We start from the raw sequence: 142,036 nt of genomic DNA, 5'->3' as shown, positions 1-142,036 counted from the left end.
GAACATGTAGCCCAGGGAACCATACAAGATCCAGGAATCACAGACAGTGTGGACTTTAGAATGGACGAGAGAGATAGTCAGCTGTGGTCCTCTGTTACACAAGGACTAAGTGGGAATAATTCTGGCCACCCAGATGGGTCTTACTCTACAGGGAGATGCTTACAGATGTTCTCATCTCAGGCAGATCAATATCCCGCTCCCATCCCATCCCATCCTTCCTGTAACTCTTTGTCCATTGTAGGGAAACCACTGGATGACATATTCAGCACTGTCCCACTGAAAGTGGAGCCTGAGAGGCATCCTGTGTATCATGACGATGCCATGTCTGAGTCCATACATGTTGTGCAGGAGCAGTACAGAGATACTCTGCATCCTGTTGTGAGGGAGGGCTTGATTTTACATCCCAGACTGCAGCAGCCAGGACCTTCTTCACAAGGGCTCTTGAGAGCAACTGAGATTACATCAGAGTCTCACTCACACAACCAAGAGCATATTCTTAATAAGAACAGATTGAAAACAAAGAGGTTGGTAAATGTTTGGAGAGCTGTACCAAACCAAAAAGTGTTCATCTGCTCATTGTGTGGAAAGAGCTTCCACCGCCATTGTCAACTTGAAGCACACCAACACTCTCATGCTGGAGTCAAGCCATACAGATGTCTTGAGTGTGGGAAAAGTTTTACTCAGAAAAAAAGACTTAAGTCACATCAGAGTGTTCACACGGGTGAGAGACCTTTCAGTTGCAGACTCTGTGGCAAGATGTTTACAAGGCAGGACAACTGCCAAAGACATGAGCGATTTCACAGTGGACAAAAGCCATTTAATTGTGTTCAGTGTGGTAAAAGTTTCACAGTTCTCAGTAATCTCAAACTACATCAAAAACATCAATGTAAATTTGCCAATGTCAGAATGTAAGATTACAACATGCAAAGTGTATTTCTCAGTGTTGGACACTTAATGAACTGTTAATATCGATTGTTGAGCCATGTACTGAGATTAGCAGGTTTAGGTTTCCAACATGACACTGGTTTCTAAATGATGAATTAAGTATTTTCTTTGCCTCACCAAGAGAGCAATAGTTGCATGATAGCTTGAATTTCCTTGCGCATATGCTCCTGTAGTTACGATGAATTTTTGTGATCATAGCAGCAGTTTGAGCTAGTGCATTTTGGGGTTGAAAATAAATTTGACATTTGATTGCATTGTAAAACATCTTTAAAATTTCTTCAATGACTTCAGTGTAAGTACAATGCAACAAAATGTGAAACTGTGCTTTTTGACAACTGTCAATGAACCCCTATTTTTGTTTACAGATAGTTGAACTGTTGCCACACAGTTCGACAGTAAGCTAGGCTGACTATGTAACTTAAATTGCATGATTAACATTATTGCTTGAGAATTTTGTATCGTGTTGGTTTTGACATGACTAATAATAGCCAAATTGTTTCTTCCTGTTGTAGCCACTGTAGGTGTCCACTCCCAAGTGCGACTGTCAGAAGGATGCATTAAAGGCTTATTTTGACTTGGCGTCTGCTCTAGGTCTGATTTCCCAAAAGCCTCTTAAGGCTGAGTTCATCGTTAAAACCTTCATAGGAGCATCATTAAACTTCTGCGCTGTTTCCCAAAACCATCGTTAACTAAAGTTGCACTTGAAAATGCTCATTATTTACCGACTGCCTCAGACCACTGGTAGAACAGCTAAGTGCGTCATTAGATGCTTTCCCCCCCCCTTCTGTGTCACTTTATACACTGAATATCTCTGCAAAACATAGAATCAAGATGTTTATCTCTGTGACCGACGATAACTTCAGAACGAAATCGACCACACATACTAAGTTGCCAATGTCTTTTCAATTGTTGCAAATAAGCGAAAGTCGAAAAGATGCTTCAAATGAAAACCGATGACTGCATTAAAAGATAAATACAGTAGGATTATAGGCTTTGGTTAGATTCCTGGGACCACCCATACTAAAAATGTATGCACCATTGGAGGCTGGTGGGAGGAACTATAGGAGGACAGCTCATTGTACTGGCTGAAATGGAACAAATGGAGTGGTATCAAGCACGCATGTTTGACTCTTTTCCAATAATTCCATTCCAGCCATTACAATGAGCCGTCCTCCTATAGCTCCTCCTACCAGCCTCCACTCGAATGCACACATGACTGTGAATCACTTTGGATAAATGCGTTTGCTAAATGGCATATTTTATACTTCAATATGTTGAAATCAAATTCATGTTCACTCAATTGAGCTACTGTCTGTAATTTTTGCCTCGATATTTTACATTATCTGTAATAACAGGTGCACAATGATGTGCCAAATGTGATTTAGCTAAGGCTAAGCCGACTATTTGCAGTCATGGGTTATAACAGATCTATAGGAGTTGACCCATCATCAGTATTGTGGCATCAATCATGTACTTTATGTATTTCTGAGCACCTCCAAGATGATGGCTACTGCAGGAACACCCCCAAATTGCTGGTCTAGCAATACAAAGGTTGCATGTTCGTTTTATTCGAAACGTAACCCATTTCTCTAACCTATGCTAATTCACCTAATCATTATCTTTATATTTCCCGTAACTGCCTAAGTAGATTCTTTCCATAATTATTCTTTGTTGTTACAGCGCAACAAGCAACCTGGTCTCAGATAAATACGTCCTCCAATATGTATTTTTTTAAATACCTTTTATTAAACTAAGCAAGTCAGTTAAGAACAAATTCTTATTTACAATGACGGCCTACCGGGAAACAGTGGGTTAACTGCCTTGTTCAGGGGCAGAACGACAGATTTTTACATTGTCAGCTTGGGGATTCGATCCAGCAACCTTTCGTTTACTAGCCCAACGCTCTAACCAGTAGGCCCCATGATGTATAACAAGTTACATCATCCAATTCGGTACTTCCGGGTAAGACGTATGATTATTATACATCATCTAATTTGTATGATACTGTACAACAACTATTATATTCATAATGTAACATCATACTGAATAATACAAATTCCCCTGAGTCCATGTTGAAAAATTCTGACATTCACCACTGCTCTTTCACTATATATTTCCATTCATATGTTAACACAGTGCATTCGTAAAGTATTCAGACCCCTTGACTTTATCCACATTTTGTTAATTTAAATAGATCAAATAACGTTTTCCTCAATCTATACACAATACCTCATAATGACAAAGAAAAAAAGTGGTTTTAGATTTTGCAAAGTAAAATAAACAGATGCCTTATTTACATAAGTATTCAGATCCTTTGTTATGAGACTCAGGTGATTTCAGGTGCATCCTGTTTCCATTGATCATCCTTGAGATATTTCTACAACTTGGAGTCCACTTGTGGAAAATTCCATTGATTTGACATGATTTGGAAAGGCACATACCTGTCTGTATAAGGTCCCATAGTTGACAGTGGATGTCAGAGAAAAAAACAATCCATGAGGTCAAAGGAATTGTCCGTAGAACTCTGAGACAGGATTGTCGAGGCAAAGATCTGGGGAAAGGTACCAAAAGATTTTTGCGGCATTGAAGGTCCCCAAGAACACAGTGGCCTCCATCATTCTTAAATGGAAGAAGTTTGGAACCAACAAGACTCTTCCTAGAGCTGGTCGCCCGGCAACCTGAGCAATTGGGGGAGAAGGGCCTTGGTCAGGGAGGTGACCAAGAACCCGATGGTCTCTCAGACAGAGCTCCAAAGTTCCTCTGTGGAGATGGAATAACCTTTCAGAAGGACAACCATCTCTGCAGCACTCCACCTATCAGCCCTTTATGGTAGAGTGCCCAGATGGAAGCCACTCTTCAGTAAAAGGCAGATGACAGCCCACTTGGAGTTTGCCAAAAGCCACCTAAAGAACTCAGACCATGAGAAACAATATTCTCTGGTCGGATGAAACCAAGATTGAACTCTTTGGCCTGAATGCCAAGCGTCACGTCTGGAGGAAACCTGGCACCATCCCTACGGTAAAGCATGGTGGTGGCAGCATCATGCTGAGGGGATGTTTTTCTGCAGTAGAGACTGAGACTAGTCAGGATCAAAGGAAAGAAGAAGAGAGCTAAGTACAGGAAGATCCTTGATGAAAACCTGCTCCAAAGCGCTCAGGACCTCAGACTGGGGTGAAGGTTCACCTGAATGTCCTTGAGTGGCCCAGCCAAAGCCTGGACTTGAGCCTGATCGAACATCTCTGGAGAGACCGGAAAATAGCTGTGCAGAAAAGCTCCACATCCAACCTGACAGAGCTTGAGAGGATCCGCAGGGGAAAAAATGGGAGAACCCCCCCCAATACAGGTGTGCCAAGATTGTAGTGTCATACCCAAGAAGAGTCAAGGTTATAATCACTGCCAAAGGTGCTTTAACAAAGTACTGAGTAAAGGGTCTGAATGCTTATATAAATGTAATTTCAGTTTATAACAAAAAAAATGTAATACATTTTAGAATAAGGCTGTAACATAACAAAATGTGGAAATTGTGAAGGGGTCTGAATACTCTCTGAGAAAAAAGTTGTGAATTTCCTCAATACATGCCACTACGAGCGTTTCTGCATCTCACCGGTAGAAACGGGCCAGCTACATTACCCTGGTTGTAATCAAACCCTAATATCCAGAATTCATGGTGATTTCGCGAGGTGAAGGACCTCCCCATGGAGGTGTGAGAAATATTAAAATGTCTGTGTTTTTAGCCAGCACTTTAAGCCAAAGGATTTTGAAAATGGCACTGAAGTCTCAATTTATATGGTTGCCAGGTCATCAAACGTTGAAAAGTGATGCCATTCTATTGGTTTTCCCCTTCACTTCAAAGAGGGAGCTATCTGATCAGCCAACATCAGCACAGCAGAAATTAAGTCAATCTGGGGTAATGGTTGTGGGATGTTGCTGGACATTAGCGGAAACTGGAACACGATGTGGTACACAATGATCCAAAGCATCCCAAACATGCTCAATGGGTGACGTGCCTGGGGAGTATGCAGAACATGGAAGAACTGGGACGTTTTTAGCTTCTAGGAATTGTGTACAGATCCTTGCAACATGTGGCGGTGTATTATCATGCTGAAGCGATCAGGATATCAAATCAAATCAAATTTTATTTGTCACATACACATGGTTAGCAGATGTTAATGCGAGTGTAGCGAAATGCTTGTGCTTCTAGTTCCGACAATGCAGTAATAACGAGCAAGTAATCTAACTAACAATCCCCCAAAAAAACTACTGTCATACACAGTGTAAGGGGATAAAGAATATGTACATAAGGATATATGAATGAGTGATGGTACAGAGCAGCATAGGCAAGATACAGTAGATGATATCGAGTACAGTATATACATATGAGATAAGTATGTAAACCAAGTGGCATAGTTAAAGTGGCTAGTGATACATGTATTACATAAGGATGCAGTCGATGATATAGAGTACAGTATCAACGTATGCATATGAGATGAACAATGTAGGGTAAGTAACATTATATAAGGTAGCATTGTTTAAAGTGGCTAGTGATATATTTACATCATTTCCCATCAATTCCCATGATTAAAGTGGCTGGAGTAGAGTCAGTGTCATTGACAGTGTGTTGGCAGTAGCCACTCAATGTTAGTGGTGGCTGTTTAACAGTCTGATGGCCTTGAGATAGAAGCTGTTTTTCAGTCTCTCGGTCCCAGCTTTGATGCACCTGTACTGACCTCGCCTTCTGGATGGCAGCGGGGTGAACAGGCAGTGGCTCGGGTGGTTGATGTCCTTGATGATCTTTATGGCCTTCCTGTAGCATCGGGTGGTGTAGGTGTCCTGGAGGGCAGGTAGTTTGCCCCCGGTGATGCGTTGTGCAGACCTCACTACCCTCTGGAGAGCCTTACGGTTGAGGGCGGTGCAGTTGCCATACCAGGCGGTGATACAGCCCGCCAGGATGCTCTCGATTGTGCATCTGTAGAAGTTTGTGAGTGCTTTTGGTGACAAGCCGAATTTCTTCAGCCTCCTGAGGTTGAAGAGGCGCTGCTGCGCATTCCTCACGATGCTGTCTGTGTGAGTGGACCAATTCAGTTTGTCTGTGATGTGTATGCCGAGGAACTTAAAACTTGCTACCCTCTCCACTACTGTTCCATCGATGTGGATGGGGGTGTTCCCTCTGCTGTTTCCTGAAGTCCACAATCATCTCCTTAGTTTTGTTGACGTTGAGTGTGAGGTTATTTTCCTGACACCACACTCCGAGGGCCCTCACCTCCTCCCTGTAGGCCGTCTCGTCGTTGTTGGTGATCAAGCCTACCACTGTTGTGTCGTCCGCAAACTTGATGATTGAGTTGGAGCGTGCATGGCCACGCAGTCGTGGGTGAACAGGGAGTACAGGAGAGGGCTCCGAACGCACCCTTGTGGGGCCCCAGTGTTGAGGATCAGCGGGGAGGAGATGTTGTTGCCTACCCTCACCACCTGGGGGCGGCCCGTCAGGAAGTCCAGTACCCAGTTGCACAGGGCGGGGTCGAGACCCAGGGTCTCGAGCTTGATGACGAGCTTGGAGGGTACTATGGTGTTGAATGCCGAGCTGTAGTCGATGAACAGCATTCTCACATAGGTATTCCTCTTGTCCAGATGGGTTAGGGCAGTGTGCAGTGTGGTTGAGATTGCATCGTCTGTGGACCTATTTGGGCGGTAAGCAAATTGGAGTGGGTCAAGGGTGTCAGGTAGGGTGGAGGTGATATGGTCCTTGACTAGTCTCTCAAAGCACTTCATGATGACGGATGTGAGTGCTACGGGGCGGTAGTCGTTTAGCTCAGTTACCTTAGCTTTCTTGGGAACAGGAACAATGGTGGCCCTCTTGAAGCATGTGGGAACAGCAGACTGGTATAGGGATTGATTGAATATGTCCGTAAACACACCGGCCAGCTGGTCTGCGCATGCGCTCTGATATCGCCAGGGTATCTCTGTGCATTCAAATTGCCATTTATAAAATGCAATCGTATTCGTTGTCAGTAGCTTATGCCTGCCCATACCATAACCCCACCACCATGGGGCAGTCTGTTCACAACATTAAAATCAGCGAACCGCTCGCCCACACAACATTATACACATGGACTGCAGTTGTGAGGCAGGTTGGATGTACTACCAAATTCTCTAAAACGACATTGAAGGTGGCTTATGGTAGAGAAATGAACACTCAATTCTCTGTCAACAGCTCTGGTGGTCATTCCTGCAGTCATCATGCCAATTGAATGCTCAATCAACTTGAGAGGGATGTAACCAATTTTGTGCACAGAATTTGAGAGAGATACGCTTTCTGTGGAAATGGACATTTTTCAGCACCCTTATTTCAGCTCATGAAACATGGGATCAACACTTTACATGTTGAGTTTATATTTTTGTAAAGTATACATTTCTTTATCTAAACCAAAATCTAGTTAGCTAGCTTTCATAATACGCTTGTGAGACATTTCATAGCATATCAATGTAATTAGGCAGCTGCTATCTGGCTATGTGATTTGTAACTTATATTATATTGTTTTATATCTGTTGATGTTTCAATATTCAGTTTTTATTGTAATGTGTACAGGGCTCTCTTGTAAAATAGATTCTTCCTGCGGCTTCTGTCCCTCTCCTCGCCCCTACCTGGGCTTGAACCACAGACCCTCTGCACACATAGACAACAGCCACCCTTGAAGCATCGTTACCCATCGCTCCACAAAAGCAGCAGCCCTTGCAGAGCAAGGGGAACAACTACTTCAAGGTCTCAGAGCGAGTAACGTCACCGATTGAAACGCTATTAGCGCGCACCCCGCTAACTTGCTAGCCATTTCACAATGGTTCCACAGGCATAAGCTATGGACAAAAAAAATGGCATTTTATCGATGGCAATTTGAATGCACAGAGATACCGTGACGAGATCCTGATCACTTCAGCATGATAATACACAGCCACATGTTGCAAGGATCTGTACACAATTCCTAGAAGCTAAAAAAATGTCCCATCACCCAGATGGGCCAGTCGTGTGAGAAACTCGTCATCATGCAAGTGGTCAGACAAATGAAAATGATGGTCAGTAAAGAACTTGAAGCTCGTCTATCAATTTAAAAAAAAAATGTGTCAATACTTTGACCCTTGATAACCAGCGCACTTCTGTATGTTGTAAAAGCGTTACATGGTCGCTGCCCATATCATTGCATAGTGCAGAAAATATGAGAGTTCAGGGGCCTTGCCTTAACAAAGTTAAACATTTCACTGTTGTGTCCAAAATGTCTTTCAAACTGTCAGGGCATTCCCTTGGCAGCAAGAGCCTCTCGGTGGATGCTGCAGTGGACCTAAGTGGCGTCCGGAGCAACTGCTTGCATGTGCATTACCACTCCACTTTGTCCCAACACATCTTGCCCACCAAAGTCCATTTGATGTCACAAAGCTGTCCAGTACATTAAAAATATCTGCTCCTGTTGTCCTGGTTTCCAGAAGAGGATGTATTCTTTAATTGACCCCCCCATAAACGTAACGGACATATACCAGGAGCTGTGCCAGGCCCGCCACATCTGTTGACTCATCCAGCTGTAACACATAGAATTCACTGGCTTGTATGCGACGCAGTAATTGTTTCAAAACATCTCCTGCCATGTCACTGATGCGTCGTTAAACGGTGTTGTTTGATTAAGGCATTTGTCTGTATAGTTTTTTGGGGGCCTTTCCCCCCCACATTGTCTCAGCCATATCTATGGCAGCAGGAATAATTAAGTCCTCCACAATGGTATGGGGCTTGCCTGTCCTAGCCACTCAGTAGCTCACCGTATAAGATGCTTCTAGCCCCTTCTGATTAATGGTATCTGTTGCTGTTATACATGTCTTACTACTCTGAAAGTCGTCTTAATTCTCACTCAATATTTTTGACTGAGGAAAGGCACGACTCCCAATATAAGTTAACCCCAAATCAATGTAGTTATCATATTTGCACCTCTTCGATGGTCCAATGTCCCTGTCTGTTGTTCGGTGCTGTCCCGGGTAAGAGGAAAGTAGGTCTTCGGCTGCATCAGATTCACAACTGTCAGTGTCCATGCTAGCTGGGTTAACAACAAATGTAGAATTACTGATGCTAGCACTGGATGTGCTCCTGGAAGCAAAACAACGTGTGTCGTCGACAGGTGCAGGTGTAGTACTACTGGTTGTAGCAGTACTACCAGTAGAGTTGGTATGAGTCTCTATAGACGCAGGCCTTACTTTTTTTAATCATTTATCCATTTTCGACCAAACGGAATGAGCAGCTGCTACATTTGGCTACATACGGACCGTTAGTGGAATTCCCGCGAGAGAGTAACGGTTTTTGTGATTGGATGTTTATTATTTAACTAGGCTACCTGTATTTGACATTGTGTTATTTTGCTGAACACTAGATGGCTTCATTTTATTTTTGGCAGTGAGAAGAGGCTACTCAGGCGATTAAAAAAAACTCACCCAAATGTATAGCCCTGTTGTAAAATATAAATGGACTGTTTGATAATGTGACTAATTAAAAAATAAAAAATTATGTGAATCACATTTTTATATGGCGTAGCTCCGACGGCATTGGGGGTACACGTACCCCAGTTTGGGAATACCTGGTTTAGTTGATGCCAACTCCTGAGCTTAGACTACCTGCCATCTGTCTTCGCCCGCCTTACATCCAGTCATAAAGAAACCTGTCACTACAACCTAAATACATTTTAAACCAGACAGGAGATGGAGATTAAGGGGGTAAAGAGGAGGGCACTTGCGATCAGCGAATCTGCAAGAAAACGCTAAAATGCCTGTTGATGACCTGAGAGAATATTAAGTTTAGTACATATCTGCTGTTGAACGTACATCTCTGCTGACCGAGATCGATCATCTAAGAGAGAGAGAAAAATAAAGCAAAATCCTGCAAAATAAAGGTAGATCGGCTGTCCATTAATCAAGCAAGTTTCAAGAACGATGACAAGAGTGTACAGGAGTTGACAGGCCTGCCATCCTATGCAAAATTGATAAATTCACAAAATGTGTAGGCTACATTTCAAGCTGCCTTGCCTAGTTAAATAAACGTTCAATTAAAAAAAGTAGTCTTTGAAAAGCCAGTCAGGTAAAAAGCTTATGTATTAATTAATTAAAGGGGCAGTGTTGTATTTTGAGACAGGTTTGAATATGCAAATACGCCAATAGACAGAGGGGTAGCCTATATTGTCTAATTCTCTGTTTGGTAATAAAAATACATTTTATTTTCTAAAGTGGTTTCTTGCGTCATTCAACACAATTACAATGCAATGCACAGTCACCTATTTGGCCCATAGTGTTACAGACCATGTTAAAAAAAAATGAATTAACGTCAAGACCTTCATATGGTAAAAACGTTTTTATAAGTCTCATGCAATTTAGGCCTGCATTGAACACCTCATACTGTAAGCTATATCATAGAAATCAAAAGCTATTTCATGTGAATGGTATGGGATTTGCTCCATTTGATTTGTTGGTAGGCCTACATTATGCTCAAAAGGCCACAAAAGCCTATTTGCTACTGTCTAAAACTGTAAGGGTACACTGTAAAAACATGCCGGAAGTTGCACAGAATTCTCCCAATGTTCAAAGTTTCGCTCACAAGACCTAAAATTTACTCCGTGCAACAAAAGATTTGAGGGAACATTTGTTACAGCATTTATTGAGTGGTAGAAAAATTGTGTATAACTAACCCAAGAAAGTTAATCTGTGTAGTTTACAGTGGGAGAAAATTAAGCATAGTGGGCAGAACAAGCAAGGAGGTGGGCAATGCCGAGTTTGAGCTCAGTGTGTTCTGTGGTAGGGCAAGCAAGTAGAAAATAAGGAGTGTTGCGCCGTGATTGGCTCAGTGTTCTGTCACTCATGGGGACACTACAGCACTGCCAAGTCTAAGGGGAGAGCTACAAAATCCTAGCACCTTGGGTGCTGCCATAGAGTTACATTAGAAGAGCCCATCCAAGAAGGCTCAAGGTCATTGGCCACAGATAAAATTACGTCAAATCACGTTATATGTACAGTAGCTTTGATTGGACTGATCATGTCAACATCATACTTTCAAAATCTTAAACTTTAAACAACAAGTTGGAAATCACAAATTCAACAATGAGTGGTTTGGAAGGAATCAGTGACAGTGGCTAACATCAACTGCAAGCATTGCAAAGCAAACATTAGCCTGTTATTCAGTGGAGTGGCTGTGTGATGCCAAATCTGGGATTAAGGTGCTCTTTTCCAAATGTAAAATGATAGTCATTCAACATTGGCCATGCTGTCAATGAAGCATGATTTGTGCCGCGCTCAAAACAACTATTAACTTGGAACTGTGAAAACTTGACTTCAGCAAGTCCAAGACAACTGGGAAGTCAAGAAATAAATAAGCTCCAACTGGGAAAATAAGTTTTGAATGGTCATCCAACTCTGAATTGTAAATCCAGGCTCTTTCTAGAGCTACGACCTGAAGATCAATGACGTCATCATGATTCGACCTGAGTTCCCAGTATTTTGAAAGCAACATAAATCCAGAGAATGCCAGACTTTGAGGACAAAATTTGCCCTCGAAGGACCACCACACCACCCTCCTGTTCAAGTGAGCACAGCACAACAAGGTGAGTCAAAAAAAATGTATTGTATGCTGCTGCATAAATTATGTAATATGCCAGGGAGATATGTATACTGTAGCTAAGAAAGTAATACTAAGTGTATGTTGTGTAGGAAGATGTTAGTAGCCCATGTGCCTCAACCTAATAATTTGGTCTATTTACCCCTCTTAATTTCACCTACTGTTCTGACTTGGTAGTGCACACGTAGTCTATAACCCGGTTTAGAGAAATGTAATCATTGAATATTGTAAGAACTTTCATTGTCTGTTTATATGCCTCCTTTATTTATCTTACGGTTCTGACTTGGTGTACAGGGAGAACACTGTAAGAACGGCCTATGTTCTGAAGTTTCTCGCTGTACGTTTAAAAGGTGCTAAACAAATAGTTATATTGCCTACGTCCGTCCTAGCTTGCTCATTAATGTCTTACTTGAAATTACGGATTGCCTCTTATCTGCTTCTCGTCCACTTTATGCCATAGTTTGTACATCTTAATTGTCATTAGAAGCCACATTTGTTTAAGCAAGTCAGCCATATCAGCTATGTTTTTTTTAAAGGCAGTAAATGAGGCTGAATGAACTGTTTTGCTGCCAGACAAGAATCTGCTGATAGCCAGGTGTAGCAGTGGTAAGATGTTGAGACTGCTGTTGGGTCAGCTTTATGTAGGCTGTTTGTGGGCACCGTTTGTCACCGTTATAGTACAATTAATGTATTGTTTAGTGTTGTGGCATTGCTGGCATGCATCCATCCCACTTTTGTTTTTTTCCCCCACCCATTTTTACATCCTAAAATCGCCACTGCCTCAGGCTGTTGACCTGATTCAGATTGGGTTAAAGTAGTGGAATAAGGTGTTGGGTTTAGATGAGTAGTTGGTTAGTTGGTAGGGTAATTAAAAATATATACTATTTTTTTCTGGTTCCCCTTGCACATTTTGTATCACAAGGTGTAGTGGGGCAGCAGGTAGACTAGTGGTTAGAGCATTGTGCCAGTAGCTAAAAGGTTGCTGGATCGAATCTCCAAGCTGACAAGGTTAAATCTGTCATTCTGGCCCTGAATAAGGCAGTTTACCCATTGTTCCCCCGTAGTCCGTCATTGTAAATAAGACCTTGTTCTTCAGGATTGACTTGCCTAGTTAAGTAAAAAATAGTTCAGTTGGATGCGGTAATGTAATGTATTGGATGCCAACCTCCGTTAAACCTCACCGAAGAAGAAGTTTAGGGAAAACCTTTGTCGTCATTTCCGTTATCCATCTTTCCTGACTTCTTTTTTTACCAAACAATGTGGCTTGCCAGTTTCGATAAGCTGTACAGTTGTCGAAACGATTCTGTTATAAACATTTCCCAGAGGCACTAGCACTACATATTCGTTTTTGTATAACAGCAGTGATTTTATTTGAAGAACAATGTCTAACACTGTTTCTTTCAGTACACAAATAGCTGCAATCATGGATGTGCTATCAAAGGCAGCAGTTGCAGAAATAACCAAACTTGTAGACGAGGGCACCGTCGTGCTACGGCTTGAAATGTGTCGGAAAGAAAATGAGATAGAAGGGCTTCAAAATAGTTTACAGCTGATGGAAAGAGAATTGAGGAAAGCTCAACGAGAAGCAGCAACACGAGTGACAAATGACAGGCAACATGCTGAGGAAATCCAGGTTGGGAGTGGGACTCCACAAAAAGGTAAGAGTATGTGCTTTTAGCAACGCGGGTAAATGTACATACACTAGCGTTGCTTTCCATTGTATCCATAAAAAGGATGCCAGCTAATTCATGATTTCGACTGCCTGAGAAACACTGTCTCGTCCCGACTCGTTCATTACTATGGGACAGCTGGAGATAGAATTTGAATATGGAAACAATCGACAGACAAATCCCTGCTGTTGAAATCTAAATGATAGTCTAAAAGAAATGTGAGATAATGTCTAGATGCTTTTTATAGTGGATATTACGTTTATAAATTGCCTGGCTAGGTTGATGAGACAGCGGATTGCACAGTCAGATGGAACAGAGTAAATAGGCATTTTAACGTCATTGATTTAGCTGGTGGTAACTTGTGTAATAGACACAGGCAGAATGCGGTTTTAATCATTCAGCATTCAGGATAAGACCAACCCGGTGTATAAGTAGAACATAAAACAATTTGACAAATAGTTGCATCCGTGAGTTTTATTGACTGTCAATAAAAGGTCCGCCAAAGCAAATCCAGATTTAAAAATTCATTGATATTAATGCTGTAAGTACAGAAATGTGTTTTCTCACTGGGAAATGAATATCCAACTAGGCAGTGAAAACTATAGTTGTGAGCTTGTTAAAGTATTAGACACTATGTCCTGGGATTTCCTGTGATTTTCTATGTAGAATAACCCCTTAAATCAAATCAAATCATATTTGTCACATACACATGGTTAGCAGATGTTAATGCGAGTGTAGCAATGCTTGTGCTTCTAGTTCCGACAATGCAGTAATAACCAACAAGTAATCTAACTAACAATTCCAAAACTACTGTCTTATACACACAAGTGTAAGGGGATAAAGAATATGTACATAAAGATATATGAATGAGTGATGGTACAGAGCAGCATAGGCAAGATGCAGTAGATGGTATCGAGTACAGTATATACATATGAGATGAGTATGTAAACAAAGTGGCATAGTTAAAGTGGCTAGTGATACATGTATTACATAAAGATGCAGTAGATGATATAGAGTACAGTATATACGTATACATATGAGATGAATAATGTCATAGGGGGGTGTTCCCTCTGCTGTTTCCTGAAGTCCACAATCATCTCCTTAGTTTTGTTGACGTTGAGTGTGAGGTTATTTTCCTGACACCACACTCCGAGGGCCCTCACCTCCTCCCTGTTGGCCGTCTCGTCGTTGTTGGTAATCAAGCCTACCACTGTTGTGTCGTCCGCAAACTTGATGATTGAGTTGGAGGCGTGCGTGGCCACGCAGTCGTGGGTGAACAGGGAGTACAGGAGAGGGCTCAGAACGCACCCTTGTGGGGCCCCAGTGTTGAGGTTCAGCGGGATGGAGATGTTGTTGCCTACCCTCACCACCTGGGGGCGGCCCGTCAGGAAGTCCAGTACCCAGTTGCACAGGGCGGGGTCGAGACCCAGGGTCTCGAGCTTGATGATGAGCTTGGAGCTTAGCATCTAATAACTTGTGTAGCTTGTGAAAAATGTTACGTGTGTTTTGGTGAGGGTCTAACATGCTGACCAGACCGGACACGTCGCGTGCACAAGCGTCGCAAATTAAATTTAGAAATCCATGTTATTCAATTAATGCACCCACACTGCTCGCGCGCGCCAACGAGCGCCTGCGCAACCAAGGACTAAAATAGAACTCATTCCTGTTTCTGATGGCAGATCGCGCTGAAAGTCCTGTCTCTCCCATCTCCTCATTGGTTTATAGAAGCAGGTACCCACGTGCCATCTCCTCATTGGTTATACCCACGTGGGTGACTGAAAGACGAACTGTTTTTCCGGTAGTTGTGGTAACACAATGAAAGTTTAGATGCAATCACCATATAAGTTAAACAAGAAAAAGCCTGGAAGAAGGAGAGATGACTAGAAACGATTTGGTTGGCCGTTTTATGTGCCGGAATCATTGTCGGAGTAGAGGTCCTTGTGCATTTCAGGTAAAATAACAACTCAATGTTTATATCCCGGGACAAATTAGCTAGCAACAGCAAGCATTGGGTTAAACAGGTCTGTTGTAACTTCTGGCTTCCCACAGATACAATTGAAAGCAATATGCAGTATGTAATAATATATATATACATGCCATTTAGAAGACTCTTATCCAAAGCAGCTTAGTCATGCATGCATATATTTTTTTGCATGGGTGTCTGGGAATCGAACCCACTACCCTGACGCTACAAGCACCATGCTTTACCAACTGAGCTACAAAGGACCACACCCCTTGTTGTAAATACACCCGAGGCATGCTGACATTTGGTGCTATCAAGTCAGGTTATTTTGCATTGTTCAAGGTGTTGTTTTAATGCTTATTTGACTTTACAATTACTCTACTTCCAGGTGATGAAGAGAACCAAAAAGGCCAAACCATGCCTGTAGAGGACCCAGTAGAGAGCTTCAATGAGTTGCAGCGTTCTGGACACCTTGAAGAGGCGAGGGGTGGACTGGAGTTTCTGGTGAAAGCAGAGCAGGTGGAAGAACATGTAGCCCAGGGAACCATACAAGATCCAGGAATCACAGACAGTGTGGACTTTAGAATGGACGAGAGAGATAGTCAGCTGTGGTCCTCTGTTACACAAGGACTAAGTGGGAATAATTCTGGCCACCCAGATGGGTCTTACTCTACAGGGAGATGCTTACAGATGTTCTCATCTCAGGCAGATCAATATCCCGCTCCCATCCCATCCCATCCTTCCTGTAACTCTTTGTCCATTGTAGGGAAACCACTGGATGACATATTCAGCACTGTCCCACTGAAAGTAGAGCCTGAGAGGCATCCTGTGTATCATGACGATGCCATGTCTGAGTCCATACATGTTGTGCAGGGGCAGTACAGAGATACTTTGCATCCTGTTGTGAGGGAGGGCTTGATTTTACATCCCAGAATGCAGCAGCCAGGACCTTCTTCACAAGGGCTCTTGAGAGCAACTGAGATTACATCAGAGTCTCACTCACACAACCAAGAGCATATTCTTAATAAGAACAGATTGAAAACAAAGAGGTTGGTAAATGTTTGGAGAGCTGTACCAAACCAAAAAGTGTTAATCTGCTCATTGTGTGGAAAGAGCTTCCACCGCCATTGTCAACTTGAAGCACACCAACACTCTCATGCTGGAGTCAAGCCATACAGATGTCTTGAGTGTGGGAAAAGTTTTACTCAGAAACAAAGACTTAAGTCACATCAGAGTGTTCACACGGGTGAGAGACCTTTCAGTTGCAGACTCTGTGGCAAGAGGTTTGCAAGGCAGGACAACTGCCAAACACATGAGCGATTTCACAGTGGACAAAAGCCATTTAGTTGTGTGCTGTGTGGTAAAAGTTTCACAGTTCTCTGTAACCTCAAACTACATCAAAAACATCAATGTAAGTAAATTTGCCAATGTCAGAATGTATGATTGCATGTTCTGTGTTTTCCTCAGCATTGTACACTTAATGGCCTGTTAATATTGATTGTTCAACTGTTCAACTGTACTGAGATTAGCAGGATTAGGTTTCCAATCAAGTATTTCAAGATGTCATCCAGTGATGTATAAGTACAGTAAAGTACACCACAAACTAAAGGGTAAAACATTTTTACTTGTGCTTTGTCATGACTTACCTGGACCACCTATTGAGATGTGCCTTTAGTTTTAATGTTTTTATTTCACCTTTATTTAACCAGGTAGGCCAGTTGAGAACAAGTTCTCATTTACAACTGCGACCTGGCCAAGATAAAGCAAAGCAGTACGACACAAACAACAACACAGAGTTACACATGGAATAAACAAACATACAGTCAAGTATGTAGTTACACATATATAAGTATGTAGTGTATATATATATATATATATATATATATATATATAATATATATATTTTACGTATTTAGTATACATAGTTAAGTAAATTGGGCATAAAATGAGGTGAAAAGGAGACTGGAGTGCCACTTTAAAATGTTGAACCTCTTCTTAATGTGATTTATCTTTGCCTCATCAAGAGAGCAACAGCTGCATGCTAGCTTAAATTGCTTTGTGCATATTCTCTTGTATTTATCATTCATTTCCGTAGCACGTCCAATAGTGTTACTTTGTTGCCTGATCGTAGCAGCAGTTCGAGTTAGTACATTTTGGGGTTGAAATAAAGTTTACATTTGATGATTGCATTGTAAAACATCTTTAACATTTCTACAAGGAGCGAAATGCAATGCAACGAAATGTGAAACTGTCAATCAACCACTATTTGTTTACGGATAGTTGAATTGTTTTTCGACTGCCAGCTAGGCTTACTGGATGTGCAGAGCCTTTTGTAACATAAGTTGCATGATTAACGTTACTGCTTGAAGATTTTGTACCCTGTTGGTTTTGACATGACTGATAATAATAGCCTAATTGTTTCTTCCCGTTGTAACTAGGTGTCCACTGTCCCAAGTGCGACTGTCAGAAAGATGCTTCAAAATTTGTTTTGGCTCAGAGGCTGAGACTTGCTGCTCCAGGCCCGGTTTAAGGTTAAGCTCATCGTTAGATCCTTTGTAGGAGCATCGTTAAATCTCTGAACTGTTTGCCTTACCCAGAGCTGCCAACTCTAACGCATTGGCTGTGAGACACTCATTTGAGCCCCTTCTCACACATCGAAAAGTACTGGTTTTATTTTTCAAATTTATTTTTCAAATGAGTCATTTTCAACTGTGATCCAAATGGTTTTGAAATCGGAGCATCTGCACCTGCAATTTAATAACATCACAAGCGGAACCTCTATCATTATTGGCCTGTCTTGCCACGGCACTGAACTGTGGCACATTAAAGCATATGATTGGTCTAGTTATGTAATGGATCAAGATGATTGGATGCACGTTTTAAAGAAAAAACACAATATTAATGGGGTGCTGAATGGGGAGAGATAACGTTCTCTGCAGAGTTTATAAAACTGTAAAAAGAGCAACATGGTAGCTCTGTTTTATGTACAATGTTGTCAACAAAATTAGTTTGCTGTTACTCCCAACTCTATTGCAGAATATAGCCTTTTGACAGCATGTACTAAAGTTGATTTAATCCACACTTGCATTAGTCCCCTCGTTTGGTGATTGGCATGTAGACTGTGACATCGAAAAGCAGCAGATAGAGACCGACAGTATATTTTAGCATAGAAGTTTGGTAGGGTGACCTGATTCTAGGGGGGAAATAAATATAACAATTATTTGGTTGGAGTGTAGGGTCGTCTAAAGGGCATTTTATATTTCCTTCATTCACCAGGTCAGTGGAACAATTCTCATTCTTAACAATGGGCTAAAATATAGGGTAATTGATATACTTGTCACCAAGAACACTACTATTATTCCCAAAAACTTGTTTTATTCCGCTTCATCACAATTTTGCCAGTGTAATCACATATTTGAAATCTGATATGCCTAATTGTCTTTCAAAATTAATTATAGGAGGCTATGTATTTTTTCAGCCATTCATTTACAGTGTTGAATAAGTCATACAGATAAGCATTAGATATGAAATGCTCCAGGCACGTTAGGCAGAGATGATTGGGGGACTCACACCTCATAAACGTATATTTTGTCTATGCAGAGTACAATTATGGCAAGGATCTTCAACTAGTAGGCATAAACCACCTGAATATTGATATTCATTTGATTTTTCTTGAAGGTTGGATGATTTTGAGAAATATATTGTTATAACCAGAACATTTTCAAACACCCAGCACTCGGGAAACATTGATCAGGGGTGGCTAACCCTCCTGGAGAGCGAGCAGGATTTTTTCCCATCCCTATTTTAAAGAGAGAATACCCAAAATACTAAATGTTTGTGTCCTTACCTTGAAAGCAGTCTATGTTAAAGGAAACTGCAATCTATGATTTGGTTACCCACTGTCATCAACCATTAATATAACTATTTCCTGTGCAGGGCCTTGGTGTAGTGGTTACACTTTCCACCTGAGACCAGAGTTTAATCCCTGCTTCCAATCTTCCCACTGTTTTTCCCAATTTCATTATTGTCTGAAAAAAAGTGTCTAACCACCAAAAAAACATGTTTAAAAAATATATTAGGTGGTGCGCTGGTGACCGGCAACATGTGAAGACGCATTTTCTTGGTGCGCCGATCCAGGGCAAACAATTTACTATTAATACTTGACCAACACCTCCCCCACTGTGTTCATTTTGTAACATTTAATTTGGAATCAAACCCAATTTACTACTCTGGACTTTTTTGGGGTGAAAATTTTGGCTTTTTAATCGTTAAAATGTCTAGACAAGGTGGAGGTGGAAAGTTAAGTTCCTAGGCGTACACATCACAGACAAACTGAAATGGCCACCATTGTAATCTAATCAAGAGCGGATACAGGCGTTATTAGGCATGAACAAGCTGGAAGCCTGGACTGAAAGAAAATGGTGACCGATGACCTGAGGGAAGTAACTTCATTAACATATGAAATGGACTCATATACTGTGTGTGTATAAATACAGAGCCAGTGCTCTGGGAAAGTGTGTGTTCCGCGGACCATCTAGGCTTCTGATATGTTTGTATTAAAAGCCTATATTGAATTCACAAGGTCTTGTAAGTGTTATATTTTGAAACGATCCTCCACGACACCTTCAACCGCAAGGCTCTCCAGAGGGTGGTGCGGTCTACACAACGCATCACCGGGGGCAAACTACCTGCCCTCCATGACACCTACAGCACCCGATGTCACAGGAAGGCCAAAAAGATCAGCAAGGACAACCACCCGAGCCACTGCCTGTTCACACCGCTATAATCCAGAAGGCGAGGTCAGTACGGATGCATCAAAGCTGGGACTGAGAGATAGAAGCTATTTTTCAATCTCAAAGCTATCAGACTGTTAAATAGCCCTCACTAACTCAGTGAGGCTGCTGCCTACACTGAGACCCAATCACTGGACAATTTAATAAATGGATCACTAGTCACTTCAAACAATGCCATTTTAAATAATGCGACTTTAATAATGTTACATCTCATATTACTCATATCACATGTACAGTGGGGCAAAAAAATATTTAGTCAGCCACCAATTGTGCAAGTTCTCCCACTTAAAAAGATGAGAGAGGCCTGTAATTTTCATCATAGGTACACTTCAACTATGACAGACAAAATGAGAAAAGAAATTCCAGAAAATCACATTGTAGGATTTTTTATGAATTTATTTGCAAATGATGGTGGAAAATAAGTATTTGGTCAATTACAAAAGTTTATCTCAATACTTTGTTATATACCCTTTGTTGGCAATGACAGAGGTCAAACGTTTTCTGTAAGTCTTCACAAGGTTTTCACACTGTTGCTGGTATTTTGGCCCATTCCTCCATGCAGATCTCCTCTAGAGCAGTGATGTTTTGGGGCTGTTGCTGGGGAACACGGACTTTCTAACTCCCTCCAAAGATTTTCTATGGGGTTGAGATCTGGAGACTGGCTAGGCCACTCCAGGACCTTGAAATGCTTCTTACGAAGCCACTCCTTCGTTGCCCGGGCAGTGTGTTTGGGATCATTGTCATGCTGAAAGACCCATCCACGTTTCATCTTCAATGCCCTTGCTGATGGAAGGAGGTTTTCACTCATAATCTCATGATACATGGCCCCATTCATTCTTTCCTTTACACGGATCAGTCGTTCTGGTCCTTTTGCAGAAAAACAGCCCCAAAGCATGATGTTTCCACCCCCATGCTTCACAGTAGGTATGGTGTACTTTGAATGCAACTCAGCATTCTTTGTCCTCCAAACATGACAAGTTGAGTTTTTACCAAAAAGTTATATTTTGGTTTCATCTGACCACATGACATTCTCCCAATCTTCTTCTGGATCATCCAAATGCTCTCTAGAAAACTTCAGACGGGCCTGGACATGTACTGGCTTAAGCAGGGGGACACGTCTGGCACTGCAGGATTTGAGTCCCTGGCGGCGAAGCCTACTGATGGTAGGCTTTGTTACTTTGGTCCCAGCTCTGCAGGTCATTCACTAGGTCCCCCCCGTGTGGTTCTGGGATTTTTGCTCACCGTTCTTGTGATCATTTTGACCCCACGGGGTGAGATCTTGCGTGGAGCCCCAGATCGAGGGAGATTATCAGTGGTCTTGTATGTCTTCCATTTCCTAATAATTGCTCCCACAGTTGATTTCTTCAAACCAAGCTGCTTACCTATTGCAGATTCAGTCTTCCCAGCCTGGTGCAGGTCTACAATTTTGTTTCTGGTGTCCTTTGACAGGTCTTTGGTCTTGGCCATAGTGGAGTTTGGAGTGTGACTGTTTGAGGTTGTGGACAGGTGTCTTTTATACTAATAACAAGTTCAAACAGGTGCGATTAATACAGGTAACGAGTGGAGGACAGAGGAGCCTCTTAAAGAAGATGTTACAGGTCTGTGAGAGCCAGAAATCTTGCTTGTTTGTAGGTGACCAAATACTTATTTTCCACCATAATTTGCAAATAAATTCATAAAAAATCCTACAATGTGATTTTCTGGATTTCTTTTCCTAATTTTGTCTGTTATAGTTGAAGTGTACCTGTGATGAAAATTACAGGCCTCTCTCATCTTTTTAAGTGGGAGAACTTGCACAATTGGTTTCTGACTAAATACTTTTTTGCCCCACTGTAGGTATTTATAGTTGTCCACATATTCTAGGTCGGAACGTCCAGGGTGGTGATGCTAGTTGGGCGGGTTAGTGCAGGCAGCGAACGGTTGAAAAGCATGCATTTGGTTTTACTAGAGTTTAAGAGCATTTGGAGGCCACTGAAGGAGTGTCGTATGGCATTGAAGCTCGTTTGGAGATTAGTTAGCACAGTGTCCAAGGCAGGGCCAGAAGTATACAGAATGGTGTCGTCTGCGTAAAGGTGGATCAGGGAATCGCCCGCAGCAAGAGTGACATCATTGGTATATACAGAGAAAAGAGTCGGCCTGAGAATTTAACCCTGTGGTACCCACATATAGACTGCCAGAGGTCCGGACAACATGCCCTCCGATTTGACACACTGAACTCTGTCTGCAAAGTAGTAGCCAGGAGGAAGGCATGGCCAGCCGTTGAGAAATGCTTATTGAAATTTTAGATTATCATGGATTTATCAGTGGTGACTGTGTTACCTAGCCTCAGTGGTCCAAACATACCAAGACAGCCGTGAAGAGAACACAACAAAACCTTTTTCCCCCGCAGGAGACTGAAAATATTTGGCATGGGTCCCCAGATCCTCTAAAGGTTCTACGGCTGCACCATCGAGCATCCTGACAGGTTGTATCACTGCCTGGTATGGCAACTGCTCGTCATCTGACTGTAAGGTGCTACAGAGGGGTAGTGCGTACGGTCCAGTACATCACTGGGGCCAAGATTACTGCCATCCAGGACCTACATAATAGGCGGTGTCAGAGAAAAGTCCATAAAATTGTCAGAGACTCTAATCACCCAAGTTGTAGATTGTTTTCTCTGCTACTGCACAGCAAGCAGTACTGGAGCACCAAGTCTAGGACCAAAAGGCTTCTCAACAGCTTCTACCCCCCCCAAAAGCCATAAGACTACTGAACAATTAATAAAATCGCCACCGGACTATTTACACTGCTGCTACTCTCTGTTTATTATCAGTACATTGTCACTTCAACCCTACCTACATGTAAACATTACCTCAACTAACCTGTACCCCGCACACTGACTCAGTACCGGTACCCCTGTATATAGCCTCGTTATTGGTATTCTTATTGTGTTACTTTTTCATTATTTTTTACTTTAGTCTATTTGGTAAATTTTTTCTTAACCAACAGTGCAGTTCAAGAAGAGTTATGGGCTTGTAAGCATTTCACGGGAAGGTCAATACTTGTTGTATTTGATGTAGTGTTACATATTTACCTGCAGAATAATACAAATTGTCCCGAGACCACGTTAAATAATTCTGATATTAAGGTAAGATTTGAATGGATAAAGCTGATCTGAGAGCAGCACTGCCTTTCTTTCGATCCCATCAGTATCAACACATGCGCCAACGACACACTTAGTGAACATTTTCTCTATGTGGTATTTTGGGTAATGCAAGTGACTACGATGCAACGGACTCCAGTCCCTACTCTCTGCGGCTCTACATTGCGCCTCATCGTGGACTACAAAGTCCCGCTGAACTTCTGGTGCAGCGACAGAGTGAAAATCAAAGATGTAAACCACTGAGCCGATTTACGAGCTACCTGGTTTCTAAAGTGTAGTCTCAAAGCTCTCCACTTTTATAAGGGTTTATTCAAACATATATTGATTTTAGGCCTATATTCAATCATGACAACCCCAAATGCTTTATTTTATTGATTAAGCTCCACTGTTGGATCTGGATTAAAAGTCACTGTCATTTTATTCAGCTGGTTGAAAACCACTTGTTTGTCACACACACACATCATGTATCATGTTTTCTCATGGCCACACCAAGCTGAATGACTATTAGGCCTAGTTGTTGGGTATTATAACCTACATCAGAATTGGAGGAATACACAATTTACTTGTTGATATAACTTGTCATGTTTCTCATAGCATGTCAGATAGTTTGTCCAGTATGTGTGTGTTTTATATGACTAGCGCTGCTGTTTTGTGATGGCAGGTTGGGTTCTGTGCGAGCTGGAACCCTGTGGGTCTCTTCAATCTGGGCCTAGAACCGTCCCACTTAGATTCAGGGCTACTCAGAAAATTGATTTTCTCTCTGTAAATGTCCTCCCTTTTGTTGCTATTTTCAACCTATTAAGTTAACCTAACGTACCATTTTAATTTGGTTTCAATCAATCTGCAAAGGGTTGTCAATTTACACTCAAGTATGGAAATGTCAGGTATCACATCCCATGCATAACCATGGATTTAAGGATGAGCAACCACATTTAATAACTTCTTAGGAGCATTGTCTAGAGATGTTTTGTCATAATTTGTATCAATTCCATAAACCAATTATTTTTTAAATTGTTTTGGGGAATTAACTTCTTCTGCAGAGAACTGGTTATCTTATTTGTGTTTTCAATTTTATAAGTAGCTGTTTGACTGATTTCACAGAAATATGCACATAAAAGGGCATTTTTTAGAAAGTTTATGGTAACCCTTTCTGTCGTCATTTCCGTTATCAAGCTTTCCGGAAGAACTTTTTTTCCACAAACAATGCTTCTAGCCAGCTTCAAGGAACTGTACAATAGTAGAAACGATTGTTATAAACATTTCACCGAAGCACTACATATTCGTTTTTGTGTAACAACGTTTATTTAAAAAAAACAATGTCTGTTTCTTTCAGTAAACAAATAGCTGCCATCATGGACGTGCTAACTAAGTCAGCTGTTGCAGAAATAACCAAACTTGTAGACGAGGGCACTGTAGTGCTACGGCTTGAAATGTGTCGGAAAGAAAATGAGATAGAAGGGCTTCAAAATAGTTTACAGCTAATGGAAAGAGAACTGAGGAAAGCTCAAAGGGAAGCAACAACACGAGTGACAAATGACAGGCAACATGCCGAGGGAATTCAGGTTGGGAGTGGGACTCCACAAAAAGGTGAGAGGCAAACTTACTCTTAGTGGTACAAGTCAGGTTATTTTGCATTGTTCAGTGTTTTATTGCTTATTTGACTTTATAATTTCTCAAAATGACAAACTGTCTACTTCCAGGTGATGAAGAGGACCAGAAATCCCAAACTATGCCTGTAGAGGACCCAGTAGAGAGCTTCAATGAGCTGCAGCGTTCTGGACACCTTGAAGAGGCGAGGGGTGGACTGGAGTTTCTGGTGAAAGCAGAGCAGGTGGAAGAACATGTAGCCCAGGGAACCATACAAGATCCAGGATTCACAGACAGTGTGGACTTTAGAATGGACGAGAGAGATAGTCAGCTGTGGTCCTCTGTTACACAAGGACTAAGTGGGAATAATTCTGGCCACCCAGATGGGTCTTACTCTACAGGGAGATGCTTACAGATGTTCTCATCTCAGGCAGATCAATATCCCGCTCCCATCCCATCCCATCCTTCCTGTAACTCTTTGTCCATTGTAGGGAAACCACTGGATGACATATTCAGCACTGTCCCACTGAAAGTGGAGCCTGAGAGGCATCCTGTGTATCATGACAATGCCATGTCTGAGTCCATACAAGCTGTGCAGGGGCAGTACAGAGATACTCTGCATCCTGTTGTGAGGGAGGGCTTGATTTTACAGCCCAGTATGCAGCAGCCAGGACCTTCTTCACAAGGGCTCTTCAGAGCAACTGAGATTACATCAGAATCACACTCACGCAACCAAGAGCATATTCTTAATAAGAACAGATTGAAAACAAAGAGGATGGTAAATGTTTGGAGAGCTGCGCCAAACCAAAAAGTGTTCATCTGCTCATTGTGTGGAAAGAGCTTCCACCGCCATTGTCAACTTGAAGCACACCAGCACTCTCATGCTGGAGTCAAGCCATACAGATGTCTTGAGTGTGGGAAAAGTTTTACTCAGAAAAATAGACTTAAGTCACATCAGAGTGTTCACACGGGTGAGAGACCTTTCAGTTGCAGACTCTGTGGCAAGATGTTTACAAGGCAGGACAACTGCCAAAGACATGAGCGATTTCACAGTGGACAAAAGCCATTTAGTTGTGTTCAGTGTGGTAAAAGTTTCACGGTTCTCCGTAACCTCAAACTACATCAAAAATATCAATGTAAATTTGCCAATGTCAGAATATAAGATGGCATGTTGTACAGTGTTTTCCTCAGCATTGTACAGTTAATGAACTGTTTACATATGTTGATTGTTGAGCCGTTCAACTGTACTGAGATTAGCAGGTTTAGGTTTCCAAATTGTCATTGGTATCTACATTATGAAGTATTAAAGATGTTAATCCTCTTTTTCATGTTATTTTTCTTTGCCTCATCAAGAAAGCAACAGCTCCACTTGTTATTTTCTACCCATTAACTCAATTATCCATTTTTACTGGTGTATGACAGGTGTATGAAATCAAGCACACAGCCATGCAACTTCCTTAGACAAACATTGGCATTAGAATGGCCTTACTGAAGAGTTCAGTGACTTTCAACGTGTCACCGTCATAGGATGCCACCTTTCCAACAACTAAGTTTGTCAAATTTCTGCCCTGCTAGAGCGGCCCGGTCAACTGTAAGGTCTGTTATTGTTAAGTGGAAACGTCTAGGAGCAACAACGGCTCAGCCGCAAAGTGGTAGGCCACACAAACTCACAGAACAGGACCACCGAGTGCTGAAGCTCATAGCGCGTATAAATTGTCTGTCCTCAGTTGCAATACTCACTACCGAGTTCCAAACGGCCTTTGGAAGCAACATCAGCACAAGAACTGTTCGTCGGGAGCTTCATGAAATGGGTTTCCATGACCAAGCAGCCGCACACAAGCCTAAGATTACCAGGCACAATACCAAGTGTCAGCTGGAGTGGTGTAAAGCTTGCCGCCATTGGACTTTGGAGCAGGGGAAACGCGTTCTCTGAAGTGATCAAATCAAATTCAAATCAAATTTATTTACAGTATATCACAAAAGTGAGTACACCCCTCACATTTTTGTAAATATGAGTATATCTTTTCATGTGTCAACACTGAAGAAATGACACATTGCTACAATGTAAAGTAGTGAGTGTACAGCTTGTATAACAGTGTAAATTTACTGTCCCCTCAAAATAACTCAACACACAGCCATTAATGTCTAATTCGCTGGCAACAAAAGTGAGTACACCCCTAAGTGAAGATGTCTAATGGGGAGCTACAGTTCATTGAGGGAACCATAAATGCCAACATGTACTGTGACATACTGAAGCAGAGCATGATCCCCTCCCTTCGGAGACTGGGCCTCAGGGCAGTATTCCAACATGATAACGACCCCAAACACACCTCCAAGACGACCACTGCCTTGCTAAAGAAGCTGAGGGTAAAGGTGATGGACTGGCCAAGCATGTCTCCAGACCTAAACCCTATTGAGCATCTGTGGGGCATCCTCAAACGGAAGGTGGAGGAGTGCAAGGTCTCTAACATCCTTCAGCTCCGTGATGTCGTCATGGAGGAGTGGAAGAGGACTCCAGTGGCAACCTGTGAAGCTCTGGTGAACTCCATGCCCAAGAGGGTTAAGGCAGTGCTGGAAAATGATGGTGGCCACACAAAATATTGACACTGGGCCCAATTTGGACATTTTCACTTAGGGGTGTACTCACTTTTGTTGCCAGCGGTTTAGACATTAATGGCTGTGTGTTGAGTTATTTTGAGGGGACAGCAAATGTACACTGTTATGCAAGCTGTACACTCACTACTTTACATTGTAGCAAAGTGTCATTTCTTCAGTGTTGTCACATGAAAAAATATACTCAAATATTTACAAAAATGTGAGGGGTGTACTCACTTTTGTGATATTCTGCATATAGCCCTTCTTACATCCGCTGATATCTCAAAGTACTGTACAGAAACCCAGCCTAAAACCCCAAACAGCAAGCAATGCAGGTATAGAAGCACGGTGGCTAGGAAAAACTCCCTAGAAAAGCAAAAACCTAGGAAGAATAACCTATAGAGGAACCAGGCTATGAGGGGTGGCCAGTCCTCTTCTGGCTGTGCTGGGTGGAGATTATAACAGAACATGGCCAAGATGTTCAAATGTTCATAAATGACCAGCATGGTCAAATAATAATAATCACAGTAGTTGTCGAGGGTGCAGCAAGTCAGCACCTCAGGAGTAAATGTCAGTTGGCTTTTCATAGCCGATCATTAAGAGTATCTCTACCGCTCCTGCTGTCTCTAGAGAGTTGAAAACAGCTGGTCTGGGACAGGTAGCACTTCCTGTGACCAGGTCAGGGTTCCATAGCCGCAGGCAGAACAGTTTAAACTGGAGCAGCAGCATGGCCAGGTGGACTGGGGACAGCAAGGAGTCATCATGCCAGGTAGTCCTGAGGCATGGTCCTAGGGCTCAGGTCCTCCGAGAGAGAGAAAGAAAGAGAGAATTAGAGAGAGCATACTTAAATTCACACAGGACACCGGATAAGACAGGAGAAGTACTCCAGATATAACAAACTGACCCTTGACCCCCCGACACAAACTACTGCAGCATAAATACTGGAGGCTAAGACAGGAGGGGTCAGGAGACACTGTGGCCCCATCCAATGATACCCTTGGACAGGGCCAAACAAGAAGGATATAACCCTACCCAAGTGATGAATCAAGCTTCACCATCTGGCAGTCTGACAGCCCGAATGCAAAGTGCAAACTATAAAGTTTGGTGGAGGAATAATGGTCTGGGGCAGTTTTTCATGGTTCGGGCTAGGCTCCTTAGTTACAGTGAAGTTAAATCTTAAATCTTACAACGTACAATGATATTCTAGACGATTCTGTGCTTCCAACTTTGTGGCAACCGTTTAGGGAAGGACCTTTCCTGTTTCAGCATGACAATGCCCCTGTTCACAAAGTGAGGTCCATACAGAAATGGTTTGTTGAGATCGGTGTGGAAGAACTTGACTGGCCTGCACAGAGCCCTGACCTCAACTCCATTGAACACCTTTGGGATGAATTGGAATGCCAACTTCGAGTCAGACCTAATCGCCCAACACCAGTGCCCGACATCACTAATGCTCTTGTGAATGAATGTCCCCACAGCAATGTTCTAGTGCATCTAGTGGAAAGCCTTCCCAGAAGAGTGGAGGCTGTTATAGCATTAAAGGGGGACCAACTCCATGCTAATGCCCATGATTTTGGAATGAGATGTTTGACGAGCAGGTGTCCCCATAGTTTTGGTCATACTGTATGTTTCTACTCCATAAACCAATAAGGGCGTGTATTAGAACGTTTACGGTAACCCCTTCTGTCCTAATTTACGGACATTAAACAACAATGCTGCACGATAGTAAATACAATTGTTATAAACATTTCACAGAGGCGCTAGCATTGCATATTCGTTTTTGTGTGTGTAACAACGGGGATTTTATTAGAAGAACAATGTCTAACACTTTCATTCAGTACACAAATAGCTGCAATCATGGATGTGCTATCAAAGGAGGCTTTTGCAGAAATAACCAAATGTATGAGTATGTATGAGTGCACCGTCGTGCTTCGGGTTGAAATGTGTCGGGAAGAAAATGAGAGAAGGCCTTCAAAATAGTTTACAGCTGATGGAAAGGTCAAAGGAAAGTAACAGCACGAGTGGCAAATGACATGCAACATGCTGAGGAAATTCAAGTTGGGAGTGGGACTCCACAAAAAGGTAAGACGCAAACTGATTTAGAGCTATGAAAGCCAAGTTATTTTGCACTGTTCAAGCTTTTGTTTGATTGCTTATTTGACTTTACGATTACTATACTTACAGGTGATGAAGAGGAACAGAAAGGCCAAACCATGCCTGTAGAGGACCCAGTAGAGAGCTTCAATGAGCTGCAGCGTTCTGGACACCTTGAAGAGGCGAGGGGTGGACTGGAGTTTCTGGTGAAAGCAGAGTAGGTGGAAGAACATGTAGCCCAGGGAACCATACAAGATCCAGGAATCACAGACAGTGTGGACTTTAGAATGGACGAGAGAGATAGTCAGCTGTGGTCCTCTGTTACACAAGGACTAAGTGGGAATAATTCTGGCCACCCAGATGGGTCTTACTCTACAGGGAGATGCTTACAGATGTTCTCATCTCAGGCAGATCAATATCCCGCTCCCATCCCATCCCATCCCATCCACCCTGTAACTCTTTGTCCGTTGTAGAGAAACCACTGGATGACATATTCAGCACTGTCCCACTGAAAGTGGAGCCTGAGAGGCATCCTGTGTATCATGACGATGCCATGTCTGAGTCCATACATGTTGTGCAGGAGCAGTACAGAGATACTCTGCATCCTGTTGTGAGGGAGGGCTTGATTTTACATCCCAGAATGCAGCAGCCAGGACCTTCTTCACAAGGGCTCTTGAGAGCAACTGAGATTACATCAGAGTCACACTCACACAACAAAGAGCATATTCTTAATAAGAACAGATTGAAAACAAAGAGGTTGGTAAATGTTTGGAGAGCTGTACCAAACCAAAAAGTGTTAATCTGCTCATTGTGTGGAAAGAGCTTCCACCGCCATTGTCAACTTGAAGCACACCAGCACTCTCATGCTGGAGTCAAGCCATACAGATGTCTTGAGTGTGGGAAAAGTTTTACTCAGAAAAAAAGACTTAAGTCACATCAGAGTGTTCACACGGGTGAGAGACCTTTCAGTTGCAGACTCTGTGGCAAAATGTTTACAAGGCAGGACAACTGCCAAAGACGAGAGATTTCACAGTGGACAGGAGCCATTTAGTTGTATGCAGTGTGGTAAAAGTTTCCCAGTTCTCTGTAACCTCAAACTACACCAAAAACATAAATGTAAATTTGCCAATGTAAGATTGCATGTTGTTCAGTTTTCCTCAGCATTATACAGTTAATGAACTGTTTGTGCTAATTGTTGATCCATTCAACTGTACTGAGATTAGCAGGTTTAGATTTCCAACATGTAATTGGTTTCTACATAATTAATCAACTATTTAAGGTGTTGAACCTCTTTTTAATGTCATTTTTTCTTTGCCTCAAGAGCCAAACAGCTGCATGGATTGAATTACTTTGCGCGTGTTCTCCTGTAGTTACGGTTAATTTCCATAGCAACATTTCTCGTAGCAGCAGTTCGTGGTCGTGCATTTTGGGGTTAAATATAAAGTTTACATTTGATGATCGCATTGTAAAACATCTTTAACATTTCTACAAGGACATGTTTGTGTAAGTTCAATGCAACGACATGTGGAACTGATATTTTGTTACAACTGTCAGTAAATCGCTATATTTGTTTACGGATAGTTTAATTGTTGCCACAGTTCGACTGCCAGCTAACGTTAGCCTGCTACATTTTGTAACATAAATGCATGATTATTGCTTGAGGGTTTTGTTCACTGTTTTTGACTTAACTACTGTTTTTTCACGTAGCTAGGTGTCCACTGTCCGAAGTCCGACTGTCAGAAAGATGCTTCAAAAGCTTGTTTTGTTCCGGTTTCTCCGACCTGCTGCTATACTCTCTGCAGCTCTACGTTGTGCCTCATCGGGGACCGTGGACGTCAAAGTCCCGCTGAACTTCTGGTGCGGGGACAGAGTAAAGATCAAGGATGTGTCAACCACTGAGCCCGTTTACGAACCTGCAACTGGTAGCTACCTGGTTTCTAAAGAGTACTCTCTGAAAGCTCTGTCGACTTTTATAACGATTTATTTGATCAGAACTTGATTTTTACATGTTCATACACCCAAAGTGCTTTTTCTTTTATTGATCAACCTCCACTGTTGGACTTAGATATGAAGTCACTGTAATTTTATTCAGCTGGCTGAAAACCAATTGTTTTGTCACATGACACATGTATCCTGTAATAAACGTTTCACTGTTTCCTTGTTACGGTCACACTCCGTGGAATGGGTATATAGTTGATGGGTGTGCCCACATCAGAATTGGAGAAATACACCATTTACTTGTTGATATAACTTGTCATGTTTCTCATAGCATGTCAGATTGTGTGTGTGTGTGTGTGTGTGTGTGTGTGTGTGTGTGTGTGTGTGTGTGTGTGTGTGTGTGTGTGTGTGACTAGTGCTATAATGGCACAGATACGAAGATGAGTCCTTTATCTCTATGGTTGCGCCTCATTGGGGACTGTGGAGGTCAAAGTCCCACTAAAGGTTAATGGAAAACTGAAATTGATCTTAGGTCTATATTAATTTATGTTAACCCAAAATGCTTTCTTATATTGATTCATCTCCACTGTTGGGCTTTGATCTGAAGTCATTGTCTTTTTATTAAGCTGTCTGAAAACCAATTGTTTTTCACACACACGTCATGTATCCTGTCATAAACTTTGTTTCCTTGTTATGGTCACACTAAGCTGAATGGGTATAGGCATAGTTGATGCGTATATACCCTACACTGGAGTGGAGGAATACACAATTTCCTAGTACTACGTTGATATAACTTCTGTCATGTTTCTCATAGCATGTCAGATAGTTTGTCCAGTGTGTGTGTATAAAATAAAAGGTGAAATAAAATATGACAAGCGCTGCTGTTTTGTGCTGGCAGGTCGGGTCCTGTGTGAGCTAGAGCTCTGTGGGTCTGTGGAGGTGAACCAGGCAGTGCAGGCAGCCCAGTCTGCCTACCAGGCCTGGAGCCGGATGTCAGGCATGGAGAGGGCACACATCATGATAGAAGCTGCCCGTATCATTGAGGTATCCATCCCAGAATGCATCTCTTTTTGATACCAGATTTTGATGATCAGTCACTCCAAATTCACAGTCTATTCTGCCCCCCACACAGTCAGAACTGAAAACAGAATCCATCTCATTGCTCAAGATTATACTGTTTGCACATGCTGTAGGTTAACTTGAGTGTACTAATTTGGAATGCACTCAAAAGTCAGTTCATTTGAGTTTTTGGATTGAAGTCTCTGACTATTAAACTTGCTCTCCTGTTGTGGACAGAACAGGAGAGAAGACATTGCGGAGATCGAGGTGGTGAACAACGGGAAGTCCATCACAGAAGCCCGAATGGACGTGGACTCTGCCAGACTGTGTATAGAGTATTACGCTGGAGTGGCCAGCACTCTGGCAGGTTGGCATGACGATGGATAGGGGGGGTTACACTGGGTCATAATAGGAATTCTGATGCAGTTGGGGGGAGGATAGCCAGAAGAGGACTGGCCACCCCTCAGCCTGGGTCCTCTCTAGGTTTCTTCCTAGGTTTTGGCCTTTGTAGGGAGTTTTTCCTAGCCACTGTGCTTCTACACCTGCATTGCTTGCTGTTTGGAGTTTTAGGCTGGGTTTCTGTACAGCACTTTGAGATATCAGCTGATGTAAGAACGGCTATATAAATAAATTTGATTTGATTGTTGGCATTAGTGTGTAGTAAAGATATCAAGATGACTAGGTATGCCACTGACCACTAATGGTGTTGATTGACACTGTTTGCCCGTTCTGTCCATCTAGGCCAGCATATCCAGCTACCCGGAGGCTCCTTTGCCTACACACGGCGGGAGCCTCTAGGCGTCTGTGTGGGGATCGGTGCATGGAACTACCCCTTTCAGATAGCAGCCTGGAAGTCGGCCCCAGCCCTGGCCTGTGGTATGACCACACACTCTTTTTTAAAGTTACAGTATAAAGTCAAAGACACACTTTATTGCCATAATTGTTACTATGCAAAACAATGCAACAGTAATCTTTTAAACTTGCTCAATTTACATTGACACAAACACAATTGATAGAAATAAAAAAAATCAATAATACACAAACATTCCTTTTCCCTCTGTCTTGCTCTCACCCCATCAGGCAACTCCATGGTGTTCAAGCCTTCACCTGTGACTCCAGTGACGGCGGTGATGCTGGCGGAGATTTATGCCAAGGCCGGGGCCCCAGAGGGGCTGTTCAACATAGTTCAGGGTGGGCAGGAGACAGGCAACCTGCTCTGCCACCACCCGGACGTGGCTAAGGTCTCCTTCACCGGCAGTGTGCCCACAGGCAAGAAGGTAATTCTAAAAATCCCAGAATAAGATCGCAATTTAATTTTTTTTGTGTTGAGACTATAATTCATACAATGTCCATTGTAATTGTGGGAAAAGTAGTCTTTGGCATTAACACATAACAAATCACTCTTAACCCTCAGATTATGGAGATGTGCTCCAAGGGGGTAAAGCAAGTGACTCTGGAACTTGGTGGGAAGTCTCCTCTGCTCATTTTTGAGGACAGTGACCTGGGGAACGCAGTGAAGGGGGCTCTCATGGCCAACTTCCTATCCCAGGGCCAGGTAGGGTGTGGGGTTTTACAAGTTTCAGCGCTTTTGATCCCAAGTTTCAGCTCTTTCAACGCGGTGACACAGTCCTTATAACACCAGCTCCTCTATGAATGTGTTTTTGTTCAACCCAGGTTTGCAGCAATGGGACCCGGGTGTTTGTTCAGAGGCAGATGTTGCCTGAGTTCCTGGAGGAGGTTGTGAGGAGGACCAAGGACATTGAGATAGGGGACCCACTACTGGAGAGAACTCGTATGGGAGCACTGGTCAGCCGGCCACACCTTGACAGAGTCCTGGGCTACGTCGAACAGGCCAGGAAAGAGGTACAATTCAAAGAGACTAAAAGTACCTCTTTTCAATAGTATTATCTTAAGTTCCTGGTAAGCCGTAAGAATCAGATCAGACCAATTAATAAGGGGCAAAAATGATGTCACTGACAAGTAAATTGAAGACCATTTTACTCTGACTCTAGGGTGCCAAGGTGTTGTGTGGAGGGGAACCCTTCGTTCCTTTAGATCCCAAACTCAGAGGTGGATACTACATGACACCATGTGTATTGGGTGAGTCTAGTTTTTATTATTATGGACTATTGGAAGTACACTCCCCTACCTATGTATTTGGACTCTCTATACTCGAGCATTTTGGATTTGAGATCAAATCTTTTATATGAGGGGACTGTATGGAATGTCACCTTTTATTTGAGGTTATTTTCATACATATCTCATTTAGAAATTAAAGCACTTCATAGATCTAGACTCCCCCGTTTGAAGATGTGAGTATTCTGACAAATTTCACTTATAGTTTACCAAAGTAGTCAAAAAGTAGAATATTTGGTCCCATATTTCTAGCAAGTAATGACTACATCACGCTTGTGACACTACAAACTCGTTGGTTGCATTTGTAGTTTGTTTTGGTTGAGTTTTGGGTTATGGTTTGCCCAATAGGAACTGAATGATGACTGGAGTAATTTACTTTCTAAGTGAGTAGATAAGATGTTTCTGAACACTTCTAATTCAATCTTAATAATGCCATGATTAAGAAAAATCATGAATGAACAATGATGAGTGAGAAAGTTAGAGGCTACAACAAATCATGCTAACCTCTCACCCATTACCAATAATGAAGAGATTAGCATTTTGGGGGGGCTATCATCTTTCTCACTCATCATCATTCACGATTCATTCATGATTATCCATAATCATGGTAGCATCTACATTCACGTAGAAATGTTCACAAACATCTTCTATTCTTACTTACAATAAAAATGTCTCCAAAATGAGACCATACATTATTCACCATTTACTTCCTATTGGACAAAACATAATCTGTGACACAATCAAAACAAGCTGTAAATGCATTCAACAAGTAGAGCCATAAGTACAGGACTTCACGGGTCCAAAAAGTTGGGGGAAAAAAGTTTCCCACCCAGACCTGATATGCATAAATACATTTTTAAAACCCGTTCTGAATGGACCCGAGGATAACTAGAACCCGTGCCGTATAGACGTGGTTGGGTCCGAGTGAGGGAAGCGGCAGAAAAGTATTATTTTTTTAAAGCTACTTTATTAACCAGAGCTGATAACTTGTGAGAGGAGGGAGAGAGAGGTGCTGCTCTAGCAGGCGGGGGAGGGGCCATACTGTGAGCCAGTGACACGGGTGCAGGGAGGGAGAGACTGCAACCAACCAAGCCTACTACTATAGTAGACTAATAGCTGCCATAGCTAGGTTATTTATCCTCAAATATGATTATGTAGTACCTGTCTTGACTTTGTTAAACCAAGATGGTGTAGCAGTCAAACTTGTTTGTCTTTGTCTTATCCCGTGTAAATAGCCGGTTCTTTTCGTGTATATTTTTAATCTCACTTTCTATCTACGAACTAAATATACTTTCCTGCAATCTGCCTCCTACAATATGGTACGGATCTGATATTTTTATAACCGGAACTTCCATCAGGAGGTAGTCAGCTAACTAGCTACTAGTCTTTGTTAGCCACGGCTAGCGGTCTTCACCTTTAGCTCGGATACCAGCCAGCCTTAGCCCGAACAATACCTGCCAGTCTGCACAGCGCGATATCAACCCAGAGCATATCGGACTGCTTCTCTCAACCACATCACCGGATTCCTGCCACTCTGGATCATTACACCGGATCATCGCAGCTAGATAGCTGCAAACGAGTGGCTACTGTTAGCTAACGCCTCTGTCCCGAAGCAAGCACCAGTTAGCCTTGAGCTAGGTCCATATACCAGCTAATTCTAGGGCTACAATACCTCTTTTGCTAATTGGCCTAGACCCTTTATTGTCGACACGGAGCCCCGCCGATCCATCACGATTGGTCTGCCGACGTAATTGCCCGACGTGGTCTCAACAGGCTATTCCGTTATGATGTCACTGAAGAACCATCTGCTAGCCCCGGCTCGCTAGCCTTCTGAACGCTGTGTTCCCCGCTCGCCTAGCATAGTAGTGACTACCAAATGGCCCCCTGACTCACCTATTGCTGTTCATTCGACCCTATGATCACTTGGCTACACAGATGATGCCCCCTGGACTGTTTCAATAATACAGTACCTAATTTTGTTTATCTGTCGGCCCCAGCCTCGAACTCAGGCCCTGTATGTACCTAACTGACCCGCTCTGCCCATTCATCGCCATTTACCCGTTGTTGTCTTAGCTCTCCCGATCAATACCTGTGATGCCTCTCTCTATTGTCAATATGCCTTGTCTACTGCTGTCTCGGCTAGTTCTTAGTGTTTTGTTTCACTGTAGCCCTCAGTCCCGCTCAACATGCCTTAGATAGCTCTTTTGTTACACCCCACACACATGCAGAGACCTCACCTGGCTTAACTGGTGCCTCCAGAGACGAAACCTCTCTCATCGTCCGTCACTCAACGCCTAGGTTTACCTCCACTGTACTCACATCCCACCATACCCTTGTTTGTACATTATGCCCTGAATCTATTCTACTACGCCCAGAAATCTTCTCCTTTTTATTGTTCCCAACGCACTAGATGACCAGTTCTTATAGCCTTTTACCGTACCCTTGTCCTACTCCTCCTCTGTTCCTCTGGTGATGTAGAGGTTAACCCAGGCCCTGTAGCTCCAAGTTCCACTCCTATTCCCCAGGCGCTATCATTTGTTGACTTCTGTAACCTTAAAAGTCTTGGTTTCATGAATGTTAGCATCAGAAGCCTCCTCCCTAAGTTTGTTTTATTCACTGCTTTAGCACATTACGCCAACCCAGATGTCTTAGCCGTGTCTGAATCCTGCCTTAGGAAGGACATCAAAAATTCTGACATTTTCATCCCCAACTACAACATTTTCCACCAAGATAGAACTGCCAAAGGGGGCGGAGTTGCAATCTACTGCAGAGATAGTCTGCAGAGTTCTGTCATGCTATCCAGGTCTGTGCCGCTTGTTATCCAGGTCTGTGCCGCTTGTTATATCAGCCACCAGCTGTGCCCTGGACACCATATGTGAACTGATTGCCCCCCTTTTATCTTCAGAGTTCCTACTGTTAGGTGACCTAAACTGGGATATGCTTAACACCCCGGCCGTCCTACAATCTAAGCTAGATGCCCTCAACCTCACACAAATTATCAAGGAACCTACCAGGTATAACCCTACAGCCGTAAACACAGGCACCCTCATAGATATCATCCTGACCACCTGCCATTTAAATACACCTCTGCTGTCTTCAACCAGGATCTCAGCGATCACTGCCTCATTGCCTGCGTCCGTAATGGGTCCGCAGTCAAACGACTACCCCTCATCACTGTCAAACGCTCCCAAAAACACTTCAGTGAGCAGGCCTTTCTAATCGACCTGGCCCGGGTATCCTGGAAGGATATTGACCTCATCCCATCAGTAGAGGATGCCTGGTAATTCTTTAAAAGTGCTTTCCTCACCATCTTAAATAAGCATGCCCAGTTCAAAAAATGTAGAACTAAGAACAGATATAGCTCTTGGTTCACTCCAGACTTGACTGCCCTTGACCTGCGCAAAAACATCCTGTGGCATACTGCATTAGCATTGAATAGCCCCCGCAATATGCAACTTTTCAGGGAAGTTTGGAACCAATATACACAGTCAGTTAGGAAAGCAAAGGCTAGCTTTTTCAAACAGAAATTTGCATCCTGTAGCACAAACTCCAAAAAGTTTTGGGTCACTGTAAAGTCCATGGAGAATAAGAGCACCTCCTCCCAGCTGCCCACTGCACTGAGGCTAGGAAACACTGTTACCACCAATAAATCTACGATTAATTTCAATAAGCATTTTTCTACGGCTGGCCATGCTTTCCACCTGGCTACCCCTATCCCGGGCCAACAGCTCTGCACTCCCCACAGCAACTTGCCCAAGCGCCCCCGCTTCAACTTCACCCAAATCCAGAAAGCTGATGTTCTGAAAGAGCTGCAGAATCTGGATCACTACAAATCAGCTGGGCTAGACAATCTGGACCTTCTCTTTCTAAAATGATCCACCGCATATCGTCTGAGATCCCTAAAGATTGAAAAGCTGCCGCGGTCATCCCCATTTTCAAAGGGGGTGACACTCTAGACCCAAACTGTTACAGACCTATATCTATCCTTCCCTGCCTCTCTAAAGTCTTCGAAAGCCATGTTAACAAACAGATCACCGACCATTTCGAATCCCACCGTACCTTCTCCGCTATGCAATCTAGTTTTCGAGCTGGTCATGGGTGCACCTCAGCCACTCTCAAGGTCCTAAACGATATCATAACCGCCATCTTCATCGACCGTCTTCATCGACTTGGCCAAGGCTTTCGACTCTTGTCAATCACCGCATTCTTATCGCCAGACTTAACAGCCTTGGTTTCTCAAATGTCTGCCTCGCCTGGTTCACCAACTACTCCTCAGATAGAGTTCAGTGTGTCAAATCGGAGGGCCTGTTGTCCGGACCTCTGGCAGTCTCTATGGGGGTGCCACAGGGTTCAATTCTCGGGCTGACTCTTTTCTCTGCATATATCAATGATGTCGCTCTTGTTGCTGGTGATTCTCTGATCCACCTCTACGCAGACAACACCATTCTGTATACTTCTGGCCCTTCTTTGGACACTGTGTTAACAAACCTACAGACGAGCTTCAATGCCATACAACACTCCTTCTGTGGCCTCCAACTGCTCTTAAATGCAAGTAAAACTAAATGCATGCTCTTCAACCGATCACTGCCCGCCCGACTAGCATCACTACTCTGGACGTTTCTGACTTAGAATATGTGGACAACGACAAATACCTAGGTGACTGGTTAGACTGTAAACTCTCCTTCCAGACTCACATTAAGCATCTCCAATCCAAAATTAAATCTAGAATCGGCCTCCTTCACTTATGCTGCTAAACATACCCTCGTAAAACTGATTATCCTACCGATCCTTGACATCGGCGATGTCATTTACAAAATAGCCTCCAACACTCTACTGAGCAAATTGGATGTAGTCTATCACAGTGACATCTGTTTTGTCACCAAAGTCCCATATACTACCCACCACTGCGACCTGTATGCTCCCGTTGGCTGGCCCTCGCTTCATATTCGTCGCCAAACCCACTGGCTCCAGGTCATCTACAGTTGAAGTCGAAAGTTTACATACACTTAGGTTGGAGTCATGAAAACTCATTTTTCAACCACTCCACAAATGTGTTGTTAACAAACTATAGTTTTGGCAAGTCGGTTAGGGCATCTACTTTGTGCATGACACAAGTAATTTTTCCAACAAATCTTTACAAACAGATTTCTTCACTTATAATTCACTGTATCACAATTCAAGTGGGTCAGAAGTTTACATATACTAAGTTGACTATGCCTTTAAACAGCTTGGAAAATTACAGAAAATTATGTCATGGCTTTAGAAGCTTCTGATAGGCTAATTGACATAATTTGAGTCAATTTGAGGAGTAGCTGTGGATTTATTTCAAGGCCGACCTTCAAACTCAGTGCCTTTTTGCTTGACATCATGGGAAAATCATAAGAAATCTGCGAAGACCTCAGAAAATAAATTGTAGACCTCCACAAGTCTGGTTCATCCTTGGGGGCAATTTCCAAATACCTGAAGGTACCACGTTCATCTGTACAAACAATAGTACGCAAGTATAAACACCATGGGACCACGCAGCCATCATACCGCTCAGGAAGGAGATGCGTTCTGTCTCCTAGAGATGAACGTACTTTGGTGTGAAAAGTGCAAATCAATCCCAGAACATAAGCAAAAGACCTTGTGAAGATGCTGGAGGAAACAGGTACAAAAGTATCTATATCCACAGTAAAACGAGTCCTATATCGACATAACCTGAAAGGTCACTCAGCAAGGAAGAAGCCACTGTTCCAAAACCTCCATAAAAAAGCCAGACTACGGTTTGCAGCTGCACATGGGGACAAAGATTGCTCTTTTTGGAGAAATGTCCTCTGGTCTGATGAGACAAAAATAGAACTGTTTGGCCATAATGACCATCGTTATGTTTGGAGGAAAAAGGGGGACGCTTGCAAGCCGAAGAACACCATCCCAACAGTGAAGCACGGGGGTGGCAGCATCATGTTGTGGGGGTGCTTTGTTGCAGGAGGGACTGGTGCACTTCACAAAATAGATGGCATCATGAGGCAGGACAATTGTGTGGAAGACATCAGTCAGGAAGTTAAAGCTTGGTCGCAAATTGGTCTTCCAAATGGACAATGACCCCAAGCATACTTCCAAAGTTGTGGCAAAATGGCTTAAAGACAACCAAGTCAAGGTATTGGAGTGGCCATCACAAAGCCCTGACCTCAATCCTATTGAAAATGTGTGGGCAGATCTGAAAAAGTGTGTGCGAGCAAGAAGGCCTACAAACCTGACTCAGTTACACCAACTCTGTCAGGAGGAATCGGCCAAAATTCACCCAACTTATTGTGGGAAGCTTGTGGAAGGCTACCCTAAACGTTTGACCCAAGTTAAACAATTTAAAGGCAATGCTACCAAATACTAATTGAGTGTATGTAAACTTCTGACCCAATGGGAATGTGATGAAAGAAATAAAAGCTGAAATAAATCATTCTCTCTACTATTATTCTTACATTTCACATTCTTAAAATAAAGTGGTGACCCTAACTGACCTAAGACAGGGCATTTTTACGAGAATTAAATGTCAGGAATTGTGAAAAACTGAGTTTAAATGTATTTGGTTAAGGTGTATGTAAACTTCTGACTTCAACTGTATAATTCTTTGCTAGGTAAAGCCCCGCCTAATCTCAGCTCTCTGGTCACCATAACGCACTCCAGCCTGTATATTTCACTGGTCATCCCCAAAGCCAACTCCTCCTTTGGAACGGAACGAATTGCAAAAATCACTGGAGCTGGAGACTTATATCTCCCTCATTAACTTTAAGCATCAGCTGTAAAAGCAGCTTACCGATCATTGCACCTATACACAGCCCATCTGTAAATAGCCCACCCAACTACCTCATCCCCCATACTGTTATTTATTTTTGCTCTTTTGCATCCTAGTATGTCTACTTGCACATCATCATCTGCACATCTATTACTCCAGTGTTAATGCTAAATTGTAATTATTTTGCCACTACGGGCTATTTATTGCCTTTCCCCACTTATCCTACCTCATTTGCTTACACTGTGTATAGATTTTTCTATTGTGTTATTGACTGTATGTTTGTTTATCCCATGTGCAAGTCTGTGTTGTTTTTGGTCCCACTGCTTTGCTTTATCTTGGCCAGGTTGCAGTTGTAAAGGAGAACTTGTTCTCAACTGGCCTACCTGGTTAAATAAAGGTGAAATAACATTTTTAAATTAAATAACCGGGAGAAGCTAGTTAGGTTAAATGAGGCTACTGTGCATGCACTTTCTCATCCTACAGTTACAAATAACAACAACTCCATTCAGAATATTAAGTAGCAGCCTACCTGTTGGCTCTTGGTCATTTAAGCCTGTCCTTGTCCTTTAACTTTTAATTCTGTCATTTTAATTCCATCTTCCATTGATTAGATATCTCTGAACTGTTGCCACACGAGGAGGCTTTATGACTGAAGCCTATTGGCTCTTTGATAACTTGTGATTTGTCGACGACAATAAACTACACGCTTCAGACTCCACTCTCGTGAAAAGCAAGATCAGCAGCATAAATTATAGAATTTGTCCCTCTACTGCAGCAGTCACATTCAGATCTGTACGGGTCCTTCCGGATAAGTTATTTAAAATTGCACATACCTGAGACCCGTGACAATCATCATATCAGAGCCGACCCAGACCCGTGACATTATTCTGGATTCGGAGCCACGTGGGCCCCGTCTTGGGTATTGGGTTACAGGTGGATGAAGACCTCTAGTCACAAGTTTGATGTAGTCATTGTGTGCAAGAAATATGGTACCAAATACTAAACTTTTGACTACTTTAATACACAGTGAAATTTGTAAAATCTTCAAATGGGGGGAGTAGATCTATAAAGTGCTTTAATTTCTAAATTAGATATGTATGAAAATACCCTCAAATAAAAGGTGACTTTCTGTACTGTCACCTCACATGCAACATATATCAAATCCAAATGCTGGAGTACAGACAAATTTCAAAAATGTTCATCACTGTCCCAATACTTACATAAGGGAGTATTTATAGTCTCTTTAGTCAATACTCATTGTACTGGTTTACTATTTATATACCTCTTTCTTTCTCTCCCTCTTGTCCCTGCATCTCTTGGCCATAGGCGACTGCACGGACGACATGACATGTGTGAAGGAGGAGATCTTTGGGCCTGTGATGTCTGTGTTGTCCTTTGAAACAGAGGAGGAAGCTTTGCTGAGGGCCAACAACTCCGCCCTGGGCCTGGCTGCAGGGGTCTTCACCAGGTGATGATGTCATATAACACAGTTATCAGGGTTGTGTTCTGTAGAGAGAACATTTTTGAAACTGAGTGAAACAGGACAGTACTTCCTGGAGTTGTCCAATAAGAACAGTCAGTGTTCCTTTTTGAGTTTCAAAACGTTTTGCTACATTATACCATGAGCACCATCCTTCAGCTTGAGGTACACATTTAATCCCACTTCAGTGTTTGACCTGTTTCTTGCCATGTGTCTGGCCTGTAGTGACGTCAAGCGAGCACACCGTGTAGTGGAACACCTGAAGGCTGGATCCTGCTTCATCAACAACTATAACATCACCCCTGTGGAGGTGCCCTTCGGAGGGTTCAAGATGTCAGGTACAGTCCTACCGTATTCACACCAGATACCTGTCCTTTTCCTCTATGAGAGTATCAGAATTTAAACACGTAGGGGTTATTTGTAGTGTAGTAATCACGTTGGTTTGTTTGAATGCCTTTTTCATAAACATTTTCCACAGTATTTTGTGTTAGGTAGACTGCTGTCAACAATAGTAATAGCATGTGTCAAGAAGAATAAACATTTGCTATTGTCTCTCCACAGGCATCGGGAGAGAGAACGGTCAGGTGACTGTAGAGCACTACACACAAATGAAGTCTGTGTTTGTGGAGATGGGGGACGTTGACAGTCTCTTTTAAACGTCAAGCCAGACCAATGGAGTCATGCAACTCAGAGATGTTCTGGGGGATGAAATACCAGCATCCTGAGACAGAAAAAGGTCTCTGGTACGTAGTTGAATGAAGTATATACAGTAATATTGCCATCCATCTCTGATAGAGTTTAGCTTAGTTAGTTATTCTCCATTAAAAAAAATAGTGTGATAAGATCTCCGTTCTGAGCCAAATGGATAAATCAAAACCCGTGCCTTGATATTTTGTAACAAAATATTTATTAAATTGATTCTCATAACTATGGATGCCTTACATAAAAAAAGTACTTGACATTATGCAGCATGTTGCACTTTTTGTCACACTTTCACTGTTTGCCAATGGATGTAGGTTACAACAGGGTAACTGTGGTGCAGTCACCTGTCAGACGTTTGCCATTTCTGTAACTTTTTGGTCACTTAGACGCTCTTATCCAGGGCGACTTACAGGAGAAATTGGGGTTAAGTGCCTTGCTCAAGTGCACATCGCCAGTTTAAAAAAAAATCTAGTCAGCTCAGGGATTCGACCCAGCAACCTTTCGGTTACTGTCCCAACCTCTTAACTGCTAGGCTACCTGCTGCCCCATTTCTTTGTACAATTGTATTTTTACTTGTACTTTGTATGTATCACCAAATCAATGTTTACCATTTCAAAGCTGTGTGCATGTATTTTCATTTCACCCTTTTTCGTTTCTTCATTAATATGCATGACAAGTTTATAAATGGGCTTTGAAGTAAAGCTTTAATTCCATAAATATCATACTTACAATATTGTATATTTCAGGCATCACATATGGAACCAGCATGTCATAAGTTTTTAATTAATTTCATAAAAAAGAAAAGTTAAAGAACAAAGTATAAAAAAATATACAGCTACAATAAAACAAATGGAATTGATTTTCCTATGAATGGGAAAATATATTAGAAATGTCTAAGATATTGTAGATATATATTATGTGTTGTACAGGCAATGAACTGCAAAAGAAATACCGTAAGGCTGGCTTTACTATTCGGGTTTTAAAAATGTTCAAACAGGCATAGAAATGAAATATTCATGTAAACATGCTTGGTGAGTAAAATCCTTGTAATCTAATGAGGAAGTTACATCCTCGAGCCACATTCATGTTTACTGTGTCTGACAGGAAGCTGAAAAAGCAGGGTCTTCATTGCTGTCTTCATCAAAACATTTTTATTGCTCTTTTCTTCCTTTTTTCTTTGCCAGTTTATTGGCAGCACCTTTACTCTGTTTGAAAGAATATTGTTTTTACACCATTGAGCTGTTGTTCATGTAGCTCCATCTTCTCTTCCTCCAAAAACACAACACGCAAACCATTGTTGACCACAACCAACCAACTGCCCACAAACTCACTTACCTTTGCCACAGGTTTCTTGGGTTTCTTGAACTGTGCAGACTCTTAGAGAGAAAAAAATAAGCTATTATCGATATGTTAAATTAGTTAATTTATTGTTATTTATACCATAAAACGCATCCAGGTTTCATACGAAGAAAGTAAAAGAGATTGATGTGATTATCATTCCTTAATACCATCTTCAGAGGGAAAGTCATCTTCTTTGTATCTCTCATTGTCAGGATCCTGTGAATAATCAAACAAGACAGTAAATATCAGCAATCTACTGTGACTGAAACCTTGGCAGTTAGCACATTTCATTATTTGCATTGATCTAAGTGTGTGGAGAGAAGACTCCTGTCTTCAGATCAAACATGTTCAAGTTAGCCATTTTATTTGTGCTTTAGTTAAGAACAGCCCACCTGTGCACCGGTTGGCGCCAGCCCTGGCAGAGTCCTCTGCGTAGCCTTGGAGACCTGACTCTCCTTCAGGTAGTTCCCCTCTTGCAGCTTCTCCACACGGCCCTGCTCCGCCGCCACCCTCACCTTCAGGGCGTGGAAAGGGGTGTGCACCTCACCCACTCTGAAGTGCACCGCCATGCCCTCGAACCACAGGTTGTCGTTCACCCCCTCCTTGAAACCTGGAGGCTCATAGTCAGCAGGGGTGACTGGGTAGAGAGGAAGGGAAAAAACAGAATAATTAATGATTGATTGACTGACTCACTGAACATCATGCTTTGTGAGCTTTCTAAGTCCTATTAAACAACTTCATAATGTAATACAACCAAGAGACATCGTATTTGACTAAAACTACAATGAATTTAATGAGAAGCATTTGCTTTCATCAATTTCGAAAGACGTGACCCAATAATTAATTTCTGTCTTGAGGTTCCAATACAGACATACTAAAGGGCTGTGGAGATCATGAAATTTTGTCAGCCGGTGATTGTCATTCAAATAACTGCCGGTCTCATTTAGCAGCTCTGGCTTCCACTCATAGCCTACAAGCCACTGATGTGGACCTTTGGAACATCTACATTTTAAAACGTCTAATAAATCCATATAATATAGACTACAGCATCACAATAAATCCATTCTTTTAGGTAGGTCTAAAGAAAGATGATATGAAGAAAATCAGAAGAGCATATTCTGAGTTATGTTAGGCCCTGATCTGGCTGTGGGCTACACTAGTTCATTTAGCAGGCAAGATTTGCTTAGAATTCCAGTGGCATTATTTTATAGTACTAACAATACAATTGAACATAGCTGATTAAAATGGAAAGGATATTTTTCCCCAAACAATTTGAGGGAGTGCGCACATTCTCTGTTGAACAGTTAAAGAAACAGGTCCTCCTATATGCTTAAAAGTTATTTATGCAACTTTAGTTGTTATACAAACCTTAGGCTATATGTTTGATTTCTAATACATTCTAGCATGCTGACCACACCGCTTGCGTCGTGCGCGCATTGCAAAAATAAATGTACACATACATGTTATTCAATCATTGCACCCAGACTGCTCGCGTATGTCAACGAGCGTCTCCTTAGCCAGGCGCTAAAATAGAACTTGGTTCTATGTGTGACGCACTGCAAGTCCCGCCTCTCCCATCTCCTCATTGGTTTTAAGGAGCATATTCCCACGTAGGTGATTGAAAGATGAACTGAGGTCAACACTCCAGTCCAGTTGTTGGTGGTAATGCACCTTAAAGTTGGTTGCCAACTGCCATATAAAGTCCAGAGAAGAAGAATCTTGAAGGAGGAAATTACTAGAAACGATCTCTGTTTAACCTTTTATCTGTGGATTAATTGTTGAAGTAGAGTAACTTGTGCATTTCAGGTAAAATAACAACCCAATGTTTATATCCCAGGACAAATTAGTTAGAAACAGCTAGCTAGCTAAATTGCCATAAATGTTTAATGCTTTTCGACCTATCCCCAAATTAATACAGTTGGTTCAGAGTTTGTTTTTATATTTCAACCTGTGTCCTGATCACGTCTGGTATGGGGTGGACAATATCAACATGCGCGCAAGCAAGTGGTTTGGTCAGCATGTAAGGCTGCATGATGCGACAAATTATTATTTGAAAAAAGTTGCATGAAAGGGAAGTGCTCTGCTCTGTTTCTTGCGCAGGCAGCACACACTTCATCAGTCTCTCATTCCAGCGTTGTCAGGGTTTAGCCGGGGTAGGCCATCATTGTAAATAAGAATTTGTTCATAACTGACTTGCCTAGTTAAATAGAGGCTCTGTAGTCTATGGGCTGGCTCTCCAATCATGTTCCAGGGGTCTTGGGCCTATATAAGCTATGTTTGGAGTTATTTGGCCACTTCAGTTGTGATACAAAACTTAGCAAAACATACAGTGCCTTCGGGAAAGTATTCAGACCCCTTGACTTTTTCCACATTTTGTTAAATTGCCTTTCCCTCTGGAATCTACACAAAGCGAAAACAGGTTTTTAGAAATTGAGCTCAGGTGCATCCTGTTTCTATTGACCATCCTTGACATGTTTCTACAACTTGATTGGAGTCCACCTGTGGTAAATTCAATTGGACATGATTTGGAAAGGCACACACCTGTCTATATAAGGTCCCACAGTTGACAGTCCATGTCAGAGCAAAAACCAAACCATTGGGTTGAAGGAATTGTCCGTAGAGCTCCGATACAGATTGTGTCGAGGCATAGATCTGGGGAAGGGTACCAAAAAATGTCTACAGCATTGAAGGTTCCCAAGAACACAGTGGCCTCTATCATTCTTAAATGGAAGAAGTTTGTAACCACCAAGACTCTTCCTAGAGCTGGCCCGCCCGGCCAAATGGAGCAATAGGGGTAGAAGGGCCTTGGTCAGGGAGGTGACCAAAAACCTGATGGTCTCTCAGACAGAGCTCTAGAGTTCCTCTGTGGAGATGGGAGAACTTTCCAGAAGGAAAACTATCTCTGCAGCACTCCACCAATCAGGCCTTTGTGGTAGAGTGGCCAGACGGAAGCCACTCCTCAGTAAAAGGCACCTAAAGACTCTCAGACCATGAGAAATAAGATGCTCTGGTCTAGCGAAACCAAGATTGAACTGAACTCTTTGGACTAAATGCCAAGCGTCACGTCTGGATAAAACCTGGCACCATCTCTACGGTGAAGCATGATGGTGGCAGCATCATGCTGTGGGGATGTTTTTCAGCTGCAGGGACTGGGAGACTAGTCAAGATTGAGGAAAAGATAAATAGAGCCAAGTACAGAGAGATCCTTGATGAAAACCTGTTCCAGCTCACCTTCCAACAGGACAACGGCCCTAAGCACACAGCCAAGACAATGCAGGAGTGGCTTCGGGACAAGTCTCTGAATGTCCTTGAGTGGCCCAGCCAGAGCCCGGACTTGAACCTGATCGAACATCTCTGGAGAGACCTGAAATTAGCTGTGCAGCAACACTCCCCATCTAACCCGACAGAGCTTGAGAGGATCTGCAGAGAAGATTGGGAGAAACTCCCCCAAATACAGGTGTGCCAAGCTTGTAGTGTCATACCCAAGATGACTTGAGACTGTAATCACTGCCAAAGGTGCTTCAACAAAGCACTGAGTAAAGGGTCTGAATACTTTTGTGATATTTCAGTTATAAATTAGCAAAACATTTATTTTAAAGAAAAAGTTTAATTAATTTAAGAATAAGGCTGTAACGTAAACAAAATGTAGAAAACGTCAAGGGGTCTGAATACTTTCTGAAGGCACTGTATAAGCCTATGGGCTAGGCTACAGGGTGCATACAACTATGATTTGAAAAAGCCACAAGAAACATGCATGCGCTGTGCATCATTCAAGTGATAATATTCTTACCATTTAGACTATTTTCAATTTAATCTTGTCTTTACATATACTAAATAATGTGTGTAAAAGTACTTTTGATTTAGAATGGGCCATTATCATGCACCTGTCGGAACAGGGGCAAGGTAAAAAAAAAAAATACACATGTCATCTGTATGCACTTGAAAAGGAAATGGGAGTACGCTTTTCCAGTGGTTAATTTTCAGGCCAGCCAGGTAGGCTACTTTTATCGTAAAGCGAAGCAATGTGCTTAATAGAAAGCTCATGAGCTCTTCCTCTTTTTAATAATAGAGGCCATCACAACTCTGTTTTCTCACGCAATTGCATTGCCTATACAAATGTTGCGCAACAGGAACATTTATTTTATTCCATGCATCAACCAGCTATGAGGCGCTGGCGCTCACTGCGCAACAGGTGATCCTTTTCCGCTCAAACTCAATGCCAGGGCTCTCATGAGAAGCATTTCGCTACATTACAAGCATTTCACTACACCCGCAGACAAGCATTTCGCTACACCCGCAGACAAGCATTTCGCTACACCCACAAGAACATCTGCTAAATATGTGTATGTGACCAATAAAATTTGATTTGATTAAGTGTTTGTTTTGATTTTCGAATGCATTTGCATTGATGTCAGAGTGATTTGTGGGACACTAGAATGCTGAGTACCGAATAAAAACAACTGGCCGTTAACAAGTTTGGTAGGCTACTAATGACCATCAGAGCACAGTTTTGGAGAAACCTAGTTACTGTGACTCATGGTCACATGGAATTTGACTGCAATCATGACTCCTGACTGCCGGTGTGGCGGTAATACGGTCACCGTAACAGCTGTAGACATATACAGTAGTAACCCTTACTGTCAACAAAAACAAAGGGATTTGCCTTACTGTCATCAAAGTAGTAGAGCTTCATGGTGAGGCAGACATCATTGGGGAGCACGTCCAAGTTCTGCATGAGGAGAAACAGCTTCCTGATCAAGAGGACAGAGGCCTTCTTGGTATCCTCCATCGTGATCTGCATCTCCACATTCTGGTTTCTAGGGATTCAAAAGGAGATCAGATATTTACCTTAGGCTGAATCAAAGCTTAAATGAGAAGATTGAAGCCACAAATTCACCTCAGAATGTCCATCTGTGGTCCTTTGTCTGTGTATGTGAACTTGAACTGGTATGACTCGATGATGCACTGATGGAGGGAGAAGCAACCATTAACATGTTAGAAGCAATGGAACTTCAGGGAACGTAGGTCTGTGTGTGTGTGAAGGGTTTTAAGGAGTGAGAACTTACGTTGGGATTATCTGGATTGGTGCAGACCTGCATATCATATTATACAAATTATAAAGCTTCCATTTCATTGAAATAGTGAGACCATTTTTAAATACAACAGTTGAGGACAAAATATGTATTTAGAAAAGAAACATTGTTGCCTAGATTCACCTACCCCAATGAACACAACCTGAAGCTGTAAAAAGATAAGAAAATAGCCACAAATTGTCTGTTAAAACAAAACAAAATGATGAAACACATTTAAAAGAACCATAAGGTCCTGTACTTACATATCCTCTCTCTAATGCGTCGAAGCACCCCATCAGCCTTCAAAATAATAATTTAATGTCAGAATATGACCACCATCAAATGTAATTTGAGTGTTGTCTGACATGGGAAGCTGCTGTTTTGTATGAACTGGAAATATGTCTGTCCTGCAAAATAATGTACTTACCACTTTACAATTTTGCAGACACCAGGTGTTGTGCAGTCTTCTCGTAAAACTTTGATGCATAAATCTGGTGGATACATAAAAACAGTTGCTGAAAAAGACACTATGATAAAGACAGTATTATTTTTGGTTGTGTGGTGAGTGGTGACACAATTAACGTTATGCATGTGCTTGTTTACAACATTTTTAAACAACATGTCTTTGAAAAATAACCTTAACTGCCCTCACATCACCTTCTAGATATCGAGATCTGTAGGCGTCCTCAGGGAATATTCCTCTGAGATATGTGATGGAAGAAACGGCGAGGGCCATCATTCGCTTCACAAAGACCAGGGACTTTTCTTCAGTTTTCAGTTCGTTTTGAAATAAGCTGGTCCACTACAGAGGGGGAAAATCATTTCCGAATCTGGTGGGATGTTCAATGACAGTGCAGTTCTCATGCAAGACCACTTGAGTACGCCAGATGACTGACTGATGACAGAACTGACGTAAAATAGCTAACTATGCCAGCTAACATCATTGCAGATTGAAAGTACGTTTTCTCCGTTTCACCGACTGAAACGTATATTAGTTTCGATATACATTTACACAAGCTCATATTAATCAAGTGTTCCGTTGTCATACCTCTGCTGTCTCCTGTTTTTTTGGCCTACTACACATCTTTCCAGCTGCCATCGTGAACGTTGTTGGTTTGTCGTTAGCTAATTTCCAGTAGCTAGCGGCCTAATTTTACAGTACTGTCAATTATTTTTAAAGTATTTATATATTGTTAAAATAAGTGTTTATAGGTAGCTAACGTTCATCTGATTTACTTTTGTCATAGACAAAACCACTAGGTATCTAGCGTACCTACCCCCTTGTTCAACCTGAGGTAAAAAGTACCGCGAGACCGAGTTTAACTGCACTCTTTTTTTCCTAATGTAGAATAGTGTGTATACATACAAGTACACAAATAGACAATGATAACATATGCTAGGGGGTACAACAAATTACAGATTATACAAAGACCAAAAAAAACACACACATATTTATTGTTTTAACAGCTTTCTTATTAGAATAATGTTGAATGGTCTTAATGTACTGCTCGAATTCCTTATAGAAAACACGGAAGGGTGTTTTTTATCAGTGAATTTACATTTATGAATATGACATTTTTACATTAGCACAATTACATTTACTATGTAAAATTGTTTTTCTTTATCTTTGGTTAAGGAGACAGAGCAGCACATTCTCCCATAAAAAAACAAAAGTCATCAAGAATATTAACAATTATAAAACTGAATATCTTTCCATAATTGTTTTACATGAAGACAATGGCAAAATAAATGCGAAACTGTTTCTGGATGCTCAACACAAAAAGTACAATCAATGTACAATCAATCATTTTCTTCAGGTAATGATTCGCAGGGTAATACTTATGGATCATTCTGAAAGAGACCTCTTTGACCTTGTTAACAAGCAAGCATGTGTGGTAATAACCAGACTTTTCCCCAACAGATATTAGTGACCAATGTATTCCAGTAACTTGTGACATAAGGAATGGATATAATAGCCCTTTGAAAAAAGCACATATAGATCTGTTGTTCTGAGGGAGCAAGGAGAAACATATTTTCCCTATTGGAGAGTCAACTGGATTAAGCGAGGGTAGGTCAAGGAGGTGAGGTCTGGCTACACCTCTAAATAACATGAGAGTTCCAGATGGAATAGCATCAAAGACTATGGCGAACTCTAGGTGTTACAGGGATATTGTAACGAGATTTTAAAAAATCCTCATAATTGAGTAACAATCCTTCTGCATTAAAAAGTTGACTCACCAGGAGGATATGATTATTGAACCAGTTCTTAAAAATTCAAGACTTGTTTCTATACAAAATGTCCTTATTGTTTCAAATAAAATACCTATGTGGGGGAAATTGTGTTTATATATTAATGACCACGCTAAGAATACTTGTCTATGAAAAGCAGATAATGTTGCAGGAATCTTATCAATGTTATAGTTACAAAGTAACATCAAATTGAGGCCACGTTAACTGCAGTTGTGATGTGCAGTTCTCGAACAATTCGGTTTTTTTTTTTTTTCATTTGGCTAGTGCTGGCCGCAATAAATCCTACATGATTAAACCGGAAGGAACCCACATATGAATATACGTACAGTATGTGAACATGAGTAGATTACCTTGAAATCAACGGTCGGACATCTTGGACGCAGTTTTCTTACGACTGTTTTACACATTTTTCAATTCATCCATATTATATTTCATTTTCATCATAAAAAGTAATACAGCACGTAATTAAAAAACGTGTTAGGTGTATTATTATTATAAAGCATGGCAAGAAAAACACGTTAGCGTTCTTTGCCTTTGTAAAAGTTTTTATTTAGAAGATGAAATGACATTGAGTTGTAAATAAAGAGACAAAAAGGTAACTTGAGTTTTCGCCACAAGTTTTGTCCTGTAAAGCTTCTGTTCCTCATTTCAGACTATCCCATCTGTGGCCTAAAGGCAAAAACGAATGTCCACCTCAGATGTTACAAAAATTATACAGCAGAATAAAATAGGCCGACATCAATGACACTAAGATAAGAGTGTCTGCTAAATGACTAAAATATAAAACATCTCCAAGCTATACGTTAATATAATCTTCATAGTTTGGTCATAATAATTTGCACTCTACCCAAACACATGAGATAAGGGGATGCTGAAGATGTTGTTCTACAGTTCTCAGGCACAGAGGTAGGCTACTGCTCTTCACCATTGTTCTCTTGAAATGTACTGTAATTCTAGCTGTCCTACAGCAGGCTTCAGACATGTGTCGTCTTACTGCTGCTTGGAGAAGAAGTCTTTGCTCTTCTGCACGTCGGGCTTGATGGTGTCACTTCCTGGTTTCCAGCCGGCAGGACAGACTGAGAGGAAACACCAGAGAAGAAGTGTGAGTCTCAGAACAGTGCAGCATGATAAGCAAAACACTTTGAACCTGAGCTTCTAACTTTTATACCCTCTGATGATATCTACTATCAGCCTATCATTCCCAGTCCATACAAAACTGGGATGTTACCTCCAAAGGGAGAGTGGTAATAGTGATCTAATTGCTATTCACATAAATTGAACCTTTATTTCACAAGGTACTTACCCTAGTAAAACTGACTATCCTACCGATCCTCGACTTCGGCGATGTCATCTACAAAATAGCTTCCAATACTCTACTCAGCAAACTGGATGCAGTTTAACACAGTGCCATCCGTTTTGTTACTAAAGCACCTTATACCACCCACCACTGCGACCTGTATGCTCTAGTCGGCTGGCCCTCGCTACATATTCGTCGCCAGACCCACTGGCTCCAGGTCATCTACAAGTCCATGCTAGGTAAAGCTCCACCTTATCTCAGTTCACTGGTCACGATGGCAACACCCACCCGTAGCACGCGCTCCAGCAGGTGTATCTCACTGATCATCCCTAAAGCCAACACCTCATTTGGCCGCCTTTCGTTCCAGTTCTCTGCTGCCTGTGACTGGAACGAATTGCAAAAATCGCTGAAGTTGGAGACTTTTATCTCCCTCACCAACTTCAAACATCTGCTATCTGAGCAGCTAACCGATCGCTGCAGCTGTACATAGTCTATCGGTAAATAGCCCACCCAATTTACATACCTCATCCCCATACTGTTTATATTTATTTACTTTTCTGCTCTTTTGCACACCAGTATCTCTACCTGTACATGACCATCTGATCATTTATCACTCCAGTGTTAATCTGCAAAATTGTAATTATTCGCCTACCTCTTCATGCCTTTTGCACACAATGTATATAGACTCTCTTTTTTTCCTTTTTTTTCTACTGTGTTATTGACTTGTTAATTGTTTACTCCATGTGTAACTCTGTGTTGTCTGTTCACACTGCTATGCTTTATCTTGGCCAGGTCGCAGTTGTAAATGAGAACTTGTTCTCAACTAGCCTACCTGGTTAAATAAAGGTGAAATAAAAGAAAAAATAAAAGGAAAGGAAAGTCAATTAAGAACAAATTCTTATTTACAATGACAGCCTACTCCAGCCAAACCAGGATGATGCTGGGCCAATTGTGCACTGCCCTATGGGACTCCCAATCACAGCCAGGATGTGATACAGCCTGGATTTGAACCAGGTACTGAGATGCAGTGCCTTAGACCACTGCGCCACATGGGAGAAATTGTTACAAATTTCAATTTGTTGTGGCTAATGTTAGCTAGGTTGCTAACGTTAGTTAGGTGGCTAATGTTAGCTAGGCCAGGGGTCAGGGTTAAGAGTTACGTAGGTTAAATGGTTTTGGTTAGAGGAAGGGTTAGCTAACATGCTAAGTAGTCGCAAAGTACCAAAAAAGTAGTAAGTAGTTGCAAAGTTGCTAAAGTTGTCTATGATGAGATTCGATCACGCAACCTTTGGGATGGTAGATGTTTGCGTTATACATAGGGCTGTGATGATACCAGTATCATGATGTTTTCTATGGCAAAAATGAAAACACAATGCACACCAAACTCTGGTCCTTTAAAAACCTGCAGTATGTAAAATGGAAAATAAATCAATGTGACTCTAGATGTCAACATAATGATTTTGTTTCCTACATTAGGGCTGTTTTCCTAAAGAAATTAAATATGCTTTGTGTTTTGTTTCCTTGCCACGATTAGAGTGACCACATTTAAAATACCCAAATGTGAGATAACATGATAGTTTTGCGGGACATTCGCTGGACAGTGTAGCCTACGTGCAAAAAAAACATTCGACAGCCGCCACCCCCAGACACACACACACAAATCCCACGCAAGGAGCAGTGCACATTTTTTATGTTCCAGGAGAGCATTTAAAATGACGTCATCCTTTCTCAGTTTGTACCGACAGATTTAGCCTATTGAATATCATTATAGAATATGCAGAAAATGCTTTCTCCAATCTGCCTATGCCCACACATATTGTCTAAATTTAAAAAATATATTTTTAATTAACAAACAATTTAGCCTTCCTGTTCTTTGTTCCAATCAAAGCAAATTCTGCCTATTTTTTGGGACTATTCAACTAACCATCTCATAAGAAATTAGGTGGTGTTTTTGGTGTAATAGTGAAGTTATACAATGCTATTATATTTGGTTATGTTATGAAGAATACTAATTAATCATTATGTGATCTTCCAAGACATTGATTCAGCTTTGATGTAACTTTACTAAACAAGCACCATTGTGAGAAGTGGTGGAGAAACTCCGGTGCGCTCTGAATCGAACAAGCAATTGAAGCGCACCCAGCCTACTCTATTGCCTCGCACAATTTTTGGTGATGCAGAAACGAGAAATCACATGTGTGGCTGTTTTATGAAAATCTGGGAAACATTTCTGTTTGGTGAGTTTAGTAGTAGCAAATATGTTGAATGAGCAACTAATGAGTATGGAGAGCCTCACAGGTTTGACGACATTACCTTATCTTTCAATCTAATACGTCTATTTACTTACTTTATCAGACACACACTTTTTGTAAGTCGCAAGGCTATCATCTTGTCTTGCGCAGAATATGAGATTGGAGAAGTGTTTAACATCTCCAGTAGGCTACCAAATCCTTATGATATACTGTATATATTTTCATAAGCACAGCGTGACTGCAAGACCGGTTGGAATGTTTGAAATAAACCTTTTTTTCCCTAATGAGTTGTCATTGAATTTGTTGATAAAATGCAGGACATGATTGTTTGGAAATGCGGGACTGTCCCGCACAATCCGGGACATGTGGTCCCCCTAACCACGATACTAACGAGTATTGTGATACTGGTATGGTTACGGCCCTATTTATACACCCACCCATCCTCCCCGACCAATCACCCTCCTTTCGTTTTTGCCTCAAATAACCTTTTGTCTTATGTAACCATACCAGACATAACATATCATACTAACTTGGGTGTCTCAGATTTTTGTTTACTGTGTTACATCTAGTCTATGAGACCAGGCTGAAATATGGCACTGCAACAAGTTGGGCTAATTCCATACTGGATAAGGTGGCATGGTTTTTGGAGAAAAAAAAGTCAGCAGGTGTAGTCATGTACCTTCTCCGTGTTTGTCAGTGAACTGAAAGGCCTGCACCAGACGCAGGGTCTCGTCAACGGAGCGTCCCACCGGCAGATCGTTGATGGTGATCTGCCTCAAGACGCCCTTGTCGTCAATGATGAAGAGGCCCCTGAAAAAGCAAACAGGGAATAAATTGAGTGATTTTCTTCTAAACCTACAGGATCAGACGTATGTAACAGAGGTGGTTCGGTGAACAATGCTTGCGTGATATGTAACCTTGCCTGAAACCTGATGACTTGTGTTAGCTACCAAAACCAATGCCTAGGCTTTAGCTTAGCAGGCTATTAACAGTCTTGTGTTGTGCACGTTACTCGGGTTTGGACCTTGTCGGTCAGAGACACTGAAGTTTGACCCTTGAACTTTTTCTGTTGTGAACCCACCTGTAGGCGATGCCCTCATCCTCCTTCAACACCCCGTAGTCCGTGGAGATGGAACGCAGTGTGTCGGCTACCAGAGGAATCTTCATGGCACCCAGACCACCCTGCTTACGAGGTGTGTTGGTCCTTTAAAAACACACACAGAGAGCGTAAGAGACTGTCTTTTTGTTTTGTCTGAGACCAAGCATCCCTGCAAGTCATGGTATGCAGACGGGACAGGGACAGTAGGAAAGGGGTTTCTGTGAGCATGGGAATAACAGAACTGCAGTAGCTGCACTGTAACTTATTCTGTGTCACCTAGGGCTTCATTTTCGGGGGGCAAAAAAAAAAATTCAAAGTGAAAAAGCCCCAAGTACCAAGCAAGATGGCAGAAGTGGGAATCGACAGAGGCACCAATGACCTCACAACCGATCTTCCTAAAATCCTCGGCAGCGTCACTGAAGGCGATGATCTCAGTGGGGCACACAAAGGTGAAGTCCAGCGGGTAGAAGAAGAACACCACATACTTCCCTGCAGGCAGGCAGCACAGGACACAAACACAAGATAGACACACTATTAGACACTTATTGAATTCCAATGGAGCCTGGAAGCAATGAATACATTCAGTGTGCATTCAAGGTAACTAATAGGTCATTACTGTAATAATAAACTGTAAAATCATGAAACCAGTCACAAATCCTAGCACACAGAGCCAAAAAAATCCAGTTCAGGTTCAGAATAGTATGAAGCGTTGTAGTATGCCTACCAACCTCTGTAATCAGACATGCTGATGTCTTTGAACTGGCCGTCTGGCATCACTGCTTTGGCCGTGAAGCCAGGGGCCAGATGCCCGATGCGTGCTTTACCTGCAGCCATCTTCACTTTGCCTGGGGGAAAAAAACACTTTACTTGTTTCCTACTGTTTATTTTAAATGTATGTAGCTCTGTCCTTGAGCTGTTCATTGTCTATTATTGTTCTTTATTGTGTCATGTTTTATGTAGACCCCAGGAAAGTTAGCTGCAGCCTTTGCAATAGCTAATGGGGATCCTAATAAAATAACAAATATGTATGCGTCAAATGTACAGTATAGCAACATTAACTACTAAATGGCAGTACACAAAAACACTCTGTAAAATAACTGGACATGAAGGATGAACTGGAAAGCTCGCTCCATCCTCTTTCTCTATACATATGTACGATTTAAACTTGATCCCCCTGCTGCAGGAAAACTTTCTGTAACAACCCTTATAAAAAGAAAGGTCCAAAATAATTATAATCCACATAATAAGTATGCAAGATGATTTTTTGCTACAAGATTTTTTTACTGCTGATTACAGATCGTACATCTGCAGATATTTTCAGCATTGAAGCTATAAATATAATGCGTACAGAACTGAAAGCAATACAAGGAAGACATAGATTCAAATGAAGAACTCACTTTCATTTCCAACACCTAATCAACAGGTGTTTCCTCAATGAGCATTTATGGCTTTATTTTACGCATCAATCAAAGAGTTCAACTGGTTGTTCTTGCCTGACAAAACTTCACTTTATCACGCACGCAGTTATTTTTCCTCAACGTGCATGTAGGCAAACTTTCTCTAGTGCAGACAATGTTCTCGAACAGGGCATTCGAATAATTGAGTTCACTGTTCAAGGTGAACTGACGCTCTGGCGCACTTTGGAATTTACTCAGCCAATAAACGCACCGCGATTTAGCCGCGTAGGCCTGTGGACAGTCCTCTTTTTAATAGGAATTTGATTGTAGTATACATTAATTAAATCTTATATGAAAATGTGTCGTTTGCTTTAACTTATTTCATTAAAAATATTTATTACTGAACGAACTAAAAGTGAAAGCAAAACAGGATTGTTTCACAATGATCTGAGTTTTTTTCTCGACAGTGATTTTCCTCATCTGATTTTGTTGTCCAATATTCCATTGAACAAATGGTGTTGGCCACTTTGACATCATCCCCCAAAAAACGATTGTAAAAGCTAAACAGCATTTATTCTGTCGTCAATGGAAATGTACAATATATTGAAACACATAAAATTGCACACAAAGAAAATGAGAAGGCAATAAAAGTGTAACTAAACAGTCATGGTATAACTAAGTTTTGACTTTCTTTTTTCCGTAACCGAAATAATTATTTTCCCCTACTTTTCAAGTTAAATTCAAAGCGTACAATACACAAACCTCTACTTCGGTCCCACTGCGGCAGCTTGAGAGGAGGAGTGCAAAGAATGAGAAGAATCGCTTGAAAATATATACGGCAGCTCAAATTCTCGCGATGTTATAACACCGGCTATGGCCACAGCGCAGTCATTCAGTTGTTATGAGTATTTGACTACCTCACACTGCACCATGACTTTGCACATTTCCTTCCTCATTCCAGTAACCTGCGGTTAAAAACTTGTATGAGTAAGGATGAGTAAGGACTAAAACACAGTAGTAAATAAATTATGCACCCCACCCTTGTCTTCTCTTATCATCTTTTCTCATTTCTATTCTTCACAACATGCACAACTTATGTTAAAACTTATGTTAAGCCTACATACCATAAGTGACAGTTATTGCATAACATATTGTGGTCAATAATGGCTGATCTCTCGTGAGGGTATCTCAGAGGGAATTGGGATATGCATAAAACATTTTTCCATATCACACATGTACAAGCACCCCCTATTTGATCTTTTGATATCTAAATTCTTATAACCATACAATTAAAAACTTGATCTTGTCATCTTCAAAGATACTGTATGTTTCTCAGTGATTCTCAGGGAGAGCAGCAGAAGCCCACATCAGCCCCCTCCTACGAGCCCCTATCCTAATCCAAGTGAACAGTCATGCTGGGGTCAATATGTTCAGGGGTAGAAAACTCCAGTCCTCGGGGGCCTGATTGGTGTCACACTTTTTCTCCATCCCTAGCAAACACAGCTGATTTCATCCAATTGCATTCTAAACTGAAGATCATGATTAGTTGATTATTGGAGTCAGGTGTGTTAGCAGGGGCTGAGGCAAAACTGTGACACCAGTCAGGGCCCCGAGGACTGTAGGTGCCCACCTTGTGTCACACAGTCAGGAAGCTCCCATCATGTGACCAGTGGTGGAAAAACTACTCAATTGTCATACTTGAGTAAAAGTAAAGATACCTTATTAGAAAATGACTCACGTAAAAGTGAAAATCACTCAGTAAAATACTACTTGAGTATAAATCTAAAAGTATCTGGTTTCAGATGTACTTACGTTTTGTGGTGGTAAAAGTACTCAATTGTCATACTTGAGTAAAAATAAATGCTATAAATCAAATTCTTTATATTAAGCAAACCAGATGGCATGATGTTCTTGTTATTTTCATTACGAACAGCCAGGACATAATTTACAAACACAGTACTGGTGTTGAGTCCGTCAGATCAGAAGCAGTGGGGATGACAACACATTGTATTGATAAGTGTGTAAATTGGACCATATTGTTGTCCTGCCTGAGTATTCAAAATGTAATGAGTACTTTTGGGTGTCAGGGAAAATGTATGGGAGTAAAAAGTCCAATGGGCTGCTATAGTCTGAGAGGGAGAATGAGAAGATGAGAAGGTGGACTGGAGGTCATTTTTGATAGCTTACTACTACTATAATTGACTTTAATAAAAATAACATGTTTCTTGCCCATGATAAAGCTATTTATCAGTGTCATTGACCTCACAATAAGCCAGATTCAAGTAAATTGCATTGTGGTGCTGAAACTTGAAGTGGCACAATCAATCGGAAATATACAGCTCATAGTGCTGAAAGTAGGCAACTGTCTTCATCTTAATTGAAATGTATATTAACAACAAGAGGGCTTTGTGTTGGAGCCCATTTCTTCCTATTTAAGAAGTAAGAGGTAGGCCTGCCTGTTTGACGTATTCATTATCTCCGGCACCAAACCATGGCTCATTTGGTTAAAAAGACAAGATAAATGGCGACCTGTGGTTAAAAAGACAAGATAAAGGTCCTAAAAATGCTTCTCTGGAACATCACAGGGTAGGATTAAAAGTAAGAAAAACAGTGATTTTCTAAACCTGCAATGTGTTTCTACCTAGAGGGAGAGTATTTTCTTGCTCCTCATGTCACTGCATATCTCATAATATTTTAAATGTAGAAATGCGTCGTTTTCACATATGTAGACACTGGTTTGGTGCTGGACCTCCACATTTGGCTTCTTCACCTTCACCTTCACTTCTTTGTCTGAGGGGGGGTGGAGGGGAGTGCTGAGAAATATTTCTGTCTGTAATAAAGCCTTTCGTGTGGAAAAACTCATTCTGATTGGCTGGGCGTGGATCCCCAATGGGTGGGCCTGGCTGCCAACTGGGTGGGCCTATGCCCTTCAAGGCCCACCCATGGGTGCACCCCTGTCCAGTCATGTGAAATCCATAGATTAGGGCCTAATTCATTTATTTCAATTGACTGATTTCCTGAACTGTAACTCTGTAAAATCTTTGAAATTGTTGTGTTTATATTGTTGTTCAGTATAAGAAGAGTAGCCAGCAGTTAAAGTGTAAATATTTCTGCGTCAGTACTCTGTCTGAGGTGGAAAGGTAGGCCTAACTTTTGAAAGTACTATGCTTAGCTTCATAATGACCTCTAAGATTTAATTATTTACAAACAGGGACATTTTCATTGCAAACAAGACTCACTGATTTGGCATTGCAGAAATATGATAAGATGAATGCATAGGCCTATCTCTCAGACTCTGTCCTTCTTAGCCTGTAATGGTGTGTGGTATTAAAAAAGATTCTGCTAAGGTCTGCAGTCATGTAAATTGATGTAGAATTGCATGACGATTACATCCATGTAACCCTTATTGTAAATAATGTACACTCCCCTTCTTACACCACTGCATGTGACCTAACACGGACGCCCCTATAATCTACACACACACACACACACACACACACACACACACACACACACACACACACACACACACACACACACACACACACACACACACACACACACACACACACACACACACACACACACACACACACACACACACACACACACACACACACTCACACACACATATATAATCCACATTATACAGCAGAGGGTGTCCAATTGCTACCCAACTTTATTACCTCACGTTGAAATGACACTTTATGACATCCACTTTATTCCCTCATCTTCAACCTCGGATTGTTTAGTCTATTGACCTTCTTCTACTACTACTAGTACTACTAGTGTATGGGGTCACACTAACAATGCCATAGATGGGGTGGTGGAAGACCATTGACCACCTTAGCATACTTACTCTGAGAATTCTAGTAAGGATCTGTTAGAATAGCCTGGTATTACCAGACTGGTTACAGAATGTAAGCTCCAAATAATTCTGTATGGTTTTACGAGGTTACTGTTGTTAGAATAGAATGGACTAGACTAGAAGATAACTTTATATGCTCTGGAGAGGGAATTTACCTTGCACATGGAATATATATGATAGATCTGTGTTGGCATTTAGGGTTGTGGTTAATCGTAACAACATTCTGTACTTAACCACAGAAGGATTTTTCTCAGTTTTACTTCCTCTTCACCCCCTCTACTAGTGTTATGTTGCCTATGTTGGCTTAGTAGTAAAAGATCTCGAAGGAACACACCTAGGTGCATAGTCCGTTACAATATCAAATACCTTGATGGTGGCAGCACCTTGTAATGGAGACATTTTAAGATGAATAAAGTTCATATTCGGTTAAGAGTCATTTTCTGTGTTCTATTTGAGACACTAATTTGTGTACGGGTTAGATTAGAGAGTTTAACAGTCACTTGTACAGGGTTGCAGATGTAATTACATGGTACAGTGAAATTCTTTAGCGCTGAGCACCAACAAAGCAGGACAAAGTGAAATAAAACAATACAAATATAATGCAAATGTAAATAATAATATATAGTGTACATATTAACAACTGTGGGGTGGGACAGGGTAAATGTCAGTTGAGGGGGGGTGGGGCTGTGTGTAAATGTACATTTGGGGAGAAGAAGGGAGGACAGGGGGAGCAGATTGCTGACGAGTGGTGGCTAGTCAGTATTTTTTATTTTTTTTAACCATTATTTAACTAGGCAATTTAGTTAATTAAGAAAAAAATATAATTTACAATGCCGGCCTACTCCGGACAACTGTGCGCTGCCCTATGGGACTCCCAATCACAGCCAGATTCAGCCTGGATTCAAACCAGGGACTGTAATGACGCCTCTTTCAGTGAGATGCAGTGCCTTAGACCGCTGCGCCACTCGGGAGCCCAATGGGTATGATGGGTTGATGGACACTAGACTTGATGCTAGACTTGATACTGAATGTTCATGATTGTTAAGGACTATCTGTTGATAGTGATTGACGCCAGACTGGAGGTACAAGGACCAAGGACACTGATTGATATTGTATTCTGTGATTCTGTAGCAGCTGATCTTGTGACTTCCTACAAACCTCTCATTGGGTGTTTACAGAACATTGGTGCTGTCCCACTGGGCAGACATCAACTCAACTTTCATTGAAATGACGTTGAACAACGTTGATTCAACCAGTATGTGCCCAGTGTGGTGAGATTTGAATATAAGGACCTGCTTAGAGAAGGCGAGTTAGTCATTTTCTCTGCTTCTGTGCTGGAGGTGTCTCTCTGTTGCAACTTGTAATTTACTTTATTGAAGGGGGCAGTATTCGGAAGTTCGGATAACCGATGTGCCCAAAGTAAACTGCCTGTTACTCAGGCCCAGAAGCTAGGATATGCATGTAATTGGTAACACTCTGGAATTTCTGAAACTGTTAAAATAATGTCTATGAGTATGACAGAACTGATATGGCAGGCAAAATTCAGAGGAGAATCCATCCAGATTCTTTTGGGGGGGGTCACAGGCCATTTCAATGCTTGTCTGTGGGATATTCAAAGGAATTCCTCCAAGATTGCAGTTCCTATGGCTTCCACTAGATGTCAACAGTCTTTATAAAGGGTTTCAGGCTTGTGTTTTGAAAAATGACCAAGTAGTTGTAGTTTTTCAAAGTGTCTCTCATTAGGACTCTAGTCTTGTGGTGCGCATGGATGAGGGCGCGCACTTCGTTATTTATCTCCGGTATTGAACATACTACATTCAGTCTTAAATGTTATTGTTTATTTACATATTAGGGTACCTGAGGATTGATTACTAACATTGTTTGACTTGTTTGGATGAAGTTTACCGGTAACTTTTGGGATTCCTTTGTCTGCATGTTGAACGAGTGGAACGATGGATTACTGAATCAAACGCGCCAACTAGACTTACATTTTTGGGATATAAAAAGGACTTTATCGAACAAAACAACCATTTGTTGTGTAGCTGGGACCCTTAGGATTGCAAACAGAGGAAGATCTTCAAAGTTAAGTGATTTATCTTATCGCTATTTCTGATTTTTGTGACACCTCTGTTGGTTTGAAAAATGTTTTTAATGCTGGTGTATGCGGGGCGCTGTCCTCAGATAATCGCATTGTATGCTTTCGCCATAAAGACTTTTTGAAATCTAACAACGCGGTTGGATTAACAAGAAGTTAAGCTTTTAAACGATGTAAGACACTTGTATTTTCATTCATGTTTAATATTATGATTTTTGCATTTTGAATTTCGCGCTCTGCAATTTCACCGGATGTTGTCAAGGTGGGACGCTAGCGGAACACCTAGCCCAAAGAGGTTTTAACGACCACTCTCATTTTTGTCCAGCTATTACACAACTACACTAAGAAATCATATGTCTCCACAGTGGTCATGTAGCCTGATCCCAGATATATTTGTGATGTCAGCTCCTAAGGCCAATGGGACCAGGCTAGCAATTTTCTGCCCTCAGATGAAAAGATGCTACAGAGATTATTGTGTGCAATCTGAAGGGCCCAGTGCCTCCCCTCCTCTCTCCTTCACCTCACCCTTCTGCTGCTGTCACTGGGATGATGTCTTTACATGCCGTTGCCATGGACACCACAAGAAGGGCCAGATAGGAGGGGACCAACACAATAAACTCTTATTAAATTAAACCTGCAGGCAGCAATCGGTGGGCTACAGATCAAAAAGAGGCCTGTTCAGCTTTCAAAAACACATTAATACAGACATAAATAGTACCTACCTATATCAGCATCATCAAAACACTAATTACATAGTATTTGACTGTTTGAAGCGCACTAGACCTTAATCTGTTCTCTATTCTCATATACCGACTGCCAATGCAAATGTGTTCCTTCTGCTGTTGCTAGGGACCTATAGAGATAAAATGTTATATTATGGGAGTATGAAGCAACTTATATACTGCCATGTACATGTAAACAGCATATTACACACTGTCATCCAGACTTATATAATTGAGCCCATCAGCTGACTATTTTCCTCACAACAACAAGAGCCTCGTGGTGCTCAACAGCCCCTCTTGTGAATGAAGACAGGTCGGGATGATTAATTTTCACCATAGTAGATCAAAATGGTCAGCTTTCTAAGACCTGTTTTACTTGAGTGCAATAGATTTTAGTTTATTAATTCGACCATTTAAAAAAACTAGCGCACATAAAACATGAAAAAGCCATACATGCACGTGAGTAAAATCATTGAGGATAACACACAAAGTCTGGGACTTATTGTTACGTCCGTCGTTAGATGAATGAGACCAAAGCGCAGCATGGAAAGTGTTCATGATTTTTAATAAAACAACAAATTACAAAACTGAACATAAAGTTCTGCAGGGCTAGACAGCAACTATGCAAAAACAAGGTTCCACAATCTAAGGTGGGAAAAAGGGCTGCCTTAGTATGATCCCCAATCAGAGACAACGATAAACAGCTGCCTCTGATTGGGAACAAAGAACAAAGAAATAGAAACATAGATTTGCCCACCCAAGTCACACCCTGACCTAACCAAATAGAGAATAAACAAGGCTGTCTATGGTCAGGGCGTGACAGTACCCCCCCCCGCCCCCATGGATCATCACTGCAGGCTTCGGGCCATGGATCATCACTGGAGGCTCCGGGCCATGGATCATCACTGGAGGCTTCGGGCCATGGGTCATCACTGGAGGCTTCGGGCCATGGATCATCACTGGAGGCTCCGGGCTATGGATCATCACTGTAGGCTCCGGGCCATGGATCATCACTGTAGGCTTCGTGCCATGGATCATCACTGGAGGCTTCGTGCCATGGATCATCACTGGAGGCTTCGTGCCATGGATCATCACTGGAGGCTTCGTGCCATGGATCATCACTGAAGCTGGCACAGGGCTTACCGGGCTGGGGAGATGCACTGGAGGTGTATAGAGCTGGCACAGGGCTTACCAGGCTGGGGAGACGCACTGGAGGCCTGGTGCATGGAGCTGGCACAGGGCTCACCAGGCTGGGCAGACGCACAGGAGACCGGGTGCGTGGAGCTGGCCCAGGATATACTGGGCCGTGGAGACGCACCGGAGGTCTGGAGTACAGAGCTGGCACAACCTGCCCTGGCTGGATGCTCACCCTAGCCCGGCAACTGCGGGGCGCTGGCACAGGACGCACTGGGCTGTGAAGGTGCACCGGAAACACAGTGCGCAGAGCCGGCGCAGGATATCCTGGGCTGAAGAGACGCACCGGAGACCAGGAGCACTGAGCCGGCACAATCTGTCCTCAGCTCCGACGCCCACATCATCTGCCCCCCCCCAAAAACAAATTGGGGGCTGCCTCTCGGGTTTCCTTCGTGTCCTCTCCTCCTGAACACGCTGCTTGGTCCGTTTGTGGTGGTATCTTCTGTTACGTCCGTTGTTAGATGAATGAGACCAAAGCGCAGCATGGAAAGTGTTCATGATTTTTAATACTGCACTCTGACAAAACAACAAAATACAAAACCGAACGTGAGGTTCTGCAGGGCTAGACAGCAACTATGCAAAAAACAAGATCCCACAATCTAAGGTGGGAAAAAGGGCTGCCTAAGTATGATCCCCAATTAGAGACAATGATAAACAGCTGCCTCTGATTGGGAACCATACTAGGCCAACAAAGAAATAGAAACATAGATTTGCCCAACCAAGTCACACCCTGACCTAACCAAATAGAGAATAAACAAGGCTCTCTAAGGTCAGGGCGTGACACTTATTTCCATTGTGGTCCTCTTGAGACAAGATGGCTAGACAAGATCGAACACAGTATGGCAGTGAAATAATAAAACAAAAACATAGAAGAAGAACATCTATCTCATCATTCCAGTTACATCATAGGGGTTATTCATATGGGTACAGAAGACATCAGCCATATTTTTACTTTATTTTTAAAGCTGCCCAGAGAGGACGTTTATTTTATGGGATGAGGCAACTCATTCCATTCTGAGGCTCCAGTATACAAGAAAGTACCTTTCCCAGCATTATTCCTGAACCTGTATAAGCACACATCAGCAACACCTGATCTGGTGTTGTGATTGTGTGCATACCTAACACGAGGAAAGTAATCACTTAGATATCTGGGCGCAGGACCATAAATACTCCTGTAAACCAAACCTAGTCTAATCTGGGACACCCTAGCCTCAACAGGCAGCCAGTTAAGTTCCTGAAAGCAGCTCCTGCCTATGTCAGCCCTGACATCAGCTCTTGCCTAGCTCCTGCCACCTTCAATACTACCCTGATCAGCTTATTCTTGGCTATCTGGAGCTTCCTCTTTATTTGTTTGGATACACCCACCAAACCAGGAAGTACTAGCATAGTCAAAATGGCATTGAATGAGGGCAGTAGCTAGCACTTTCATGGAGTCCTTATCAATCAGCTTGGATTTTCTAGCCAAAAATGTAGTCCTGCGATTAACCTTCCCTAGCACTTTATTGGCCATGCTCACACCTCCCAAGCTTCCATCAAGGATACATCCCAAGTAGCTAACAGAGGTTTTTGTAGTCAGCACCCCACCCCATTATTCCACACTGATTTCAGAGGACCTACTCAATTTAGGTCTGGATCCAAAAATAATTGCCTCAGTTTTCCCAAAGTGCAGAGATAGCTTATTATCTCCAAGCCATTTGCTAATGTTAGGCAGCTCTGTGCTAAGTATGCTCTCCAACATAATTTTACTTTTGTGAGACACCAGAAGTGTAGAGTCATCCCTATAAAGAAAAAGACTGCAAGAACAAGCATCTTTCATATCGTTAATATACAATAAAAACAGCAGAGGCCCAAACACGCTCCCCTGTGGAACGCCACAACTCATTGCTTTTGCCTGAGACAGTGAACCATTAGCCTCTACTACTTGCTCCCTTCCTGATAAATAGGACTTTACCCATCCTAGAGGGATACTGCTTAACCCCAGTGCCTCCAGTTTGGAGATTAGGAGACAGTGGTTAACTGTATCAAAGGCCTTCTGTAGGTCAAGCAGTACCATTCCACAGAGATTTCCTTCAACTTTCCTGATGAAGTTAGCCAAGTAAAGTAGACATGAATCAGTGGAGTATGTTTTTCTAAAACCCGACTGAAAATCATACATTAGACCTTGTTTGTTAACATATTCATACATTTATATAGGACAAAATCAGGCGGCTCTTGAGAGTTCTTACATTTTTTAAAGGCCTTATTCCTTTGCTTGGATAGATTCTAGAATCTCAAGATTAAACCAAGGGCTAGATCTCTGCTTTACCCTGACCCGTCTAATGGGAGCCATCACATTCACCACATCAAGGAATCTACATTTAAAGACTTCCCAGGCACTGTCTACCCCCACACTATCTAGCACAGGTGTCCATAGGACACATAATTCACATTTACATTTCAATTACATTTACATTTACAATTAACAATACACATTTTCATTTCAATTACATTTACAATTAACAATACACATTTACATTTCAATTACATTTACAATTAACAATACACATTTACATTTCAAGTACATTTACAATTCACAATACACATTTACATTTCAATTACATTTACAATTCACAATACACATTTGCATTCTACAATTCATAGGACACAGGGTATTAGAATAGAAGTATTGTGTTGATGAAGATGTATGACCAAATTGGTGTGATGGGTCTCACTGTGAGCCTGATTGGCGGTGTCATGTCCAGGCCTGCCCTGTGATTGGTTGTTATTTCCAGGCCTGCCCTGTGATTGGCTGTCATGTCCAGGCCTGCCTTGACAAGGCTGTAACAGGGGAGCTAGCAGGGGTTCTTCAGTGAGGGGGTTGATACTAGAGCTCACCTCACAGCAGGCACTGACAGCAGGGCTGCTCTCTCTCATCTCCCTGGACAGAGCAAGAGCAGCAAGTTATTTACAAGGGCCTTCACACCTGTCAGCTCTCTCTGGGTGGATCTTGGCCAGGCGCATACAGCCTGACAGAGCTGATGTCTCTGATTTAATTTAATTCAATTCAATACAACTTTATTGGTTCCATTAGGACAACTAGTATTAACATTTTGTGAAGTGAACCGAGCTGACTAAATGCATCTTGAGAGAAATGTGTGGTGTGGTGAAAGAACACTTCTGAGTTGTTTTGAACCTTCATCTGCTCTGATCTCTACCTCCCGAGGCTTGCATCTCATGCATACTGGAGTTCAATCAAATTATTGCATGGCAGGTGCCATTGTGAAGGGCTCAAAGAGGCAGTCTCAATGAGCTACTGGCTTTTGTCACCATACTTTCTCCCATGTAAATGAAATCAGGGGTTACCAAACGTTTTCACTCCGGACCTCCCTTCCAGTTGGACCGAGTCCCCCCCAGTATTCGACGGATATAAAAATGTGTCACTGCAACTTTAATTTTTCTCCCGCGTCTTCTCCAAGAAGAAGTTGACAGGAAATTATTAGCAAATTTGGCGCCATTTTTGGAACAATTAGACCGAGAGAGCTGTGCTTGTTTTTCCTTGTTTCTTCTGATAGACTTTTATAGCTACTCGCATCCACGGTATGTACATGTTTACCATAAGATGTGTTTAATGCTCATGGCCAGGAAAGTATCACTGAACAGGGTTTGCGAAAACGCGCTAACGTTACTGAGATGAGAAGCTAGAAGTGGAGTTGCAACCACGGAATGTCACCGCTTAACGTTGGTTATTGCGTTCGTAAACGAATGCATGATTCGTTAGCTCGCTACGGGTCTTTATTCAAGACAGTTGAATATTGTTTCCAATGTAGCTAGATAGCCACTTTGTTAGTGCCGACATTAACAGACAGCAAAAATGACTTGGTTATCAATGTTTTCTTCTAGTTGCAAAATGGTTATGGAGGAGGCAAACAAACTCATTGGCACAGGGAAGAGACATCTTGTCATGGGGGACGTGGTATCAGCGGTCAACTACCTTCAAGAAGCCTGCGGGATGTTGTGCGTAGGGGTGGAAGTCAAGTGACACACTGAAAGAATTGGTCTGTAAAAATATTCGCGATTACTTATTCATTTATTAATAAATAACTTTACCTTTTTTTTCTCCCAGAGCCAAAAGGTATGGTGACACAGCAGATGAGTGTGGGGAGGCTTTCTTCCTGTGTGGTAAAGCTCTCTTAGAGCTTGCTAGGTAGGTGTTCACTGTCCTTCACAGTATTTTAGTGATGTACCCCACTGAATGCTGGTCGTAAACAGTATTTTGGTCTCAGAACCACTGCTGTTACAGTTGTAACTAAGACTTAAATGTAATGTTGTCATTGTGTCGCAGGATGGAGAATGGCGTCTTGGGGAACGCTCTGACAGGGGTTCCAGAAGAAGAGGAAGAGGAGAAGCCCAAAGACTCCAACATTGAAAGCACAGACAATGTTGATGGTAAGCATTTTGCATTGTTAAGCCACATGTAGTTGATGCTTGCCTAAAGGTACAGTGTTCATGTTGAAAAAAAGTGTACAATTTGGCCTAGTGGTTGTTGATCTCTCTGATAATGCAGAAAATGCTGTATATCAGATAATGCTGTATAATGTGGTAGTCACATTTACCTGTTTAAAAAATATATATTACACGCTTCGCAATATACCTTTTTTGTTATTATCACAGAGAAGACCAGGGATGACCTCAGAGTTCAGGTCTATGATGCCATGGCAGAAGAAGAGAAGAGCGGCGAGAATGCAGATTCAGATAAGAACACAGTGGAGGAGACTGGAGGAGGCGAGGAGGGACAGACTGTGAACGGCCATGTTAACGGTTCTGACACCACGAACGGCGAGGAGAAAGTTATCGGAGAGAAGGGTGACAAAGCTGAGACTAAAGAGTCATCAGACAACCCAGAAGAGGAGGATGGAGGTTTGAGGCAAACCCGTCATAATGTTTACACTATCTTTTGATGCAAGAAAATAAATGTCATGCACTCACACACTTCTGTCAATGTTTCAGATGGTGAGGATGGGGAAGAAAAGGTGATACTTCATCTACTACTGACCTATGTGTTCCTGCTGATGGTTTAGCTGTTGTAAAGTCAGTAAGTTAACATTCGATTACCGTTTGACCTCAGGAGGACAGTGAGGATGAGGAAGTGGGCAACCTGCAGTTAGCCTGGGAGATGCTGGAGGTGGCGAAGGTCATCTACAAAAGGTACGGTAGGAAATAAATACCCACTCGTCCCTGTTTTACCCTGCTATCCTCCAGTTGTTGTGTACGTGCTCAAGTCTATTCCAACAAATCAATTTGAGCCGTTGGATTGATGCATATGAGACAGACTTAACAGTTTGAGAGCCTGAGTTTGTTTGTGTTCTATTGAAGGAAAAAGGGTAAGGAGGACCAGCTCCTGGCAGCCCAGGCCCATCTGAATCTGGGAGAAGTAGCGGCTGAATCAGGTAATTTCTCAACCACCGCTGGTACTTTGGGTTGGCCCATTTTTGTATGGATTGATATGGGGTTGGCTCCTACATTGTGCTTCTTTGAGGTGTGTTCCTAACTACCTGTTCGATTTCCTCCCCAGGCAATTACACCCAGGCGGTGGATGACTTCCAGGAGTGCCTGTCCCTACAGCTGAAGCACCTGGCCTCAGACAGCCGCCTGCTGGCCGAGACTCACTACCAGCTGGGCCTCACCCTCTGCTCTGACTGCCAGTACAGCCAGGCCATCGAACACTTCAACCACTCTGCTAGGGTTATCAAGAGCAGACTAGGTGAGGAGGTGAATGTGATCAGTGAGATTCTCATTTCGAAATGAATTGTTTAGATCAGTGGTAACCAACCTTTTCTGAGTAGAGATTACTTTCACAGTCAAAAAGCAAGCAGAGATCTACTATATCTATCTAAGCAAAAAAAGGAACGTCCTCACTGTCAACTGCGTTTATTTTCAGCAAACTTAACATATGCAAATATTTGTATGTACATAAGATTGAACAACTGCGACAAACTGAACAAGTTCCACAGACATGTGACTAACATAAATGGAATAATGTGTCCCTGAACAAAAGGGGGGTCAAAGTAAAAAATAACAGTCAATATCTGGTGTGGCCACCAGCTGCATTAAGTAATGCAGTGCATCTCCTCCTCATGGACTGCATCAGATTTGCCAGTTCTTGCTGTGAGATGTTACCCCACTCTTCCACCAAGGCACCTGCAAGTTTCCGGACATTTCTGGTGGGAATGGCCCTAGCCCTCACCCTCCGATCCAACAGGTCCCAGACGCGCTCAATGGGATTGAGATCCGGGCTCTTCGCTGGCTATGGCAGAACACTAACATTCCTGTCTTGCAGGAAATCACTCACAGAACGAGCAGTATGGCATTGTCATGCTGGAGGGTCATGTCAGGATGAACCTGTAGGAAGGGTACCACATGAGGGAGGAGGATGTCTTCCCTGTAATGCACAGCGTTGAGATTGCCTGCAATGACAACAAGCTCAGTCCGATGATGCTTTGACACACCGCCCCAGACCATGACGGACCCTCCACCCCCAAATTGACCCCGCTGCAGAGTACAGACCTCGGTGTAAGGCTCATTCCTTTGACGATAAATGCGAATTCGACCATCACCCCTGGTGAGACAAAACCGCGACTCGTCAGTGAAGAGCACTTTTGCCAGTCCTGTCTGGTCCTCTGGCCCAGCAACGGTGGGTTTGTGACCATAGGCGACATTGTTGCCGGTGATGTCTGGTGAGGACCTGCCTTACAACAGGCCTACAAGCCTTCAGTCCAGCCTCTCTCAGCTTATTGGGGACGGTCTGAGAACTGATGGAGCGATTGTGCGTTCCTGGTGTAACTCGGCAGTTGTTGCCATCTTGTATCTGTCCCACAGGTGTGATGTTCGGATGTACTGAACCTGTGCAGGTGTTGTTACACGTGGTCTGCCACTGCGAGGACGATCATCTGTCCGTCCTGTTTACCTGTAGCGCTGTCTTGGGCGTCTCACAGTACGGACGTTACAATTTATTGCCTTGGCCTCATCTGCAGTCCTCATGCCTCCTTGCAGCATGCCTAAGACGCGTTCACGCAGATGAGCAGGAACTAGAGGTCGACCGACTAATCGGAGTGGCTGATTAATTAGGGCAGATTTCCAAGTTTTCATAACAATCGGTAATAGGCATTTTTGAACACCGATTATGGCTGATTACATTGCACTCGGTGAGGAGACTGCGTGGCAGGCTGACTACCTGTTATGCGAGTGCAGCAAGGAGCCAAGGTAAGGTGCTAGCTAGCATTAGACTTATCTTATAAAAAAAAATTAACATAATCACTAGTTAACTACACATGGTCTATTACTAGTTTATCTAGCTTGTCCTGCGTTGCATATAATTGATGCGGTGCCTGTTAATTTATCATTGAATCACAGCCTACTTTGCCAAACGGGTGATTTAACAAGCACATTTGCAAAAAAAGCACTGTCGCTGCACCAATGCGTACATAAACATCAACGCCTTTCTTAAAATCAATATACAATTATATATTTTTAAACATGCATATTTAGTTAATATTGCCTGCTAACATGAATTTCTTTTAACTAGGGAACTTGTGTCACTTCTCTTGCGTTCTGTGCAAGCAGAGTCAGGGTATATGCAGCAGTTTGAGCTGCCTGGCTCGTTGCAAACTGTGAAGACCATTTCTTCCTAACAGACCGTAATTCATTTGCCAGGATTTTACATAATTATGATATAACATTGAAGGTTGTGCAAGGTAACAGCATTATTTGGACTTATGAATGCCACCGGTTAGATGAAATACAGAACGGTTCCGTATTGCACTGTGAAAGAATAAACACTTTGTTTTCGAAATGATAGTTTCTGGATTTTACCATATTAATGACCTAAGGCTCGTATTTCTGTGTGTTATTATAATTAAGTCTATGATTTGATAGAGCAGTCTGACTGAGCAGTGGTAGGCAGCAGCGGGCTCATAAGCATTCATTCAAACAGCACTTTACTGCGTTTGTCAGCAGCTATTTACAATGCTTCAAGCATTGCACTGTTTATGACTTCAAGCCTATCAACTCCCGAGATTAGGCTGGCAATACTAAAGTACCTATTAGAACATCCAATAGTCAAAGGTATATGAAATACAAATGGTATAGAGAGAAATAGTCCTATAATAACTACGACCTAAAACGTCTTACCTGGAAATATTGAAGACTCATGTTAAAAGGAACCACCAGCTTTCATATGTTCTCATGTTCTGAGCAAGGAACTTAAACGTTAGCTTTTTTACATGGCACATATTGCACTTTAACTTCTAACACTTTGTTTTTGCATTATTTAAACCAAATTGAACATGTTTATTTATTTGAGACTAAATTGATTTTATTAATGAATTATATTAAGTTAAAATAAGTGTTCATTCAGTATTGTCGTAATTGTCATATACACTGCACAAAAAAATAAAGGGAACACTTAAACAACACAATGTAACTCCATGTCAAATCAAACTGTCCACTTAGGAAGCAACACTGATTGACAATAAATTTCACATGCTGTTGTGCAAATGGAATAGACAACAGGTGGAAATTATAGGCAATTAGTAAGACACCCCCAACAAAGGAGTGGTTCTGCAGGTGGGGACCACAGACCACTTCTCAGTTCCTATGTTTCCTGGCTGATGTTTTGGTCACTTTTGAATGCTGGCGGTGCTTTCACTCTAGTGGTAGCATGAGACTGAGTCTACAACCCACACAAGTTGCTCAGGTAGTGCAGTTCATCCAGGATGGCACATCAATGCGAGCTGTGGCAAGAAGGTTTGCTGTGTCTGTCAGCGTAGTGTCCAGAGCATGGAGGCGCTACCAGGAGACAGGCCAGTACATCAGGAGACATGGAGGCCGTAGGCGGGTAACAACCCAGCAGCAGGACCGCTACTTCCGCCTTTGTGTAAGGAGGAGCACTGCCAGAGCCCTGCAACATGACCTCCAGCAGGCCACAAATGTGCATGTGTCTGTTTCTGACCATTTGAGCAGACTCCATGAGGGTGGTATGAGGGCCCGACGCTATGGATGCTATGGACTGGCCCGCCCGTTCCCCAGACCTGAATCCAATTGAGCACATCTGGGACATCATGTCTCGCTCCATCCACCAACGCCATGTTGCACCACAGATTGTCTAGGAGTTGGCGGATGCTTTAGTCCAAGTCTGGGAGGAGATCTCTCAGGAGACCATCCGCCACCTCATCAGGAGCATGCCCAGGCGTTGTAGGGAGGTCATACAGGCACGTGGAGGCCACACACACTACTGAGCCTTATTTTTACTTGTTTTAAGGACATTGCATCAAAGGTGGATCAGCCTGTAGTGTGGTTTTCCACTTTAATTTTGAGTGTGACTCCAAATCCAGACCTCCATGGGTTGATACATTTGATTTCCATTGATTCATTTTTGTGATTTTTGTTGTCAGCACATTCAACTATGGAAAGAAAAGTATTTAATAAGAATATTTCATTCATTCAGATCTAGGATGTGTTATTTTAGTGTTTATTTTTTGAGCAGTGTATATATAAATAATCTCGGCCGATTAATCTGTATCGGCTTTTTTTGGTCCTCCAATCTGTATCGGTGTTGAAAAATCATTAGTCAACCTCAAGCAGGAACCCTGGGCATCTTTCTTTTGGTGTTTTTGAGTCAGTAGAAAGGCATCTTTAGTGTCATAAGTTTTCATAACTGTGACCTTAATTGCCTACCGTCTAAGCTGTTAGTGTCTTATCGACCGTTCCACAAGTGCATGTTCATTAATTGTTTATGGTTCAATGAACCAACGTGGGAAAGTGTTTAAACCCTTTACAATGAAGATCTGTGAAGTTATTTGGAGTTAAGAATTTTCTTTGAAAGACAGGGTCCTGAAAATGGGCCGTTTTCTTTTTTTTGGTGTGTGTGTCGCGTGCACACTACCGTTCAAAAGTTTAGGGTCATTTAGAAGTTTCCTTGCTTTTGAAAGAAAAGCACTTTTTTGTTAATTTAAAATAACATCATATTGATCAGAAATACAGTGTAGACATGGTAAGTGTTGTAAATTACTATTGTAGTTGGAAATGGCAGATTTTTTTAATGTAATGTCTACATAGGCGTACAGAGGCCCATTATCAGCAACAATCACTCCTGTGTTCCAATGGCATGTTGTGTTAGCTAATCCAAGTTTATAATTTTAAAAGGCTAATTGATCATTAGAAAAGCCTTTTGCAATTGTTAGCACAGCTGAAAACTTGTGCTAATTAAAGAAGCAATAACACTAGCCTTCTTTTAGACTAGTTGAGTATCTGGACTCAACATCAGCATTTGTGGGTTTGATTACAGGCTCCAAGTCCAGAAACAAATAACTTTCTTCTGTAACTTGTCAGTCTATTCTTGTTCTGAGAAATGAATGCTATTCCATGTGAGAAATTGCCAAGATCTCATACAAAGCTGTGTACTACTCCCTTCACAGAACAGCACAAACTGGTTCTAACCAGAATATGAGGAATGGGAGGGGAGGCCCCAGTGTCTAGTTCATTGTCCTTTTGGAAGACCCATTTGCGACCAAGCTTTAACTTCCTGACTGATGTCTTGAGGATGTTGCTTCAATATATCCACATAATTTTCCTTCCTCATGATGCCATCTATTTTGTGAAGTGCACCAGTCCCTCCTGCAGCAAAGCACCCCCACAACATGATGCTGCCACCCTGTGCTTCACGGTTGGGATGGTGTTCTTCGGCTTGCAAGCCTCCCCCTTTTTCCTCCAACCATAACGATGGTCATAATGGCCAAACAGTTCTATTTTTGTTTCATCAGATCAGAGGACATTTCTCCAAAAAGTACAATCTTTGTCCCCATGTGCAGTTTCAAACCGTAGTCTGGCTTTTTTATGGCGGTTTCGGAGCAGTGGCTTCTTCCTTGCTGAGCAGCCTTTCAGCTTGTCAATATAGGACTTGTTTTACTGTGGATATAGATACTTTTGTCCCTGTTTCCTCCAGCATCTTCACAAGGTCCTTTGCTGCTGTTCTGGGATTAATTTCCACTTTTCGCACCAAAGTACGTTAATCTCTAGGAGAACGAACGCGTCTCCTTCCGGAGCGGTATGACGGCTGCGTGGTCCAATGGTGTTAAAACTTGCATACTATTGTTTGTACAGATGACTGAAGTACCTTCAGGCGTTTGGAAATTGCTCCCAAGGATGAACCAGACTTGTGGAGGTCTTAAATTTTGTTTTCTGAGGTCTTGGTTGATTTCTTTTGATTTTCCCATGATGTCAAGCAGAGGCACTGAGTTTGAAGGTAGGCCTTGAAATACATCCACAGGTACACCTCCAATTGACTCAAATGGTCAATTAGCCTATCAGAAGCTTCTAAAGCCATGACATAATTGTCTGGAATTTTCCAAGCTGTTTAATTAAAGGCACAGTCAACTTTGTAAACTTCTGACCCACTTGAAATAAACTGCCTGTAAACAATTGTTGAAAAATGACTTGTCATGCACAAAGTAGATGTCGTAACCGACTTGCCAAAACTATAGTTTGTTAACAAGAAATTTGTGAAATGGTTGCAAAACGTGTTTTAATGACGCCAACCTAAGTGTATGTAAACTTCTGACTTCAACTGTACCTGTGGCGCTGATGTTTAGGCCAAGGAATGTGTCGTTTTTTTTGTGTGCTCTAGGGCAATGGTGTCTAGATGGAATTTATATTCGTTGTCCTGGCAACTGGACCTTTTTTGGGAGAAGCCGACGCCTCACAAGTCCTCAACTGGCAGCTTCATTAAATAGTTACTGCAAAACACCAGTCTCAACGTCAACAGTGAAGAGGTGACTCTGGGATGCTGGCCTTCTAGGCAGAGTTCTTCTGTCCAGTGTCTGTCTCTGCTTTTGCCCATCTTAATATTTTCTTTTTATTGGTCTGCAATGTATTTTTCTTTGCAACTCTGCCTAGAAGGCCAGCATCCCAGAGTCGCCTCTTCACTGTTTCTAAGTGATCCCAAACTTTTGAACGGTGGTAGTGTCTATATGTGTATGTATAAATAGGATTTAAAAAGTCTATGCAACATTAATCTCATAAAACCAGTTCTTTAGGAATGAGATGTGTGCAGTAGGCCTAATACTATCACAGCATATTAGCTATATGCCTGGCCTGCCAATGTTCTTCTCAGATCATATATTTCACAACTCTAGCTTTGATAACAAAATAGATCAGTTGTATAACTTGCGAGGCACAGCTGAGCATAAATTGAAATCTGATGGTCAGTCTACGGAGGGAAAGAACAGCGGAGGGTTCACCTCTCCCAGTCCCTGTTCTCTCCTTTCCTCCGGTGAGACTGACCAGAGGGGATAGTCTTCCACCTGATGGCGAAGCTTGAGTGGCACCTCATTATTTCTGCCTCATGCACAAATTCATGTTCCTATGACCAGAGAAAGTGAAATATTCCTGGATATTAAAATGGACACGATGCAGGCCTATCGGTAGTTGGCTACTCATTCATTGCAGCTACAGCGTGAGTAAGGTGAAGCATGTTATTAATTTGAAAGATCAGCTCTTTGCGGTATTCTGTCTCTCTGGTCATGGTTTCAAAAGTTATGAAATCTCACATAGGCTAGTTTCAAACTTTGCTGTACGGTCATGGAAGCAGTAGGAATGGTGATTTGAGCTATTCGATTGGCCAGGGCAGCAGACATAGTTGATTTAGCCACCGCTCTCCTCGACAAATGCAGTGGTTCAAAATGGGAACACTTCTGAATCAAGTGCACCTACCTCCAACAGCAAAAGACGGCCGGATGGTGGCTGCTGGTTTTATTCTTGGAAAATGTTACTCTTCTACCTTGTAACACCCTTGTATCGTTTGTCTCCCAGCCAAGGTGCTGGAGAAGGCAGGGGGGCCAGAGGTGGCCCCTGAGGAGAGAAAGGAGATGGAGGAGCTGAAGGCTCTGCTGCCAGAGATCCAGGAGAAGGTTGAGGACGCCACCGTGGGACAGAAAATGGCTGCCGCTGTTGCAGCAGAGGCTGTGGTGCAGGAGACACTGGTGAGAAGGGGATTGAGATGGTGGCTCTAACCAGTGATTGACCCAGTCCTAGCCCACTTACTTTTTTAGGCTCTCTTAAGGTTTGAATTTATGCAATACGGCGAGCTTGAAGTTTGATTCCACTTCGTTGTTTTTGGTTTATTTTTCAGGCAGGTGGTTCAGCGTTTCCAACTCCGAGTGGAAGTTCTCAAAACGGAGGGGCGTCTGCATCTATAGTAAGCCTGCGCCTCATGATTTTAGTCAGCTTTATTTGTTGTTCTTTAAACAACGTATTCTAAGGGATATGTCGGTGTGTCCTCCCCTCACTCAGATTCAAGTCCGATCCACATACGGAAACGCCCCCTCAAAGTCTCCTGCCTCTGACATCTCACACCTGGTCAGAAAAAAGGTCAGTGAAGTGAAACTATTTGCGTCCAGATCCACCCCCCCAGTATCCACAAACACATTTTTGTATTGTTTAACAGAGGAAACCGGGAGACAGTCCAGTAAAGGAGAACGTCTCTAAAAAGATTAAACAGGAGACTCAAGTTAACAGCAACAGGGACAACGGTGTCAAAGATAAAATGGAGGTTGAACGGTATGTATGGAGTATGTGTTTTCCACTGCAAGTAGTGACTATTTATTTATCCTTTAACTAGGCAAGTCAGTTTAGAACAGTCTGATTTACAATGATGGCCTACCCTGGCCAAACCCTAACCATGCTGGGCCAATTGTGCACCATCCTATGGGACTCCAAATCACAGCCAGTTGTGATACAGCCTGGAAGCGAACCAGGGTCTGTAGTGATGCCTCTAGCACTGAGACCGCTGCGCCACTCGGGAGCCCAAGACAACCTGTAAGATTGTCATGGAATACCTACATGTACTACTCAAGCTTTTATTTTTTTACATTTATGAAGTAGATCACCCTCTGCTCGTTTCACATTCAATAGCATGTGTGGCTTTTTGTGACTTCAGTGACTCATTCATTGTGATTATTCTCATGTTTCCCCCTGCAGCCAGTGAAGCCCTGGTGACTTATGCCAATTCCTGATTGTCATCACATCGTCCTACTGCAGATCAAGTTGTAAATGTCATCTTCCTATTGTGTGCCTCTGATTTTTTTCATATTTGTAAGGTTTTGGTACCAGATCATTAAAGACTACCTACTTAATCAATTTGTCAGCTTTGATTTGTGTAAAGAGACTTCAAGACTCACCTCTTGGAAAAACAAACTACTGTCCCAGTTCCTCCTCGCATTGATCAGTGGAGTGCTCTAAACATGTATGCTTATAGAATAGATATCCTGGCTGTGGCCATCCCAGCTGAATTCACTGATGACTGGGTTGGTGAGACACTTTGGCAAAGGAGCAGAAGGTTACACTAGTGTCGGACGCACAATGCTAAACCACTAACGGCTCATTTCAATCCCTATCGCTGAAGTACAGTGTGGTTGAAATTAAGGTAAATTACGGTTGAGCCGACATGCAGGGTTTACTGTGAGTGCAGGCTCCGAACGCAGGGATATTGCCTTTAAATTTCAACCGCACAGATTGAATCTAGGCTTAAGTCTCTGGCTTAGTGGTAACAAGTCTGCATGGTTTGTTCATTTTTTCATTTGATTTACAGGAGAGGCGAGAAACTGGGAACTATTGACTGTCAGGTTTGTGTACTGTTAAGCAGCTGGATTCAATCCGTATAGCAGTAGATCTGTTAAAATGAAGGTTCTCTCCGATTGAGCTGACATGCAGCGTTCACCGTGAACTTCGCCTTTAAATCGAGGTATAACAGAACTTGGATACAAATTGAATCCAGCTCTAACTGCTAGACCACCCAGCATGGTTAACACTATTAGACAGTTGTCTATGGTGACTGAATCCACATGTCATTGATTAACCATGATCATAATCCAACTCATTCAGACACAATCAGAACACCAAGGCCTGATTCCTATTGAAACATGTCAGGATACCATTTTAATATTGTTAGTCTCTTAAATCAGATGTGCATTGCCCTTTTCTTGACGAACACTCAGTTCCACAAAGCAAGGGAAGAGGTGCAACGCAGGAACTTCCACTAGAATTTCCCCTTGTGCAAGAATAAGCCAAACAGGTGTTCTGAAGACGAGGGGTGTGTTCTTTAAAGCCACTTTGTCAAGTTGACATCATCATCGTCTGAGGTCTGGCTGCTGGTTTCAGACTCGGAGCCCTCGTCCTTTTCTAAGTGGGCCTCGGAAACACACCTCCAGTGGGTGAAGTGGAGGGGGATGATCCCATTCCTCTTCAGCTAGGAAGAACAAGAACCTAAGTGAAAACACAAACCTAAGCCTTGTTTATACCTGGTGTTAACATGCGTCCTTTGTCCTGATCTTATCCACATTCTGATGGTGCCCACACTAGCCGTTGCATCTACACATTGTAGTATTGTGTCTCATATCCGTCTGTGTCCACATTGTGACCAGATTTGCCGGTTACTCCCTGTACAGAAATTATTTTACAGAATCTTTCAAAATATTAATGTATTTAATTTAAAACAAGTATTGATTGTAAGCTATAAAAAGAGTACCAGTCAAAAGTTTGGACACCATTTATTTGTACTATTTTCTACATCGTAGAATAATAGTGAAGACATCCAAACTATGAAATGACACATGGAATCCTGTAGTAACCAAAAGTATCAGACCACGCCTGGTCCCTCAAAATATATTTTTGATTTGAGGTTCTTCAAAGTAGCCACCCTTTGCCTTGACAGCCTTGCACACTCTTGGCATTCTTTCAACCAGCTTCAAGAGGTAGTCACCTAAAATTGCATTCCAATTAACAAGTGTGCCTTCTTAAAAGTGAATGTGGAATGTCTTTCCTTAATGCATTTGACCAATCAGTTGTGTTGTGACAAGGTAGGGGTGGTATACAGAAGATAGCCCTATTGGGTAAAAGAACAAGTCCATCTCAAATAAGCAAAGAGTAACAACAGTCCATTACTTTATGACATGGTCAGTCAATTAGGAAAATTTCAATAACTTCGAACATTTCTTCAAGTGCTCTCGCAAAAACCATCAATTGCTATGATGAAACTGGCTCTCATGAGGACCACCACAGGAATGGAAAACCCAGAGTTACCTCTGCTGTAGAGAAGTTCATTAGTTACCAGCCTCAGAAATTGCAGCCCAAATAAATGCTTCAGAGTTCAAGTAACGGACACATCTCAACATCAACTGTTCAGAGGAGACTGCGTGAATCATGCCTTCATGGTCGAATTGCTGCAAAGAACCCACTACTAAAGGACACCAATAATAAGAAGAGACTTGCTTGGGCCAAGAAACACAAGCAATGGACATTTTGGAAATCTCTCTTTTGGTCTGATGAGTCCAAATTGGACATTTCTGGTTCCAACCGCCGTGTCTTTGTGAGATGCAGAGTAGGCGAACGGATGATCTCATGTGTGGTTCCCACCGTGAAGCATGGAGGAGGTGGTGTGATGGTGCTTTGCTGGTGACACTGTTGTGATTTATTTAGAATTCAAGGCACACAACCAGCATTCTATAGCGATACACCATCCCATCTGGTTTGCACTTAATGGGACTCATTGTTTTTCAACAGGACAATGACCCAACACACCTCCAGGCTGTGTAAGGGCTATTTGACCAAGGAGAGTGATGGAGTGCTGCATCAGATGACCTGGCCTCCAAAATCACCCGACCTCAACCCAATTGAGATGGTCTGGGATGAGTCGGACTGCAGAGTGAAGGAAAAGCAGCCAACAAGTGCTCAGGATATGTGGGAATTCCTTCAAGACTGTTGGAAAAGCATTCCTCATGAAGCTGGTTGAGAGAATGCCAAGATTGTGCAAGGCTGTCATCAAGGCAAAGCATGGCTACTTTGAAGAATCTAAAATATATTTAGATTTTTAAAAAAAACTTTTTTTTGTTCCCACATAATTCAATATGTGTTATTTCATAGTGTTGACATCTTCACTATTATTCTACAATGTAGAAAATAGTAAAAATTAAGAAAAACCCTTGAATGTCCGAACTTTTGACTGGTATTGTATAGATGTATAAAAACTCCCAGTATTTTATTTTTCCAAGTATTGATGCCATAAGTCCATTGTACTAAATGTCAATGATTTTAGAGGCCAGTATGATGATGATTTAAATGGTTTGACCATGCAGATCAGTCAGATCACAAGGAGTCTTTTAATAATCTACACCGGTCAAAAGATTTGGGCACAATCAGAATGTGGACAAAGGACGCATGATAGACCCAGGTATAAATGGGTCTCCAGACACAAGTCTGGTCCCACACTATGTGCTTGAGACAACTCTACCGTACAGCATGACAGCAATGGAAGAGTTGGCAACAGCACATACACTAGGCTACCTAAGCACTAGCCATTTTCATTATATTTAAACATGTCTCTTCCTATGAGGTTTAAAGCAGTCACCGAAGATGCTCATAACATTAATGGTATTATTGTAAGATTGTGTCACAAACTCAGACGTACATGTTCAGTTTTAGTCTGGAACTCTCTGAGCTCTTCCTGAGTCAGGGGCAGGAAGCTGTCATCGTTTTCTGGGTATTCCTGCCAGCCCATGGCCTTCAGTAACCTGCAACGAAACAGTGAACACTGCTTAATAGAGTGATGGTGTGTGAGTGATGGTGTGTGTGTGTGTGTGTGTATATATGTCAGTCATACCGGTGTTCTGCCTCCAGTGAGCTAGACAAGTGATCAGTGTCTGAGTCGCTGAGGGAGTGAGACAGGCCGTTCTCATTGCAGACTCCCTGGCTGTAGGCTTTGGGCTCTGGGGTGCTGCTCTCGCCCTGAGGAGTCATTTACATCAAAGAATAGACTCCAAAATAAAACAGGTCACTTCTGCTTACATATGTAGTGAGCCATGTAACGCTCCACATTTGACATGCCTCTGGTTTATTTTCGTTCAGTCAGACTGTGAATTTACCTTCAATTGGTTTGAATGTAACATTTTGGATGTTGTTTTGGAGGGCCTTTGCGTCCCACTAGGACATTTTCTAGGGGTGTTATGTACCTCTCCAGGTGTCCCAGGGCTGCTGCTGGAGGTCAGGTCACCGGTGACCTCGTCCTTCAGCGTCCGCAGGAAGTCACTCTTCCGGTCTGGTCCGCGCCGCATCAGCTTCAGCCGTGACGACGAGGCGATGTCTATGGGAGGAGTCGTACTGAAAGGACGCTGATAGAAAAGAGAGGGAGGAAAAATGTTGAGCCCTTGCTTGTGGTTTCTAACAGTTACGTAAACCTTTTCTCCCTTTATTTTGTTCCTCGGGACTGGATTTGTATGGCCTGCTATACGCTCTCTATGAACCCCTTTGGCCTGTGTAAGGGGTCTGGAGAGCTGCCCTCACCTCTTTGGGGGTGTTGTGGCTATGTAGCTGGGTGGCGGGTTTGGCTGCAGACACAGGGCTGGTGAAGACAGAGTCTCGTCCTGACAGGTGGAGGCCAGGCTTGGTGGAGTCTCTCCCACTCGGCTTCCACTGAGGGGGCTTGGTGGGCACCATGGCAGACTTAGGCACCAGGTTCTTATAGACTGAGTGGGTAGAGCTAGTGATGGTGGGCAGGGCTTTGCTGCCATTGATGGGCGGGGCTCCGGAGCTGGCGAAGCCAGTAGAGAACGCAGTGCATCCTGGGTCCTCCTTGGAAACCTTCTTGATCACCAGCATCTTAGACACCATCTGCTTGCCACTAGGCGGGTTCTCTGGAGAGATGGGAGCAACTAGTTAGGAGGGGTGTAATGACATGGAGACAAAGAGAGTGGGCTGAACTTTGTGAAGATGTTACTGGTGTCAACTTTGTAATGTCAATAGATCAATTCATCTATTAGAGGGATTACCCCATACTCCAGCGTGAGGAGCCACTGGCCTCATCTGGTTCCCAGGCTTTCCAGTTGTTTCAGGGTTAAGGGAGGGCTGGTAGGAAAACATTGACATTATTTCACAAGTTTGTATATACAGTATATTTCCTATGATGTTTTATGTTTAGCTGTACCAATCCAGGTATTTTCCGTTAGGTCTTAATGTCACTATGCCCATTGACTAATATGTGACAAATGGCACAGTACCTCAAGTCTGTAAAATGTGACAAGAAGTTGTCAAGAGGTTTCAAGGAATGGAGGATGAGATTATTACTTACAAAGTCCTCTTCCACAAACTTCAGATTGTCTTCCCTGCTGTGTTCATCATTGGGGAACTTGTCCTGGTAGAGGGTCCCAGGGGCGCTCTTGCGGGGATGGAAGTTTCCGTTGCGCTGCCGGTGTCCCCCCTGCCTGTCCCCTCCTCCCGTCCCATGGCGTTTGGGTTGGCGCCCCGGGTGGTGGTGCCTGTCCTGTGCTGCCCGTGGCGCCCCATGCCAGGTGGGATGAGCCTCCTTCCAGCAGGACCCCCCTGCTAGACCACCGTGCCCCCCCTTCGCCACCCCAGAGTCCACAGAGTCATGTCTCAGGAGGAGAGAGGGCTGCTGCCACCCATCACCTGCAGACACACACAGGACAGTAAGTTTAATACTATGTAACGAAACAAACACCGTTCTTTCAAGCAGGCTGTCAACAAACCACACATCACAAACACGTTTTGGGGGGGGGCGCGCAGGGGGTTCTGATCGTCAGGGTTACCTGCGGGGGCATGCAGGGGCCCGTTGTTAAAGAAGCCATCGGAGGAGTTGTGTCGGCGGCGGCTCACAGCAGCACGGCTGTTCCGGTGGTGATGGGGGTCGCCGTGCTTCTCTAGGCTGGCTGCAGGGGACTGGATACAAAAATAAAACGTTTATATTTTTGTCACGTGCACAAGTACAGTATAATGCCTTTCTTGTAACCGCATTCCCAACAATGCAGTAATCAATAGTATTATAAATATAACAAAAACACACTAGAAATAACACTAGAAGGTAAGTAAGCCATGTACAGGGTTAAAAAAAAGTCAAAGAAAAACACCAAAAGAAACACAAAAAAGTTGCGTTGGATCTCGCAGGACTGCAGCCATAGAGTACGACGGCATCATTGTCAACACAAAAAAAGGGCAGTGAAGTGAAACCACGTGCTCCCAGATCATACCCCTAGTCTTCTAGTACCTCCACACACACACAATTATGAAACAGGAACGAATTCTCTCACAACAAACTCAACATTTTTAATCTGATTTATTTAGCAATACAATGTCACAGATACATAATACACATACACTATATATACAAAGTATGTGGACATCTTTTCAAATGAGTGGATTCAGCCATTTCAGCCACACAAGTTGCTGACAGATTTATAACATAGAGCACACCGCCATGCAATCTCCATAGACAAACATTGACAGTAGAATGGCCTTATTGAAGAGCTCAATGACGTTCAAAGTGGCACTGTCATAGGATGCCACCTTTCCAACAAGTCAGTTCATCAAATACTGCCCCGCTAGAGCTGCCCTAGTCAACTGTAAATGCTGTAATTGTGAAGTGGCAACGTCTAGGAGCAAAAACGTCTCAGCTGCGAAGTGGTGGGCCACACAAGCTTACAGAACGGGACCACCGAGTGCTGAAGCGCGCAGCTCGTACAACTCGATGGGACTGACCTCAACCCCATCGAACACCTTTCAGATTAATTGGAACGCCGACTGGGAGCCAGGCCTAATCACCCAACATCAGTGCCTGACCTCACTAATGCTCGTGGCTGAATGGAAGCAAGTCCCTGCAGCAATTTTCCAACATCTAATGGAAGGCCTTCCCCAGAAGAGTAGAGACTGTTATAGCAGCAAAGGGGGGACCAACTCCATATTAATGCCCATGATTTTGGAATGAGATGTTTGACGAGCAGGTGTCCACATACCTTCGGTCATGTAGTGTATCTATGTAATATACAGTCATGTGGACATTAAGCAGCTTAGGTTTGGTGTTTATGTAATAACTTTGTGTTGTCCATCAGTCACTACTATCAGCTTGATCTTACTGGACTGCCAATGTTGAAATCGGTATCCACAACTAATTTGGCTGGTGTACAACCTGAAAAACAAAATCACCTGGTATAGTCTACACTCTGACGACCAGATTACTCCAAGCTCTTGCTGAGAGTAAAAAAACATGGTTCTCATTTAGCTGAATCTCAATCCCATGTCTTGCTCATGGGCCTACTAGACAACACCACAACAGGCTCTCCTGCTTTTTACACGTCTGTCTCTGTCCATTCACCTTCCCTTTCTAGTTAAATAAAGGTTAAAATAAAAAATAAAATGTATTCTACTGCTTTCACTTACCACAGAAAAATACATATTACAAATCAATCATACAGAGCCTGGAAGATAGTAACTCTATGAGGAATGATAATAAAACAAGCAAAATCCCCTTCACTCCCTGTCAGTTTCTTCATCCTCTCTCCATTACAGTCTACATTCATTCAATATGACTTCCTTGTTTTTCTCCTGTCTGTTTCCCTTCATACAGACTATTTTTCCTGTGCTGATTGCAGTCAGTCTGCCCCCAATAAGCCTGCCCCTGCTTGTGCGCACACACAAACGTACGTAAATACCCACACAAACACGGTCTCACCTTGGCAGGCTGGGGCGTGGAGAAGTTAAGCCAGGCAGGAACAAAGTCATGCTGCGCCATTTAGGTCCAGTGTCTCCTGTCAGTGGATCGAGGCATCAAACCTCATGGCAAGGATCTGACACAGAGTAAAATGAATGAGAAATCTTGGATTTTGGGACAAAAGAAACACATTGTTACATAAGACTTGTCATTATTACCCCAGAGTATTTGGCTCTGAAGTCCTCCCCTCTTCCTCTCGGTCTCTGCCTCCTCTGTGGGATTGACTCAGAGTGTGTGATGGAGAGCAGCACCTCACTGCCGAGCCCTCCTCCTCCTCCAGGACAGAACAGCCCCTTTCCCCAGAGGCAGACCCCGTCGTCCAGGGTGAAAAGTTGGGAGTCGGGTCACAGGATTCTGGGATTATCTGGAATGGTGATCCAGAAGCGTTGTTACCCCCAAATTCGTCCTGATCACTCTACCGAAGCAGGTAGGATTCTTTGTCAGGGGAAGAGACACATGGAACCTGCTTGATCCGTTTTGTGAAACAGAAGGTTCTGATTGGCGGGCTCAGTAGACAGGCAAGTGAATTGCCCAATGGGAGAGGCAGGTGCAGGTTGTCTGCTGAGATTGGAAGCTCTGGGGCATCGAGCCCTGTCAGTGTGAACGGGACAGTTTCACTATGACATCAGAAGTGTGCTGGAAGGAGGTTCTGGCTCTTCTCCTGCCACTATCAGTGCCAGCTCTTAGTCATTTTAGGCTCTACCCAAACACATGCAGAAAATAAATAAATTCAGAGACCTCTTTTTATTCCAATGGAGGTCACTGAAAACCACAGTTCACCTCATTAAACTGGTGAAAAGGCTGTCTGGGGTTGAAGGGAAAAAAAGGGTGTCTAGTATTACAGTCACATGACAGTAAAGGCAGTAGAATCCACTGTTACATTTCTGACATCTTCAATTCCCGGTCAGTGAAATGTTGATACTGCAGAACAATGCATTATAATGCAGCTTTTCAATGCATGCTAAGGACAATGGTGTCTCAACGGCTGATTAGATGGGTTGCTTTCTTCATCTGTTCTATTATATTTGCTGGTATAATTAGCTGTAGTTGTGTGGTTGAAGGATGAGAGTGCAAAGGTTTTTAAACAGTATAACAGCAATTGCTTACAATCAGTGTTCTGTGTGTCACAACACACCTGGGACACTTTGTTGAAAGACAAAAAATAAACTTGTCCATAAAAGAGGGAACCTCTGAAAGGCAAATATCTTCCTTTCTTCAAAGCAAAGAAAGTGTAGGAACATATGGAGCATGTGTCAGAAGGACAGGTGCTGTGCAGTTACTCCTAGTATTTTCCGTCCTCTTGTAGCGTTGCTTTCACATGTAGTAGTATCTGCACTTATGCAGACCGGACCTGCAAACACAAAAACAGAAATACTTTTGAATTTCAGACACACCGGTAAGGTTGTAATGCACAGACCCTTAGCTTACAAGTTTATGCAGGTATATACCCGAGTCATGTTTCCAGCACAATATGTAGTGTACGTCAAACTTGATGAATAGTTCTCCCAGAACACCTTTGATGAACCCACAATATAGCTTCTCATTCAAAAGACAGCAAACACATTGCAATGGTAAAAAGAAACGTTTTGAAGCAAAACATAATCAAAAACCAGAGCTCTTAAGACATTTTATACTCTCTTATAAAACTGCAAGCTTTTATCAAATATGTATACCAGTCTAAAAATATTCTAGACCTGAAATGTTTCTCTCTCTCCCAGCCTCTGATCTAAATCAGGCAGTGTGTGATTGTGTTCTAAACTACTAAGAACTGCAACCCACTCACAGCATGTCATCATCATTAATGATCATAAAGCTGTCGTGCTTCCTAAATACAAATCAATAAACATGACTTGCCTAGTTAAAAGGTACAATTATATATTTTTATTAAAATATCCTTTATAGCACTGTGATAGGCTGTCCAATGGCTTCCATTGTGTATTGAGTTGACCAAGTTATTGTGGACACATTCACTTTTACAAACAGGTTAAGGCACTGTCAAAATTCTTAGCAAGTTAAGAAATCATTTGAGCAGATTCAGGAAGCAAAAACTTTGATCACTGCTAGCTAATTATCTGGCTAGCTACAAAAGTATGGACACCCCTTCAAATTAGTGGATTCGGCTATTACAGCCACAACTGTTGCAGACAGGTGTATAAAATTGAGCACACAGCCATGCAATCGCCATAGACAAACATTGGCAGTAGTATGGCCTTACTGAGAAGCTCAGTGACTTTCAACGTGGTGAAGTGGAAACGTCTAGGAGCAACAACGGCTCAGCCGCAAAGTGGTAGGCCACACAAGCTCACAGAACGGGACCGCAGAGCTCTGTAGTGCGTAAAAACCGTCAGTCCTCTGTTGTAACACTCACTAGCGAGTTCCAAACTGCCTCTGGAAGCAACGTCAGAAAAATAACTGTTCGTCGGGAGCTTCATGAAATTAGTTTACATTGCTGAGCAGCAGCACACAAGCCTAAGATCCCCATGCACAATGCCAAGCGTTAGCTGGAGTGGTGCAAAGCTCGCCGCCATTGGACTGGAGCAGTGGAAACGTGTTCTCTGGAGTGATGAATCGTGCTTCACCATCTGGCGGTCCGAGGGCCGAATCAGGGTTAGCCGGATGCCAGGAGAACGCTACCTACCCAAATGCATACTTACAACTGTAAAGTTTGGTGGATGAGGAATAATGGTCCGGGGCTGTTTTGCATGGTTTGGGCTTAGTTCCAGTAAAGGGAAATCTTAACGCTACAGCAAACATTGATATTCTAGATGATTCTGTGCTTCCAACTTTGTGGCAACAGTTTGGGGAAGGTATTTTATCAGGACAATTCCTCCTGTGCACAATGCGAGGTCCATAGAGAAATGGTTTGTCGAGATCGGTGTGGAAGAACTTGACTGGCCTGCACAAAGCCCTGGCCTCAACCCCATCGACCACGTTTGGGAAGAATTGGAGCGCCGACTACGAGCCAGGCCTAATCACCCAACATTAGTGCCGGACCTCACTAATGCTCTAGTGGAAAGCCTTCCCAGAAGAGTGTAGGCTGCTTCTGCAGCAAAGGGGGAACCAACTCCATATTAATGCTAATAGGCTATGATTTTGGTATGAGATGTTCAACGAGTATGTATCCACATACTTTTGGCCATGCAATTTACAGTATATTCCTTGTAAACTCGTTGTAACCAAGTTGTTAGCAAGCTAGCTAGCCACGACTATCACCAAAGCTAGCAAGTCAACTAGCTAACATACAGTAACTCGCAAAACTACGACCCAGTCTCAAACACATACAATATATTTTTGCAACAGAGTATCGTGAAGTTGTTTCTAATATTGCTGTCAAATTTCTGCAAATAAAAGGTAAACAGACCTTCATTCGTTGGCACAACACGGCTTCAAAATGGCTACCGCGTTAGCCCACACCGGGTCGGGGGATTCGGGCGCTAGCTAGCTAATAACGTTAGCTTGCTAGATTTTATAGGATGATGCCAAAACCTACTTATATCAAGCAATATCTTCACGAAATATGATTTAAAAAATATATCTTGACTATTAATATTCCTTTAGCACTACAATACTTTCGTCCTGCTATGTGCCTCCAGATTAAAGTGGCGATTGGGTGTTTGTTTGGATTTTTGGTGCGCTCGCGGAGTTTACTTATCTGGGGTACGTTCAAGTTCTTATAATTTTGCAACCTCAGGCGCGTAGCATTTTGTTTCAAAATGAATAGGAGTGGGATTTTTTGTATACTAAAAACGTCGAAACAGATTAGAAATAAATTAGAGTTAAAACATTTTGCGATCAAAACTTGTCTTTATTTCTTTATTTAACCTTTATTTAACTAGGCAAGTCAGAAACAAATTCTTATTTACAATGATGGCCAACCGGGGAACAGGGGGTTAACTGCCTTGTTCAGGGGCAGAACGACAGATTTTTACCTTGTCAGCTCGGGGATTCGATCCAGTACCTACCGTCCCTGTTTAACTAGTACTAAAACAAAGTACTAGCTAGCTACATATTTGTGATATTGAATGCGACACACTATTTTCCAGGAAGGCGCACTAATCAATCGTTGCAGAAATCAAACTTTCGTCAGACACAGTGAATCGAGTAATCGACCTTACAAGCCTATGCAATGGCTAATTTTATTATTGATTTGCACAACGTGAAGATCGTAAAATGCACATTCACCTCTTCCCCTTTTAGTTACATTTTTTAAAATCTCATTTGCATTGAATAGACATTTGAATCCTTGTGTGGTAAGTAGAAACATTACACCAGCTTCTATGACACCATCATATTGGTCTATCTGTCAAATTGACCTTGCAACAAATAGCCAAAAACATCAGGGTTCTCTGGACCAGGATATACACAGTGGGCCAGATCATATTAAACCCCACTGAGAAATGCTTTCAGCAACACTGTCTTTTTTTTACTCCCAGGGTCCAACATGGCGATCTCTGCAACAGATACTCTGGGGGTCCAGCTGCACAGTGAAGAGGGAATGTTTTTACACCAGTTCCAACCACTTGACATCTCCACAAGTTTCCATGGTGACTTCGATACTGTTCTGGAGACTAGCCTCCTCCAGGTTTCGCTCCCAGGACACAACATCGCCTCAGCATGAAAACCCTGGTCAATGCCTCGGCTTCTCCGCCCTCCTTCCATTCCTGGGTGCCCCCCTGCTGATAGCGGTGACCCATTCCTACCTCCCTGAGGTGGCCACGCCCAGGTGGTCTATGGGGCCTCCATAATGTCCTTCCTGGGCCGGGGCCTACTGAGGCTTTCCCTGCCCAGCACGACTGGATGAACCTGGGCAACAGTGTGGTGCCCTCCCTGCTGGCCTGGCTGGCTCTGCACTCTAGGGACAACATCGCAGAAGGAGCCCTGGTGGTTATCATGGGGCTGTGCCTGGCCCTGCACAACAATCAAACTCTGCTGCCTGGCTACCCCGGCTAGTTGAAAGCCTTGGAAACCATACTTACTCTGGTGGCTACCTTCTCCCTGGATGCCACATTGACACTGAAGGAGATGTGCCCGGAGAAGAAGATCAAGACAGTTGACTAGGTAATGGTGGCTAGGGGATACTCACTCAGAGGTTACACTTGAGAGCTAAAGTATCTCAAGACAAGTGAATGAATAGTGGAACACAGATCAGGGTCTTGTTCAGTAGGAGTTAACGCGAGAAAATGGAGGTGTTGCAACATTGTTTAAAACAACAACAAAAAAATGACATTTTCACATATGGATTTTCTTTTAATCAATGTGTTATTCATGACACATCTGTTCCTCAACAGGTGAGAATTGAAATATAAATTTACTTTAATCTAGTGCCGTTGCTGAATGAAGGTGATACAAGCTACAGTATTTTCAAACAAAGGGACATTTCTCAATGTTTTTGGAATGGTGAGTACTGACTAAAAAAGGCACTGATATTTACAGTGTTTTATATATATATATATATATATTTTTTTATTATTATATATATATATATATATATATATATATATATATATATATATATATATATATATATATATACACACATACACAATGGCTGTGTTTGTCAATGCGACATATTAAACAGAAATACTGAGTGCAGCAGTTCTACTACAGAGTAATGTACCTTAGTGATCATTTAACAAACGCTGTGAGCACAGCAGAACGATACCATTTCCAACCGTATCAAAGTTTCACATGAGGGGCCATAAGTAACATTTTGCTCATAGTAGCTTCTTCCTTCAGCAGTCAAGTAAGTGCAGTACAAGGTATAATATAACTCAGTGTAAACACATGAAGCTCATCGCACTAGAGGTCAGTCAACCTTCAGTCAACATGGATAACTCACAACTCTCATGGAAGTTAAACATAGTTTTGGTGGTAATTTTGAGAAATTGAAGTTGGGCAAAATTAATATAAAAATTTCCATTAAAAGTGCACAGGTTGAAACAATTCATAGGGTATCACAAAGAGTGACAGCCAGCCATCCCATTCTCAGAAACAGACAAACATCCTTCGTACACTTCAGTGGAGAATATAATGGTCCTGAAAGTGCCAATGTTTTTAAGTTCACTCAAATAAGCTGAGACAATACAGTAACAATGAAAGCTATTGACCATCCAGAAACACTGGCACACTTCTCTGAAACAGAACAGTGAAGTGACTGACTGATGGAGACAGATGGGTCTGCCATGTGACTGACTGGGAGTAAGTACTGTAGCCTAGCCAGCTCATTTGAATCAACAGTTTCTTGGTTGGCAGTGTCCCAGTCATCCGTTTGGCTCAATGTACATCTAGTTCAGTTACATAAAAGCAAAAAAAAAAAAAAAAATCCAGAACAACAAAACAATCCAAACATTCCGAAATCCATCTATTCCACTCGAAGTCCACAAAAAGTGATTTGTCTGGTATTTTGAGAAGACACAACTCTTCTAGCTAAAAAAGTCTGTTCATGCTCTGTGAAGAGCATAAAAGAGTATTCTACAAGTGTCATCCCAACTGTAGTTCACCCTCCATTAGCTAACAGAGTACAATGTGTGACCATGGGTATAGCAGATAACGGAATTTGATTCTGCTGCGGCATTCTGCCACTGCTGTTCAAAAGTTAAATACATTGCTGGTGAAGGCCATGTTGATAATAAACTTGAGGACTCGTCTTTGATATGGCTAAGAACATCGTATGCAGTTGTCTAGTGTGTCCAACCTGGGTAGCAAACCCAGTCTCCTGCTGCACCACAGAGTCAGCCCGCTAAGGGCAAATTCATGATAACGGAATTACGCTGAGACTCACTTTAAAATATGTCAAACAAAAACCAATGATTACAAAGTTAAACCATAGAACTCTATGCACAATGCCTACTTTGAACAATTTCCAATGGAAATTTTTACAAAAACACATTTACATTAAGAACTGTGCCGTTACAAAGTTTGGTAACAGAATACAACTGAGGGAGATTTTACTGTAATTCTGTTACGAAACTTTGCATCTGCACAGTTTTTCTAGTAAATGTATATTTTGTTACTGTGTAAATTGTTCAAAGTAGTAGTTGTGCATAGAGTTCTATGGTTTGTTAAACTTAGAAATATGTTTTTTTATTCACTCATGGCTGCATGGCCATGCACGACTCCAACACCATCATTAAGTTTGCTGATGACAACAGTGGTAGGCCTGATCACTGACCACGATGAGACAGCCTATAAGGAGGAGGTCAGAAATCTGATCGTGTGGTGCAAGGACAACAACCTCTCCCTCAACGTGATCAAGACAAAGGAGATGATTGTGGACTACAGGAAAAGGAGGACCAAGCACGCCCCCATTCTCATCGACGGGGCTATAGTGGAGCAGGTTGAGAGCTTCAAGTTCCTTGGCGTGCACATCACCAACAAATTAACATGGTCCAAGCACACCAAGATAATCGTGAAGAGGGCACGACAAAACCTATTTCCCTCAGGAGACTGAAAATATTTGGCATGGGTTCTCAGATCCTCAAAAGGTTTTACAGCTGCACCATTGAGAGCATCCTGACGGGTTGCATCACTGCCTGGTATGGCAACTGCTCGGCCTCCGACCGCAAGGCACTACAGAGGGTAGTGCTTACGGCCCAGTACATCACTGGGGCCAAGCTTCCTGCCATCCAGGACCTCTATACAAGGCAGTGTCAGAGGAAGGCCCTAAAAATGGTCAAATAATCCAGCCACCCTAGTCATAGACTGTTCTCTTTGCTACCGCACGGCAAGCGGTACCGGAGCGCCAAGTCTAGGTCCAAGAGGCTCCTAAATAGCTTCTACCCCCAAGCCATAAGACTCTTGAACAGCTAATCAAATGGTTACCCTGACTATTTGCATTGCCCCCCCCCCACACACACACTGCTGCTACGCTTATTATCTATGCATAGTCACTTTAATAACTCTCCCTACATGTACATATTACCTCAATTACCTCGACATCGGTGCCCCCCCGTACATTGACTCTGTACCGGTATGCCCTGTATATAGCCCCGCTATTGTTATTTACTGCTTCTCTTTAAATTATTTGTTATTCTTATCTCTCACTTTGTTTATAGGTATTTTCTTAAAAACTGCATTGTTGGTTAAGGGCTCGTAAGTAAGCATTTCACGAAGGTCTAGACCTGTTGTATTTGGCGCATGTGACAAATACAATTTGATTTGATTTGTTTGGCATACATTTTAAAGTGAGAAATCGGAGTCTTCTGATACCATGGAATTGCCCCGACGCTAAAGCCATTTTGGCATTAATAGCTCTGTAGCTAACTCAAGTATCCAGATCTCAAGCAAGGTTACTCCTCATGTAATCTCACGGTGCCAGACATAAAACCGTATTCTCGTCTGAGAATGAGATTTGTTCCAGAAAAAAAGAAAACGCTACTCATCAGGTTTCGCGGTTCACCGAACCACCTCCCTTGGTTCTACTACGGCTCAATCTCAGAGCACGGCCACGCCCCCGTCACAGCGACTGGTGATCATGTTGCCAATCTCCGTCCAGGTGTCCAGGTGGGGGTCGTAAATCTCCACAGAGTCCACCGTCACGGGGGCCGAGAAGTCTCTGCTGGAGGCCCGTCCCCCCACGGCGTACAGTAGTCCGTTAACGGCTGACACAGACACCCCGGCCCTCGCCACTGCCATGGGGGCCACCTCCACCCATTTCTCCTATTAGAGGGAAGGAGTAATGGATACATATTTGAGAGAGACCGTCTGAGGGAAATCAGAGGCGTTGTAGTGTTTCCATCTACAGTTGAAGTCGGAAGTTTACATACAACTTAACCAAAAACATTTAAACTCAGTTTTTCACAATTCCTGACATTTAATCCTAGTAAAAAATTCCCTGTCTTAGGTCAGTTAAAATAAAGTGGTGATCCAAAGAATGTGAAATGTCAGAACATTAGTAGAGAGAATTCAGCTTTTATTTCTTTCATCACATTCCCAGTGGGTCAGAAGTTTACATACACTCAATGAGTATTTGGTAACATTGTCTTTAAATTGTTTAACTTGGGTCAAACGTTACGGGTAGCCTTCCACAAGCTTTCCACAATAAGTTGGGTGAATTTTGGCCCATTCCTCCTGACAGAGCTGGTGTAACTGAGTCAGATTTGTAGGCCTCCTTGCTCGCAAGCGCTTTTTCAGTCCTGCCCACAAATTTTCTATAGGATTGAGGTCAGGGCTTTGTGATGGCCACTCCAATACCTTGACTTTGTTGTCCTTAAGTCATTTTACCACAATGTTGGAAGTATGCTTGGGGTCACTGTCTATTTGGAAGACCCATTTGCAACCAAGCTTTAACTGATGTCTTGATGTTGCTTCAATATATCCACATAATTTTCCATCCTCGTGATGCCATCTATTTTGTGAAGTGCACCAGTCCCTCCTGCAGAAAAGCACCCCCACAACATGATGCTGCCATCTCTGTGCTTCACGGTTGGGATGGTGTTCTTCGGCTTGCAAGCTTCCCCCTTTTTCCTCCAAACATAACAATGGTCATTATGGCCAAACGGTTCTATTTTGTTTCATGAGACCAGAGGACATTTCTCCAAAAAGTACGATTTTTGTCCCCATGTGCAGTTTCAAACCGTAGTCTGGCTTTTTTATGGCGGTTTTGGAGCAGTGGCTTCTTCCTTGCTGAGCGCCTTTCAGGTTGCCGATTATAGGACTCGTTTTACTGTGGATATAGATACTTTTGTACCGGTTTCCTCCAGCATCTCATAAGGTCCTTTGCTGTTGTTCTAGGTTTAATTTGTATTTTTTTGCACCAAAGTACATTCATCTCTAGGAGACACAATGCGTCTCCTTCCTAAGCAGTATGACGGCTGCGTGGTCCCATGGTGTTTATACTTGCGTACTAAATGTTTGTACAGATGAACGTGGTACCTTCAGGCGTTTGGAAATTGCTCCCAAAGATGAACCAGACTTGTGAAGGTCTGCAATTTTTTTCTGAAGTCTTGGCTGATTTTTAAAATCTTTTTCCCATGATGTCAAGCAAAGAGGCACTGAGTTTGAAGGTAAGGCCTTGAAATACAGTACATCCACAGGCACACCTCCAATTAAATTATGTCAATTAGCCTATCAGAAGCTTCTAAAGCCATGACATCAGTCAATTTAGTGCATGTAAACTTCTGACACACTGGAATTGTGATACAGGGAATTATAAGTTAAATAATCTGTCTGTAAACAATTTTTGGAAAAATTACTTGTGTCATGCACAAAGTAGATGTCGTGACCGACTTGCCAAAACTATAGTTTGTTGACAAGAAATGTGTGGAGTGGTTTAAAAACTAGTTTTAATGACTCCAACATATGTATGTAAACTTCCGATTTCAACTGTACATAAAGCTATGATGATGTATGGTGACAACGTGTGGCTTTTTAAACAAGGCAGTATTTACAGTGCATTCCGAAAGTATTCAGATCTCTTGACTTTTTACACATTTTGTTAGGTTACAGTCTTATTCTAAAATTTGATTTAATTTTTTTATTTATTATGCTACACGCTTGGCACATCTGTATTTGGGGAGTTTCTCCCATTCTTCTCTGCAGATCCTCTCAAACCCTGTCAGGTTGGATGGGGAGCGTTGCTGCACAGCTATTTTCAGGTCTCTCCAGAGATGTTCGATCAGGTTCAAGTCCAGGCTCTGGCTGGGCCACTCAAAGACATTCAGAGACTTGTCCAAAAGTCACTCCTGCATTGTCTTGGCTGTGTGCTTAGGGTTGTTGTCCCAGTCTGAGGTCCTGAGAGCTCTGGAGCAGGTTTTCATAAAGGATCTCTCTGTACTTTGCTCCGTTCATCTTTCCCTTGATCCTGACTAGTCTTCCAATCCCTGCTGCTTAAAAACATCCCCACAGCGTGATGCTGCCCCCATTATGCTTCACTGTAGGGATGGTGCCAGGTTTCCTCCAGATGTGACGCTTGGCATTCAGGTCAAATAGTTCAATCTTGGTTTCTTTAGACCAGAGAATGTTGTTTCTCATGGTCCTTTAGGTACCTTTTGGCAAACTCCAGGTGGGCTGTCATGTGCATTTTACTGAGGAGTGGCTTCTGTCTGGCCACTACCATAAAGGCCTGATTGGTAGAGTGCTGGAGAGATAGTTGTCCATCTGTAAGGTTCTCCGATCTCCAGAGGAACTCTGGAGCTCTGTCAGAGTGACCACTAGGTTCTTGGTCACCTCCCTGAACATGCCCCTTCTCCCCTGATTGCTCAGTTTGGACAGGCAGCCAGCTTGGTGATTCCAAACTTCTTCCATTTAAGAATGATGGGGGCCACTGTGTTCTTGGGGACCATCGATGCTGCAGAAATGTTTTGGTACCCTTCTCCAGAGCGGTGCAGCGACACAATCCTGTCTCTGAGCTTTACGGACAATTCCTTTGACCTCATTACTTGGTTTTTGCTCATGCACTGTCAACTGTGGGACCTTATATACACAGTTGTGTGCCTTCCCAAATCATGTCCAATCAATTGAATTTACCACAGGTGGCCTCCATTCAAGTTGTAGAAATATCTCAAGGATGATGAATGGAAACAGGATGCATCTCATAGCAAAGGGTTTGAATACTTGTCTAAATTATGTTTTGTATTTTTTTATACATTTGCAAAAATGTCTAAAAACCTATTCTCGCTTTCTCATTATTTTAGAATAAGGCTAACGTAACAAAATGTGAAAAAGGGAAGAGGGTTTGAATACTTTCCAAATGCACCGTATAAATCCACCATAACTCCCTCACCTCTTCAGGGCAGTATTTCTCTACCGTCTCCAGGGAGCCCAGTGCCTCGTTCCAGCCCCCCACAGCGTAGATGCAGTTGTTGAGGCAGGCCACGCCCACGTAGGCCCGCCGGGTCACCATGACGGGCAGGGCACTCCAGCGCCGGGAAATGGGGTCGTACACCTCTGCAGAACGCAGCTCCATCCCCTCATCACTAATCCCCCCGATCACATAGATGAAGCCTAGACATAGGGGAGATAGGAATGATCAGCAGCCATTCAGAAATTCTGACATTGAGACAGCGGAAGCAATTATATTGATACAGTACATTCTGTTGTAAATGTTTTATGTATTGTTGTTATGTATGAATTGAATTACCCTGTAACTCGCAGCATCCAAAGTAATACCGAGGCACTGCCATGCTTCCAATGATCTCCCACTTATTCTCTGTCGGGTCGTAGCGCTCCATTGTCTTCCCTATCTCTGATCCAACCCAACCACCTGCAGGAACACAGCAGTGAGGAGACATGGTATTAATACCTTATCCCATAGACTCAAGTGACAGACTCTTGGACACTAATTTCTTCATTCCCTTCTTTAAAAAGAATAACTGATCTGACATGACTGTTTTGGTGAAAGCTATGCAGTGGAAACCTTGCTTTCACCTGTTCAATCATGTTAGATCTGTGATGACTTCAAGGAGGGGAAAAAATAAGCATATATTCCCAATCAAGGCCTTTGATTCGTTAGTTTACCCAGTGCGTAGAGAGCCCCGTGACAGGGGCAGACCCCGACACCACAGCGAGGGAAATTGAGAGAGGCCACAGCTGCCCACTGCTTAGTCACCGGGTCATATCTCTCTGTGCAGTCAAATATCATGGAGTCCTTCTCCCCTGGGAAATGACAAGAAACAGAATACTAGACATATAACTGTATTGCCCTGAGGAAGACACAGGTTGAAACACATGGCATGTTCTCCGTACAAACAAACACAGAACCACACAGACAGGACTCATTACTGAGTGGACTATCCTGGTTAAATAAATAAAATGAGAGTCTCACCTCCAACGACATAGATCATGCCCTCCAGCACAGCCACTCCCAGCCCGCTACGGGCCTGGTGCAGGGAGGACACAGTGGTCCAGTACTGGCTGAATGAGTCAAAGCGTTCCACGCAGCTCAGGGCCCGGCTGTCACTCCAACGGCCGCCCTGCAGCCGAGTGTAGCCTCCTGAGACAGGGGAAACCAACCGTGACGCAAAAACCTGGATCACTTCATGAAATGGAATAATTAAATTTGGATCGAGCTGGTACTCATATAATCTGCTGAGTTTACACTGTAGATGCTACAACAAAAGTGATCACCCCAGTTCTGTTGTCATCAACATACAAAGGTGGCCAGGTGCTGAACTGAGGTTTGACCTACCTATGGCATAGAGGTATTTCCTGGCCTTTCTCCTTGGCCTCATCTTGGCTGGCTGTAACAGGCTGTACACCTTATTCTCTTTGGGAGACTTGCTGACCTCTGTGTATTCCCTCAGCAGTGTCTGCAGCGCCACCCGCAGGCTGAAGTCAGAAATGCCTACACAGAGAAATTATATGACGTCATCGATTAGCAGCACAACAATAAAAATCAGGGGGAAAGATACTGGTTTGGGGATAAGTACATTTTAATGGTGTGAGGAATAAAAAAGGATTTAAGAAAATCAGTTCTTGATAAATCAGGAGAAATAAGGACATTCCTTCCTGACAAATCAGGAGGAAACATCTTTCCATCTAACCTTCGATGTACTTGAAGAGTCTCTGTGGGGAGAGCAGGGGGAACCTGACTGGGTCAAGCACCTCCACCACATGCTTCTTCCTCTTGGTCACGTCCTGTAGAACCCAGTCCATGGCCGCCGTGAACACCTGGTACTCATCCTCGATTCGCAGCTCCTCGCTCCGCAGCAGCTTCACCAGCTGGCCCTTGGACAGGCCCCAGAACTCGTCCGACACACACACCTAAAGGTCAGATGTTTTGAATGTGCTTTAGTTTTTTGATGTCAGTGGTAACAGGTTATTCACTTTTTGTTACACACCCTCAGCAGATTAGAATGTGATGAAAGGAGAAAAGAGCCTCAGAGAGGCAAAGAGGGAAGAGAGAATCTGAAGACAGACAGAGATGGAGGAAGAAAGAGACAATGCGTAGCACCTCCAGAAAGTGAACCTGGATGTAGTTCTCAGTGAACGCCAGCATGTCCATGCAGGCGATCTGCTCAAGGAACTGGTATACCCCCACACAGTTGGACGGGTCCATGTGGCCCTTGAGGAACTCTCCACAGATAGACACCACCTCACTCAGCTGCAGCATGTCTGCTGCCACCATCAGCTCCTGCATGTTCTCCACAGTCACGTTAATCATACCTGGACGGGTTCAATTCCAAGAAACACAAAGAAATCTGTATCATGTATTACTGTTCTTTGTATGAACACACTCAATAAATGGTACATTTCCTGACAGGGCGAACCTGTGTATATGAACTCCAGCAGGACCTCAAACACTGGTGCCTCCACCCCCAGGATCTGGACCTCTTCCTTGTCTGCCTCGCTCATCCCCCCAGAGAAGAGAGCGGAGAAGTAGGGGCTGCTTGCAGCCAGGACCAGCTTGTGGACACTGAACACACGGCCTCCCAGCCGCAGCCTTACGTCACAGAAATCTGTCCGGAGGCGCATCTTGTTCATCTGGGCCAGGATGAGTCGGGCGTAGCGGTCCGATGCAAACAGAGCCTGCTCAGCGGACTGGGTCGTCACACTAGTTGCAGGTATGTCACCGCCGCCAGAGCCACTGCTCCCAGGTGGGGAGCAAGGTGGAAACATCACAGAGGACATGGTGGCTCAGTCACAGGGAGGGAAAGAAACGGGGGCGGTGTCACAGACACGGTCTACCCTTACTGCAGCTTCATGGTGCAGGACTCTTCAAGTGGACACATCATCTGACTCTAGGGAGAAGAGCACGAGAAACATGAAAGATGATACAGTATGTTATGTTACATTTGAGATTGTAACAAGCTGGTATAACATTACAATACAAAATAACATCATTATGATAAAAAGTTCCAAATATTTGATGCTGGTGTTCTGTTTGTTGCTTTTGTCTTCAACTGTGTTTGTGAGAACAAGAAATAGAGGGGGGTGAATTCTTTCCTCTATTCAGTTCAAGTGATGCATTATATAACTGTTCATGTATCAGTTATCAAAAAGGTCCCTTGTTTTTATATCACCACCACCATCTGGACTAGTTCAAACTGTACAATCTTCTCGTAACAACATATTTGCTATAAAACACAGCATTTCATCCACCATTGATCTGTGACTTTACTCTATGGATGCTAGCTAAATCTTGGATACAATAATAATGAAGTTAGTTCACCTCACTTACTAGCAACCAGACCGAGATGGATTTACAATAATGTTAATTTTGTTCACGGTATAAAAAGTATAGCAGCATCATCAGATGGATTGGTGTGTCCCACTAGTCTGGCTACTAGTGTACCGTCGCCCTAGAGATCAGTTGGTAAGCAAACCTGCAGCTAACGTTAGCTAGCTAACGTTAGCGCCTGCTAAATTATGTGACAGATAGGGTCAGACCATTTTATTATTTGAATGCTAAATTACGATAATCGAAAATGTTCAAATAAAACCTTGTCTACACAAAGGAAATATAATACACCAACCTGTACAGTTGCTTGTTAGTCCACATTAAGTTTTCAAGTTAGTTAATTTCCAGCAGGCAACTTCCGCAAACAGATCCGTCAATCTTTTTTCTGGATCGACTGTACGGTCTTAAGTGGAAGGAATACTAGGTCTAACTAAGCAAATACCAAACGTATAATGAAGTCAACACCAGTAGATGGCATCATTGCCCTTGGCGTGCAAGTGAAGCACATGCAAAAAATAACCAGGGTTGGGACCAAAGGCCTGCATTGCTGCCTGCTTGCCTACCAAAATGAAGGACACAGTCATTGAGTTAAAACCACATGATTATTATATCTAGAATTCTGCATGTAGCATGTGGTCGTAAGGAAAAGCAAGACATGGCCCATAGTTTGCAATATCTCTATCTTTTCTGTAATTTGGTTATAATTTGCCCACAGTGCTGTTGATTGTTAAATGAAAGGGCACATAGTGAGTGTTAACATTTTTTAAATAGGGTTTAAGAGGTCATGGACCCTAGCCTTGTATATAATCCACCAGACTGATTTCCGCTGCGCTATTGGTTGTGAACCATTCATGTTTTTTATTTTTATTTATTTTACCTTCATTTAACCAGGTAGGCAAGTTGAGAACAAGTTCTCATTTACAATTGCGACCTGGCCAAGATAAAGCATAGCAGTTCGACAGATACAACGACACAGAGTTACACATGGAGTAAAACAAACATACAGTCAATAATACAGTATAAACAAGTCTATATACAATGTGAGCAAATGAGGTGAGAAGGGAGGTAAAGGCAAAAAAGGCCATGGTGGCAAAGTAAATACAATATAGCAAGTAAAACACTGGAATGGTAGTTTTGCAATGGAAGAATGTGCAAAGTAGAAATAAAAATAATGTAAGCTTGCGAGATCAGACGGTTTGCGACGCTTTACATGGCCCCTACATGCACTTACTGCACACTTGCCTGTAGCCCCTGCTTTGTGCTTAAGTTAACATTATGGCCATTGACTGTGTGAAACAACTGGCTAATCAGATATGTAAATTAGAGCAGAATCAGGACAGCAAGCCTATAACAAGCTCGTTAATGTTTTTTTGTAGAACATAGGCTACTGTACGAAAAGTGAATTCATTCAATTTACTTTTTGAACCTGAACCTGTTGACTATCGTTAAATAGACTTTCTTTGACCTGACGACACAGGGCGGACATTTATAGCCCACCAACCCATTACTTCTTTCATTTTTGGGACATTTGGATGATTTGATTGTCTGGAACCCAGGTGCTTCTACACCTGCATTGCTTGCTGTTTGGGGTTTTAGGCTGGGTTTCTGTACAGCACTTTGAGATATCAGCTGATGTACGAAGGGCTATATAAATAAATTTGATTTGATTTGATTTGATTTCACGGTGTCTGAAACCTGTTCCTCTTTAACCTTAAGGTTAAAAAGGTCAATTAATCAAGACAATCAAGAAATTGGTTCAATTAACTAATTCGATTTAAAGAAGATCTTCAAATCCCTCTTCTTCTCCACTAGTCAGCCCTTTATAAATAGAATCTATAAATCAGTCAAAGTTTATTGGTGGCGTACACATTTTAGCAGATGTTATAGTAGGTGCAGTGAAATGCTTATGTTACTAGCTCCTAACAATGCAGTAAAATGTCAAATTTTTTGAAATTATAAATTAAATCAAGAAATGGTGGAACTAATTCAATTAAAAATTCAAATAGCACTGTAACAGTAATCCAAATGCAATCTACATGTATATACAGCAAATTAATTTACACAAGAATGATATGTACAGCAGATATATTAGAGTGAGATATGTCAAGAATCCAGTATATAAATAAATATACAGTGTGTATTAACAGTGTAACTAAAATGCAATGTACTATACAGTAGTAGAAATATTAGAATGAGCTATGTTGCAAATACAGTATTTAAATGCACAGTACAAAACCCCATGGCAAAATGGACAGAATTGCAGGAAATTAGCTTCCGGTCCAGAATACGGAATATAGAAAGTATGGACAGCATTAGAATAGAAAAGGTATGTACAGCAGTAGTTGTATAGGATGAGCCATGATACAATTTATACATATAAAGTGGGTAAAATGGTATTTAGTGACCAGTGTTCAATGACTCTATGGACATAGGGCAGCAGTCTCTAAGATGCATGGTAGAAGGGTACACCTGATATCCATGCAGGTGCAGGGTACACCTGATATCCATTCAGGTGCAGCGTACACCCGATATCCATTCAGTGAGGTTTTGTATCTCGTGTATCTCCCTAATGTCAAATGCAGTCCGTTCTGTGGCCTTGTGGGGGATATCATCAGTAGAGTATCTTCGCCTGACTGTAGGTCTTATATCCTTTTACTCCTCCTGGCTGACCTCGCCATCCTTACACTTCCAGCTCTAATTCCTCCGTGATTAGTCCCCAGTGGCCCTCCAGCCATCTGCATGTAGCTAATGGTTTCCAATCCCAGGCCACATCCAAGTGACACTGGCCCTGTGCCAGCCCAGTGGCCATATTAATCTTTCAGAGCTGAACACCTTTACACGGTTGACTGTCGAGGTGGACGGAGGCTCTTGTTCACGGACAGAGGTGAGATAATTTTTTGAGGATTATGAGGGGGCCCGGGCCAATTTGGTTCCGCAGTTAAATCAGAGGTCATACTCAGTGCAAGTGGACTCAAACTGATCAGGTGAGACTCGTGGGAGTAACTGGGATGGAAAAGAGGACTCCCGGGTAAACTGTGGCAATTGTAAGTGGATTTTCCTGGATAAATAAATATATTCATAATTATAATTATATGATGAGGGTGAGTGAAGAAGGGTTATGAGGTTTAATTAGAGGAGGACAGTGTGTGAAAGACTGATCCCCTGGCTGCCAAACTAGCTCCTACAGATCTTATTTGCTGGATTAGCATCCCCCTGGATGGTTTGTTAGCAAGCATAGGGTGGTCAGGTAGTAGCCTACTAAAACTGTTGAACCAGCAGAACGTCTGGCCTCAACCCTCTACCTGACCAGAGATGCCAGAGGTAGCCTTTGCCAAAAGGTCAAGCCGAAAACAACCATGTAAGTTTACATAAACATGGGACAATGTAAAACTTAATGGTAAAACTTAATGAAAGGATTCTAAGTAGTCTATAAACAGTTAATTGTTTGCTTATAGATTTTCTTTATAAGTAAATTAGATCCCTGAGGTAGTAATGCCCTGGGATAGACAGTCACTAATATAATTGGGCAATAAGGCCCGAGGTGGTGTGGTACATAGCCAATATACCTTGGCTAAGGTTTGTTCTTAGGCACGATGCAACGCCATATAACACAAATCCCAGAGTTGCCTTATTGCTATTATAAACTGGTTACCGATGTAATTAGAGCAGTAAAAATACATGTTTTGTCGTACCTGTGGTATACGGTCTGATATACCACGGCTGTCAGCCAATCAGCATTCAGGCCTCGAACCACCCAGTTTATAATACCAAATAAATAGGATAAATGATTCAGTCAACACTGGCGACAAGAACGGTTCAGCAATGAAACAATGTGTGCACAGTAGTGATCAAATAAACAGCAGGCCTGGATAAAATTGAGAAGACAAGTAAAAATCTAAGCAAGCATGTATATAATAAAATTACAGTTAATAAAATAATATTTTTACTGGGTTGAAATGACATTAAAACAAATTGTATAATGAGGATAGGCCTAGTCTTTGTAATTGTGTGAGCATTGACTGGATGTCAGTTAGGACAATTTTTGTTTAATGTTTGGGGACCTTCAAGATTCTGCAGGATTACAAAACAGACAATGTATGCATAACTAACCACATTTTTTCATGCTTTCCACAAACCTTCCAAGTGTATATATGCTGGTGAAAGGAAAGTGTCAGTGTCAGTCACTGGGCTACAGTCTGCCACCAACATAGCAACAGGCTGCTGATTGGCTGCCAGTCAGAGATCAGCTCGCCGTTTCATTGGTGGACCAGGTTGGTTTGGAACCGGAGAGGCAGACAGAGACAGAGGGAAGAGGGCCGTCATTGGCTCAATTGCTAATGCCTGAGAGCAGGTTTGACGGTGTAGTTTAGGGTTGCCACTAGTTACCAAACCACAAAGTCATAAACCCCGCCTATTTCTTATATTCCTCGGCTCAAAATTTGATTTTAAACCTAACCTGAACCACACTGTGAACCTTATGCCTAACCCTAACCTTAACTTAAAACAAAAAAGCAAAATTTTGATTTTCATTATTTTTTTACGATATAGACCTTTAAAAAAAATTACTTTGTGACTGTGGTAACTAGTGGAAACAGTATTTTAGGTGTGACTATAAAGGTAATTCATTCTCCTCAAGCCCTCCTTGCTCTGAAGTTATTTCGAAGGGGGGATGGTGATAGTAAGAGAGCAAGGGATTGCAAAAAATAAATAAAACAGTACGTGGATTATCAATGGAAGAATGCAAATGTGCAAATATTGCCATGAGAGAAAGAGATGAGGGTTATGGCGGGAAGACAGTTTCAGGTCAAGTCAGTCAGAGTTCAAACCAGGTAGCATTGATTATTAGGCTCAAACTGTTGAAGTGAAGTTGGGACGAAAGTTAAGGGTTAAATTGGAGGTGTAATCGGCGCTGTCCTTCTGTCACTCAGTGTTGCAGTGCAAAATTAACCTGTGCAATCTGTCTCGTGTAATCTGTCTCGGTGATGCTTTGCCTTCTGTCCACTTTATAATATGGAACACTCTGACACACAGACACACACCCTGGTAGTGAGTCAGCAGCAGCTCATGGTGGCTGGCACGGTTGCAGTGAGAACATACAGGCTGTCCTGACTCCACTGCATCTGGTCCATCCTTCCCGCCAAGCAGGCTGTCCTGTCCACTCTCTAAACCCTGCCCATTTCTACAATTTCTCTTCTTAAATATGCACTCTGCAAAAATTGCCCCTCCATTTCCTGGTTGCTAAAATTGTGATAGTTTGCCACATAAACTTCAGTTTATGTGACAAAACAAGCAATTATAGTGTAGAGATTCATTGTACCATCTAAACCACTGTGAAATTGCTTTTCGATAACCAAAAATATAGTATTTTCAGCTGTTTTAAACTGGTATGCAAAACCGGGGAGCATAGAAATAGTGCACATAGAACATATCTACTGCTTCTTCAACCTGGTCTCAGAGCATTTTGTATTATTCTGTATGTATATCTGTGACACTCCATTTAGTATGATATGTTACGTTTCGTATGGTATGTATACATTTCCATCACTCATTTTGAGTGATTATGTTATGTTATGTTACGAATTTACAAAATATACAAAATGTTTACGAATTTGTAAAACGTATGATATGTTACAAATTCTAGCTAGGTGGCTAATGTTAGCTACTGTAGCATGTTAACGTTAGCTAGGCTAGGGGTTAAGGTTAGGGTTATGTAGTTAGGTAGGAGTTAGTTAGGGAAGGTTTAGCTAAAAGGGTTAAGGTTAGGGTTAGGGGAAGGGGAAGGGTTAGCTAACATGCTAAGTAGTTGCAAAGTAGCTAAAAAGTAGTTTAAAAGTAGTTAATTAGCGAAAATGTTAAGGTTGTCCGTGATAAGATTCGAACACACAACCTTTGGGTTGCTAAACGTTCATGTTATACACCCACCTCGACCAACCACTCTCCTTTCATTTTTACCTAAAGTAACCATCTGTCTTATGTAACCATACCAAATGTAACATATATTAAATGGGGTATCTCGGATTTACTTGCTCTGAGACCAGGTTGGCTTCTTAAACGTGCTTTCAATGAGAATGAAAGATCTATCGCATTTCTATGCAAATTTTGTCTTCTCCCAAAAAGTTGAACTTCGCTGCTTTCAAATTTGACTTTAAACCTATCCCTAACCTTAACCCTAAATTGAACCACCCTTCTAACCGTATTCCTAACCCTAACCTTAACCCTAAATTGAACCACCCTTCTAACCTTATTCCTAACCCTAACCTTAACCCTAAATTGAACCACCCTTCTAACCTTATTCCCAACCCCAACCCTACATTTAACCACCCTTCTAACCTGATTCCTAACCCCAACCTTAACCCTAAATTTAACCACCCTTCTAACCTTGTTCCTAACCCTAACCTTAAATTAACACCAAAAAGCTTTTTTGTAGAATCTGACTTTGTGGCTTTCTTATCTAATGGAAACCCTCATCCCTCCTTTCTCATTTGACCCATGTCGCCATGTTTTTTCTCTCTCTCTATCTCTGATTGACTCATGTGTTATGTCCCTATGTCCCTTCTCAATCACTCTCATCACACCAGGATTTTGAGGATTTTATAGAGGTGAAAGGATGTCCTGAGGCTGGGGGGGATGATCTGTCCATAAGCAGCTGCTTGGGTGAGAGATTTCAATCCCGCCTCGTGTAGGATTGGCAGCAAAATTTAAAGGCATAGTGATGTCTTCATAAGATATATATTGTAATTGATTGGTTGCATTAACACACACTTGGAAGAAGTGGAACAAGGACAACACAACTTCAACAAAACCCTCATCAGTTTATTGTCTTCAGCAAGAAAAATTAAGAATCTCACATTGCTTAAAGTCGCCCCAGGAGTTTCCTCAATGCTCCTGTCTAGTTTTTAAGAAAGACTAAAACACCCTCCATCCAACCAACCACAAAAGTTTTACAGTATCTCAATACAGAGTGTCTTTTGTCCTCAAACTTGACATATGTGCCAAGAACAAAATGTATTATTTTCCTTAAGCTATGTAGGCCTACATGTCTTTAGGAAATATTAATCGCTCTTATTGAGCAATGCCACAGTTCAAGTAATAGAGACAGAATGTACACTTCCGCATCTCTGGCAGTTCACACAATGTTCTTAAAAGGTCACGTCATCAGATGAATAACACCACCAATTAAAAGTTAGTGCATTTCTGTGGCAAAAGCTGATGACCCCCCATAATTATAATAATGAATTTCTAAAATTACAAATACTGTTGGATTGCACTTTCCTCAAGCTTTCATCTTCTGTGGCATATTTCAGAAAATATATAATATCAAAAAATACAAAAAGCTTATACTTTGAATAACAGAATATAATATACAGTACTTCAATTTATGTTTTGATCAAGCACGTGTGGTGTGTTTTCCGACCATCACCATAAATGTAATATTCTGGTCGGAATATATACTTTTATCACTAATAGCAAGTGCTTTGGTTATTGGATACAATATGGAAAATGTCATTCTAAGGATATCCAGAAAATTGTTTATGCTACATACAGTACATATCAACTGGTAACTTGGGTTATATTTTGACAACAAAAAAAACAGCGCTACTGTCACGATGTGCCACATCAGTTCCTATATTTGCATGACTATGTACTGAAATACCCAGAACATGTTTGGTATGTGTACCACAGCTAGCTATGCCACTGAGTCAGCCATCTTGTTTTTCTGTACCATTATATTCTAATTCCACTTTTAGGATCTTCCGTGCATGGACATCACAACAATTAAAATGTTTGAAATAAATTCTAAATTCCAAGGTATTGGGTGTATTACAATCTCATTTTACATTAGCACCAGTACTTGTGTTGTCAAAATGGGACCCTAGAAGTCCAAATAAAAAACAGCACCTGACAAATACCAACATATTGTGACATAGTATATGTAGTCAGTCATCTCCCGGATGACCAGGCCCACTAAAACAAATCAAATCCCATGAAAGAAAAGGTGAAAAATGGGTACAAAAAAAAGTCCTAGCTGACATTCAAGTTCCGGTCAAAGTTCCAATTAAGTGAAATTACATTCACCAATCCGTTGGAATCATCCTAGTGCAAATTTCACACATTCTTCTTTGAGAAAAGAACGCCCTCAAGTTGTCCTCGTAGGATAGCTTCAGTACGCAAACATGTCCGCCCTCAAGTTGCTACAGTACACAAACACGTCCGCCCTCAAGTAGTCCTCGTAGGATAGCTACAGTACGCAAAAAAGTCCACCTTCAAGTAGTCCTCGTAGGATAGCTAAAGTACGCAAACACGTCCCACAGCTGACTAATCTACATCTCCGGAGCTGCTGCAGGGAGTCCAGCAGGTAGTTTAGTTTGAGTCTGTAGAAGGTGGTGTTCCTCCGTCTGTTGTAGCAGGCTGTCCTCTGTGGCTGTGTGTAGCAAGGCTGACGAGACAGGAGTGACGTGGACAGGGTGCTCCAGCCGGACGTCCAGGGCCTGGTTGTGCTGTGCCAGGGAGTTGAGGCGATAGTGCAGAACGAGCTCTTTCAGAGAGCAGTGGAGGTCGTAGGGCTCAGCAAAGCCATAGCCACGTGGCGTGCTATAAATCATGCAATGCTTCACTTCTACATTAACACTGCAAGGATACAAAATAAAAATATAGGTTAGTACCAGTGTAGTGGCCCTAAGCCTTGGGAACATGGATCACAGTGAAGTAACTTAACAAGAGCCTATAAAACAGTGTAGCAGTATTCCCATATTCTTCCAACTCCACATTCCTTCATGACCATTTACATATTGTTATTCTTTCACAGGAAGAGGACACTCACACTACGGAACAGGCGTAGCAACCCTGCTTGCTGCTCTCGCGAATCAGGAAGGTTCCGGTGGGTTTGTCCATCAGCATCTCCTCAGCCTGGGTCCTGCTCAGCTCGCCCACAAACCAGCTCCCCTCGTCATGGTGCGCCAGTCTCTCACTCTCACCCTTCAACACGTAGGTGCTGCACACACCAGAAAGGACATTTAACAAATCTTTAATTGATAAGAATCATAAATGATAAGTAAGTAGTGTGCATACTATGTATACATTAGTATTGAATAAGTTCTAAACAGTTATAAGCACTACAAGCATTTCTTAGCACAACTAAATACAATTAAGAAGTATTATTACAATTTAGGTCTATAATGTGAAATACTTACTTGTCACTGCTATTGTCTTGGAACCCCAGCCAATCGTTAATGCGTTTCTGTTGCACACCTTCGTGATTCAGCCAACTGAAAACCAAAGAAAATGAATGTCTGTGCCAAGTGTTTGAAAAAAGCTACTTTTCATTAATAGTGACTTTAATAGAATAGAATAAAATAGAAGTATTGTAATGTACTTGAGGTACTCGTCTCTGATGTTGCGTAGCTCTATGAGGTCAGGCCTGAGGCTGTTGATCCTCCTGTCTGTCTCTCTGTAGTCCTGGACCTGGGTCCTCAGGTCCTGTTCCAGATGGACCTTACTGTCATAGATCTCCCCCAGCCGAGACTTTAGCTTCTCATAGTTCATCAGGAATCTGGGGAGCAAAGGGCAAAGGTCATGAGAGGTCAAAAGAAGGATCAGGGGTAGTGCCACTGGCCTGAGCTGAACCACAGCTGCATGCAAGTCAGAGGGAGGAAACAATAAAAAGACATCCATCTATCCACACTATAAGCATACGTCTCACATTCCATGTGAGATAGACCAAGATACAACCAGACTAGTTACCAGACTCACCTCTCCAAGTCCTTCTCTGTTCCCTTAGATCGAATGCTCCTCTCACACTCCTCCCCATAACGCTCCTGCTCGCGACACTGTTCCTCGAAGATCAGCATGGTCTCGTTAAAGGCCTCTATCGCAGTTCTCTTCATCTGGATCTCCTGTGAGGTTTTAGTGTAGGCCTCGTACAGACAGTCAAACTGTTGACTCTTCTCCTGGTACTGACTGTGGTACTCCTGTAGCTTCCTCCCGGCAACATCAACACTGTCCACTTTCACCTGCTCATCCTGGATACAGACAGACATATTTAATACATTTATGAAACTCACGGCTGGTCCAGCAGACATAAACTTGTTGTCTGTGCATGATGAGTGGTTTCGTAACTAAATTGAAGACAGAGGCAAATTTCCTTCCCTGACAAATGTCAACTCAACTCTATTGCATTCTTTGAAGACCGTCTTGAAACAGTGGATGAGAGGTGCCTACTGCCTACCTGTTGGAAGCGGGAAACAGGGTGTGTGAGCATGACGTCCAGTACAGCGTTGTATTCCACCAGAGGATGGTGCTGGTAGTGCCAGATGAGCTCCACTACAGAGCAGAAGGTCAGGGGCTCTGAAAAGCCATACTTCCCCTCACGGTGGTAGATCTTAATCAGCTTGCTGTGCCCGTCTTTCCTCAGCGTTAGCGTGAAGTCTCCTTGTATCTTAGTGGAAGCGTCACGAACCAGGAAGGAACCATCAGGTGTGTCGCGGAGCTTCTCGTTGACTTCCTCCCTGGAAATGTCTCCCCAGTACCACTCAGCATCCTGCAGGGGATATACTGGGGCTTCCCTTAGGCAGTTGTCATTCATGAAGGAGGTAATGGGTTTGGCTGACCTGGGAGGGAGAGCTGAAAGAAAAAGAGATCAGATCAGGATGACAGTTTGTAAGAAAAAGCTGTTTCAGCACAAGTGGGGGGGTACATCTCTATTCAACCCCCCCATACACACACACTCTCTCCAGACACTGTCAAATCGCCAGACAAGTCTAGACATGTCCCCAGCTGATAACAGTTTCTGTCCTAATGGCCCAGATCGACCATATCAGGACTGAGAACATGCCAGACTGCCACATGCTCTGAAACAAAGACGGAGGACAAGATCGGTCAGTGAAAAAGAGGGTAGGTTCACACACACAAAGCCGGCTAACTCCAGTATGCTTTTAATATTTTTTTCTTGCAGGGGAAATATATTTGACATATTTTTCAACAGGTCAGAAAAACCAATGAAGCTAAGGCAAATGTAAATGCTGCAAATTCTGCCCATTTCCACTGGTCGGTCTGTCATTAAAGTGGATGGGGTAAACTTTACATTCCCTGCTTGTCCAGTGTCCAAACTGCAACTGCCCCAAAACCATAAACCATCCATCTTCAGGGAGGATTCTAAAGTTATGATCATATATAAAACAATTACATTTTTCAGACTTTCTAAATCCTCTTAAAGGTGCATTTTCCGTTTATGAGACAAAACAAGCAAGTATAGTGTAGAGAATCACATTTATATGTGAAAAGTTACATATTGCAGCTTTAACTTTTCTATATACATTTTAAAACTAACAACAAAAAACATCTGGATCTCTCCAAAAATGACAAGAGGGGGTTGGGGATGGGGGGAGAAAACCACATCAAGAGGAAGAGAAAGGCGATATCTTTCACTACAGGACAGAAGTGCCTTTCAGGAACCTGTAGCAGAATTGCACATAACTTCAGTCAGGAGGAAATATGGTTTCTCGCTCCCTCCGCTCTCTCTATTTTTTTAACAACTTTAAAATAAGCACAAGACAGGTGCAAAAGCACAATGGCAGACAGGCAGAAGAAGCTGGAATCCTGGATTCCTACTAGACTCAACAAATTCACCCTGCACACCTACTGTATTGTATTGTATTGTATTGTATTGTATTGTATTGTATGTATGTATGTATGTACGTACAGTGGGGCAAAAAAAGTATTTAGTCAGCCACCAATTGTGCAAGGTCTCCCACTTAAAAAGATGAGAGAGGCCTGTAATTTGCATCATAGGTACACTTCAACTATGACAAACAAAATGAGAAAAAAAAATCCAGAAAATACCATTGTAGGATTTTTAATGAATTTATTTGCAAATTATGTTGGAAAATAAGTATTTGGTCAATAACAAAAGTTTATCTCAATACTTTGTTATATACCCTTTGTTGGCAATGACAGAGGTCAAACGTTTTCTGTAAGTCTTCACAAGGCTTTCACACACTGTTGCTGGTATTTTGGCCCATTCCTCCATGCAGATCTCCTCTAGAGCAGTGATGTTTTGGGGCTGTTGCTGGGCAACATGGACTTTCAGCACCCTCCAAAGATTTTCTATGGGGTTGAGATCTTTAGACTGGCTAGGCCACTCCAGGACCTTGAAATGCTTCTTACGAAGGAGGTTTTCACTCAAAATCTCATGATTCATGGACCCATTCATTCTTTCATTTACACGGATCAGTCGTCCTGGTCCCTTTGCAGAAAAACAGCCCCAAAGCATGATGTTTCCACCCCCATGCTTCACAGTAGGTATGGTGTTCTTTGGATGCAACTCAGCATTCTTTGTCCTCCAAACACGACGAGTTGAGTTTTTACCAAAAAGTTATATTTTGGTTTCATCTGACCATATGACATTCTCCCGATCTTCTTCTGGATCATCCAAATGCTCTCTAGCAAACTTCAGATGGGCCTGGACATGTACTGGCTTAAGCAGGGGGACACGTCTGGCACTGCAGGATTTGAGTCCCTGGCGGCGTAGTGTGTTACTGATGGTAGGCTTTGTTACTTTGGTCCCAGCTCTCTGCAGGTCATTCACTAGGTCCCCCCGTGTGGTTTTGGGATTTTTGCTCACCATTCTTGTGATAATTTTGACCCCACGGGGTGAGATCTTGCGTGGAGCCCTAGATCGAAGGAGATTATCAGTGGTCTTGTATGTCTTCCATTTCCTAATAATTGCTCCCACAGTTGATTTCTTCAAACCAAGCTGCTTACCTATTGCAGTCTTCCCAGCCTGTTGCAGGTCTACAATTTTGATTCTGGTGTCCTTTGACAGCTCTTTGGTCTTGGCCATAGTGGAGTTTGGAGTGTGACTGTTTGAGGTTGTGGACAGGTGTCTTTTATACTGATAACAAGTTCAAACAGGTGCCATTAATACAGGTAACGAGTGGAGGACAGAGGAGCCTCTTAAAGAAGAAGTTACATGTCTGTGAGAGCCAGAAAACTTGCTTGTTTGTAGGTGACCAAATACTTATTTTCCACCATAATTTGCAAATAAATTCATTAAAAATCCTACAATGTGATTTTCTGTATTTTTTTTTCATTTTGTCTGTCATAGTTGAAGTGTACCTATGATGAAAATTACAGGCCTCTCTCATCTTTTTAAGTGGGAGAACTTGCACAATTGGTGGCTGACTAAATACTTTTTTGCCCCACTGTATGTATGTATGTATGTATGTATGTATGTATGTATGTATGTATGTATGTATGTATGTATGTATGTATGTATGTATGTATGTACAGTTGAAGTTGGAAGTTTACATACACTTAGGTTGGAGTCATTAAAACTTGTATTCAACCACTCCACAAATTTCCTGTTAACAAACTATAGTTTTGGCAAGTTGGTTAGGATATCTACTTTGTGCATGACACATTCTCTCTACTATTATTCTGACATTTCACATTCTTAAAAAGAAGTGGTGATCCTAACTGACCTAAGACAGGGAATTTGTACTAGGATTAAATGTCAGGAGTTGTGAAAAACATACATACATACATACAGTTGAAGTCGGAAGTTTACATACACCGTAGCCAAATACATTTAAACTACGTTTTATGTTTTACAATTCCTGGCATTTAATCCCAGTAAAAATTCCCTGTTTTAGGTCAGTTAGGATCCCCATTTTAATTTAAGAAGGTGAAATGTCAGAATAACAGTAAAGAGAATTATTTAATTCAGCTTCAATTTTTTTCATCACATTCCCAGTGGGTCAGAAGTTTACATACACTCAATTAGTATTTGGTAGCATCGCCTTTAAATTGTTTAACTTGGGTCAAACGTTACGGGTAGCCTTCCACAAGCTTCCCACAATAAATTGGGTGAATTATTGCCCATTCCTCCTGACAGAGCTGGTGTAACTGAGACAGGTTTGTAGGCCTCCTTGCTCTCACACGCTTTTTCAGTTCTGCCCACAAATTTTCTATAGGATTGAGGTCAGGGCTTTGTGATGGCCACTCCAATACCTTGACTTTGTTGTCCTTAAGCCATTTTGCCTCAACTTTGGAAGTATGCTTCGGGTCATTGTCCATTTGTCCACAGGGTGGCAGGGTAGCCTAGTTGTTAGAGCGTTGGACTAGTAACTGGAAGATTGTAAATTCAAACCCCTGAGCTGACAAGGTACAAAATCTGTCGTTCTGCCCCTGAACAACAGTACCCACTGTTCCTAGACTGTCATTGAAAATAAGAATTTGTTCTTAACTGACTTGCCTAGTAAAATAAAATTTGGAAGACCATTTGCGACCAAGCTTTAACATCCCGACTGATGTCTTGAGATGTTGTCTCAATATATCCACATAATTTTCCATCCTCATGATGCCATGTATTTTGTGAAGTGCACCAGTCCCTCCTGCAGTAAAACACCCCCACAACATGTTGCTGCCACCCCTGTGCTCCACGGTTAGGATGGTGTTCTTCGGCTTGCAAGCCTCCCCCTTTTTCCTCCAAACATAACATAACATAACTGGCCAAACAGTTCTATTTTTGTTTCATCAGACCAGAGGACATTTCTCAAAAAAATACAATCTTTGTCCCCATGTGCAGTTGCAAACCGTAGTCTGGCTTTTTTATGACGGTTTTAATAGTCTGGCTTTTTTATGGTGGCTTTTTTATGGCAGCGGCTTCTTCCTTGCTGCGCGGCCTTTCAGGTTATGTCGATATAGGACTCGTTTTACTGTGGATATAGATACTTTTTTATCTGTTTCCTCTAGCATCTTCACAAGGTCCTTTGCTGTTGTTCTGGGATTGATTTGCACTTTTCGCACCAAAGTATGTTAATTTCTAGGAGACACAACGTGTCTCCTTCCTGAGAGGTATGACGGCTGCATGGTCCCATGGTGTTTATACTTGCGAACTATTGTTTGTACAGATGAAAGTGGTACCTTCAGGCATTTGGCAATTGCTCCCAAGGATGAACATGACTTGTGGAGGTCTGCCATTTTTTTCTGAGGTCTTGGCTGATTTCTTAGGATTTCCCATGATGTCAAGCAAAGAGGCACTTTGAAGGTAGGCCTTGAAATACATCCACAGGTACACCTCCAATTGGACTCAAATAATGTCAATTAGACTCTCAGAAGCTTCTAAAGCCATGACATCATTTTCTGGAATTTTCCAAGCTGCTTAAAGGCACAGTCGATTTAGTATATGTAAACTTCTGACCCACTGGAATTGTGATACAGTGAATTATAAGTAAAATAATCTGTCTGTAAACAATTGTTGGAAAAATTACTTGTGTCATGCACAAAGTAGATGTCCCAACCGACTTGCCAAAACTATAGTTTGTTAACAAGACATTTGTGGAGTGGTTGAAAAACGAGTTTTAATGACTCCAACCTAAGTGTATGTAAACTTCCGACTTCAACTGTATGTATGTGTGGTGTGTACGTGTGTGTATGTGTGACTGTGCCCATCACTCTGGAGGTTGTGTCATGATGTAAAGTAGCCTAGGGGCTAATACACAAATACCGTATTATGAGGGAAATAGTTTATAAAAGCCCATATAAAGATACATTAACTATGTATTTCAGTTCATGCAACACAGGGACTTGTCCCTCTCTTTGACACAAACCAGCCCAATGCACCATGTCATTCACTGTAATCGCTTATAGAGACTACTAAATAAAAAAATATTACACGATGTGATATATTCTAAACTATTACAATATCACATCAAGTAGCATAGGCTACACGTGAATTGGTAGTTTGAAAATAAGTCATGCGACAAGTTGGTAGGCTTTCAGTGCTAGCGTACGAATTAAATATGGTCGGCTACAGTAGACGAGAGGAGAAAGGGGAACAAAGCAGTCGTTTCATGCGGAATTTCTTCTCCACTCAACATTGTTCACGCGCTGGTAAGGTGCGTTATAACATAATAATACGATACAGCGTATTTCACCAACCTACGACCAAAAATATAATGTTTAATTTTGATATATCTCTTTAGTAACACGAAGCAAGACAAAGAGCAAAACCACCGCGTCAAGCAAGTCCACGAGAAAAGTATTACGTAATTGGCAAGCAGCGAATTGCACTTTGCATGTCTGGGCAAAGCCCATAAGAGGGGACACACAATAATGTACCAGCACGGACACCTGTGTGTGCACAACTGGCCAAATGTCAACGTTCTATCATCGTTTGAAGTGATGATTAATATGATAATATGCATAATGATTACAGATCCAACAAATACCTGGAGGTGCTTGATCCATTTCGATGTAGAATAAGACTTCAGAGGGATAAAACATCCCGTTCCAAACGTTTATATTGCAAACCGTCTTGTTGTGAGGTATCTTTCCCTGTCTTGCGATGCGTGAGAAATACAACTTTTACTTGCACCAGAGTGAAAGGATCATAATGGCGAGTCGTTTTAGGAACATATGTGGCCGATTTCAGATTAGACAGTCAGTAGCAGGATTGTCCATTAGTCCAACTTCGGAGAAAATCATTTGCGCCAACCTCGTAATTGGTTCAATACATTTACTCACAGAAAATGTTCTGCAAAAAAAATATAGTAATTTCCAGCCACGTCTGTCAGTATGGCCGGTCGGCGCCGCTCCAAACTTCATCGCGCAGAGGTAGCAGTCAGGAGATTTTAAAGGGATCTGGAACATCATCTTGGGAGAAACCAAAAGACATCACTTTCAGAGGGAGGGCTGCCCCCACAAGGCGGATTGCTTAATGCAGACAGACAGAAAATAGTATACATTTCTGATATAAATCTGAAATAGTATCATGTTGTCTTGTATTTGAGTGATTGTAGTCTATATAACCTTATAGACCGAAGATGATTTAGACAGAAGATTATTAGTGGGTGTATTGTGTGATAACCGCACCCATACATTGGAAGTGGTACCTTCCCTGCCCTATCATTTCATTGAAGGATCTCAATGCAAGGTAATTTGCTGATTTATTTGACGACACGAATGGAAGGAACTACCATGCACACAGATACATTGTTTATTTTCAATAATTATTCTCAGCATTGCAAAGGCATGGACAGGCAGATCCTGATCGATGAGTAAATGAACAACAATAACGAATATGAATGGCTTTCCAGGTGCTGTTTAAATGTTATAAGATACTACTAGCCTGATCAGTTATATAATTTGGACCTAGCGGTAATATGTGGTTATATGCTGTTAATTGAAATTAGATCATCTTTAATATGCAGGTATAGGCCTACCACTATTACTACAGTACTATTACATTTGACCTTATAATGTACATCTAAGATCATGATAAATACACACAATTGACACAAATATGTGTATTTCTGTCATTTTAAAGAACAGAAAAGCATTGTAAGGCATATACATTCTGTCCAGGCTACAATCCAAAGGGCCATCTAGCCTTGAAACTTTGTGGCAGTGAATATAGCCTAGTTGAACAAGGCCTGTGTTGGACAGAGGCCTTTCTCTGTTGGCCAGTGGTTTATGGCAGACATCTTTTGACCTATACTCCATAGTGGAGAAGGTGATGAACCTCAGCACCCCGTTTTCCCACCAGGAAGGAGAGAACAGAGCTTTTCCAGTGTCCTCTAGCCCCTCTGGATCTTTCCAGTGACCACTAGTCCCTCCTAGTCTTTCCAGTGTCCACTAGTTCCACCGAGTCTTTCCAGTGTCCACTAGTCCCTCCGAGTCTTTCCAGTGTCCACTAGTCCCTCCGAGTCTTTCCAGTGTCCACGAGTCCCTCCGAGTCTTTCCAGTGTCCACGAGTCCCTCCGAGTCTTTCCAGTGTCCACGAGTCCCTCCGAGTCTTTCCAGTGTGCTTCTGAGTCTTTCCAGTGTCCACGAGTCCCTCCGAGTCTTTCCAGTGTCCACTAGTCCCTCTGAGTCTTTCCAGTGTCCACAAGTCCCTCCTAGTCTTTCCAGTGTCCACGAGTCCCTCCAAGTCTTTCCAGTGTCCACTAGTCCCTCCTAGTCTTTCCAGTGTCCACGAGTCCCTCCGAGTCTTTCCAGTGTGCTTCTGAGTCTTTCCAGTGTCCACGAGTCCCTCCGAGTCTTTCCAGCGTGCTTCTGAGTCTTTCCAGTGTCCACTAGTCCCTCCTAGTCTTTCCAGTGTGCTTCTGAGTCTTTCCAGTGTCCACTAGTCCCTCCTAGTCTTTCCAGTGTCCACTAGTCCCTCCTAGTTTTTCCAGTGTCCACGAGTCCCTCCGAGTCTTTCCAGTGTGCTTCTGAGTCTTTCCAGTGTCCACGAGTCCCTCCGAGTCTTTCCAGTGTGCTTCTGAGTCTTTCCAGTGTCCACGAGTCCCTCCTAGTCTTTCCAGTGTCCACGAGTCCCTCCTAGTCTTTCCAGTGTCCACGAGTCCCTCCTAGTCTTTCCAGTGTCCACGAGTCCCTCCGAGTCTTTCCAGTGTCCACGAGTCCCTCCGGGTCTTTCCAGTGTCCACGAGTCCCTCCGAGTCTTTCCAGTGTCCACTAGTCCCTCCTAGTCTTTCCAGTGTCCACGAGTCCCTCCAAGTCTTTCCAGTGTCCACGAGTCCCTCCAAGTCTTTCCAGTGTCCACGAGTCCCTCCAAGTCTTTCCAGTGTCCACAAGTCCCTCCTAGTCTTTCCAGTGTCCACGAGTCCCTCCAAGTCTTTCCAGTGTGCTTCTGAGTCTTTCCAGGGTCCACTAGTCCCTCCGAGTCTTTCCAGTGTCCACTAGTCCCTCTGAGTCTTTCCAGTGTCCACGAGTCCCTCCAAGTCTTTCCAGTGTCCACTAGTCCCTCTGAGTCTTTCCAGTGTCCACGAGTCCCTCCAAGTCTTTCCAGTGTCCACGAGTCCCTCCAAGTCTTTCCAGTGTCCACGAGTCCCTCCAAGTCTTTCCAGTGTGCTTCTGAGTCTTTCCAGGGTCCACTAGTCCCTCCGAGTCTGCATCTACTTTAACCATCTCTGTCATAGAAACACAACACATGCATGCACACACCCATACACGTTCATGCTCGCTGACAAAGGTACGCACATTGCCACACACACACACACACACACACACACACACACACACACACACACACACACACACACACACACACACACACACACACACACACACACACACACACACACACACACGTGTATAGCATGTGTATATCTACTACACCCTCTAGATGTACTGTATTTGAATTATTTGCATTTTCTTTTGGAATTTGCATTCCTTATGCAAACTATTACTTATAGCAGAAAAATGCCACCCACGCCAGGCAGAGGGCTTGTGAAGCATTCGACCTCCAGTTGACAGGTGTGTATGTGTTCAAGTTTGTGTGTGTGTCTATGTTTGTTCATGTGTGCGTGTGTTGGTGCATATGTGCATGTGTGTACTCTTTGAGAGTTCTTAGTGCTAGTCTGTCAGGGCTTGTCAGTGGCTGCCCATCCCCCACCACTCACCCTGCAAACTCCTCATGTCAAGCAGTACACAGAATGTGGCCTCATGGCCTGACCTTTGTGACATCATGTTTCACTTCTAGTGCCCTACCCTGCTAACTCTAGCATCAGTGCTGGATCTGTATAGGAGGAGAGATGGCTAGCCCCTGAATGTGTCTGTGGCGTGCAAACATCAAGACAATGTAAAAGGGGACTACAGGGACATTTTATATGATATGGTGTGTTAACATGTCAAATCTTATTCATCACATGCTTCGTAAACAACAGGTGTAGACTAACAGTGAAATGCTTACTCTGTGTGTTTGTATGGAAGGGGATACCTAGGTAGTTGCACAACTGAATGCAACCAGAATGTCTTCCGTATTTAACCCAACCCCTCTGAATCAGAGAGGTGCGAGGGGCTGGCTTAATCAATGTCTAGGGAGAAGTTGTTGTTGGGGGTTAACTGCCTTGCTCAAGAGCAGATGTTTCACTTTGCTGGCTTTGAACCAGCGACCTTTCAGTTACTGGTCCAACGCTTTTAACCGCTAGGCTACCTGCCTCCCGCTTATGCTTAAGTGTATTATCAGTGTGAGTGAGAAGTGTGTATAACTCTGGCAGGGATAAACCAGTGGGCTCCTGTGGGCTCTGGTCCTCAGATTTAGGCAGCCCTGATGAGATCAGTGGAGGCTAATCGCAGGCTTACAGGTTGATAGGTTGATACTGAAAGCCTTAATGGGATAGGCTGTTACTGCAACTGTACAGTGAAAATCTCACTTTTCAAATCAAAACAAATGTTATTTGTCACATACTTCATAAACAACAGGTGTAGACTAACAGTGAAATGCTTACTGGTCCTTTTCCAAAAATGCAGAGTTAAAGAAAATGATAAAAAATTGAAACAGTGACACGTAGAATAAATACACAGTGAATAACGAATAACAATAAAGAGGAAAAATAACGTGGCTACCAACTAATTGCAGCATTACCGCAAAAATGGACGAGGAAAGTGTGAGGGGTAAAAGTAGGGAACTTGTCGGCCCTGCATTAAAGACCATAATTGGTTAAAGAAAATTGTGAGTAATAAAAAAGTATAGCCGTTTCGTTTAAGGACCAAAAAATATACAGCTGTGCCATACAGATTGCAAAATAGTCAGGATGAGATTTACGACGTACCGATACCATGTCACATATTTATGAATTTATACGCAAAATGACGCTGTATGTATTTATGTGTGTATGTATGTATGTATCCGTATGTATATGTATATATTTGCAAAATATATATGGGGGATAGGAAGTGATTCAGACAATTACATTGATGGAAGCTACAATCTATCTTCAATATTAAAGCTGATCTACCACCTAATAAAAAAAGTTTAAAAAATACTAACTTTTCTTTTTTACATGTCGATGTGCAGGGGTACGAGGTACATTGGAAAGACTCTTCTCTGCAGATCCTCTCAAGCTCTGTCAGGTTGGATGTGGAGCGTTGCTGCATAGCTATTTTCAGGTCTCTCCAGAGATGTTAAATCGGGTTCAATTCCTGGCTCTGGCTGGGCCACTCAAGGACATTCAGAGACTTGAGCCACTCTTGCTTGGTCTTGGTTGTGTGCTTAGGGTTGTTGTCCTGTTGGAAGGTGAACCTTCACCCCAGTCTGAGGTCCTGAGCGCTCTGGAGCAGGTTTTCATCAAGGATCTCTCTATACTTTGCTCTGTTCATCTTTCCCTTAATCCTGACTAGTCTCCCAGTCCCTGCCGCTGAAAAACATCCCCACAGCATGATGCTGCCACCACCATGCTTCACCGTAGGGATGGTGCCAGGTTTCTACCAGACGTGACACTTGGCATTCAGGCCAAAGTGTCCCATCTTGGTTTCATCAGACCAGAGAATCTTGTTTCTCTGCCGTACCAGGCGGTGATACACCCCGACAGGATGCTCTCCATGGTGCATCTGTAAAAAGTTGTGAGGGTCTTAGGAGGCTGAATTTCTTCAGCCTCCTGAGGTTGAAGAGGCGTGGTTGCGCCTTCTTCACCATACTATTTGTGTGGGTGGACCATTTCAGATGGTCAGTGACGCTGAGGACCTGGAAGCTTTTCACCTTCTCCACTGCAGCCCCGTTGACGTGGATGGGGGCGTGCGCTCTCTGAAGTCCATGATCAGCTCCTTCATTTTGTTGACGTTGAGGGAGAGATTATTTTCCTGGCACCACTCCGCCAGAGCCCTCACCTCCTCCCTGTAGGATGTCTCATCGCTGTTGGTAATCAGGCCTACCACTGTTGTGTGTCTGCAAACTTGATGATTGAGTTGGAGGCGTGCGTGGCCACGCAGTCATGGGTGAACAGGGAGTACAGGAGTGGGCTGAGCATGCACCCTTGTGGGGCCCCTTTGTTGAGGATCAGCGCAGTGTAGGTGTTGTTGCCTACCTTCACCACCTGGGGGAGGTCCATCAGGAAGTCCAGGACCCAGTTGCACAAGGCGGAGTTCAGACCCGGGGCCCCGAGCTTAATGATGAGCTTGGGGGGTACTATGGTGTTGAAGGCTAAGCTGTAATCAATGAGCAGCATTCTTACATAGGTATTCCTCTTGTCCAGATGGGATAGGGCATTATGCAGTGCGATTGCATTTCCCGTGGAGCTATTGGGGCGTTAAAGTGGAGGTGATATGATCCTTAACAGCATTCTTACGTAGGTATTCCTCTTCACCAGATGGGATAGGGCAATGTCCCGTGGAGCTATTGGGGCGATATGATCCTTAACTAGTCTCTCAAAGCGCTTCATGATGACAGAAGTGAGTGCTACAGGGCGATAGTCATTTAACCTTCACTTTATTGGGTACAGGAACAATGGTGGACATCTTGAAGCAAGTGGGGACAGCGGACTGGGATAGGGAGAGATTGAATATGTCCATAAACACTCCAGCCAGCTGGTCTGATAATGCTCTGAGGATGTGGCTAGGGTTGCCGTCTGGGCCGGTAGCCTAGCTAGGGTTAACATGCTTAAATGTCTTACTCATGTCGGCCATGAAAACGAGAGCTCACAGTCCTCAGGAGCGGCCCACGTCGGTAGCACTGTGTTATCCTCAGAAGCAGGCGAAGGTGTTTTGCTTGTCCGTGATTGTCTGGAGGCCTTGACACATACATCTCGTGTCTGAGCCGTTGAATTGCGACTCCACTTTGTCTCTTTACTGATCATTTTGCCTGTTTGATTGGTTTACGGAGGGCATAACTGGACTGTTTGTATTCAACCATATTCCCAGTCACCTTGCCGTGGTTAAACATGGTTCCCGTTTTCAGATTTGTATGACTGCTGCCATCTATCCACAGTTTTTGGTTTGGATAGGTTTTAATCATCACAGTGGGAACAACATCCTCTATACACTTCCTGATGAACTCAGTGTCAGTGTATATGTCAATGTTATTCTCAGAGGCAACCTGGAACAAATCCCAGTCCGCGTGATCAAAACATAAATGCAGCATGTCTCAAGTCTGCTGTGTGTGTGTGTGTGTGTGTATGTGTGTGTAGACCTATTTACCGCAATTGAAGCGATGCAGAATGGTCTGTAACATACTTGATAGGGTGTTCTTTCTGCATTATCCACCGAGTAGCTGTGGGGTTTCCCTGATCTGCTGCCAGACCAGCTCACAAAGCATGCAGTGACGATGCCAGAGGCAACTGGACTGCGGGCAGAGTGTAGGATGGCTATGGTCTGGTCCTTAGGACCCTACCATTGTGGAAATGGGGACAGTGTATGAGTGGGGACAGTGTCTGAGCTGCTTGAGTTGGAACAGAATGAAATGTTGGATGACCAAAACTATGAGCTTCAAATAGCTGGGCCTGGGAACATAGCTTGTTCTCTAAGGAGGTCACAAAATAAGTGAAACAAGCCAAAAGGAAAAAACAATGTAGAGAAGAAAAGGACCAACTGTATTGGAGAATGACTACATTAACAGTATATTTCAGCAGGAATGACATACATACAGTACATATACAGCACATTATGTTCCCCATTCTCTCTCACTTTTTCTCCCTCTTTTTCTCTTCCACTCAACCTCTCCTTCCTGTCTGTTTGTCTGTATTTGTCTGTCTGCCTGTCTGTCTTTGCCTGTCTTTCTGTCTGCATTTGTCTGTCTGTCTGTCTGTATTTTTCTGTCTGTCTATATGTGTCTGTCTGCCTGTCTGTATTTGTCTGTCTCCCCCCACACCACCTTATCTACTCATCACTTGTCACTCCAGTCCAGAGGACCGTAATCTAACTACCAGAGGTGACACTGAGACAGTCATGGTATTTCAACACTGTAACATCTACCAGCTGAGTGTCTGCTTGACAGGACAGATGATCTGATTTGAGGTCATCACTGGATGCACACACACACACACACACACACACACACACACACACACACACACACACACACACACACACACACACACACACACACACACACACACACACACACACACACACTTTGACTGGAAGAACTAGCAGCCAGGATAAAGCATGATTATCTCTTTGCAACACAGCAGCCATCACCCCTCTATAACTTCAATTAGGGCTTTAGCTCCACCATACACTCTGCAGTTCCCCTCACAATGGCACCATTGTCAGGGGGAGAGCGACCATTGTCGCCACGGTTACAGGATTTATTAACCCGCTGTGTTGTGAGTGACCTTCACCTCTGACCTCTCTCTTTGCCATTTCACACACTCTGAAACGACCCCTCCCCTATTCCCACAGGCCTGAAACCCCTCCCCTATTCTCACAGGCCTGAAACCCCTCCACCATCCCCACAGGCCTGAAACCCCTCCCCTATCCCCACAGGCCTGAAACCCCTCCCCTATCTCCACAGGCCTGAAATCCCTCCCCTATCCCCACAGGCCTGAAACCCCTCCCCTATCTCCACAGGCCTGAAACCCCTCCCCTATCCCCACAGGCCTGAAACCCCTCCCCTATCCCCACAGGCATGAAACCCCTCCCCTACTATCCCCACAGGCCTGAAACCCCTCCCCTATCCCCACAGGCCTGAAACCCCTCCATTAAAAGGACTTGGGGTCTGATAAGTGACTTCTCTCCAACGCTATATCCCTGGTGTTCGAGATGATTTAAGTTGGTGGGGAGGAGGGGAGTGTTGTAGGATTGACCCATTGAACAGGTCAGTTGGAAGACATGAGAGGGTTGGTCTAAATAGGCTCTTTTCTCTCCATTTCTCCCCTCTTGGCTTGCCACTCTGTGTGGTTTTTTGAGAGAGAGAGAGAGAGAGAGAGAGAGAGAGAGAGAGAGAGAGAGAGAGAGAGAGAGAGAGAGAGAGAGAGAGAGAGAGAGAGAGAGAGAGAGAGAGAGAGAGAGAGAGAGAGAGAGAGAGAGAGAGAGAGAGAGAGAGAGAGAGAGAGAGAGAGAGAGAGAGAGAGAGAGAGAGAGAGAGAGAGAGAGAGAGAGAGAGACCCACCCATAGGTCTTTGTTAGAAGGCTGAGGTGCTGCTGCTGGCTGCCATCACTTCTGTCTGTCACACACACACACACACTGGAAGAAGAAAATGTTTTACAGTAGTCGCCTGCTGTTTAATAGATGCAGCCCAGCCGCATATAACCATGTTATCAGCACCTATTAGCTCACACACACACACACACACACACACACACACACACACACACACACACACACACACACACACACACACACACACACACACACACACACGGGTGTTTAAAAATCCTTCATCTGTTGTGGTTGGTATTCCAACCTGAAAAGTTCACATTAGTGTATTGGCCAAAGATAATAGTGTTCTCTATTAGTGTGATGTTTAAGATGTGTTAGTATCTCTGTCAACATTGTAGAATATCACTGTTCACCCCATCACATTGTGGTGTATGTCGTGTGACACAGTCACTAGCTTTCCTGTCTAAGTTAAATTAAGCCTGAATCCTCGGGCTTAGCCAAACGGTCATGATGTCATGGTTTGAGGACAGAATGAAATGGTCTGTCTGTTGACTGAGGAGACCTATTCTTGCATGTTTGGGTGGGAGCAGCAGCGTATAATTGCAGAGCGGGATAGCGTGTGAGGATGGGGGAGGGAGCCAGTTAGCACGCAACATGAGCCTTGGCCCACAGTGCTGGGCACGGGTGCCAAACTAGCTCTAACTCTGTCTACAGCCGCTCCCAATTCACTTCCTACCACTTCCCTTTTAGGCCCTAACTCTACCATGTTTGCAGATCTGTAAGGTGGAAGCAATATGGTGGAAGCTCCATTACTTTATGTTTTATAACTTTTCAGACCCTTTATACTGTATCTACAGACACTGATGGTGAGGGATAGAGCCAAAGGGGTGGGGGAGGGAGCGAATTGGGACTGGGTACTATAGTACAGTGGACCTCCTTCTCCCACATTCTCTAGGATTCTTAACAAATGGTGGTCCCATGGTACTGTTGGTAGTGGTATGTTTGACAACAGCCAACCAGATGGTTTTCCAAGCCCTGTGTATTTGGAGAGATCCTATGGAATAACTCTGCAAAGATGGATTGACATTTTGCTGACAAAATAGGGCATGTGCACACACGCACACGCATACACACACGCACAAATACATTAATTACATCCTATACCTTAGGATAGGATTTCCCAATCAGCTGTGTAGTGGTAGGGCAGAAAACAAAACATGCACTCAGGGGGGGCCCCAGGACCGAGTTTGGGAAACCTTGCCTTAGGAAGTTAAACATGTCTTAGGGAGTTAGGGGGCTGATGCTGCAGCCTTAACAATAAGAGGATAGATAGTACAGGGGATTACATGGGTCTCCAGTACAAACAATCCAGATGCAACACTAGTAATGACTAGTCTAAGTAAATCAGTAATGACTTAACTCACTTAAGAGTAATGACTTAACTCACTTTCTGCGTCATTTACTGGGATTGACCTGTAGGAAGGCCGTTAGGTGGAAAATGCGTCATGGAAGACTCCATGATGTCGTTAGCGTTCAATTGATGTTGACTTTTGTGTGACCCTTTGGACTGGTGATGTCATGACAGTACATACATACAACCATGTGGAATATGCATACTGTACAATATTCAGTAATTCTGTAATTCAGGATACTACTCAAACCTTTCAAGTTTGACCCTATGAAATATGACTGTGTCAGGCAGTGTGAGGAGGCAGGTAGCCTAACGGTTAAGCGCGTTGGCCCAGTAACTGAAAGGTCGCTTGTTCAAATCCCGGGGACGAGTAGGTGAAAAATGTGTTGATGTGCTCTTGAGCAAGGCACTTAATCATAATTGCTCTGGATAAGAGTGTCTGCTAAATGACTACACTTTATTAAAGTGTAGGGCTAATCTGATGTAGAGTTTTCTTCCAATAGCCTAAATAAATATTTTAGGCCATTTCAGAAAAATTGAACACTAAAACAAAGTGTTACAGAACACTCTGTTAACAGAACAGAATATACTTGATTAAAGTCAACTGACATAACCACCATTCACTGCATAGAGTTAGAGTGAAGGTGGTATGACCATGAGTGATGTGATTTATGGAACATAAGCTGCTTGATTCCCAGACAGATCTAAAGTCAATGACATTATGGATGCAGCTGGTACAACACAGCATGTTCCATTAATAGTTATTACATTTGCTTATAAAACCCCACAGGAGAAGTACACTTCCTGTTCTTCGTTTCTCACCTGCACCAAGTTACCTCAACTTGAGAGTGTCACTGCGACCTGGAAGAGCCTATTCTATTCTATACTATAGATCAAATAAGTGGCTCCTCTGCTGTAATGTTCCTGCCTCTTAGTCACATGCGCCGAATACAACAGTGAAATGCTTACTTATGCAAATTGGGGTGGGTCTAGTAGGGTTTCTGGGATAATGGTGTTGATGTGATCCATGACCAGCCTTTCAAAGTATTTCATGGCTACAGACGTGAGTGCTACGGGTCGGTAGTCATTTAGGCAGGTTACCTTAGTGTTCTTGGGCACAGGGACTATGGTGGTCTGCTAAAACATGTTGGTATTACAGACTCGGACAGGGAGAGGTTGAAAATGTCAGTGAAGACACTTGCCAGTTGGTCAGTGTTTGCTCGGAGTACACATACTGGTAATCCATCTGGCCCAGCGGCCTTGTGAATGTTGACCTGTTTAAAGGTCTTACTCACATCGGCTGCGGAGAGCGTGATCACACAGTCGTCCGGAACAGCTGATGCTCTCATGCATGTTTCAGTGTTACTTGCCTCAAAGCGATTAAAGAAGTTATTTAGCTCGTCTGGTAGGCTCGTGTCTCTGGGCAGCTCTCGGCTGTGCTTCCCTTTGTAGTGTGTAATAGTTTGCAACACCTGCCACATCTGACGATCGGATCCGATTTGATCTTAGTCCTGTATTGACACTTTGCCTGTTTAATGGTTCGTCGGAGGGCATAGCAAGAGTCAGAGTCCAGCTTCCTTGAATGTGGCAGCTCTTCCCTTTAGCTCAGTGCGAATGTTGCCTGTAATCCATGGCTTCTGGTTGGTATGTACGTACAGTCCCTGTGGGGACGATTTCCTCGATGCACCTATTGATAAAGCCAGTGACTGATGCGGTGTACTGCTCAATGCCATCGGAAGAATCCCAGAACATATTCCAGTCTGTGATAGCAAAACAGTCCTGTAGTTTAGCATCTGCTTCATCTAACCACTTTTTTATAGACCAAGTCACAGGTGCTTCCTGCTTTAATTTTTGCTTGTAAGCAGGAATTGGGGCGGCAGGGTAGCCTAGTGGTTAGAGCACTGGACTAGTAACCGGAAGGTTGTAAGTTCGAATCCCTGAGCTGACAAGGTACAAATCTGTTGTTCTGACCCTGAAAAGGCAGTTAACCCACTGTTCCTAGGCCGTCATTGAAAATAAGAATTTGTTCTTAACTGACTTGCCAAGTAAAATAAAGGTAAAATAATTTTAAAAAAGGAGGATAGAGTTATGGTCAGATTTGCCAAATGGAGGGCGAGGGAGAGCTTTGACCCGTCTGTGTGTCGAGTAAAGGTGGTCTAGAATTGTTTTCCCTTTGGTTGCACATTTAACATGTTGATAGAAATTGGGTAAACCTGATTTAAGTTTCTCTGCATTAAAGTCCCCGGCCACTAGGAGCGCGGCCTCTGGATGAGTGTTTTCCTGTTTGCTCATGGCGGAATACAGCTCCTTGAGTGCAGTTTTTTGTGCCAGCCTCGGGTCTGTGGTGGTATGTAGACAGCTACGAAAAATACAGATGACAACTCTCTAGGTAGATAGTGTGGTCTATAGCTTATCATGAGATACAAAACCTTGAGACTTCCTTAGATTTCGTGCACCAGCTATTGTTTACAAATATGCATAGGTCCCCACCACGTGTCTTACCAGAGGCTGCTGTTCTGTCCTGCCGATAGAGTGTATAACCCGCCAGCTGTATGTTCTTAATGTCGTAATTCAGCCACGACGTGGTGAAACATAAGATATTACAGTTTTTAATGTCCCGTTGGTAGGATATATGTGCTTTCAGTTCATCCCATTTATTATCCAGCGATTGAACTTTAGCTAGCAGAATGGAAGGTAAGGGCAGATTAGCCACTCATCTCCTGATCCTCACAAGCCATCCTGATCTCTTTCTGCAAAACCTATGTTTCCTTTTCCAGCGAATCATGGGGATCTGGGCCTGGTCATGTGTCTGTAGTATATCCCTCGCGTCCGACTCAGTGAAGAAGAACTCCTCGTCCAATTTGAGGTGAGTTATCCCAGTTCTGACGTGCAGAAGCTCTTTTCAATCATAAGAGACGGTAGGAGCAACATTATGTACAAAACGTGTTACGAACAACTAAAAAATAAATAAAAAATAGCATGGTTGGTTAAGAGCCAATAAGACGGCAGCCATCCCTTCCGGCACCATCTTGTTCATTAGTTTCGGCCGCCAATGTTCTGAGCTCCCTCAAGTGACAGTGCGAGTGTCTCATTTCTTCTTTCCCTCACATTACCCTACTTCTCCTCATCTTGTTTTCCATCTCTCGCTCTCTCCCTCCGCATCCATGACTACTGTATGTGACCCCTGGCGTAAAGTTGTTAAGTGAATTGATTCAAACCCGGCTTAATCAGCCAATGTCAATGGAGTTCTTCAGGTGCGTGGCTGTGAGACCAGAGGCTTGTTAACGTCGGCGATACATTACTATATTAATGTGACGTGAGGGCTAGCCTATGCCTCTGCTGCCTACACTGGCCAATGTGGACATGTCAAAAGGTAAAATGGTAATGGACATCCGGAGTCACAGCTCAGGCGTGAGGATGTACTGAGAGAGAGCGAGAGACACACTCAAACATAAAGACAGACAGACACAAAGAAAGACAGCATTAACAACAGTTTATTTGACATGCCCAATCTCCTCCAGTGTCATTACACCCATCATCATACTTACATTCATGTTACCCAGAAGCAAATGCTTGACTGGGCTATTTTGGTCAAGTCTGTTGCTCGGGCTTGTTAGGGACTTGATCCAGCTCTCCTGCAACTCTCTCTCACTAGCGCCACATCTCCACACTCCCTTTCCAACCTCTCCCACTCTCTCTGTAAGTAAATGAACGACATGATCCGGAAATAGGATTCCAGCAGGAGACGGTGGGAAAGAAAATCCCTCCATTACACAAAGAGGAGGGTGGGAATGAATGTCGCAACCCGCTGTTCTCCTCCTGTGTCTGGTCAAATACAACCATATATCAGCTAGAAGCTCAGACATTCATCTAAACCTCAATTTTAAATCAAACCACACATTACCTAATTATTATAAGTCAAAGTCATGTTTATAAGAATTATGTTTTTGTTGTATGTAGGACATGTATGTGTCTTATGTCTGTAACTCAATCACACTGCTTACACAGCTCCTTGTGGGATAAAGTATTTTCTCTCTCTCGCTCTCTTTATACACTACATTACCAAAAGCATGTGGACACTCGTCAAACATGGGCATTAATATGGAGTTGGTCCCCCCTTTGCTGCTATACCTGCCTATACTCTTCTGGGAAGACTTTCCACTAGATGTTTGAACATGGACTTGCATCCATTCAGCCACAAGAGCATTAGTGAGGTCAGGCACTGATGTTGGGTGATTAGGCCTGGCTCGCAGTCTGCGTTCCAATTCATCCCAAGGGTGTTCGATGGGGTTGAGGTCAGGGCTTTGTGCAGGCCAGTCTAGTTCTTCCACACTGATCTTGACAAACCATTTCTGTATGGACCTCCCTTTGTGCACAGGGGCATTGTCATGAAACAGGAAAGGGCCTTCCACAAAGTTGGAAGCACATAATCATCTAGAATGTCCTTGTATGTTGCAACCGAGGGCAGATTATTTTTTCTCGCTACGCGCTTCAGCACTCGGCAGTAGTGTTCTGTGAGCTTGTGTGGCCTACCACTTTGCGGCTGAGTCGTTGTTGCTCCTAGACGTTTCCAATTCACAATAACAGCACTTACAGTTGACCGGGTCAGCTTTAGCAGGGCAGAAATTTGACGAACTGACTTGTTGGAAAGGTGGCATCCTATGAATGTGCCACGTTGAAAGTCACTGAGCTCTTCAGTAAGGCCATTCTAATGCCAATGTTTGTCTATGGAGATTGCTAGATTCTATACACCTGCCAGCAATGGGTGTGGCTGAAATAGCCCGAAACCACTAATTTCAAAGGCTGTCCACATACGTTTGTATATATAGTATATGTAATTTGGATATTAGTGATGGCCGGTGGGTCACTCACCACCACACCCTTTACATACATCAGTTTTATCACGTAGCCTAGATGTATTACATATATGCCACAATGCTGCGCTGACAAGGAGTGAATGTCTGTTTAATGACATTGCACTGAGGTTATCTATAGCCTCTGAGGGGTCAAGGGTCATCTCCACAGGGTGCACAACTGTCTACTAATAGGTGGGCTAGGGGGAGACGCGGTTTCCTCAGGGCGCTGAGTAAATGTGTTTGGATTGGGTGTTCGGTCTGACGGAGAGAGGGGGTGGGGTGACGACAGGACTTGGGCTAAAAGGTTAAATCTGGGGTCAACTTTATAACCAGGGTGTTATCTGGCTGTCCTGTCAGCTGTCAATCATTCTCGCTCCATGCCATGACAGGAGCATTGACCTATAGCTTTATACTTGGATAAAGTGAGTGGAGAGGGTAAAGGGGCGAGAGTAGAGATAGCATATAAATGTACAGTGTATCTCTACATGGTGTGATTCTATACTGCTGATGTCCTCTCCAATACCTCAAGAACTTGAGCTCATCATCAGGTTCTGTTTTGGAATGGCCCCAGCAACCATTCATTTCACTGGATGTTTATTCAATGGCCAACAAATAGCCTGTTAAATTTAACAAGGGTTGAAAAGACGGTGTGAGTACATCTGACATATTAACAATCAATCAATCAATCAAATGTATTTATAAAGCCTTTTTTACATCAGCAGATGTCACAAAGTGCTATACAGAAACCCAGCCTAAAACCCCAAACAGCAGGCAATGCAGATGTAGAACCATGCTGGCTAGGTAAAACTCCCTGGAAAGGCAGGAACATAAGAAGAAAGGAACGAAAGTCCTCTTCTGGCTGTGCCGGGTGGATATTATAAGAGTACATGGCCATTTAAGCCCAGATTGTTCTTCAAGATGTTCAAACGTTCATAGATTACTAGCAAGGTCAAATAATCATCCGTGGTTGTAGAGGGTGCAACAGGAGTAAATGCCAGTTGGCTTTTCATAGCCAAGCATTCAGAGGTCGAAACAGCAGGTGCGGTAGAGAGAGAGAGAGACAAAAACATCAGGTCAGGGACAAGTTAACACGTCCTGTGAACAGGTCAGGGTTCCCTAGCCGCCGGCAGAACAGTTGAAACTGGAGCAGCAGCACGACTCGGACTGTGGACAGCCAAGAGTCATCGGGTCAGGTAGTCCTGAGGCAAGATACTAGGGCTCAGGTCCTCCGGGAGGGAGAGAGGGAGAACGAGAGAATTAGAGGGAGTATACTTAAATGCACACAGGACACCAGATTAGACAGGAGAATTACACCAGATATAACAGACTGACCCCCAGGCACATAGACTATTGCAGCATAGATACTAGAGACTGAGACAGTGGTGGGTCGGGGGACACTGTGGCCCTGTCTGACGATACCTCCGGACAGGGCCAACCAGGCAGGATATAACCCCAGCCACTTTGCCAAAGCACAGCTTTTGATGATCCTTGGTTGGGGTCGAAGCAGATTATTTGTTGTGATTGCAAATGTAATAAGATGGTGGTCCGTTAGTCTAGGATTATAAAGGAAAAACATTTAGATCCACAATATTTATTCCATGGGACAAAACTAGATCCAGGGTATGACTGTGGCAGTGAATAGGTCTGGAGACATGTTGAACAAAACCCACTGACTCGATGATGGCTCCAAAAGCCTTTTGGAGTGTGTCTGAGGACTTTTCCATGTGAATATTAAAGTCACCAAAAATGTGAATATTATCTGCCATGACTACAAGGTCCGATAGGAATTCCAGGAACTCAGCGAGGAAAGCTGTATACGGACCAGGAGGCATGTAAACAGTAGCTATAAAAAGTGATTGAGTAGGCTGCATAGATTTCATGACTAGAAGCTCAAAAGACAAAAACACAGTGATTTTTAAAAGTTTTATTTCAATTTGCTGTCAGAAATGTTAAGCGAAAACAAAACAGAGAGACTTAAGAGGGGGAACTACACAACCACTAAATCTGGCGAAAGGGAACCCAAAGTCACTGTAATTTGGGAGAGTGTGGTTAACCACTTTAAATAATGGATGGTTTTTCTGTTTAGCCTTAGGCCGTATGCAAACCTTAGGTCATATGCAAACAAGGCAAGCCTAGGTCACAGTTTTTATATGCTGAAATATAACTAAGGCACAGATTCCTTTCTCTCTCTCTCTCTCTCTCTCTCTCTCTCTCTCTCTCTCTCTCTCTCTCTCTCTCTCTCTCATACACATTCACCTAGTGCACACACTCGTTTGTACACATGCCACCTAAATATTTTCTTAACTCTTCTTGAACTGCGCTGTTGAGTTAAGGGCTTGTAAGTAAGCATTTCACTGCAAAGTCCACACTTGTTGTATTCGGCATGTGACAAATAAAGTTTGATTTGACCTCCTGGTTCAGAGCTCTAAATTCAACAGAGGTAGTCGCCATCATTCTAGAGATAGAGTGCCACCAAGTGGTAGGATTTGAATATGCATAGGTAGGTGCCTCTTCAACAGAACTTTGTGAAATTGCCCATAAAACTCCATGGGCCCATTGTATTGTATGTTTTTCTGTAGTGCACCCATTGAAAGAAATCAAAAATAATCTTTGCTAATTGAACTTTTCCCACTTCCTCTTTTCCTCCTTACTTTCCCTCCTTTTTCTGCCATTCCTGTTTCGATGTTGCTGGCTGTTCCCGTTTCAGTGTTGCTGGCTGTTCCCGTTTCAGTGTTGCTGGTTGTTTGTTCTGCAGCTCTTACATAAGGGTTTGAACTCCTGAATAGTTGGCAACAAACTACTGAGGAAAAGGACAGAGACAGAATAAATAAAATAGAGGGAGAAATAGAGAAAAAATAAAGAGGGGGAGGGGAGTAGCACAAGCAAATATTTAATTATGGAGAGAGAGAGAGAGAGAGAGAGAGAGAGAGAGAAGAGAGAAAGAGAGAGAGAAACATCAAATATCATAAATCTGTAACTTAATTTCGGATTTGATATGAAAAGCAAAAAAAAAAAACTCTGGCTTGAGAGAATTTAAACGGGAGGTGAACTTTGGAAGGAGCATGCTGCCAGTGTCCAACAGCCTCCTAGTGTCTGTCACAGTCCTGCTGTAGCTGCCTCCTACCATGCTACTATCTCTGGATTGTCTGGACCTGAAGATCTGCCTGCTTGTGATCTTTCTGTTCCTACTGCTGGTGGACTTCCTGAAGCACAGAAACCCACCTGAGTTCCCTCCTGGACCATGGCCTCTACCTTTCCTGGGAAATATCTTCATTGGGTTTGGCTACCAGGACATGGACAAGGTAACACTTAGCTACTATTTTAGAAAGACTTATACCTTAGGCTATACAGTAATGACATATACAGTACCAGTCAAAAGTTTGGACACATCTACTCATTCCAGGGTGTTTCTTTCTTTTTACTATTTTCTACATTGTAGAATAGTCCAGTCCTCTTCTGGCAGTGCCAGGTGGAGATTATAACAGAACATGGCCAAGATGTTCAAATGTTCATAGGTGACCAGCAGGGTCAAATAATAATAGTCACACTGGTTGTAGAGGGTGCAACAGGTCAGCACCTCAGGAGTAAATGTCAGTTGGCTTTTCATAGCCGATCATTCAGAGTATCTCTACCGCTCCTGCTGTCTCTAGAGAGTTGAAAACAACAGGTCTGGGACAGGTAGCACGTCCGGTGAACAGGTCAGGGTTCCATAGCAGCAGGCAGAACAGTTGAAACTGGAGCAGCAGCACGGCCAAGTGGACTGGGGACAGCAAGGAGTCATCAGGTAGTCCTGAGGCCTGGTCCTAGAGCTCAGGTCCTCCGAGAGAGAGAAAGAAAGAGAGAAAAAGAGAGAGAGAGAATTAGAGAGCATACTTAAATTCCCACATGGCACCGGATAAGACAGGATAAATACTCCAGATATAACAGACTGACCCTAGCCCCCCGACACAAACTAGCGCAGCATAAATACTGGAGGCTGAGACAGGAGGGGTCAGGAGACTCTGTGGCCCGTCCGACTATACCCCCAGACAGGGCCAAACAGGCAGGATATAACCCCAGTCACTTTGCCAAAGCACAGCCCCCACATCACTAGAGGGATATCTTCAACCATCAATTTACCATCCTGAGACAAGGCCAAGTATAGCCCACGAAGATCTCCCCCACGGCACAACCCAAGGGGGGCGCCAACCCGGACAAGAAGATCACGTCAGTGACTCAACCCACTCAAGTGACACACCCCTCCTAGGGACGGCATGGAAGAGCACCAGTAAGCCAGTGACTCAGCCCCTGTAATAGGGTTAGAGGCAGAGAATCCCAGTGGAGAGAGGGGAACTGGCCATGCAGGGACAGCAAGGGCGGTTCGTTGCTCCAGCGCCTTTCCATTCACCTTCACACTCCTGGGCCAGACTACACTCAATCATAGGACATATTAGTGAAGACATCAACACTATGAAATAACACATGTAATCATGTAGTAACCAAAAAAAGTGTTAAACAAATCAAAATATATTTAATACAGTTGAAGTCAGAAGTTTACAAACACCTTAGCCAAATAAACTCAGCAAAAAAAGAAATGTCCTCTCACTGTCAACTGTGTTTATTTTCAGCAAACTTAACATGTGTAAATATTTGTATTAACATAACAAGATTCAACAACTGAGATATAAACTGAACAAGTTCCACAGACATGTGCCTAACAGAAATGGAATAATGTGTCCCTGAACAAAGGGGGGGTCAAAATCAAAAGTAACAGTCAGCATCTGGTGTGGCCACCAGCTGCATTAAGTACTGCAGTGAATCTCCTCCTCATGGACTGCACCAGATTTGCCAGTGTTTGCTGTGAGATGTTACCCCACTCTTCCACCTAGGCACCTGCAAGTTTCTGAACATTTCTGGAGGGAATGGCCCTAGCCCTCATCCTCCGATCCAACAGGTCCCAGACGTGCTCAATGGGATTGAGATCCAGGCTCTTTGCCGGCTATGGCAGAACACTGACATTCCTGTCTTGCAGGAAATCACGCAAAGAACGAGCAGTATGGCAGGTGGCATTGTCATGCTGGAGGGTCATGTCAGGATGAGCCTGCAGGAAGGGTACCACATGAGGGAGGAGGATGTCTTCCCTGTAACGCACAGCGTAGAGATTGCCTGCAATGACAACAAGTTCAGTTCGATGATGCTGTGACACATCGCCCCAGACCATGACGGACCCTCCACCTCCAAATCGATCCCGCTACAGTGTACAGACCTCGGTGTGATGCTCATTCCTTCAACTATAAACGTGAATCCCCCCATCACCCGGATGTATGAATGTACCGATCCTCTGCAGGTGTTGTTACAAGTGGTCTGCCACTGCGAGGACGACCAGCTGTCCGTCCTGTCTCCCTGTAGTGCTGAATTTTGGCCCATTCCTCCTGACAGAGCTGGTGTAACTGAGTCAGGTTTGTAGGCCTCCTTGCTCTCACACGCTTTTTCAGTTCTGCCCACAAATTTTCTGTAGGATTGAAGTCAGGGCTTTGTGATGGCCACTCCAATACCGTGACTTTGTTGTCCTTAAGCCATTTTGCCACAACTTTGGAAGTATGCTTGGGGTCATTGTCCGTTTGGAAGACCCATTTTCAACCAAGCTTTAACTTCCTGACTGATGTCTTGAGATGTTGTTTCAATATATCCACATAATATTCCACCTCATGATGCCATCTATTTTGTGAAGTGCACCAGTCCCTCCTGCAGCAAAGCACACGCACAACATGTTGCTACCACCCCTGTGCTTCACGGTTAGGATGGTGTTCTTCGGCTTGCAAGCCTCCCCCTTTTTCCTCTAAACATAACGATGGTCATTATGGCCAAACAGTTCTAGTTTTGTTTCATCAGACCAGAGGACACTTCTCCAAAAAGTATGATCTTTGTCCACATGTGCAGTTGCAAACAGTAGTCTGGCTTTTTTATGGAGCAGTGGCTTCTTCCTTGCTGAGCAGCCTTTAAGGTAATGTCGATATAGGACTCGTTTTACTGTGGATATAGATACTTTTGTATAGGTTTCCTCCAGCATCTTCAACAAGGTCCTTTGCTGTTATTCTTGGATTGATTTGCACTTTTCGCACCAAAGTACATTTATCTCTAGGAGACAGAACGCGTCTCCTTCCTGAGCGGTATGACGGCTTCGTGGTCCCATGGTGTTTATACAAATCAAATCAAATCAAATTTTATTTGTCACATACACATGGTTAGCAGATGTTAATGCGAGTGTAGCGAAATGCTTGTGCTTCTAGTTCCGACAATGCAGTAATAACGAACAAGTAATCTAACTAACAATTCCAAAAAACTACTGTCTTATACACAGTGTAAGGGGATAAAGAATATGTACATAAGGATATATGAAAGAGTGATGGTACAGAGCAGCATAGGCAAGATACAGTAGATGATATCGAGTACAGTATATACATATGAGATGAGTATGTCAACCAAGTGGCATAGTTAAAGTGGCTAGTGATACATGTATTACATAAGGATGCAGTCGATGATATAGAGTACAGTATCTACGTATGCATATGAGATGAATAATGTAGGGTAAGTAACATTATATAAGGTAGCATTGTTTAAAGTGGCTAGTGATATATTTGCATCATTTCCCATCAATTCCCATTATTAAAGTGGCTGGAGTAGAGTCAGTGTCATTGACAGTGTGTTGGCAGTAGCCACTCAATGTTAGTGGTGGCTGTTTAACAGTCTGATGGCCTTGAGATAGAAGCTGTTTTTCAGTCTCTCGGTCCCAGCTTTGATGCACCTGTACTGACCTCGCCTTCTGGATGACAGCGGGGTGAACAGGCAGTGGCTCGGGTGGTTGATGTCCTTGATGATCTTTATGGCCTTCCTGTAGCATCGGGTGGTGTAGGTGTCCTGGAGGGCAGGTAGTTTGCCCCCGGTGATGCGTTGTGCAGACCTCACTACCCTCTGGAGAGCCTTACGGTTGAGGGCGGTGCAGTTGCCATACCAGGCGGTGATACAGCCCGCCAGGATGCTCTCGATTGTGCATCTGTAGAAGTTTGTGAGTGCTTTTGGTGACAAGCCAAATTTCTTCAGCCTCCTGAGGTTGAAGAGGCGCTGCTGCGCCTTCCTCACGATGCTGTCTGTGTGAGTGGACCAATTCAGTTTGTCTGTGATGTGTATGCCGAGGAACTTAAAACTTGCTACCCTCTCCACTACTGTTCCATCGATGTGGATGGGGGTGTTCCCTCTGCTGTTTCCTGAAGTCCACAATCATCTCCTTAGTTTTGTTGACGTTGAGTGTGAGGTTATTTTCCTGACACCACACTCCGAGGGCCCTCACCTCCTCCCTGTAGGCCGTCTCGTCGTTGTTGGTAATCAAGCCTACCACTGTTGTGTCGTCCGCAAACTTGATGATTGAGTTGGAGGCGTGCGTGGCCACGCAGTCGTGGGTGAACAGGGAGTACAGGAGAGGGCTCAGAACGCACCCTTGTGGGGCCCCAGTGTTGAGGATCAGCGGGGAGGAGATGTTGTTGCCTACCCTCACCACCTGGGGGCGGCCCGTCAGGAAGTCCAGTACCCAGTTGCACAGGGCGGGGTCGAGACCCAGGATCTCGAGCTTGATGACGAGCTTGGAGGGTACTATGGTGTTGAATGCCGAGCTGTAGTCGATGAACAGCATTCTCACATAGGTATTCCTCTTGTCCAGATGGGTTAGGGCAGTGTGCAGTGTGGTTGAGATTGCATCGTCTGTGGACCTATTAGCTTTCTTGGAAACAGGAACAATGGTGGCCCTCTTGAAGCATGTGGGAACAGCAGACTGGTATAGGGATTGATTGAATATGTCCGTAAACACACCGGCCAGCTGGTCTGCGCATGCTCTGAGGGCATGCAGCATTTCGCTGCATGTACTATTGTTTGTACAGATGAACGTGGTGCCTTCAGGCATTTGGAAATTGCTCCCAAAGATGAACCAGACTTGTGGAGGTCTACAACTGCCTTTCTGATGTCTTGGCTGATTTCTTTAGATTTTCCCATGATGTCAAGCAAAGAGGCATTGTGTTTGAAGGTAGGCCTTGAAATACATCCACAGGTACGCCTCCAATTGACTCAAATGATGTCAATTAGCCTATCAGAAGCTTCTAAAGCCATGACATAATTTTCTGGAATTTCCCAA

The 142,036-nt window shown here is 42.9% G+C and overlaps 11 protein-coding genes and 1 pseudogene across 18 annotated transcripts in view; 7 read left to right on the top strand and 5 right to left on the bottom strand.

Annotated features, from left to right (window-relative positions):
* Positions 1–1,524, top strand: part of LOC112260718 (zinc finger protein 805) — a 4,339-nt gene extending 2,815 nt beyond the window's left edge. Inside the window, exon 2 of the mRNA XM_024436025.2 lies at positions 1–1,524. This exon is cut by the window's left edge and continues 137 nt beyond it. Coding sequence (XP_024291793.2) covers positions 1–912 — 912 coding nt within the window. The 3' untranslated portion in view covers positions 913–1,524.
* Positions 1,525–12,776: 11,252 nt separating this feature from the next.
* On the top strand, positions 12,777–16,825 carry LOC121847495 (zinc finger protein 160-like). The gene is made up of 2 exons (XM_042328895.1): positions 12,777–13,230; positions 15,594–16,825. Exons 1-2 carry the CDS (start codon positions 12,954–12,956, stop codon positions 16,622–16,624), a joined length of 1,308 nt encoding a protein of 435 aa, XP_042184829.1. The 5' UTR covers positions 12,777–12,953; the 3' UTR covers positions 16,625–16,825.
* Positions 16,826–17,368: 543 nt separating this feature from the next.
* aldh9a1b (aldehyde dehydrogenase 9 family, member A1b) lies at positions 17,369–43,765 on the top strand. Of its 3 annotated transcripts, XM_024436016.2 has the most exons (13): positions 17,369–17,423; positions 30,909–30,919; positions 31,124–31,338; positions 32,253–32,398; positions 32,651–32,780; positions 33,155–33,289; positions 33,494–33,690; positions 33,828–33,968; positions 34,088–34,276; positions 34,426–34,513; positions 42,648–42,789; positions 43,027–43,139; positions 43,363–43,765. In XM_024436016.2, exons 3-13 carry the CDS (start codon positions 31,161–31,163, stop codon positions 43,455–43,457), a joined length of 1,554 nt encoding a protein of 517 aa, XP_024291784.1. In that variant the 5' UTR covers positions 17,369–17,423; positions 30,909–30,919; positions 31,124–31,160; the 3' UTR covers positions 43,458–43,765. The 3 variants fall into 3 exon arrangements, with proteins under 3 accessions (XP_024291784.1, XP_024291783.1, XP_042184825.1); XM_024436015.2 differs by lacking the exon at positions 17,369–17,423 and having other exon boundaries at positions 30,775–30,919; positions 31,128–31,338; XM_042328891.1 differs by lacking the exon at positions 17,369–17,423 and having other exon boundaries at positions 30,784–30,919; positions 31,219–31,338.
* Positions 24,309–26,048, top strand: LOC112260720 (zinc finger protein 7). The gene is made up of 2 exons (XM_024436026.2): positions 24,309–24,727; positions 24,841–26,048. The coding sequence occupies exons 1-2, from the start codon at positions 24,457–24,459 to the stop codon at positions 25,887–25,889; spliced, it is 1,320 nt and encodes a 439-aa protein (XP_024291794.2). The 5' UTR covers positions 24,309–24,456; the 3' UTR covers positions 25,890–26,048.
* Positions 43,766–44,194: 429 nt separating the features above from the next.
* zte38 (zebrafish testis-expressed 38) lies at positions 44,195–51,247 on the bottom strand. Of its 2 annotated transcripts, XM_024436028.2 has the most exons (12): positions 50,965–51,247; positions 50,574–50,718; positions 50,344–50,407; positions 50,180–50,216; positions 50,065–50,085; positions 49,911–49,937; positions 49,742–49,809; positions 49,513–49,661; positions 45,237–45,481; positions 45,012–45,060; positions 44,839–44,879; positions 44,202–44,708 (listed from the first exon to the last, which is right to left on the bottom strand). In XM_024436028.2, the coding sequence occupies exons 1-12, from the start codon at positions 51,013–51,015 to the stop codon at positions 44,655–44,657; spliced, it is 951 nt and encodes a 316-aa protein (XP_024291796.1). In that variant the 5' UTR covers positions 51,016–51,247; the 3' UTR covers positions 44,202–44,654. The 2 variants fall into 2 exon arrangements, with proteins under 2 accessions (XP_024291795.1, XP_024291796.1); XM_024436027.2 differs by having other exon boundaries at positions 44,195–44,879.
* Positions 51,248–52,693: 1,446 nt separating this feature from the next.
* On the bottom strand, positions 52,694–59,097 carry LOC112260723 (peroxiredoxin). 2 transcript variants are annotated; one of them, XM_042328900.1, is made up of 6 exons: positions 58,974–59,097; positions 57,543–57,659; positions 57,150–57,303; positions 56,797–56,919; positions 56,395–56,525; positions 52,694–53,242 (listed from the first exon to the last, which is right to left on the bottom strand). In XM_042328900.1, the coding sequence occupies exons 2-6, from the start codon at positions 57,646–57,648 to the stop codon at positions 53,157–53,159; spliced, it is 600 nt and encodes a 199-aa protein (XP_042184834.1). In that variant the 5' UTR covers positions 57,649–57,659; positions 58,974–59,097; the 3' UTR covers positions 52,694–53,156. The 2 variants fall into 2 exon arrangements, with proteins under 2 accessions (XP_042184834.1, XP_042184835.1); XM_042328901.1 differs by having other exon boundaries at positions 58,963–58,987.
* Positions 59,098–69,519: 10,422 nt separating this feature from the next.
* LOC112260702 (nuclear autoantigenic sperm protein) lies at positions 69,520–80,255 on the top strand. Its single transcript, XM_024435999.2, has 14 exons — positions 69,520–69,666; positions 69,970–70,083; positions 70,193–70,273; positions 70,412–70,515; positions 70,741–70,986; positions 71,077–71,099; positions 71,195–71,274; positions 71,443–71,516; positions 71,642–71,830; positions 78,934–79,103; positions 79,253–79,318; positions 79,414–79,491; positions 79,568–79,680; positions 80,101–80,255. Exons 2-14 carry the CDS (start codon positions 69,977–69,979, stop codon positions 80,105–80,107), a joined length of 1,338 nt encoding a protein of 445 aa, XP_024291767.1. The 5' UTR covers positions 69,520–69,666; positions 69,970–69,976; the 3' UTR covers positions 80,108–80,255.
* Positions 80,256–81,028: 773 nt separating this feature from the next.
* LOC112260701 (vasculin-like protein 1) lies at positions 81,029–91,714 on the bottom strand. 3 transcript variants are annotated; one of them, XM_024435997.2, is made up of 11 exons: positions 91,603–91,714; positions 87,832–89,024; positions 87,635–87,749; positions 85,719–85,848; positions 85,241–85,578; positions 84,942–85,017; positions 84,457–84,806; positions 84,126–84,284; positions 83,777–83,901; positions 83,585–83,687; positions 81,029–81,367 (listed from the first exon to the last, which is right to left on the bottom strand). In XM_024435997.2, the coding sequence occupies exons 3-11, from the start codon at positions 87,692–87,694 to the stop codon at positions 81,221–81,223; spliced, it is 1,488 nt and encodes a 495-aa protein (XP_024291765.1). In that variant the 5' UTR covers positions 87,695–87,749; positions 87,832–89,024; positions 91,603–91,714; the 3' UTR covers positions 81,029–81,220. The 3 variants fall into 3 exon arrangements, with proteins under 3 accessions (XP_024291765.1, XP_024291764.1, XP_024291766.1); XM_024435996.2 differs by lacking the exon at positions 91,603–91,714 and adding an exon at positions 91,035–91,342; XM_024435998.2 differs by lacking the exon at positions 91,603–91,714 and adding an exon at positions 91,035–91,343 and having other exon boundaries at positions 81,256–81,384.
* Positions 91,715–91,783: 69 nt separating this feature from the next.
* Positions 91,784–93,123, top strand: LOC112260703 (annotated as a pseudogene).
* Positions 93,124–95,749: 2,626 nt separating this feature from the next.
* Positions 95,750–103,180, bottom strand: LOC112260700 (intracisternal A particle-promoted polypeptide). The gene is made up of 10 exons (XM_024435995.2): positions 103,087–103,180; positions 101,881–102,349; positions 101,565–101,776; positions 101,155–101,374; positions 100,800–100,955; positions 100,437–100,604; positions 100,130–100,267; positions 99,753–99,875; positions 99,396–99,616; positions 95,750–96,331 (listed from the first exon to the last, which is right to left on the bottom strand). Exons 2-10 carry the CDS (start codon positions 102,239–102,241, stop codon positions 96,107–96,109), a joined length of 1,824 nt encoding a protein of 607 aa, XP_024291763.1. The 5' UTR covers positions 102,242–102,349; positions 103,087–103,180; the 3' UTR covers positions 95,750–96,106.
* A 6,403-nt stretch (positions 103,181–109,583) lies between these two features.
* LOC112260699 (phosphatidylinositol 3-kinase regulatory subunit gamma) lies at positions 109,584–119,409 on the bottom strand. Its single transcript, XM_024435994.2, has 7 exons — positions 119,021–119,409; positions 113,017–113,411; positions 112,542–112,810; positions 112,165–112,341; positions 111,983–112,057; positions 111,613–111,783; positions 109,584–111,419 (listed from the first exon to the last, which is right to left on the bottom strand). Exons 1-7 carry the CDS (start codon positions 119,073–119,075, stop codon positions 111,113–111,115), a joined length of 1,449 nt encoding a protein of 482 aa, XP_024291762.1. The 5' UTR covers positions 119,076–119,409; the 3' UTR covers positions 109,584–111,112.
* Positions 119,410–136,769: 17,360 nt separating this feature from the next.
* Positions 136,770–142,036, top strand: part of LOC112260698 (cytochrome P450 2J2-like) — an 11,023-nt gene continuing 5,756 nt past the window's right edge. For both annotated transcript variants that reach the window (XM_024435993.2, XM_024435992.2), the window contains exon 1: positions 136,770–137,177. In XM_024435993.2, the coding sequence (XP_024291761.1) occupies positions 137,001–137,177 (177 nt within the window). In that variant the 5' untranslated portion in view covers positions 136,770–137,000. The remainder of the gene's footprint in view (positions 137,178–142,036) is intronic.

Source organism: Oncorhynchus tshawytscha, linkage group LG10 (genome assembly GCF_018296145.1).
Source record: "Oncorhynchus tshawytscha isolate Ot180627B linkage group LG10, Otsh_v2.0, whole genome shotgun sequence".
NCBI classification, from domain to species: Eukaryota; Metazoa; Chordata; class Actinopteri; order Salmoniformes; family Salmonidae; genus Oncorhynchus; species Oncorhynchus tshawytscha.
Note: the sequence above shows the minus strand (reverse complement) of the source record. Positions and strands in the feature narration are given on the sequence as shown.

Coding starts and splice junctions, on each gene's coding strand:
- LOC121847495 (XM_042328895.1), top strand. CDS start 12,954: ATGTCTAACACTGTTTCTTTCAGTACACAAATAGCTGCAATCATGGAT. Junction 13,231..15,593: donor GAGTGGGACTCCACAAAAAG/GTAAGAGTATGT, acceptor CTCTACTTCCAG/GTGATGAAGAGAACCAAAAA.
- LOC112260720 (XM_024436026.2), top strand. CDS start 24,457: ATGTCTGTTTCTTTCAGTAAACAAATAGCTGCCATCATGGACGTGCTA. Junction 24,728..24,840: donor GAGTGGGACTCCACAAAAAG/GTGAGAGGCAAA, acceptor GTCTACTTCCAG/GTGATGAAGAGGACCAGAAA.
- aldh9a1b (XM_024436016.2), top strand. CDS start 31,161: ATGCTTCAAAAGCTTGTTTTGTTCCGGTTTCTCCGACCTGCTGCTATA. Junction 33,969..34,087: donor ACTTCCTATCCCAGGGCCAG/GTAGGGTGTGGG, acceptor TGTTCAACCCAG/GTTTGCAGCAATGGGACCCG. Junction 34,514..42,647: donor CATGACACCATGTGTATTGG/GTGAGTCTAGTT, acceptor TCTTGGCCATAG/GCGACTGCACGGACGACATG.
- zte38 (XM_024436027.2), bottom strand. CDS start 51,015: ATGGCAGCTGGAAAGATGTGTAGTAGGCCAAAAAAACAGGAGACAGCA. Junction 49,810..49,910: donor CCAATCCAGATAATCCCAAC/GTAAGTTCTCAC, acceptor TCCCTCCATCAG/TGCATCATCGAGTCATACCA. Junction 49,662..49,741: donor CCACAGATGGACATTCTGAG/GTGAATTTGTGG, acceptor TTGAATCCCTAG/AAACCAGAATGTGGAGATGC.
- LOC112260723 (XM_042328900.1), bottom strand. CDS start 57,648: ATGGCTGCAGGTAAAGCACGCATCGGGCATCTGGCCCCTGGCTTCACG. Junction 57,304..57,542: donor CAGCATGTCTGATTACAGAG/GTTGGTAGGCAT, acceptor GCCTGCCTGCAG/GGAAGTATGTGGTGTTCTTC. Junction 53,243..56,394: donor CACTGACAAACACGGAGAAG/GTACATGACTAC, acceptor GTTTCCTCTCAG/TCTGTCCTGCCGGCTGGAAA.
- LOC112260702 (XM_024435999.2), top strand. CDS start 69,977: ATGGTTATGGAGGAGGCAAACAAACTCATTGGCACAGGGAAGAGACAT. Junction 70,084..70,192: donor CAAGAAGCCTGCGGGATGTT/GTGCGTAGGGGT, acceptor TTTTTCTCCCAG/AGCCAAAAGGTATGGTGACA. Junction 70,516..70,740: donor AAGCACAGACAATGTTGATG/GTAAGCATTTTG, acceptor TTATTATCACAG/AGAAGACCAGGGATGACCTC.
- LOC112260701 (XM_024435997.2), bottom strand. CDS start 87,694: ATGGCGCAGCATGACTTTGTTCCTGCCTGGCTTAACTTCTCCACGCCC. Junction 84,807..84,941: donor TCCTCACGCTGGAGTATGGG/GTAATCCCTCTA, acceptor CCATCTCTCCAG/AGAACCCGCCTAGTGGCAAG. Junction 83,902..84,125: donor GCCCTGGGACACCTGGAGAG/GTACATAACACC, acceptor ATGACTCCTCAG/GGCGAGAGCAGCACCCCAGA.
- LOC112260700 (XM_024435995.2), bottom strand. CDS start 102,241: ATGTCCTCTGTGATGTTTCCACCTTGCTCCCCACCTGGGAGCAGTGGC. Junction 101,375..101,564: donor TCCAGGTTCACTTTCTGGAG/GTGCTACGCATT, acceptor TCTGACCTTTAG/GTGTGTGTGTCGGACGAGTT. Junction 99,876..100,129: donor CGGGGCTCTCTACGCACTGG/GTAAACTAACGA, acceptor GTGTTCCTGCAG/GTGGTTGGGTTGGATCAGAG.
- LOC112260699 (XM_024435994.2), bottom strand. CDS start 119,075: ATGTTTTATCCCTCTGAAGTCTTATTCTACATCGAAATGGATCAAGCA. Junction 113,412..119,020: donor AATGGATCAAGCACCTCCAG/GTATTTGTTGGA, acceptor TTTTTCTTTCAG/CTCTCCCTCCCAGGTCAGCC. Junction 112,811..113,016: donor CTGTTTCCCGCTTCCAACAG/GTAGGCAGTAGG, acceptor GTCTGTATCCAG/GATGAGCAGGTGAAAGTGGA.